The following is a 144,179-nucleotide window of genomic DNA, read 5'->3' on the forward strand; positions in this document are numbered from 1 at the left end:
TGTTCATCGTTTTTGTTTGAGGCATGTTTGCTCTAATTTCAATAGTAAGTTCAAAAACATTCATTTGAAAGACTTATGTTGGGAAGCAGAGATACAACACCAAGTAGCAAAATTTAATGCGACAATGGAGTCAATTAGAACAAATAATGCAGCAGTTTTCATGTATTTGTCAAACATTCCAAAATAAAAACGGTCATTGGCTCATGATGGTGGATGGAGACGATGGATAATGACGACGAACATGTCTGAGTGTATTAATGGTGTGTTGAAAGGGGTTCGACGTCTTCCAATAATTGCAATAGTGGAGCTGACCTCACAGCGATGCGTGCACTATTTCATTCAAAGGCGAGCGCGAAGTGATAAGATTTTGGAAAAAAATCAACCATGGACCGACTATGCATACTCTAAATTTGATATGTGGTCAAAAAAGTCAATTGAACATCGAGTAGTAAGATTTGACCAAAGGGATAAAACAGCACCCGTCGCGACATGAGGAAGACCAGGTCGTCAACATCCCGTACAAGCTGTCAACATTTCTACGCATGATTGCACATTTGGTAAATTCACAATATTTGGAATTCCTTGTTCACATTTATATGTGCAGCAAAATGGTTTGGTTTAAATCCCGCATAGTTTGTTCAACCATGGTTTACACTGAGCGAATATGTGAACACATACGATGGAAGATTCTACCATATTTATGATGAACAATATTGGGATGAATCTACATTCTAATTATAACACAATACTGTTCGTCGACAAAGGAGGCAGGCTGGTAGAGATCGCAGGACACGCATAAGAAACGAGATGGATCAACCATCATCGAGGGAGAGACAATGTGGGAGGTAAAAGATCTACAATAATGTATTGTATCTTATTTTTACTTCATAACATGTGAAGTGATTAATGTAATTACAAAATCGTGTATTAAAGTTGCAGGTAGGCGCAGGTGAGAAGATCGAGTTATGGGGCCAAATATATATGTTTGTGACGCAGATTTTACATTTTAATAGAAGTAGTAAATAAATTGTATTCAGTGTTGTATTGTTTTAAATATGTTTTAATATCAAGTGTGTTGACTTATTTGACTTGATTTAGTAATTATACTTATGTTTTTTCATTACTATAACTTTATCCGTGAATTTATTAATAAAAGACTAATAAATCATATACACTACATTCCACATTTTTAAAAAATCAATAATAAATTGTATACATTATTCCAATACAAATGTTGGAGCAACAACTTCAAATTAAAATAAAAAAAATAGAAAAACATACAATAATACGACGTAAGTAATTGTGCATCTCGAAATAAATAGTTAATGATGATGGTAACGAATATAATGACCGTAGAAGTGTAAAAATACCTGCAATATCTCAACAAGCCCACACAAATCGACCTTTAATCCCATTGATGTGTCGCACAGCTCTCTGTAAAGATATGCAAACACAGCAGAACCCCAGCTAAACGTATTCACCATTTCTATGTCCTCAAGAAACTGCAAATACATAAGTTTCACAGCAGCACCTTCCGAGTCCGGAAACATACAGCCACCAATGATCATTAATACAACACAACGGGAATATTGTGCCACGTCCTCATCAGTGCTTTGATCATTAATCATATTATTTAAGCAATGGTCTAGCAAAGCGGTCAGATAAAGATGTGCACCTTTAATCTGAGAATATGTAGGCGTAAAACCCAACCAAGTTGCGCAGCGCTGTTGTAAAGTATGTTTGTTGTACGCGGTATCTACACCAGTGATGGGCATTCCATCAATATTCAACCCCCAAATAAGGGTAACGTCCTGTATGGTGATTGTTGCCTCGTCGACTGTAAGGTGAAATGTGTGTGTCTCACGACGCCATCTCTCAACGATGACCGTAAGCAAATGATTATCATAATTTTTAATAGGACCACACTGAATGACACCATAGAAACCCATGCGTGCTAGACATAGGCGGACGCGGAGGTGAATCCCGGAATTAAGCAATCTCCAAAGACATTTGACAGATCGACGTGGAGGAATTAGTGCATCCATGTTTTCAGCGTTGATATTATTTGATATGTGTCTATCCCGCAAATACAACACATTATCCGTATTTTCAGTCATCTTGCAAACAAAAAATCATTATTTAACAAATATTATATTTTTTTATCAACAACATGTAACTACGTATTTTATATTAAACGAAATTTATTTGCAATTTTCGGCTGTAAAAAATAAAACGTATATGCTGATCATGAATTGGTAAATGTGTTATATGTGATTAGATTTTTTTAAAAATAAATAATAATTCATAATACGTAAATAAAAAAATTACTGTAAATGATTATATTGTCTTTACTAAATAATAGTAACATATAATATATTTTTTTAGTATGATAATATTATATGATAATAATATTAAAAAAATTTATTTAATGAATAATAAATAAATACTAAAACATATTTAATTTTTTATTATTATTACATTGAGCTAATATTATTATTATTATTTTTTGTTTCAATAATAAAAAATTTATTTATTAGATTGTAGTAAAAAAAATTCAAAAAATTTTAAATTTCATTTAAGTATTACAAGTGAAAATCAATATATCCAACCAAGTATTAATAAAATTTTCATTGTATAAATTAAGATACATGTGTAGACAGCAAATGTTGAGTACTTTTACCTAAGAAAATATATCAAAAATAATTGCTACAAATTGTATTTTTCATATGCAATGTATATTATTTATTACGAGCTATTAATAAAAAATTTGACTTCCATTTATACAAATTATTAATCAATAAGTTTTATAGCATAAATTTGACCCGACAGCGTATCATGTACAAAGATTGTGCAAGAAGACGTTAAAACGTGCGTAATTTTTTTACTATCTTTACAAAGACATTGGGAGGTTTCAAATACCTTTACTAAATAACAGTAACATGTAAATTTTTTTACTGAAAAAATATTATATGAAAATAATGTTAAAGAATATTATTTAACTAATGATAAATATTTAATAAAACAATTTTAATTTAGTTATTATTATTACATTAAACTAATTTTAATAATATAAATTGTTGCAATAATTAAATTCAGTCAATCAAATTTAGTTCAGTCAATAAACGAATAATAATAAATATAATGAACAAAAATAATAATGTTAACTCTTAAGATTTGCTCGTATGAAATAAATGATTAATCAACGAACAATATAATAACATGTCAATGTTAAACATTCTTACAAAAAAATACATTATAAAACAATATTAATTCAACAATAATAAAATAAAATAATACTTGACAAGTCTGGATAACAAAAAAATTATGAGCATAACAAACCGACGAGAATTATTACCAACAAACGAAAGTATTGGTGTTGCGCAAATAAAAATACCGAAAACGGAAGAATATGTCATCGATGACCCAACAAATGGAAATGCAAAGGACAACCAACAAATCGAAAAGACGAATGGAAATACCGAATGTAATGATCGGCAAGAATGGTAAGGTGCAAATAAATAGAAGGAGAGGAGGTCACGGGTGCCACGGATTCAGAATCTGTGGCAGACAGAAACCGTGGCAGAAGGCCACCAATTTTTAAAATATATATATATATGAATCCGGGAATTTGATTACCGGATTGTTATATTTTTACAACATTCTCACATTTGCTATATTTTATTAAATATTTTTTAAATTTATATTATTTTTTAAAAAAAGCCCTGTTATTTATGACACAGAGTTGTATGGAGAAGTGGCAAAGATCCATATTTGCATTGTCGGGTTTCCTCCATTTTCGGGCTTGGGATTTTTAGAATTGGATTGGATAAAAACATTGGTTCGCGGACCATTGCTTGGGCTTGGAATATACGAATATATATGTGCCGATCATTAGAGTCATTAATTTAGGACTTTAATGCCATCAAATCAATTATAAAAAATACCTAAAAAATGATTATGGACTTTTCTTTATAAATTTGGAAAACTTTGTAAAGAAAAATCCATAATCACTTTTTTTAAGCATTTGCTACCGTCGATAATGTCTGCCAAAAAATATCAAGAATAGACAAAATGATTTGATCATGAGGAGGATTATTCAAAAAAAAAATTAGTTTAATTATTGATTGGTAATGGAAAATTATATTAAATTATCGTGGACTTGCTTGCATGTCCACATGTACGTACCATAAATAATATGTTGTGTCATTCCAATTCATGACATATATATATATATATATATATATATATATATACACTTTCAATTTGATCCTTCTTTATTTAAATTTGGAAATTAATTTTTATTTAAAAATTTTATATACGTTTAATTAGAATATCGCAAAAAAAAAAAGGTGAAGGGAAATAATATTTCTGAATTTAATTGATAAAATGTCTTGATTTAAATTATTTACCTAACAATATCTTTTCCTTGTTAATTTGATTTCATGTAATATCTTGTGAGATTTTGTCTTTCTAAGATAATGAGATAATTAAGCAAATATATTTTAGATATGCTATTTATGATAATAATTTAAAGAGATATGATATTAAGAGTTTATTTCTAATTAAATTTTTACTTTCCTTGTGCAATAGGTTTCCTTGAATAATAAAATTCTACATCTATAAATAAGAGATCAAGGACATCATTGAAACTCTCTGCTTGCTAGGCCTCTTCTCACTCGATCATACATACAAACACGCATTTGTGCACGGCGTGAAGATCAGAGAAATAAGTCAACAAGGATCGTGCTGTTTTGAAGAGCGGTGATCGCGTGTTGCCTTGAATGTTAGGGACATCTGCAGACAACATCCGTAACGAAGTTGGCTGAAGATCGTTTTCGTGATCCTCTTTTGGCATCACGTTTTTTGCTTTTTTAGTTGATGTTTTATTATTGTTGGTTGTTTTAGAAAGATTTTATTTTCTCAACGTGTTGAGAAAATTGATTTTAGTCTCAATCACTAGTGATAGGTTTTTGTAAACGCTTAAGTTTTCTAGTGATTAATTTTTGCCCTAAGGCACCGCGCAAGTATTTATACTTGTGCAAATTTAATCTTGTCCATCTGTTTACTTAAATTGAATTTGTGTTACAAAATTTAATATTCCGCTGCATGTTGTCTTAAATGTTGTAACATTTGACACAACACTTAATTCTGATAAAACACAAATTCATAACTTTACACTACTGTTGATATATTTACACATATCTTTCAAGCATTATTCCTTACAAGTGGTATCAGAGCCTCGTCTTGATATACTAAGTGCTGATTCTGGTTTTTGTTTTTGTTTGACAGAACTATTCAAATGGATCCATCACTCGCAAACACCGCACTTCGGCCACCAGTCTTAGATGGAACCAACTACAGTCTATGGAAGGTCAAAATCAGGTTTCATATAAATTCCATAGATGATAGAGCATGGCTACGAGTTCTAAGCGGTTGGACTCCACCTAGAAGACTAGACGAAGATGGTGATAGTCTGATAAAACCGGAAAGTGACTGGATTACTGATGAAGTGCAGATTTCAAATTACAACTCAAAGGCACTGAATGCAATTTTTTCTTTAGTTGATACGAATATGTTCGGGCTTATTACTAATTGTATCTCGGCCAAGGATGCATGGGACATTCTCCAAAGACACTGTGAAGGTTCTGAGAGTGTGCGACGAAAAGACTGATGATGGTTACTTCCAAGTTCGAGATGATGAGGATGGAAGAATTCAGTCTTGGAGACCCCATTTCCAATGAACGATAGTAAGGTTCTCCGTTCTTTGTCCGAAAGATTCAACATAAAAATTTGTGCGATAGATAAGGCTAAGGACACATCGCAAATGGCTTTGGAAGACCTTATCAGTTCACTTCGGACTTTTGAGATGAACATAGACATACAGAAGAAGGATAAAGGGAAAACAATTGCATTCCAAGCTTCAAATGACTCCAACAATGACCTTCTTCAAATATCCCAAGAAGTCAATGAATCAGACCTTTGTGAGGACTCTATCTCCTTTATCACAAAGAAATTCAGGGATTACTTGAAGAGAATCAGAGATAAGAAGAAGGATGCACAACCCTCGAAATTTCCAAGTCTTCCTGTCCCTGAAAGACCACAAAGGTTTCCTGCCAAGCAACAATTTCAACCAAGGAATGAAGGTAAAGAACAATTTAACTCAAAGAAGTATGATTCAGTGCAGTGTAGAGAGTGCAAGTGGTTCGGACATTATGCAAATGAATGTGCCAACAGACTGCGAAAGAACAAAGGCTACAATGCGTCTCTAAGCGATGAAGAATCTAATGAGGAGGAGAAATCCAATGATGAAGATAATCACACCTCCTTGACAGCATTATTGACAGAAAATCGTAGGCTGCAGGTGAATCTATTAGGTGTTGCCCTAGGTGTTGCCACTCCTGGCCGCAACATCTGCAAAAAATCAATATGTTTAAAATCCACAACTTCTGGAAATTCGAGTGTAGATGATGAATCGGAAGCTGATGATGAAGAGATGACTCTTAATAGTGTTCAAAAGCTTTATGAAGAGTTGTTTGAGGATTGGACCAAAAGAAACAAGCTTAACTCTACTCTTATAAAGGAAAATACTGATTTAAAAGCCGTGGTTGCCAAACTTGAAGTAATTCTGAGCAAAAAGGACTTAGAACTGGGAAAGACCACAGAAGAACTTCAAAAAGCAAGTGAAACCTTATCCAAGTTTAATTCGAACACATCCAAGCTTGAATCCATACTTTCGATGCAAAGAGATGACAAGAAGAGTTTAGGATTCAAAGACAATGTATATGAAACTGGTGAATCTTCAAAATCTACCGTTTTTGTGAAAGGAAAAACTGAAACATTCACACCGTCACAACCTACACCTTCAACCAAAAGCTCTCCACCGAAAAGACAATCCACTGCACATGTTCCTAAGAAAAGAAAACGCAGGTATGTATGTCATTACTGCTTTAAGCCTGGACATATCAGGCCATATTGTTTCAAACTTAGGGATGACCGCATGAACAAAAAGTCAAGCCGGATGTTGCCTCAAAGGTTTCACAACACTTCCCGCAACACCTCCAAGAATCTACCTGTAGTAAGACAGGTTTGGGTACCAAAGGTAAAAATTCACTATAATGTTATTTATACTTCATTAAAAACAAACACTGCAGGTTACTAGTACTTTGATAGTGGAAGCTCACGCCATATGACAGGGTCACGAGAATATCTCATCGATTATGTTGAACAAAAATGTGGCAGAGTAACCTATGGAGGGAGAGCTAAAGGAAAGATTGTTGGAAAGAAAACTTTGAATGTTGAAGGACTACCAAAGATCCACAATGTGCTCCATGTTGAAGGATTAAACTCAAATTTTATAAGCATAAGTCAATTATGCGATGATAATTTGCATGTTAAGTTTAATAAACATGTGTGTGAAGTTTTTGATGAATCTAACATATGCATCATGGCAGGTACAAGGTCTTCAGACAATTGCTACCAGATAGGTGAAGAACTTTCATGCAAACATGCACAAATCACTGAACTTGACCTTTGGCATCAGAAACTCGGCCATGTAAATTTCAAACCTTGAAGAATTTGAGTAAATACAAGGCACTGCAAGGTATGCCTAATCTTTCATCTGGGATACCTTATGTGTGCGGTGAGTGTCAAAAAAGAAAACAGACCCGCGTGTCACACCCGGTGTTGCCAACATCTGGGACAACATGCTGTTTGGAGTTACTTCACATGGATCTTATGGGTCCTATGGAAGTCCAAAGCTTTGGAGGCAAGAAATATTCTTTTTTATGTGTTGATGATTTCTCACGATCTTCATGGGTTAGTTTTATTAGGGAAAAATCAGACACCTTCAGTGTGTTTAAACAATTGGTCACAAGAATCACAAACTTTCATAGTTTGAAGGTGAGAAGAATCAAGACTGACCATGGTAAGAAATTTGAGAATTCTTCATTCTCATCATTTTGTGACAGGAAAGGTATTTCACCAAGTTTTCGGCACCAAAAATCCCACAACAAAATGGAATTGCCAAACGCAAGAACAGAACACTGCAAGAAATGGCAAGGATGATGCTAACATCGAAGAACATTTCAAAGCGTTTTTGGGCAGAGGCCTTAAATACGGCTTGTCATAATTCAAATATAGTGTATTTGAGAAGTGGCTCAGCCATGACATTCTATGAAATAATCATGGGAAAGAAGCCTAGTTTCAAATATTTTTTATTTTTGGATGTGTTTGTTACACTTTAAATGACATGGATCAACTTGCGAAATTCGATTCAAAGACTGATAAGTGTTTTTTTTGGGATATGCTACTAATAGTCGAACTTATCGCGTGTTTAATCTAAGAACTATGACTATTATGGAATCCATTAATGTTGTTTTTGATGATTGTAAATATCTTCAGAAGAAAACTGCTGAGGATGACGTTGAAGACCTTCTGGAAACCCAATCGAACTTGAAAATGCAGGTGTTGCCCCAGATGTTGCAACACCTAGCACAATACGTGACACTGAAGTCACTGAATTTGAGGACGAAGCAAATAGTGATAATGACACAGCAGATGTTGGACAGAATATACCGACTAAGATCCAGAAAAATCATCCATCATCTCAAATAATTGGAAGTGTGCAAGGTGAAGTCCAAACCTGAAAGAAGGAGAAAATTGATTACCAAAAGATGGATGGACTAGTGTGCATGAGTACCATGTATTCACAGATCAGATTTTCATGTTTTGTATCTCAATTTGAACCTAAAAATGTTAATGAAGCTTTAAAAGATGAGTTTTGGTTCTATGCTATGCACGATGAGCTTGAGGAATTCGTTCGAAATAATGTTTGGGATCTAGTTCCGCCTCCTGACCACGTCTATATAATTGGAACAAAGTGGATTTTTAAAAATAAAATTGATGAGTCAAGGAACATCACTTGAAACAAGGCAAGGTTGGTTGCTCAAGGGTACACACATGTTGAGGGGGTTGATTTTGATGAGACCTTTGCTCCTGTTGCCCGCATTGAGTCAGTCCGACTATTGCTAGCTATTGCATGCTACATGAAAATCAAATTTTTTCAAATGGATGTTAAAAGTGCATTCTTGAATGGTACCTTGTGTGAGGAAGCATATGTCAGACAGCCTAAAGGATTTGAAGATCCACATAATTTGAATCGTGTGTACAAGTTGAAAAAGGCTCTCTATGGTTTGAAGCAAGCACCACGTGCATGGTATGATAGACTAACAGAATATCTTCTTGAAATTGGCTTCAAACGATGTGAGGTAGACAATACCCTTTTTATTCAGAAATCCAAATGTGAAATTCTTATTTGTCAAGTCTATGTTGATGACATAATCTTTAGTTCCTCATCTCAAAAGCATGTTGATAATTTTGTTGAGTGCATGTCATCCACATTTCAAATGAGCATAGTTGGTGAATTAATTTTTTTTGTTGGTTTGCAAATCAAACAAATGCATGATGACATCTTTTTGTGTCAAAGTAAGTATGCAAAAAACTTGATAAAGAAATTTGCTAATGAGAACACCAAGCACATGAAGACACCTATGGGCTCAAATGAAAAATTATCCAAAGATGATGCTGCCGAAAATGTTGACAACACCTTATACCGTAGCATCATAGGAAATCTCATGTACTTGACTGCTAGCCGCCATGACTTAATGTTTAGTGTTTGCTTGTGTGCTAGATACCAATCTAATCCTAAGATTTCTCATTTAAAAGCCGTAAAACATATCCTACGATACATAGCCGGAACCATTGACTTAGGATTATGGTATACTCACGACACCAACTCGAATTTAGTAGGGTTCTCAGATGCTGATTAGGCAGGGGATTTGGATGATAGAAAAAGTACCTCTGGAGGCTGCTTTTACCTTGGAAATAACTTGATATCATGGCATAGTAAAAAACAAAACTGTGTTTCACTTTCAACTGCTAAATCCGAATATGTGGCAGTAGGAAGTGGTTGCACTCAACTCTTGTGGATGAATCAAATGATAGAAGATTATGGACTTAAGAGTGAACCCTTAGTGGTGTACTGTGACAATTCAATTGCAATAAACATTTCAAAAAACCCAGTATAACACTCTCGTACTAAACACATTGACATTCGACACCATTTTATTCGAGATCTAGTAGAGAAAAGATTGATTCGGAAGGAATTTGTTGATACAAATAACCAATTTGCTGACATATTCACAAAAGCATTAGACTTTGAGAGATTCTCCAACCTTAGGAAATCTCTCAGCATGTGTTCTGCCTGATCATTCATAGATGTTGTCTCAGATATCACAACATCTCGGACAACACCTAACATGCATGTGCATTTTTTTAAAACATTCTGCATTTTTAATGCATACTTTGATATGATGTGTTGGAATGATGTTGCTTAATCTTCTGTTATACTTACAATTCCTTATTCTATCTTGTTTAATACACTTGGAGATGAAAAATACTCTAATTGAGTCACTGAGTAGTGAAGGATAATCATGTAAATCATGAGTTTGTCCTATATGAAAGGTGGTTGAAAATATTTATAAAACATGCTCTGTATCAGAAGAAAAGATTTGAAAAAGCTACCTAAAAGAGTCCAAAGAAGACTGTAATTTTAGTGTGGAAGTTACCTCTTCTGAATTTAAAAACAGAAATCAAAATAGAAGAAAATGGAAAAAGCTACCTAGAGGAGTCCAAAAAAAGACTGTTCTTCTAGTGTGGGAGCTACCACTTCTATAATCAATAGCTGGTGAAGTCACCAAGTGTGGAGAAAAATCAAATTTTTTTTGGGGATTGTGTGTGTTGTCAGAAGATGTTGCCAACATTTGTAACAACACGTCATCTGTAAACTTATCTCATATTTGTTTTCATGTTTCTATTTCTGTTACATTCTGTAATTAGACATAACTAGATCATGCATAAACAAATAATTGTGAATATTGTTGAGTCATAAGGAGATGAGTATTTCAACAAAAGAAAAATTCAATGAAATTTCAGACTTTACTAAAATTCGAATTTCAGTGATTTTCCATGTCTAGTGGAGTTTTAAATTCGATGTGGGTTTATTACTGGAATTTGTGAAATAATATTGCGCGAAAATTATCTCAGTAATTGCTTGAAAAGATTAACGGCTAGGTTCCATCGTTTCATTTTCTTTCCGTTAGACTAAATCAGTTACAGATTTTTTTACCGTTGCACTGTGCACTAATGCTTATCTTTTTAATTTGCATCGCCTAACTCATCATTATCTGCATATTAGTCTTTCAAACCTTCAGTTTTTCATCTGTGAAATTTCTCTCATCGCTCTACAATCTTTCTATTTTTTTCTCGTAACCTGCAATCTACCTTGATCAATGGCAGGAAGGGGATATGATCCTCACGACATCAGAAGTGAAATGGAACACACAGCAGATGTTGCCTCCACCAAGAACACATCTGCCGCAACACCCACAGTCGCACCTTCTCTATCATTGGTACTTGCTGTTGAAGAACCAGTGCCCTTGGAAGTAATTTCTCCAGGCGAGCTTGGAAATGAAATTGATCCTGATAATCCACCGGACTTTGCTGCTGTCAATAAGGCGTGCCCGCCTTGTCCTCCAGTCAGAAGATCAAAAAGACAGGTATGGTATAATCCTGACTTGACAACATCCAAGTGATTTCGTCGCAAAGGAGAGGGGTCCAGCCGACCATCCCTTGCCGATCCTGAAAATTCTTCCGGTGATGACTCTGAGGATACTAATTATGAGTTCTTAGCCCGCAAGAAACCCACGCCAACAGCTATTGATGAATCCGACTCCACGTCATCCGGTAAGACCTCTTCAAACTTATCTGATACTGTACCAATGACTGAACAGAAGGTGCCATCCTCGACTGATGAGGATGAAGTGTCGTTGGCACAAGTGTTGGCTGATTTGAAAAAGAACAAGAAAACTATCCCTACCTCTCCTGCACATGTCTCTCATGTCTAGCATGCTCCTGAGGAGATGAGAGAATCTACCGACACCCTATCTGAGATGCAGACTCTGGATCACACTCTCACCACCCTGAGAGAGCTTCTGATGAAGAGCTTGTCTCTGGTAATACACGCGATGAAGATGTGCCTACTCCTACAGATGTTGTGTCCGATGTTGAGGACACTTCGGACAACACGGACCTTAGCGATTATGACCTCGACAAGGCTTTCACTACCATCTACTACACCGAGCAGGCTGTCTCGCAGTGGCCCCTTTATACCAACCGAGACTTTATTGAGGAGCGAAATGTTGATATGGACGCATTCCTCCGAAACAATCTGGTGCAATTTCTGAAGGCGAAAGGTATGTTCTCGACTGTCAACTGTCCTGCCATTTTGCCGAAACGCTGTGCTTGAGTTCTACATCAATCTCTCTCCTGGAGTAAGTGATGTACGATCTGTCAAATTTGGTCGCGTTTTTGTCCACAACAGAGTGTATGACTTCAATCCCACCGTTATAAATGCCTATTATGGCACACCCGAGGTTGATGATGGTCCCCTACCAGATCTTAATGAAGTCATCTCTCTGTTGACTGGAGGCTTAATCCCACATTTTCCTACACACCCTGAGTGGGTTTCGGCTGCAACATTGACTTCTCTCTACTCTGTACTCCACAAAGTTGCGATCAAAAACTGGACACCATCTTCCAATTCCACGGTGGTGATTAAGTTTCAAGCCCTGACATTGTTCGCTATTGCAACGTGCACACTCGACTTTGGCAGACTGGTTTTCAAGACACTCCTACAATATGCTGCAGGAGGAATGAAATCTTCCAAGCTCTCGTTTCCTTCGCTCATATATGGGAATCTTACCACTCAGGGATTCGTTTCGGAACATTGACGAGTAGCTCTCTGATGTAAGTGAACTGTTGAAGATTGCTCCTGCATTTTTCAAAGGCAATCGAAGAATTGATCTTCCATGGACTGAGTCTCCCAGAGCACCACCTGGTTCAGGGTCACCGCCAAGCCCTCATGCTCCTCCACAGACCACTGATTACATCACGATCTCTGTACCAGAAGCACACGCCCACATTGCTCACGCTATGGCAAAGGTTGAGCAAGCCAAGGCTGATATTGATCATGCTATGGCAAAGGTTGAGCAAGCCCAGGCTGATATCGCCTACTATGAAGCTGTGGCTGCAAACTTTCGGCTTCTTTTAGAGGTAGCAGTCTTTCCAAGACAAAAAAGGGGAAATGGTGATGATCAAACAGAAGCTGGTCCATCAGGGACCAAGGATAATACAGATATTGAAGATTCTGATGAAGAGGATGAGGGGAATTAAGTGTTTTGGTTAACAGTTGATATGTCCTTCATTTTGTGTCGATTTATTTTTGCTGATGTTTCTGTTTATGTTTTTTTCCTCTCTCTGCACCTGATGTATTTACTTAGTAAACAATTAATGAAGTGGTGCAGGTGTTGTCTCAAGTGTTCCCAACAATTCTAACAACACCCGTGCTAACCTTATTTTATTCAGGGGGAGAAAAATTTTCTAACTCAGGGGGAGATGATTTGAGCTAAACAAGGATAAATGGGTTTGATCTAATTTTGTCCAAGAAAGGCAAAAAAGAGGAGATTGAAGGGAAATAATATTTCCGAAATTAATTGATAAAATGTCTTGATTTAAATTATTTACCTAACAATATATTTTCCTTGTTAATTTGATTTCATATAATATCTTGTGAGATTTTGCCTTTCTAAGAAAATGAGATAATTAAGCAAATATATTTTAGATATGCTATTTATGATAATAATTTAAAGAGATATGGTATCAAGAGTTTATTTCTAATTAAACTCTTACTTTCCTTGTGCAATAGATTTCCTTGAAGAATAAAAGTCTACATCTATAAATAAGAGATCAAGGACATCATTGAAACTCTCTGGTTGCTAGGCCTCTTCTCACTCGATCATACATACAAACACGCACTTGTGCACGGCGTGAAGATCAGAGAAATAAGTCATCAAGGATGCACACTGTTTTGAAGAGCGGTGATCGCATGTTGCCTTGAATGTTTTTTTTATGTTGCCTTAAATGTTGGGGACATCTGCAGACAACATCCGTAATTAAGTTGACTGAAGATCGTTTTCGTGACTCCTCTTTTGGCATCACTTTTTTTGCTTTCTTAGTTGATGTTTTATTATTGTTGGTTGTTTTAGAAAACTTTTATTTTTTGAGGAAATTGATTTTAGTCTCAACCACTAGTTATAAGTTTTTGTAAACGGTTAAGTTTTCTAGTGATTAATTTTTGCCCTAAGGCACCGCGCAAGTATTTATACTTGTGCAAATTTAATCTTGTTCATCTGTTTATTTAAAGTGAATTTTTGTTACAAACTTTAATATTCCGCTGCATGTTGTCTTAAATGTTGTAACATTTGACACAACATTTAATTCTGATAAAACACAAATTCATAACTTTACACTACTGTTGATATATTTACACATATATGTCAAGCATTATTCCTTACAAAAGGTTTACTTGATTAAGATCTTGCTTTTTCCCCACTTTTTTTTTTTAAATCTTTTCACCCCAATCTTGCTTTTTCTTTACTGTTTGAGGGGAGTCAAGTAAGTTGTCCAAAATATAGGATCAATCCGTCTCATTGATATAAAAAAATGAAAAAAAATTCTTGTCCAAAATATTAGAATTTGATATAACAACATGGTATTTTCTATGTCACATATCTGCTTCTCACGTTCCGTGAATAGCCGGGACATTAAGGAATATCCAGAAAGGCATTTCGGGAATCAGTCTGATTCTATCTCTGTTCCTTCCATTTGAAGAAAGGAAGGATCCCAAAGAATCAATCTTTCTTTTAGTTGTTGAATTTCTCTTTGATTGATCAATGTGTGATATTCCGAATCCCCATTACTAATGGAATCCAAATGATCTAGTTTCGTTCAAGTAACGGATTCTAGCCAACCGGTAAATCAAAAAATTGGGTACCGGCATTTATTTGCTCCGCAAATGGCGAATTTTTTAGATAGGACCTAGTTCTTATTTTTATTTTTTTTAGGTTGCATTGATGATTTGAGCATTGATTTCAAATAACATAAATGTTGGGATATTTGAAATTCTTTTAAATTTCTATTGAATTGAAAGGAGATGTTGGGAACTACTTATTACCTTATAACAATTGAAACGTGGTGTTCAAATTGATGTACAACTTAAAATATTAGAGTTATATCATTACCACCAACAACATCTTTTAACACAACGAAGGGTGCTCGATCATAAAATCGATATCAGAGCCAAATGTTATATATTATGTAGGACCGAGTGCTTATCGGTTTACCAAAAGCTATAGCTAGTAGTAATGGTGCAACTCAAATCTTTTAAACCGCACAGCAGCTCAAGCATCACGGTTCGATCGCTCTACCAGGCAGAGACAATTATTGTACCCAACAATCTCCCTCCCAATAATTGCACTCCTTGCAATCAATGGAAATCGAACCCGTGACCTTGGCTCTGATACCAATTGTAGGACCGAACACTTGTCGCTTTACCAAAAGCTATAGCTGCTGGTAATGGTGCAACTCAAATTTTTTAAACCTCACAGCAGCTCAAGCACCACGATTCGATCACTCTACCAAGCAGAGACAATTATTGCACCCAATAATCTCTCTCCCAATAATTGCACTCCTTGCAATCAATGAGAATCGAACCCGTGACCTTGGCTCTGATACCAATTATAAAACCGAGTGCTTACCGTTTTACCAAATGTTATAGCTAGTAGTAATGGTGCAACTCAAATCTTTTAAACCACGCAGCAGCTCAAGCACCACGGTTCGATCGCTCTACCAAGCAGAGACAATTATTGCACCCAACATATTCGATTCAAATTGATAGCAAAAAACACAATTATCGAGACATGGATTGTTAGGAATTAATAATTGCCCCGCTACTTGGTGCTTAGCATGTTATACGATTTACAATAGTGCAGTCGTACGATATCATTATCACCAATTATAGTTTATGATAAAGTAAAAAAACACAACCATACCATCCCACATATGAATTTGAAATCCTCTTGATTAAATTTAACAAAACAATTAAAATGTATTTAAAATCCACCACCTCATCCAAAAACATCCCAATAGAATTTTTAATATTTTTAAAGTTCCAAGTGGATTATATATAGTCACGAAACTTCATTGTAAAGAAAAATGGACCTCGAAGTTTGTTACTGTGGGCATTGGGCATCGCCGAAAACAATACAGTTAAAATAGGAATATATAATAATATAATAAAACTAGACAAAATGTAGGTGGGATAAACAAGTGGATGAGTCCCAAAAAAGTGATAATGGTCTCTCAATTACAAAAACATTTTGGGCCTTCCCCACGTGAACTTCACGCTGTTTGGGTCGGGGGACATCTACTTATATGGAGCCCACCTCAATCATTTTCTTTTTTTTTTTTTCAAAGATGATAATAATAGAAAACAAAAAACAAAGTTGGTTTAATAATAAAACCACTACTCCCTAGTCCCTAACGAATATATATACACACACGAGATAGATCTCCAATCCAACTTTATCATAAAAAAAATATTGTATTTTATTAAAAGATATTTTTTTTCACGATAAGTATGGACTGGATCGATACGTCACACATAAAACATACTCTTATTTTAATAATTGTATCTCAAAATATGAATTTATATAATATCTTAGTTATTTATTTTCTATTTTTTAAATATATATATACGCAGTTTTTGTGCATTCGAATGACATTATCGCGTCAGGAGTGAACATAAAACCATTCAAAGTTTCAAAGAGCACTTACTTCCAATGATGCGATCCAGGGAGAAGGATGAGCCGGGTCGGGAGTTCCATCGGATCTGCTATCAAGATGATGAGGGAAATAGAAGCAGTGTGAATATCTGAACCAGAAGTTTCCTTCCCGGGTAATTATAGAGACATGCGATCAAGAAGATAAGTGAATGGCGCTGGAATGGTATCCAGCGTGATCACTCCGATGCTTAAGTTAGTGTGATTCAACAAAAGGACCAATGTAACCAATTGATGGTTGTGATATTGGTGTGGATGAAAGGATTTGAATAAATGTGTAATGAAAGCTAGTGTATTCAATATGTGAATGAATTATATGCAGAGAGAACCTGATATTTATAGTAGGGGAAGTGATGGTGATCTCGTTCTGCGTGCTACCTACTAATTATAGCATGTCGGCTGATCATATCCTACATTATGACACACCAAATCACACACTAGTCACATCCTCTTGGTCTGATTTGCCAACCACTTGGATCGGTGTCAGAGATGGGACAGCGGCCCACATCCTATTTTACTAGCACACTTGAGTGCGGTGCTCACATCGAGATAGCCCGAGTGAGAAGCTCCCGAGAACTTTCACGAGATCCCGGGCGTCCAATAGCACGGGGAGAAAAAGTCCCGGGCATTCACTTGCCCAGCCTCTGATGAACCCTTCCTGCAAATTTACCCTGATCTAGGCCATCCATTCAGTATCCCGAGTCGTCCATGACCCGGGCTCTTATGGGAGCATCATCAATTGTTTCGGGTCATCCATGACCTGGGCACAGCCCGGGCTATCCCGGGGGTATCACATAGGAAGGATTTGGGATTGTTGAAGTATTTCTCGGGGATTGAAATTTTCAGAAGTTCTGAAAGAATTTTCCTATGCCAACGTAAGTATTTGGTAAATCAGTTTGTATGCTTGGTGTGATTTAGATTGGGCAAGTTGTTTGCTCACTCGCCATTCTATGACTAGATGGTTTATATTGCATGTGAATTAACCGGTCTCTTTGAAAACAAAGAAGCAACAAACATTATCTTGTTTTTTGGCTAAGACAGAGTATCGATCTATGACCACATCTACGTGTGAAATGAAATTGTTGAAAGGATTGTTGTTGGCTATAGGTGTGGATCATCCTAGTCCTGTCAAATTGTATTGTATCAGTCAGACATCTTAGCATATCGCAAAAAATCCGATTTTCCACGAGTGAACAAAACATATCAAGATAAATTTTCATTTTATTCCGTATGAAATTCATAATGATACTATTACACCATCTCATGTCCCGGCCTATGTGCAACTAGCTGAATTGTTTACAAAAATGTTAGGTAAACCATCATTCGAACATTTACTTCGCAAGTTGGGCATTCGAGACTTGCATGCACCAAGGAGATATTGAGGTGAAAACAAGGTAGAAAAGAATTTGGCTTAAGACATGGGCACGCCTCATAGACGAAATTAAAGCTGTAAATATTCAAGCTTATATTTTCTCTTTTAATTATAATTTCCCGATGATTTGATTTTGTCTTAGTCAAGGAAATATATGTGTATATAGGTTTGCGATATTCTAAAAGAGAATAACTGAATTCCAATTCGAAATATTATGTTCAAATTGAATGAAAAGTGGAGCAAATAATCAAAATCTTTAATCAATCAAGAAATAATTATGTGAATATAAAATTTTCAAACTGTTATGCTTCAGTGTCACATGAAAATCCACACAATACATATACATATACATATACAAATTTAAGGGTAAATTTAATCATCTAAGTCAAAAATTAATTAAAAGACGAGATATGACTCTGTTTACTTGAAATCAACAACTAAGAAAAAACATCTCAAACAAATTAGAGGGACTGGGCACAAAGTCATGCAACAAGAAATTCGTACTTTGAGTTTTTTTTTTATTTTCAAATGTATTATTAATAAGTAAATGGTAGCTAGTTTTAAAATACCGAGTCAATTGTCAACTTATTTAAATTTTGACCACAAACGAAAAAAATTGGTATATAAAATTTATTTTAATAGTATATATTGAAATTAAAATATTTTCAAAAAACATTTGGAATATCTATATATACATATAATATGAAGATTGTAACTTGGTCGTTTCACTCGTTTGGTTCGTGGTTGATATTTTTAGAATTGAAAAGAAATTTGATATAATCATGAAAGAGATGAGGTAGCTTCGATGCTATACGTGAGCAGTGCCCCACGTGGTTTGTATGGGCCCTTTATTTTATAATAATATCATATATATATTAAATTTTTTTAACAAATAATTTTGGTAACTATGAAAAGACTCCTGGACCAATCAGAGTTCAGATTCAGATACCAAATTGCCATAAACCAAGAAAAAGATATTGGGAATCCATAGCGATTGTGGACCACCAATCAATATTCATTATGACTTGTGGGAAACTTAAATATCTTAATATTGCCAATTATTAACCGTTCACTAATTACCAGGGCGGCAACGGTAGCAGCTGTCATTGGTGGTTAATCCATCTTGCATATAAAAATTCGTGAGATCGTCTAAATCTACTCTAAATTTTAATATGAAATTTTTTTTAAAATTATATACCTAATTATTATTAATAGAACAATAATATATCATACAAATCTTTTCAATGTTAACCAATATTTCAGAGTTCATACATTAAGTAATTTTACTCTATGTTATTTTCAACCATTGGAGAACATATATTTTTCTAAATATGCTTTCATTTATTTCACAAATAGAAAGCAATTAATAAACTTAGTTAATACAAGATTACAAATTAAGAATAGTAACATCCTGATTATTCAACCCATCGGATCGGAACGATGGAACGACGCCATATCCAGCACCAACGATGAAGTTCCCTGAAGCGGAGCCAAAAAACCGGTTGATGTCAGGTTCGGAATCGGTTCTTTTCACAAACCGGCCTTTAATCCGTGGCCGGATTTCTGCGTAAGCCTTTCGCGAAGCATAACGAATCGTCTTCTCGAATTTCCTGTTCTTCTTCTTCTCTTTGTACCTCAGAACCCTAGCTTCCCTGTCCATGTCCACTACCTGGCTGCCCTGATTTCCGCTAATACCAACGCTGGGCATAGTTCTTGCAAAAGGGTACGATGTTTCGGACAGAGTACTTCCATCAGGAACAACGCCCACCTCCATTGTAGACGATGAAATCTGAGATGAGATTCAGTCATTCTCAGTTGGTACTCACTTGTTTGAAATTAAATATTTTAATGTATTTTTACAATTTTTTGTGTTATATTTTGTAAATATAAACCAGATAAATTTTGAAAATAATAACATTTTTATTTGAATTTTTTAAAAACCATTTAACGTATCTACATAGATATCATATATTATAATAAAATATTTTAATAAATTCACAGTAAGTCAAAAATTAAAAAAAAATATGTGACATTATTCACTTAAATAATTAAACTATACATTTTTTTTTATTTTAATTACTATTGCTTAATTTATTTGTTATTTAATTTTTATATATTTTTAATTTATTCAAGATATTTTTGTAATTATATACTTATAATTAGATAACACAAATATATATGAGACGTAAAATTAAATTGAATAATAAATATATAAATAAGACAACATACTGGTAGAATGAGCATAGATATTCGTGTATAAAATTTTAGTTCAAAGACTAAAATTCCAAAAATACATTAATATATATATACATTAAACCCGAAACTAAATGGATTAAAGCCTGTCAGCCCCTGAATAGAGAAATTGTACTTACGCTGCGGCTGAGAGATGAGTTGTTGTAGCTGTTGTAGGAAGTGATGCTGGATTTCTTGAAATCGATATCAAACTGGATTTCCGGCGAGTTGTCCACTAAATGTGCCGTGACCGGCGGTTTTGTGATTGTTTGCACGGGGACGACGCTGTCACTGCAAGGCTGCGTGGAAATTGGGAAGCTGTCGAAATCAAGAAACTGATCCGAGTCCAAGAACAAGATTTCCGTTGGCTTCACGAAACGGTTATTTTCGAGATATTTGGCCGAAGCAATCGGGTTCGTGGAGACACAAGAATCGGTGATGTAGCTGTTCTGTGTGATGAAATTGTCTAACTTATCAGCGGAGTCGCTGATAGGTGCTGGAAAGGCGGTTGTGGAGGACTTCAGAAGCATAGATTCAGCAGTGTCGTAGAAGGGCAAAACAGGGTAGCGCTCGTGGCGGCGGGCGAGAGGGTTAGCACAATGGATGTCGTTGTCACAGGTGACGCAGAGGGCGGCGGCGTCAGCCTTGCAGGTGACTGCGGCAGGTGCTTGCTCACACACCTCGCACATCCACACACGTTCGTGCTTGAACGTCGAGATGTTGTTGTGCACCTTGGAATCACAGGGCACGCAAATGAATTCGGATTCTGTCCTGCAGAAGAGCAGTGCTGCCGTGGACTTACAGTAGTCACAAGGCTTGGCCGCCGAGTGGAACTCCGGCTGGAAACACCTTGTCCTTGCCGCTCCGCCACTACCCATTTTCGTATCTAGTATTACTTTTTGGGAAACTCAGATTTGGAATGCTTTCTCTCCAGTAATGGTATGAATTTGCTGCCTGCTGGGGCTGGGTTGGCTTTGTACGAAGAGGGGGGAAATTTTGAGGCTGACAAGTGATGGTCCAACACGTGGCGAGTTTTCAGCCACAATAAAGATTTGATGATATTTTTGGGATTAATCTATATTACACTGAGTTCTTCTCTTTATATTTTAATATAATTAGATAACATGATTCTCTCGTATTTTTATGATAAGTAAAATATACGTTGATAATCGAAAAATTAACATTTGATCACATTAAATGATGATTCAAAAATTAATATTTGACGATGTTAATTGGAGAAATATTCTTACAGAATAAAATCATATTTTTGTGTGAAGTAGTTATCTTTGACGGTGCTTTTTGATGTATATATATTAATATTTTATATTAAATAAATTTTTTATGAAAAATTTAGGAGTAGGTTTCTTATGATACGGTCTCACGAATCTTTATCTGTGAGACGGATCAATTTTACCGATATTCACAATAAAAGTAATACTTTTAGCATAAAAAGTAATATATAAAAAGTAATATTTTTCATGAATGACTCAAATAAGATATCTGTCTCACAAAATATGACCCGTGAGATTGTCTCAGACAAATTTTTGCCTTATTTAAAAATCATATAATGACATTATATATATATATGTATATAGTGTTGGAATCAAATGATTTTTCATGTTTAATTTCTTATCACATTTTTAAAGGTTGTAAACATTATCTAAAACTCATAATACTCTTGATCTGATTAAAATGATTATACAAACTGCATTTAATTTTTTTAAAAAAATTATATATATTTGAATATTTTTTAATGATGTACAGTTATATAATTTGTTCCTTAAAAAAATTATATATATTTGAATATTTTTTAATGATGTACAGTTATATAATTTGTTCCTTCAGGCATGGTGTGTGATGAGTGGTCACAAGAAATAGCTCCAAAAGGAACCGACTTTTCCACACTTTTCTATGGAGTTCAGTCTTGCTTTTCCTTGATGTAGAAGAATCACGAGTTTTTCTACTCTCAGTAGGAAAATAAAAAAAAAAAAAAATTTGATCAAATAATTCAAAAAAAAAAAAAAAGAAGAAAAAGTACGAACTTATAGGAGATCCAACTAAAATGGAAAGAACTAAGAGATCCTGCACTTAAACATCAACCAAGTACATAATATACCTCAAAAACTATCACGAAAGTATCTCACAAGTGAATTTTGTGATACAGATTTTCAATCCGACCCTACCAAACTCATGGAAACGTATTAATTTTATGTAATAAAATATTATTTTTTATTATAAATATGAATCAGGTCAACTCGTCTCACAAAAAACTTACTCATAATTAGCACAGTTTGTACTCGGGATAGGGAAATTTGGGGAAAAAAATTATTCCAAAATTCTCGAACTAATAGACACACACTTTTATCTTGATAAAGATTGTGTATTTAATAATTTTTAAGTAAAAAAAAAAAAAAAACAGATTTCCAACTGTTTGATTTGAATATGATATCACATTCGCAAGTGCCCCATTTGGATACGGAATTATATATCGGTTCCCTATATTTTGTCTAGTTAGGTGCATAGATTTAGTCGGCAATGCCTTTTTTAAAAAAAAAAAATCTTCAAAATAATAATGATATATTTATTTAAAGTAAAATATCTCAATTCTTGTTCTTGTACTGAACTTCTCATAATTACTTACAAAGACTTTCGGAGTCAGAAATATGATTATGCCCATACTATAATTTTAAACTCTAAATTTTTTTAATATTTTAAATTGATCTACCCGAACTAATATCATATTATTCCAAAATTATACAAAATTTACATATAATTTTTTTTAATAAATTGGATTTCCCGAGCTAAAGCCCGGGTACACAAGCACGTGGCTTCGCCTTTGCTTGCAAGAGTGGTAATACACAAAACAAAATAATTAACAATATGAGAGGGATTGGTAACGCTTGGTGTGTGTTTCTTTTGCCATTGAAAATTGTTTTGTGACAATATGGATACCAACCAAGAAAGGGAAATTTACTTCTTTTTTCCAATTTTTTTTTACCAGAATCGAAATTAATCATCAGAACTTACCTAGTTGGCGGCCGATTATGCTGGGTTGGAAAATTAATTAAATTATGTCATAGACTAACGATATCAAACACTAAAGTTTTCATCGAAACAAAAATCTCCAAATTTATTTTTCAACTCAACATACCTTAGTGTATTAAGAAATATAAAAATAAGAATAAGATGAGAAGACATACACTATTGGTAGGGATGTCAATGAGTCCGGGTTTTACCCAGACCCACAATGGACCCGTGTGTATGGGGTGGGTTTGGGTATATTAAATGGGTCATGGGGCGGGTCTCGAGTCCAATTTTTCAGACCCGTCCGGATATGGGGCGGGGCGGGTCATGGGTCCTATAATACCCGCCCATACTCGTCCCATATATGTGGATATAAATACTCTAGGGTTTTAGTTTTATTAATTTTAATTTTTTTAGTAGCTCACCTCAACCATAACGGTCTTAGCTATTCCTATATCAACTGTTGCATTTGAATATGCTTTTAGCAATAGTGGAAGAAATATTCAGTCATCATCTTAGTAGACTTAATCCAACGACTTTGGAGGCACTGATGTGCTCGCGAAGATGGTTGTGGTGTGAGGTGAAATGTAAATAAATCACAGTTTTATTTTGTTATTGTACTTTCATTTTAATTTTTTTACTGTACTTTCTCTTTTTAAATTACTTTATTTACATTTGAAATTACAGTTTTATTTTTTCAATGTACTTTCTCTATTTAATTTTGTAGTTAATTCTTCAAGTAGTTTACCAACTTGTCCCACCATTCTTGATGAAGAGGAAAATGATCCCGAAAAATGTGTCTGAAATATTACCTACTCGTTGATTTTATATTGATCTGTTTAAATTATTTTATTACTTATTTTTGGGGATGTCAAGATTTTTTTGGAGAGCTAATAACTCTTTTTTTTTATGTAATTCTTTATGACGTGAAAATACTTTGTTTGTTATTATTAAGTGTGGTTGAAGACATGAATTAATTTTCCACGATGTTGTATTTAGAGGCTTGTCTGTTTCATAATTCAGTCATGTGAGAAGAAAGATTACTTTTTTATTTTAAAAAAATTCGGGTCTCACGGGTCTACCCAACCCCGTTTCGTATTCAAGGTGGGGTGGGTCTGAAGAATATTTAACCGGGGTGGGGCGGGTAATGGGTCAAAGTTTTTTTCATGGGGAGGGTCTTGGGTTTAGCCAAACTCGCCCCAAACCCGCCCCATTGACATCTCTAACTATTGGTATTAAATCCTTAGTTTTGGTGATATTAAACAATAATTCATTTTATTAGAACAAGCTGCCACTATTCGTGTATTCCGGTACTCGATCGTTCTGACAAAGACAAAGATCAACACACTACCAGTGTTGAAAAGCTGGGTAAACGAATGCAAACTATTTACTCTCTCTATCGGTAAAGCTACTAAACCAGTTACACTAAGTTAGTCTGTCACTCGACCGAATTGCTCAAAGATATACTAAAATAACTCTCGATCGAACAGAGTTAAGAATATTTGTGAAAGTCAATAGATCAGTCGATAGCTTTAAAATAGAAATATTTCACATATCCTACCAACTCTCATCTAACATAAAGTATTACATAAGTCTATTGTGTGACAGCTTTTGTACAAAATGAACTTTTAAAAGCACAAAAACAGGAAAAACATTAAATAGCATTTAATGAAAGCTGTAGCACGTGACATTGATGTGTCCATATTGTCGGACTACGGTACAAAGATTCGCTAAACGGGAAAAAGGACTCGAGTACTATATATGGAGAATGCAAGCAAGAACTTGATTCAGAGAAAAGAGATACATTCGAATCAACAAATTGACAAATAAAATTTACATACTCAAAAATTTCTAAGCACACTTCTCATATATATCATACACAGCTCACTAGCTCATTCTTCAAGATATTATCATATCCACAAGGATCACTTAGAGCTTGAAAACAACTACTCGGTCATTTTCTGCCTAAGACAGTTCAAGGAGCTTCAAACGTTTTGAATCTTAGAATTCATTCTTTGTTATATCTGTGGTGTTTTGTTGTTTGACTGAAAGTCTCAATCGCTGTAAAAGTTACTAGGAGTTTCAATTTAAGTAAAGAATAAGACCTAAGATTGAAGTACAAAGGATTTTTGTAAAACAAAATTCTTCTAGTGAATTCCTTCTTAAGTGGAAGAAAGGGATATGTAAAAAGATTTTGTCTTCTAACTTTCATATATTATGTGTCATTTACTTATCTTGTTGACTATATATATTTATGTATATAATAATCAAAGAAGTCATCGGACTATTCTCCCACACTATTTTTAAGTCTGACTATTTCCTTAGAAATGAGAAAAACAGGTATTGTATAGCTAACACTATCAAGACCGATCTGAATCTTAAATTTTTTTATTCACCTCCATTTAAACATATTACTGACTACAATACTCTGTTAGTTCAAATATATGTAGATGACATTATTTTTAGGTCAATTAACCCTTAACTCTGTCAGAGGTTCTCTAAGCTGATGCAGGACAAGTTTGAAATAAGCATAATGAGTGAGCTGACATTCTTTCTTGATTTACAAGTTATAGATAGCTCGATACTGGAATCTTCATAAATCAAGCTAAATACATCAAGAAACTCCTCAAAAATTTGGTATGGAAAATTTCTCAGCAGTTTCAACATTAATGAGCTCCTCAATCAAAATGTATAAAGATGATATTGGACCATCTTTTGATGAGTCACTATTCAGAGGATTGATTGGTTCCTTACTGTAATTAACTGCCAGCAGACCAGAAATCATGGCTGTTGTCTGCATATGTGCAGGAGGTTCTAGGAAAATATTAAACAATCACATTATTCTGCTGTTAAATGTATATTGAAATATCTTAAGGGTACTCAAAATGTTGGACTCTGGTATCCAAAAGATTCTATTTTCAATTTAATTGACTATTCTGATGCAAATTATTCCAGTTGTTAAATAGACAGGAAATAACAAGTGGAACTTGTCAATTTTTAGATGACAGACTAATATCATGGTTCAGCAAAAAGCAAACCCGAATTGCTACTTCAACAGCTGAAGTAGAATACCTAGCTGCCGGAAGCTGTTGTGCACAACTGTTGTCTATACAACAACAACTCAAAGACTATGTTGTTCAAGTTGATGAGTCCTAGATCTTCTGTGACAACACAAGAGCTATTGTAATTACATATAACCCAGTGCCACATTAAAAACCAAGCACATTGTCATAAGACATCATTTCATACGAGATCATGTCATTAAGAAAGACATCAAACTGGAACATGTCTCAACATATCAACCAGTGGTAGAATTTTCACCAAGACACTACCCCAAACTAAGTTTTTTTATTTTAGAAATATTTTAGGACCGATATATTTAAATTGATAATGCATGATCTTAATGGGAACTTTCAGATTGAGCTAATAAGACATCAGTCGTTGTCATAAGCACAAATGATCTGACAGTTCAAGTTGTCTGACAGCTCAAGCTAGTGATCAGCTCGACTTTATCATATAGCTCTTATTTGTCAACAAGTTACCCAAAATAAAACTGACAAAAACGGTCAAATATCTGCATTATTATGACACATATTTCATTTAATTTTACAAGACACATTTATTTACCGCCTTAACTTGTACGGCTATGATGTTACACTTTTTACCTTTCAAATTTTAAAAGTCTCCACAAACGTGCTGACACATGGAATGATATGTTTGTCTGACACAACCATATATATATCCATAAGTTTATCACTTCATTTTATTTTACATAGATCGAATCTTCTTTATTGCAAATCAAGCTTACAAGCATCTGTATTTCTATCAAAACTACTCATTAACAATCAAAACATCTTCATTCGTCACTAACACTCTTCAAATCAACTTCGATCCAGTTTATTTATTGTTGGATAATGACATGATGGCTATGTTCAAAACTCTGGAAGCCACCGAACTGAAGGAATTCCTTGGTTGCTCTGGCGATAAATATGAAGAAGGGCTATACTATATTTGAATCTCCAAAGATTGAAAATGAAGATGAATTCTATAATGTCTCCGATCTAACTTTCTCCATCCATCAATAGCAGTTCACTGAGACCTTCGGTCTGCCAACAGAAGGAATCACCGAGTTCAACAAATTTCCATCTGCAACCATTGAATAAATGAATATCAAGTTTTCACTGTCAGGTGCTCCTCTCAAATCATTCAGAAAGAAGAAAGAAATGAAGATTGAATTCAGAATGTTGAATGATATAGTGGCCAAACCCCTAATAGCAAAGACAGACTCATTCGATGCCTTCATAGTAGAAATATTAGAAATGATGATTGTTATCACCGCATGAATCAAAATCAACTGGTCTTTTTTCTTGTACAACATATCAATGGCAATGTATTCTCATCCAGGCAAACTGCACCAACGATTTGTTGTTCCAATCTATCAACTGATGAACAAGAATCAAGCACAGCTTGGACCGCCAACCAATCTGCACGTTCATAAGGTGCTAAAAAAATTCTATCGATGTTTACAGATCAAAGAAACTCATCACCACAGATGACATGTTGAAGGTCAAGAAAGAAGTTGTTGAAGAAAAGAACAAACCGTTCAAAAGAAAACTAAGAGTTGAAATGTCTGATTCAAAAGGAACTGATTCTGATAAAGAGAAGCTACCTCTCACTCAAGTATTCTCACCGGCTCCTCGGACGAAGAAAAGAACCAAGAAAACCAAGCTGATAAAGCACTTCAAAGAACCTATCAAACTAGCTTTCATCTCAGTCGTTTCGATTAGCAAGGTTCTACCCAACATCAAAATAGTTTAAACAAACATTTTCTCTCATGAATTGGGTTAACCTCATATTGACCCCAAAGACAAAGGAAAAGAAACCCTTATTGAACCACCCAAGGCGTTGTCAGTAGTTCAAACAAGTATCAATCTTGTCATGCAAGAAGTGAAAAATATCAGATTCAGCTGAAGAAGTCTGATAAATGGGAATACAACAGAATGCTTGGGCAGTATTCATATATTAAAACTCTGAAGAAACTCCAACATATGACATGTCAAGAAAATCAAATTCTGGAATGGATTGAGACTCAGATCATTCCCAAAGCTCTGAAGAGAAGATAATGTCTGACCATGATAATAAGGAAGTTTGGTTTAAGGTTTCTGATAAGCAATAAAAGATAAAATTTCAATCCTCATGACCTAACAACACATGATGACTCTGCAGTTGTTAGTCAGTTGGATATGGATGCAAATGGGATGTCCATGAGAGTTAATCTAATGAGAGCAGAGCTCCAACTGCCTTTGTCTATTGAAGCAATTCACAAATAAAGTCCTTCAGATCACATGGATTTGGAGGAACAAATCAAACAATTCAATAGGGAAGAAGAAATGATGGCTCAAGATGACCAAGGAACAACATCTGATCCCTCCATTGATCATATTGTTAAAGATGTTTTGCACCATGAACAAAGTGAACAGGTTAAGGAAGGCTTTAAAAGCTCTTTTAAAATTTCGCTGCTTACAACAACAAAGATGTTGTAGACATTGGACAGCACGATTAGTCCTAAAATAACTCTAACATCTGCTCTAGATATTGATGCATTGATCACAATGGCCAAACCATGACAAAGTAGTATGATGAATCCCAAGTCCGATTGCATCCCAAACAGAGCAGACAGATGTCTCACCTCCTTAACAGATCTATACAACAAATCAGAAGAACATAGCATCTTCAACTCAGATCCCATCGATTGATGAGCTAATTCAAAACATGTTTCAATTTTGTCCACCATTACTCCACAAAAGCTACCATCTCAAGAATAAGAAGAGATACCAATAGAATAGATCATTGATGACCCTGAACCGCAAATACCGATATCCATTCACACATAACAATAAGCACCTGCACTTGAACTGACACACACTTATCCACCAATCTCACCTCCAAATTTTCAGGTTCAAGATCAAGGATATGACCTTGAATTTCCACAATTTGATGGAATGCATTTCATTCATCAATCATTGATGAATATGCATAATGATATCATTGGACTTCGGGCAGATCAGATGACATTTTCTCTGGATCTTGATCTTTTCAAGAAAAATCTTTCTGAATAGATTATTGAAGTGCTCAAAATTTTGAATACGCACTCAAGTCAGATATCTGAACTTAATCATACTCAAAATAGGCATACTATTGATCTTATCTACCGAATTGAGAATCCAGAAGCCGTGCTGACAGGATATATTGAAAACATTCGAACTTAAACCTTCGAGATGGTTATGTGTCTTAAAAATTGAAAAGGATGATGTCAAAAAGGGCAAAAGAATAAGACAAATCTCAATTTTCCTCCTCATCATCTATGCACAAGAAGCCACATTATGGAAGTTCTGGTGGTATTGGTCATCATACAGCAGCTCAAGTAGAACATATAAACCAATCCACTCCTCTTATCACATGTTCAAGAAAGGATAAACCAGGAGATAAAACTCTTACAAAATTTTCATGTTTTATTGTTGCACATTAATATATGTTCTTATCTCTTATTTATAAGAGACAACTTTGTTTTTACATCATAAAAAATGGAAACATTGTTAAGGAAAAATTTATGTATAAATTTTGGCGATCACAAACTAAACTAATCTAACTCAAGCTTATATTAATGTAGATTATTAGACTGAACTAAACAAGACTACAAGACGTTAATCAACATATGATGTTACCAGCTAAACTTAACAGACATATCGAGTTGTTCAACTATTTCGATCTGATATAAATTCTTCATTAGCATAACTTGAACCAAGCTGTTTAAACAGAATAGATCAACATGAAGACCAGTATTGTTTTCTGAAGACAAACAATCTATCTACGAGTTTATAATAAAGTTTTCAGTGACAATAAAAGAAATAAGATCTGTTTGTTACTCATTTCAGGAATTTTAATTGGTTGATACTATATTTGAAAAAACAACAAGGACACGTAGTAATATCTGCATAAATTTCGGCTACCAAGTACATATGTGAGTACTGTATATATTTATTTACGTTGGGTACCGACACCTATAAATAAAGAATGCATCAAGACTGAAGATCTCTCCGAAAAATGCTAATGCTTTATCAATCTTCTTCAAGCATTCAAATCGCACAACATCATTCAAAAGCTTCATTTTTAAGTTGTTCTTGCACACTCTAAGTTTCTCATCAATTCGATAAAGGATCAATATTCTGCACTTTGTATTCTCACTTATCGTTCACATACGAGCATTTTTGTATTGTGAAGCCTGTTTCTGAACAGATCAAGTTGAAGAAAAAAGTGCTAGAAGTTTCAGCTTATTAGGGTTGTGGGACCGAGCTGAAGTGGGTTTGTACAAATTGTTGTATCGATCAAATCTACTAGTGGAATCCTTATAGAAACAGAAGAAGTGGAGATGTAGAAGCTTACCCTTCGAACTTTCATAAACAATTTCTTGCCTCTTTATTTACTACTATTTACTTGTGCTATTATGACTATCAGCTTTGCTGATAAGTTAGTTGATGAAAATTGAGCTGTTGTTATTATAGCATACTCACTAAGTAATATGAACAGTTTCTATACTTAGAACTTGTTTTTAGTAACTCAAATTACTCGGCCTAAATAAATGTAATTTCTCAAGAATTTTACGAATTTTGATAGTACATATTACTAAAATACTAAAAAAAGATATAGTCAATATAAATAATTGTAAAAAAAAGAATATGTAATAAAAAAGGTGAGAGAACCAAAACTGTTACACTTGGAGTAACACTTCCTTGTGTTATATATATATATAACAATCTTTAGAGAATGATAATATATATATATATTATCCAATTGATAGTAAAATGTAATATGCGAACTAAATACAATTATTATCTGGATTACGTAGAAACACTTATTTTTAAAAACTTTACAAAAATCTAGAGTTATTCAACATATCAATTTACTTTTAATAACTCTGTGAAATACATTAACATACAAACATAATGAAATATCTACTACTCGTTTTTCTTTAAAATATACTAGAAATTTTTTTCTATATACTTTCGGCCGAAATAGTCATACATACATATATATATATCTATATATATTAATATATATATATTATATATATATATATATATATGTAAAATTTTGCATTTAAAATAAACCAACCAACATATATTTGAAAATCCCAACGCAGTGAGAACCACAAAATCGTGAATCGTCTTACTAAACCTAAAACTAGCATTTTTCAAAAGTAGTATAAATATCTTAAATCCTCTTCAAAACCACTCAAAAGCATCAAAAGTCGTAAAAGTTATCAAAATCTATAAAATCATACTAATGCGGAAAACTAGCAGAGGTCATCGTGTTATGTGCACCATCAGTACAGTTAGTTCAACCATCAAGTCCTCCACGATCATCAAAAATATGCTCATCTGCATCATTCACACCTAGTAAGTCTATTGACTCAGCAAACCTTAACCGTTATAACAAGTAAAACGTATACATCCACAAGTAACAGTAAAAAATGCTTTTAATAAAATTGTTTTTCATGAATATGCATAACTTAAAACATTTTTCCTTCCATTATATCCTTTCCCTTTCATCATATAGGTATATGTTTCCCTTTAATTGAATTTAGATCATTAATTGTGACTTTCATATCAACTGTCGTCGATGGATCCATCTACGTATAATCATAGTACCAGGCAGCGGGGACATCAGCGACACTCTCGCCTGTCAATTGAGCCTTGACCTTGCATATCATCATATCCTTTCGTATTCATATTATTCATAATCAAGTCACCTCATTCAAACCTTTTATTATATCTATCACTTGTAAAAATTCATGCATAGAAATTTTTCTTTTAAACCAAGCATGCAACACGTCGTTTAACATTATTGTTTTCCATCATAAATTCCATAATCTTTCAAAATAAACATTTTAACATTCAATATAGCATTCAGGATACTGTCAGGACGTCTAACATTTTTTAAGTGTAAAATGTATGACATATTTGGAGTTAACTACAGAGGCTCATAATTTAGTACATGTAAAGGATTCGACATGTACTTTTGCTGCATAGAGATATGGAACACATTGTGCACTCCAGCCAGCATTGGTGGTAACGCCACTCTATAAGCTAATGTCTCAATCTTCTCTAAAATCTCAAACGGTCCTATAAACCTCAGAATGAGTTTGTCTTTCTTGCCAAATCTCATAACACCCTTCATAGGTGCTACTTTCACAAATACGTGGTCAACCACTGCAAACTCTAGCTCCCTTCCTCGCTTATCAGTGTAACTATTTTGGCCACTTTGAGCAGTCGTCATCCTATCTCGGATTTTGACTACTAGCTCCGCTGTCTGCTTGATCAAGTGCGGACTAAATTCTCCTCTTTCACCAACCACGTCCCAATGTATCGGTGATCTACACTTCCTTCCATAAAGTGCCTCGTTAGGAGTCATACCTATAGATAATTGATAACTATTGTTATAGGTGAACTCCACTAGATGTAACTTCGGTTCCCAACTTGCTTGAAAATCGATCACACAAGCTCAGATTAGATCCTCCAAAATTTGAATCACCCTTTTGGACTGACAATCGGTTTGAGGATGAAACGCTGTACTGAACAAAACTTTGTTCCCATCGCTGAATGTAGACTTTTACAGAAGGACGATGTGAAACTCGGATCTCTGTTCGAAACAATAGATACTTGAATTCTATGCAGTCGAACTATCTCTCGGATATACAACTCAGAGTACTGGTTCATGGTGAATGTCTTCTTAATAGGTAGAAAGTGTGCTGATTTCGTAAGACGGTCAAATATCACCCAAATGACATTAAATCCTATGATAGTCCTTGGCAATCCCACTACAAAGTCTATCGATATATTTTTCCATTTACACTCGGGAATAAGAAGTGGATTAAGCTTCCCTGCTGGTCTCTGATACTCTGCCTTAACTTACTGGCATGTCAAACATTCGGACACAAAATGCAAGATGTCTCGCTTCATGCCCGGATACCAATATAATGACTGCAAATCTTGTGCATCTTCGTACTTCCAGCATGAATGGAGTACGGAGTATTATGAGCTTCTTTCATAATAACCTCTCCTAGTGAATCGCCACAAGAACTCATAGTCGATCTTGATACCGATCTATGTTATCCTCCTTAGAATATAGCTTCCATCCCATAGCTTCATCTCTCAATCTCCATTTTTGGAACTTCTCATCAGAAGACTGACCTTCACGGATTTTATCCCACAAGGTCAACTGAACTGTCATAGTAGAAAGATTTGGGGCCTCGCCCCTAACATATAATGTGAGCTCGAATTGCTGAATCTCGGACTACAATGGTCTCTGAAGTGATAATTGAGTAATTATTGTTGTCTTTCTATTCAAATCATCTGCAACTACATTTGCCTTTGCCTGATGGTAGCTAATATTCTAACTACCTTCGTTGCCTCATATTCAACTTTTTTTAGGTGAAAACGTATTTCAAGCTTTTATGATCAGTGAAAAATTGCACTTTTCTCCAATAATTCTCGGAAAAAAAAAAACAATTTACCCAAGTAATTTTTGAAAATTGATTTTCAAACCTTAAAGTTTCGAAATTCTTCATTTTAGTCATTAAAATCTCGAAAATTGCCTTTCTATCCCAATAAATTTTTGAATACAATCAATTTAGGCCCTAAACTCTCGAAATTTATTGTTTTGATCCCTAAAATTCCAGAAATTACAGAAACAATCCCTGATTTTCTAGAATTTGCAAAACAAGCCGTGAACTTCTTAAAATTTGCAATTTAGTTCCTGAATTCTCGAAAATTCCAGATTTCACCTTAGAACTTTCGGTCATCTCAATATCAATCCCTGGACTTCCTAAAATTACAGATTAGCCCTTGAATTTTCGGCGTTGTGCAATTAAACCCTTAAGGTATCGGTTTTTGTATCTTTGCCCCAAAATTTTTTTATTTTTGCAATCAACGCCCCAATTTTCATTTGTCCATTCTTAAGCCCGCAAATTCTTAATTTGGTTCAATTAATTCCTTTACATTATTGAAGCTTATATTTTATACCTAATTCTATAATTTTCAATGTCGTCTCTTAAATCCAACTCAAGTAGAGCATGCGACCTATTTTCCTCTAAGTTATTATTATCCCAAGCAATTCCATTAACAGGTTTAACATTTCATGAAATAAAAGAAATTTAAAAATGCTAAACAACTAGGTTACCAGTAATCAGAGTCATGTCTGGCTCTGCTTCATCCTCCTCAGCATGCATGATATAAGTTATGCCAACGGTGGGTCCTTTCTTCTTTAGGCAATCCATAGCTTTATGTCCTTCCTCCTTTCAAATAAAACACTTGTATGTTCCTCACATGCACTTTACAAAGTGTGGGCGATTGCATTATTTGCACGGTGGCATCTCTTCGGGTTTTGGGGCTCCAAATTGTGGTGGTTTCTATTGCCCCGGTTTCTTTAGCTGTCCTTGGGGCTTTTTCCGCCCTTGAGCTTCGGGAGGTCTCATAAATTGCCACTTATTCGGCTGAGAATTCTGCTGGTGCTTCCTTTTGCGCTGCATCTCAAAATCAATATCCTTCAAGGCTTGCTCAGCTTGGAAAGCACAAGCAGTTGCAGCTACATAATTTGTCGGTCGCATCAACATCACATTGCGGCGTAACCCTATCAAACTTCCTAATGAACTCAGCCACAGTCATGTCCCCCTGACCGAGAGTCATAAACTCTCTCTTCATGCGTCCTCGGACGTCAGCAGTAAAATACTTCTCATAGAAGGTGTTCTTGAATTGCACCCAAGTGAGGGTGGCTAGATTGACACCATGTTCAGCTCCTTTCCACCAAAGAGAATCATCATTTCGAAGCCTATAAGTAGCATACCTAACTCGGTCAGCATCTCCCATATTCAGATAACGGAAGTGCACTTCAAGGGATCTAATCCAACCCTCAGCAGCAAATAGGTCGGTGGTGCCAAAAAACTCTTTCGGACCCAACTTCTGGAACTAATCATACATATCATGTTGTGGCCTTGGAGCCTGCTGAGCCTGCTGCTCAAAGAAGCATGCCATACCCTCCAGCACTCTAGTAGCAGCATCCCCATTGGGAGGTGGGGGTACATTTTCTCTACGATCCTCATGAGTCTCAGCTTGCCTATCAGTATTAGGTGTGCATCTAGAAGGTATTATATCTTATCGTTTTCCAAATTCTAAACGTAACCAACATACATTTAAATCTAAGCTTCTAACCATGCAGCATATAAAAGCCCTTTATTGAGCAACTTAATCATAAATATCAATTAACTTAAAAAAACATTTAAACATGTAACTTAAACATGCAAACCATGTAAACATATGTAAACTAGTAGAGGTCATCGGGTTATGTGCACCATCAGTCCAACTAGTTCCACCATCATGTAGAGCCCAAAATCAGTACACGTAAAACCCATGCATTTTTTTAAATTGTTAAATTATTTATTTAATTTTAAATTGAGTTTAGCAGTGCATGATTTATGAAATTTAATAATTTTAAATTATTTATGTTTATGTGATGCACGTTAAAATATTTTTTCGAGTTTCATGTTTCAGGCGATTATTCGATGCGGGATCAAGAAAAAGAGACCGTCGACGATTTTGGCAATTTTAAAATGTGGTTTTTATTTTAAATAAGGATTGGGGAATTTTAAATGATTTATTAATTTTTTAGCATTTTAAAACCTAATTTAATTATTAGGTAAATTTGAGTTTTTAAAACTTTTAAAGATTTTCAATTGTGTATTTTAATTTTATTGGAGGTTACTTAGTAAAGTTAATAGTGGGTTAGCAATTTATTAGCATTTTAACTAACATTTTAAATGGCAATTTAATTAGCAATTTTAATTAGAATGTTATTAATTTATTTAAGCTACATTTTCCCCTTAATTAGACCTAAACATACGCACACATACACGTACCCATACACACACACACATTTCATTTCAAACCATCTCATTTTTAGAAGAACTTAGGGTTCTTAGAAGTTATCAGCAGCCACCCCATCCCTTTCAAAAAGTTCAGCAATTCTCGTGCATTTCCTCAAAGAAAATCGAGCCACAAATCGTTTCGGATCAACCTCGCACCATTTCCGCTTTGGTATCGCCATATCGTGTGTTCTAAATATCAAAAGGCATGTATATTCTTTCGTTTTCGCATCGATCTTGTCATAGTATTAATTTTGATGTATATTGTGTGAAAAACATGTGTATGTTATGCAAAAGTTTGAGCAAAAATGGTTGGATCGCTTTTGAAATAATTTTTAGATCTGAAAACTCGAAATTTGCTGTTATTTTAAATACTGAAATGAAATACTGCGACTTGTCAGTCTATTTTCTGGAAAAAAATTCAACATATAAAACGTAGACTTTTTGATACCTTCGATTCGACAGTAAATTCGAAATTTTTGGTTAAGAAATGAGTGAGTTATGATTGTTTTCGTGGGACTGCTCAAACTATAATTTTCTGAAAATATGTTCTTGACGTGTTCTTGAAATTTAATTGTTGCAGGCTTCGTTGGGAACCGTTGGGTGATCGCTGCTGCGTTTAAGTATTGTGAGTATGATGTTGGGATGAGTTTTGATACTTCGTTTCGTGTTGATGGTCCTTGGGTGCATTAGAAGTCATAGGAAAAGCTTTGGTGTTAAATGTCGTGTTTACGGATTTTATTGTGTTTTTTGGAGTGCGTCGTCGTTTGGGGCGTTTGTATGGGTTTGAGTTAATGTCGTAGCATCCTAGGATGTGTCTCGAGGCGTTGATTCACGGTCCGTATGATCGAGTTAGGAGGAATAAGCCATAAGTGTAGTGTTTCTCCGTTGGTTTACAATTCTAGCATGTACACGGACCCTTAGCCGGACCCTGACACAGGGTCCGTGCCCTTGGTTCCTTCGAAATGAGAAATTCCAGCATCTACCCAGACCCTTACACGGGTCCGTGTACTCCAAAAAAAAATTTATATTTTTTTAGGGATTGTTTTGGGGTTTGATGTCATGATTTAGTACGATGATTAAACGAGGTCAAGTCCCGAGAGATTTAGAACGTCATAAGAAAATTTGTCATTTTGGATGTGAGCATGACTAATACATCTAAGTTATGAAAGATAAGCGTTAAAACTCATGTTAGTACGTGCAGCAGTGGCCCCAAGCGAGATCCAACGAATCCCTCAACGCCAAGTAAGTATGTTCGACGTGCAAAAGAAAATATTTTAAGTTTTTGAGGTATGCTAAATATATTGTGACCAATTATGAACGGGTTTGGAAGCCAGAGTACGTGTCCGGGGACCTCTCCAACTATGAACGGGTTTGGAAGTCGGTGAACTTGGCCGAGGACCTCTCCACCCCGGTAAAGCATGACCGGGTTTGATCAGGATTGGAAAGCGATAAAGCATGACCATGGACCAATCCACCCCGTAAGGCATGGCCGGGGATCTCATGTATGTGGCAGTGGACTTTTCCTGCCAGCCCAGTACTGTGGTTTAGTCTGATCAGACGCATTTATGTATGGGTCACTTGCTTTGAAACATATCTCTACGCAAAATGATGTTATGTATGCTCAAGAATGTATGATGCAAGTATGTTTAAGAAAAGTTTTATGATGATGGCACGTCTACGTTTATGCTACTACGCTCAAGTTTCAAGTATGTTTATGCTATTATGTTCAAGTTTCAAGTATGTAAGCCATACTTTAAAGATGCATGTGGTTTTATTATGTAGTACTTGCTATCTCCAGTTTATACATGTTGAGTCTTTAGACTCACTAGACTTGATCGATGCAGGTGATGATGACTTTGAGGAGACGAGGGGTGGGGACCAATGAGCCGACTTGGACTGAGCAGGAGGCTAAACCCGAGGACCATCCATGTTTTTAATAAATTATGCAATGTTTCAAATACTCTGATTTCACGTTATTGTTTACGATATTTAAACACGTGTTTTTAGCAAACCTCATTTGTTATCTTTTCGTTGCAAATATTTTGAATGATCAGTTTATTGTTATCGCAATTTGAAGATTTCTATTTAATTAAGAAAATTTTATTTTTCCGCAAATTTTAAAGTTGTTCAAAGTACGGTACGTTACACATCAAGTCCTCCAACATCATCAAAATCATGCTCACCTGTATCATTCACACCTAGTGAGTCTATTGACTCAGCAAACCTTAACCGTTATAACAAATAATACATATACATTCACAAACAATAGTGAAATATTTTTTTAATAAAATAGCTTTTCATAAACATGCACAACTTAAAACCTTCTTCCTTTCATCGTATCTTTTCCCTTTCATCATATACGTATATGTTTCCCTTTAATTGAATTCAGATCATTAATTGTGACTTTCATATCAGCTGTAGATCGATGGATTCATCTACGTATAACCATAGTACCGAGTGACGGTAACATCAGCGACACTCTCACCAATCAACTGAGCCTTGACCTTACATATCATCATATCCTTTCGTATTCTTATTAGTCACAATCAAGTCACCTCCTTCAAACCTTTCATTATATCCATCACTTATAAAAATTCATGCATATAACATTTTTCTTTTAAATCAAGCATGCAACACGACATTTAGCATTATTATTTTCCATCATAAATTCCATAATCTTTCAAAATAAACATTTTAACATTCAATACAGTATTCAGGGCACTGCCATGACGTCTTACACTTTTCATGTGTAAAATGACCGTTTTGCCCCTGAAACCCTAACTTTCTCAATTTACCCTTGGACCTTAAATGACGACCCAAATCCATCCAAACTTAACAAAACACCTTAAAATACACCCATAAATGTTTCTTAAGCGTAAAATTAAGCTCCTCGACTAATTTCTAAATTCGTTTTAAAACTTGAACCTACGTCCCCGTTTTAACCTGAATCAATTCGAAACTTTACCAAACTTGAACCATAGCTTATTAACACCTAACCATACCCTATGCAACCCAAATCAAGCCATTTAAGACCCTTGAAAAATCCTAAAAACCCTACTGATTTTTCCTTGCCCTTGTTCGAACCCTAGCCCTGACCAACATCAACTCCATCGAGCCTAGCCCTTAACCATCATGTCCAGACCCTAACCAGCCCTCCTAGGACCTAGACCAAATCCTTAACTAGCTGTTGGACCAAGCCCTACAGACCCTACATTAACGGCCCTTGTGAGAACCTGAAATTCCAGCAGTAGCAGCAGCTAGCAAATTTCAGCAGAAGCTAAAAATTCCAGCAGAAGCTAATATTTCAGAAGCTGGTATTTTTCCAGCAGATTAGAATCCAGCAGCAGCAGCACGAAATTTCAGCAGACAGTTACTAATTCAGCCATGACTTGTAACTGAAGCATTTAAAATGGAATAAAGATTGTTAATGACAAATTATGGCCATTAATTGGGAGGCTAACAGTCAGAATTTTGCCTATATATAACACTCTCAAACCTCTGAAATGGGTTATACAAATCTTGAGATTATCACTTGAATTTTCGAGCTAAGAGAGTGCTGATTTTCGAGCAGCAGAAACCAGTAGCAAGAAGAATCAGATTTCAGACTTCAACCAAAACACTTTTAGCAAATTACTGTAAGTGGGCTTATGTATAAATATCTTGAAACCCGTTTGATGATTTCTGTTTTAAAGCAAAAGTATATTCTTGATTTCTGATATCTGATTTTGAAGCACTGAAACTTAGTGAACTAATGGTAGGAATATATATTCTGAACATTACTGATTACTGATTACTGGCATCACCCCTTAGAGGAGAGAACATATAGGGGACTGATATCAGTTTAGCCATGAAATTCACAAACGTGCTCAGTGCTTACTTGTTAAACTTCTGATTCCTGATTTCTGAATACTGATTACTGATTTCCGAATACTGAATACTGATTTCTGTTATGAAAATGAGAATTTCTGTATATTATTCGTATTACTGTTTCTGTATGAAAATGATTTCGAAAACTGGGAGTTATTCCCGCCCCCGCTTACTGAGTGACAATCATATCACTCACCCACCAAACTCATCTCAGATAAGAACGATGAAGAGTTGTTAGAAGAAGAGGAGCAACTTCATTTTTGGGGCTGGTGATGAAGATCGTTGTTCTTAGTTCCGATTTATTTTCCGCTGCATCTGTTCAGACATTGTATATTCTGGTTTTACATTTCCGCTATAAAACATTTATCATTGAGTTTGTATCAGACAATGATTATTATGAATAAAAGACTGGTTTATGAATTTTGTACTTCTGAGGCTTGTTGTTTTCTGTAAATTTGAGAGCAACGCCGGTGTCAACCAACCCCCGTCCCGGGGCGTGATAGCCCTCAACCCGTGCATCACAAGACTCGCGCAGCCCATATTCACGCCTACAGCCCCTCTCCTCGCACCAGGTAGGTAAGGACCATGACTAGACCCACTTAGGACCCCTAGACATGTCCCAACAACAGCCCACAACCTGCCACTTCAAGAACCCTAAAATCGAAAACCCTAGCTTGTTTTCGAACCCAAAAACATGCAGCCTATTTCCCTCTTTGTCCAACCCTTGGCCAAGCCTCTATGGACCCTTAATCATGCTAAAAAACATAATTTCCCATGGCCCTATCATGTCGGCCCTTTTGTGCAACAAAAGCATAAATTTAAAAGCATGAAAACTCAAGTTTTGATAATGTAATACAATAAAAACGAAATAAAAGGAGGGTATCATATTTACATGCAAACATGTATAAATACACATAATATGGTATGAACGATGAATGAAAGAAGATTAAGACATGCTTTTGCCTATTTCACGCGCGAAAAACAATTTGAGATGCGAAAAACGTTGGCAGAGAGGGACGGGAACTTGCTCCATTTTTTACTCTTCAAAACGGCGTGAGAGCCTTTGAAAATTAGTGTGTGGCCATGTGATGGCTACTAGGGAGAGTCCTAGTGCTTCTAGGGGTGGGCGTGTGATATTTGAAGTAGACTAGGTTTTGGAACTCAGTCTTTTAATATATATATAGTTGGGTAGGGGTTTAGGCCCAATAACCTTGGTATAATAGATCCATTAGGCCCACTATAATATAGTTAAAATATTTGTTTAGGAAATTTTTTAAAAATATTAGCCAAGTTCATAAAAAGTTCTTATTTTTGTCAAAAATCGATTACTGATTTAAAATACCACTCGTTGTATAAAAAAATCTCAAAAGGCACCATTTTCAAAAATATACTATAAATATACCATATATTAAATAATTAAAAATAATTATTTAATAAAAATATTTTCCTTTACGATCATCGGTCTCCGTTCCTCGATCGCGTCTCGAATAACTTTTAAAACACAATTTTATACATTTATTGGAACTTTTAAAGTTCGCAATCTTGATTTTGATGTTAACAAAACTTATTAATTTGTGTTACTAATAATCTACCTTAGTGTGCAGAAGCTACGATCAGTCACAAGCTGTTTACATCGCAAACGGAAGACTCAACTGATCGCACAAACTGAATCAGTCTAACTGTTACGTCAATTGAGCAGACCAACTGATTGTCCAGTTGATAGTTGTTTCAGCAGGAGAACCTCAAAAGCCTGGCCAACCGAAGGAGTGTTCAATTGATGAAGAAACCCAGCTGATCAGTTCAACTGAACGAGAGTGAAATTAGTTCAACTGACGAGTCAACTGATTTCACCAGCCCAACTGAAGATCAGTTCGGCTGACCAGTTCGGAGCATCAGTCAGAATCTTTCAGCTGTAGATGAAGACAAACTCTCTCAGTGGATTCCAGCTGTACGTGAATGTACAAAGCCATTGTCCAGTCAAAGGACAATAATGGACGTTGCGTCAGAGCATTAAAGACAAAACGTTTCAAAATGGCAGTCGGAAAGACGAGACACAAAGTCCAAGAAACGAATTCAAGATGCAATGAATACAATAAATGAGTCTCACTGTACGTTCAGTTTTCCCGCTTATATAAAGAGAAGATCAGTGAAGACTCAATAACAAAAACAATAAAAAGAAGAACGATAGATAGAAACAAAAAGTTTCAACGCAAGCAAGAGAGAAAAGAAAGGGCACGTACATTGCACATCAGCTTTCAGAAGCAATCAGCCCAGAAGGACACTTTAACGTGTTATCTGCTTAGTTTAGAAGCTCATTTCCCTCAGTGTGTGAGAACATCATTGTTCAGTTCTCACACACAAACACTCTCAACCACTCAAATACAGTCTTGAACAAAGACGTTAAACTTGTGTTTGTAGTCTTTGACACATAGACGCCAAAGAAGTGTTGGCTTGAAGGTGCTGCCTTCAGTCGTAGCTAGGAGTTCAGTTTAGGCAGTAGTGTAAGTCCTAGCTGAGTGGGTTTGTACAAGTGTTTGAATAAATCAAAATATTCTAGTGGATCCTACCCGAGGCGGTAGAAGGGGTGACGTAGGAGCAGTTTAAGTCTCCGAACATCCATAAACATATCTTGTGTATTTAACTGATTAACTAATGTTTTCAAACTGTTTGGATCAGTTAGAGTATCCGTCAGTTCAGTTGTCACTATAACTGAACTAATGAATGCAAAAACTAATCTACCCTTTTTCGATTATTCATTTTACATGAGATAATGTAAGGACCATGTATCGTATTATCGTAAATCACACTTTGATTATCGATAATTCATGAAATTGTCATGTGATTACGTATATGATGGATATCATGACAATTGTAATGAGAAAAGAGGTTGTGATAATGAAAGACTGTATTAGAAATTGATTTGTGTTTGAAATGCTGAACCGCGACAGAAAAGTGACATATGTTACGGTTTTTAGTATAATTAACTGAGTATTAGTCCAAATGACATGAGACCAATTTCATTGGAAAGTTAATACATCGTACTAAAACTTTCATGTTCTGAGTTGTGTCCAAAACCATTTGAAAATAGGGGCAAAATCATCCCGAAGTGTATCGTGTGCGTTGCAATTCCTGCACTGACACATATTGGGAGAATGAGCATAATTCTCGCATCCGATATCCAAATTGAGTGAGGTTAGTGTCAAATAAAAGCAAAGATATAGACCTACAACTTTAGCGTTGACCACCTTTGCTAATTCGGAACCTAAAATAGCGTTTTGTATAGAAAAGGACGCGCACCTACGCAGGTCCGCACGCTCGGGCATAACATATCGCGCATATGCGCGAGCCGCTTTAGCTGTATGGTATTTAAGATTGCTATGGACGGTTTTGGTGATAATTATCTTCATTTTTCTTCTCCATCTTCGAAGAAACTTAAGAAAACAAAGTTCTATCGTACGAATCTACCTCGAAACGTTATCCAAACGCGAAATAAATTATATATTTGGAATCCTCGCGTCGAGAGCTTCCTTTTGAGGTAAGTTTCTTCTAGTTTCAGCACATTTAATTATTGAAGTGCTGGAATATCATGTATTTGAAGTCGAGATTCATATATGTGATAGAATAACCGATAAGAAACTAAGTTTTGAAGTCGGAATTGAATTATGCTATGATTTTGATTTGATACGAATTTTTGAAGTTTCAAAAGATATTTGAAACTTATATTGTTGAATTTGAATGAAATTATTGATTGAAATGAATTTGTTATTGATGTAGATAGAGTTTCTGTACTGAATTCTTAAAGCTACATCGACTGAAAACGAAGAATTGAGGTATGTTACGATCGAGTAACATACGACATGTATATGTATCATACGATATATGTTTGATTGATTTGATTGAGAATATATGTCTATATGCCTTATTTGTTGAGTTGATGTGGCATACATGACATATACGTTGAGCTATGATCATTGGATACCTATTATGATTGGATTTGATTCTAGAGTTTGTGAACACGATGCTATGTTTGGCATTATGTGGCCCTTAAAGCATAGTCATTAGTAGCCCCAATGATTGATTGAGATTTGGGATTTGATAGCGCTTTGTCGACGTTATCATACGATTATCCCTGATTAAGGCCGGTGTACCAGCTCGAGCATTGATTTGATAGCGATTCGATTGATTCTGATATATGCTCAGTGGATGGGCATTTGACCTGATACCTCCACGACATACATGCATTGCATACCATATATCATTGTTTAGATACTTGTGGTATATATTGGGGTTGTTTCAGACTGAGCTTTGCTCACCCCAGAGGGGGCTGTTGTTGTCTTTGTATGTGGACAATGACATGTACTCCAGGATATCAGGAGACTGGAGAGGGTGCTTCTGGAGGGATTCACAGTTTGAGCTGAGGTTTAGTGGTCTATCCCAGTATATATGTATATGTATCTATATACCGAGGCATGTCCCGAGGATATGATTGTTTGTCTGTATTTTGGTTTGATTATGTGTTGGCATATTTTATTATGTGAGATGAAATACTATTTTTAGTATTCAAATAAGATGTTTTAGGCTCATTGTAAAGAAAATTTAAACTCGTTTTTCGCTGTAATTAATTAACCGTAATCAAATTGCATTGTAATAATGATTAGGAGTTAAAAGCCCCACATATAAAATGTTTCTAATATAACAGTCTTCTTCACGAAATATTACTTCGAGTTTCTTCCGCTTGGTTTTAAACCAAACTCGATTTAATTCATCGGTGTTAACATTCTTAGAACACGATAACACGATCTATTGCAGCTCATTGGATAATATAGAGTTTGAAATTCCTTCCAAGGACACTAGCACACTCGATCCTTCAACATTATATATAGAATCATATTTTAAACATATAAACATGTCTACCACATTCAATAAATGCAATTAAAATAATTTAATTAGGCATTTTTCATTTTTCTTAAATTTGCATACAGTTGGATTACGTTGTCGCATTTTGGACCTTATACATAAAAATTAAAAATGCAACAATAATTTGTCAAAAACCGTCTTTTGTCCAACTTAAAGATTTGGATGGATTTTTAAACTTCATAACCCATGTATTTATCTATCCCTCTCTTTCCCACCTCTCTCTCACCATCTCCCATCTTCAAAATGTATTTGTTGGGTCGCGGAAACGTTATATATCTTGTTTTTTATGATAAAAAAATTTGTTGTTGTGTTGCTAACATATTTAATTATGTGTGTAATTGATAGATATCAAGTTGGAAGATTAGAGAAGCTAGAACTCAAATTTAGTCAAGTTGAAAACATGACAAGCTAAGTGATCAAAATGACCAGAAACCAAAATTGCTTATTAGAAAACTCAAATTTTTACAAGTGATATTTCAGGCCGGCTTGATTAATTCAAAATTATCTAAGAGAAATATTGGTTGTAAAATCGAGCTAGATGTCACTGATACAACTGCAAGCTAGACATGAGCAGTTCTGGTATTTTAATCATATCTCACAAACCAGTTATCCAAATGACCAGCAGGAAAAATGTTCGGAAAGAAAACTCAATTTTCTACAAGTCATAACACATGCTGGCTAGAATAATTCGGACGTTATCTATGCTAACCAGAAGCTGCAAGATCGATTGGATGAAGAACAAGTTTTGGATTGTATATAGTTTGGTATTTCAAGTATATATCTCTCATACAAACTCGAAATTGAGTAATTCTTGATTATTTGAAAATTTAAGAGATAGAGCTAGACATGAGCAGTTTTTGTATTTTAATCATATCTCACAAATCAGTTATCCAAATGACTAGCGGGAAAAATGGTTGGAAAGAAAACTCAATTTTCTAAAAGTCATAAATCATGCTGGCTAGAATAGTTCGGATGTTATATATGCTAACCAGAAGCCGCAAGATCGATCTGGATGAAGAACAAGTTTTGGAATATATATAGTTTGGTATTTCAAGTATATCTCTCTCATACAAACTCGAAATTGAGTAAGTTTTGATTATTTGGAAATTTAAGAGATAGAGCTAAAACTTTTATATTTATCACTTTGCCCAAAGATCGAAGAATCGAGATTTATAATTTTAAAAAAAGAGCCGCTAGACTTTGACCAACTCCATCCGCAGCTAGACTGGACCAAATCCAGACTCAACTAGACTTATATAGACTCGAGCCGGACCAGACCACATCTAGCCACATCTATTCTTGGACCAACTCCAGCCGGACCAACTAGAAAAATACAACAGAATCCAGCATAAAACCAGCCCAATATTAAAAATGGTCAGCAACTCAAATACGACCGTTTAAATTTCAGAAACCATTATAAACTTTCCAAACATTCATATTATTGTATTTAACATTTATATCATTCTTGAAGGCTATAAATACAACACTTTGGAGATCAAACAATAAGATTTTGATGGGGATTAAAAGTATGTGTAGATTAAACAAGAAAAAGAAGATAAAATGAGAGCAATTCCAAGAAATGAGGTACGAGGAACAAAAAGAGAGATAAGCTTTCAAAGATATATCATCTACACTAAATCAAGTTTGTATAACACTCTTCCATGTTCAAGTATTAAATAATACATTATTTGAAGAGATTTCACTCACACAGAAGAGAGATGTACTTCATAGAATAGTTGACTGATAGTCTTTACACAAAAATGTAAAATATTGTGTTTATAGTCATGACATAAGAGACATTAAACATTATGCTGATTATAAAGTTGAAATATTCAATTGAGAGTGTGTCATCTTCCTAAGTGGAAGAATGTGCAACGTATGAGTTGTTGTTAGTTTAAGTGTGTATGAGTGAGAGTTGGTGACCTCCTTGGAAGTTTTTGTGCTTCAAGCTTCTGATGTTGCGCCACTTGATCTGGTTGACTAGGTGATCGTAAAAAAGTGACCTCAGATCTTAACAGGTAATATTGTCTCTACTGGATACATGGTCAATAGTAGGAAAAAAGTAAGACTGATCTCTAAGGGATATGAGGCAACACTAAAAGATAGTCACGCACCAACCCGGACTCATGTGCCTAACAGCCCGACCCATTAGCACACAAGTATGTGCATTCTGTACTGCCACGAGTATAAAAAATAAAGTTGCGCTTTGCCTAACAGCTATAATTTTTGGCCTAGTGGTAAGTGTTTAGTCCTAACAATTGGTATCAGAGCACAATCATGGGTTCAAGATCTCGAGAAGCATATTTCTATACTTCTTGGTTTGGAAATTGTTGGTTAAAACATGCATGAGTGATAGCAGTACTGGATAGTGACCTCCTGGAAGTTCTTGTGCATCAAGCTAGTGATGTTGTGTCGCTTGATCTGGTTGTCTATGTGGGCCATAGAAAGTGACGTCACATATTAACGGGTAATACTGTCTCTGTTGGATATAACTGAAGGTAATTAAATGATAATATTAATCTCAAAGGAACATGAGACAATACTAGCAGATCGATACGCACATCCCTAGATTCATGGACCTAACAGCACGACTCATTAACATATAAGTAGGTGCACTCTGCACAGCCATAAGTATAAGGAAATAAAGTTGCACCTTGACTAACAACAATAACTTTTGGCCTAGTAGTAAGTGTCTGATCCTAACAACTGTTAATCTCCGAAAATCCATAAACAAATTCGTGCATATTTATTTATAGTTTTTAATTATTGTTATTGTTTTGATAGGTATTGTTGAAGTATTTTACGTGTTCTTTCAAATACCAAAATATTGTATACAAAATATTTGATAAAATGATTCAATCAAACCATTTTTATATATATTCAACTTGACTTTTTTTAAATGTTTTACAAAATGATTAATAGATTTTTAAAGGGTTATGTTGAGTTATTTCTGCTCGATTTAAAACGAACTCAATAACGAACTATTGTAGCTCATGTTCTGCAAGAAATTTTAAAAAAGTTTATCCACCTTTCTCTAAACATCTTTTTGATCCCAACAATATTTCTATATATACACTAATAATTATCTCTTTTTATCTTCATATTTTTTTTCCAGTTTTTTGGCTGATTAAGGTACAAATACTTTTTAAAAAATTTTAATTAACTTATTTTTTTAATAGTTTGAAATCTAAACAAAAATTACTAATGTCATATAAATTTTTGAATTTTGGAATCGATCTTGTGATTTTTAATCTTTGATTCATATCAATTATGATAATATTCATAATAATGAGAGAAGATCCAAAAAATTATAACTCAACTTAATTCTTAGATATTTGAAAAATCACGCAAAAACATAAAAAAAATTAAGATTTTATTATATAATTTATAGAGATATTTTATGATAAAATTGATAAAATATTTAGTTGATTTTGTTGTTTAAAAAATTAAATTTTATTGTATTTATTTATTATTTTTAAACTTACAATTCTAGCAGGCATAAAATTAAAAATACAAGTATTACACTACATGAGAAAATAGTGTCGGTCCATAGATTGAAAGGTATTAACAATTTTTCAAAAAAAAAAAAAAAAAAACTTGAATTTTTTATTAAATTTGTGAATAATAATTTAGTTTTTTTATTTTTATAAAATTTTCAGTTATTCTATAAGATATCATTTTTTATTCAAAAATTATATTTACATAATGGTAAATAATTATATATATATATAATTTTGTGATATAGATCTCTAACTAACTCAACTAATGAAAAAATATTATTTTTTTGGACACAAATATGGATCGAATCAACTAGACCTGGTCACGATTTAGGTTTGGGCCTGGAACCATGACTGTAACCAACCATAGACAGGCCAATTGCGGTTTTTGTTTTAATAAAACGTCAAATTGTCTGGTCGAGCAGGTCAAACCGATGATTGGCTATTTTTGACCTTTTTTATTTTTAAATCTACCGCCATGATCAAGTGGTCATTGAAGTTCAACGATCATGATCAAGTGGCCGTTAAACAACCCATGACCAGGCGGGTTCAAACGCGTTGGATCGACCATTGTTATTATTGTTAAATAAAAATGAACGGCCACAATTTTCATCAACTGTCACGACCAAGCGGCCATTGTTCAACGGTCGACCAAAGGGTTTAACCAGACCCGGACTGACGTGTCGACCGTTGCAATTTTTCATAATTTTTACAATTTTATTCTATAAATACCCTCACCCCTTTCATTTTTTCCACACAATTTTCTCTCAATTCTCAACTCTCTTACTCTCAAGCTTTATTTTTCCATCATCAAAATATCAATTTTCAATTATTGTCAATTGCTCATTTATTTTCCTACATCTTAATTACTTCAATTTTATTTTTATAAAAATGACTTGATCAAACAGTATGGATAAGGGAAAGAGTATCATGTCTGAGTTGGATGATTGCGATATTATTTCATTCAATATCAACGATTATGATATTGATTTTTTCCGATGAGGAGCAACATCAAGAAAAACAGTGTAGGACCAAGCGCTTGCCGCTTTACCAAAAGCTATAGCTGGTGGTAATGGTACAACTCAAATCTTTTAAACCGCACAGCAGCTCAAGCACCATGGTTTGATCGCTCTACCAAGCAGGGACAATTATTGTACCCAACAATCTCCCTCCCAATAATTGCACTCTTTGCACTCAATGGGAATCGAATCTGTGACCTTGGCTCTGATACCAATTGTAGGACTGAGCGCTTGCCGCTTTACCAAAAGATATAGCTTGTGGTAATGGTGCAACTCAAATCTTTTAAACCGCACAGCAGCTCAAGCACCACGGTTCCATCGCTCTACCAAGCAGAGACAATTATTGCACCCAACAAAAAGAACCCCAATCAACACATCATCCAATTCAAGAAAGTGTGAGCAATCCGATAGCCTCGAGAACTCGAGCGGACCAAGTGGTGCCTCGACAGTGTTGCACTTCATCTAATTCTTCACAAAATATTTCAAAAAAGTGAAGCTTTCCTCCGGTGATTTGCAAGACAAATCCAAATATTGTTCGAAAACTTATAAATTTTAACAAGAAGATGATTATAAAACTTTAAAGTGACAGATTAAAAAGAATCAGCCATTGGAAATTGGTAGTGATCTTTCTAAAACTCAAATTCCGACATTCGCGTCTCAAATTGGTAATGATTATCAACTATTTAAATATTTTGAATATCAATTTATAGAAGCAACAACTAGATATTGTGAGACTGAACAACTTTTTTTTAGTCTTAGTGATAAATTATTTTTTGAAAATTAGCTTTCAACCATTGCAAATCCTTCTATTAGACGTATCCCGTGAAATACAATTAAATGCACACTTAAAAAATTAGTTCTTGAAAAAAAAATTAAAGAATCTTCAATTTAAATAATAAATTTCTTTGTGTTTGGATATTTGGAGTGATCATTGACAATATTGTTCATATATGAGTATTACATATCATTGAATTGATAGTTCTTGGAATATAAAAAAAAAATTGCTTGTATATATATGTTTTAACGAACCACATATGACAAAATATTTTTTAACTTATATTTGTTATTTTAGAATAATATATCTCAAGTTTTTTCAATTTATTTTGATAATGCTAGTGCAAATACTGTTATTTTTAGTTATCTTATTAAAATATTTAAATCATCATTAGGTGATAAATTTTTTCATATTAGATGCATATGTCATATTTTAAATTTGTGTGTTCATGATAATCTAAAAAAATTTATAATATCATTTTAAACCAATTAGGACCTTATTCATTATATGTGCACACATCCTCAAGTTATGAAACTATTATCATCTTTTGATTATAAAGATTTATTAGGAATGTCAATTCGGGTGAGTCGGATCGGGTTGACACATGATAGTATGAAAAAACTACTCAACCCGAACCTGAACGAACCCAAAAACTCTCAAACTGAACTCGAACTCGGCTAACTCGAATCAACTCGATCTACCCGATTTTGATTTTTTAAATTTTTTTAATAATTGAATAAAAATTCGAAAAAATTAATATTTTAATTTAAACACATAATAACAAAACTTCTTTTATATATAGTTTGTCTAATTGTAAAAAACTAAAATTATATTTATTAAATCAAATAAATAATTGTTTAAAAAATTAAAAAATGTACAAAATAAATATTAAATGATAAAAAATTTATGATATAAATATAAAATAATTTTTTTAAAAACATACAATATATAAAAATATAGACAATATTTATTATTAACATTTTAAACAAAATTAAAATTTTCGAGTCAACCAGGGTTTATCAGAACCCGATTATTATTTCGGATCAGATATCGGGTCCAATCTAATCTAACTCAAACTTGAAAACCCCTAACCCAAAACTGATTTTTTCCGGTCGAACCGGGTCGGGTTGGCTAGTCGGGTCTTATTTTGACACTCCTAAGATTTATTGTGTACATTTTTCATCAAAATGTACAAGTGCGTGATATTTATTTATTTTAAATGAATGAAACATATGCACTAGTATTTGTGAAACTTTAAAAGTGTTTAATGATGTCAGCTATCAATTATCATACTTCATTTAGGTTTAGCACATTATTGCAACATTGTGTGTACTTTTGACAAAAATATTCAATCTTGTAATGATGCATTGAATATATTTATGTCATGAAAGCAAAATGGGAAAAAATAGAAATTCCTGAAATATTTTTATATGTTCTTTTTAGACATAGATTTAAAATAGATTATTTACAAGAAATGCTAACATTATATTATGATTTTGTCTACAGAAACAGTTTCATCTACCTCATTGATTTGACTTAATATTAGAAATCATTTAAATGATATTTATAATGAATATACTACCAAATATGGTGTACAAATTGTAGAACATGGAGCACAATCCCTTGGCATTAGTATTACAACTTTTAAACTTACTTAAGCCCAATTTTTATTAAGGGAACAAACGAAAAATTCACGGGGATCCTCAAGTTGTAGTCGGAAATTTGAGAATTATTATGCTACTACTTTTGATTTTAATGATGAAGATGAGGAACGTTTCGACATATTACGATAAGGTAGCAAAAAACACAAGTATATTTATTTTTGTGTATAACGGCTAAAGAAATTTTAGATTACCTCGTTTCAATAGTTGCAGTAGAGCAATCTATTAGTATGAGATGAAATACATTAGATGAGAGATATTTTAGCGTAAAACCAAAAAATTTCAAAGTCTAATGCTTGCTCAATTATTGGCAAAAAGCCGCTACTCGAACACAATATATTAGAAGTGATAAAGACAACTTAAAAAAGTGAGGGAACATTCGGAATACAATGAGGGGAAATGTTGTTGATTGAGCAACGTCACTCTTAAGATAAGTATGTAAAGGTAAGCGAACTACGTGTGCTTTGATTCTTCTACATGAAAAATAGATACGTAGGCCACTTATATAGTTACAAATGTAAGTACTATACATTTATAACTATATAAGTGCGAGGCTTTTTTAAAATTTATATTTTTAATTCTTTAAATGTTTATTAATAAATAAGAATGTTTTTTATTCAAAAAAATATGACGGTTAACCATGACTTTTAAATAAGTTCAATTTATTTACAATAATACATATAAAAAAAATTCAAACTAAAGATGTTATTTATATTGAATAATTATTAGTTAAGAGAAATCAATGAAAAAAATAAGATATAATTAAAAGTCCATATTCACATATTTATATAAAAATATATCTATAAAATATTGCTAAAAATTTACAAGAGCCAATGAAATTTTGTTTACACATTGTGAGGTTCCATGAAACTCAATAAAAATCTATCAAATTCACAAAACTTTATTATTTAAAAAAGTCATCTAGTCTCTGGATTATATACACCCCACTATAATATTAATATGACATAATGTTAATATTAATATTATAAATGAAGTGGATGTCGATCAATCTCCAGCTGCACCGCATGGATTATGCGAGACTTGAGATGTTACTACTCACGTGTATGTGGTCGGGTCATTTGAGAAGGCCCCTCGAAGCTAATATCCCTTGAATTATGCCATACCAGCATATACCTCCAAAATTGCTCTTTTTATTACGAAAATGACACAAAGACATCGATCATTGATGTATATCCATTTATATAGGGACAATTCCTTACTAGCTGTATCATTGCCAAGATGGTATACCTAACTTAATGCCGCACCGCTTCATACAAAATTTCATCAAACAAAATTCCTTGTACATATACTGAATTTTATGCAAACAGAAAGCGAACCCATGTGCTCTTGATGAATAAACGAAACATAACTTCTTCTCAGAATAACTGGGGAAGTAACCAGATAGATGTCATGGGAAAAAAATTTAATTCGGAAAGATGAGCTATAAGTTTGTTATTTCCTGTGAAACATCAAACTTAACATCCAAATATCGTCGCTATATATTCCACAAAACATAACAGAAGACAAGACAACCTAGTAATGGAATCCGTAAAAATCATATACCGTAACAACTGGATATTTTCCAGATCCATCTCAGCCATGCCATAACCAACTACGCTTTTATAGTCCAAATTATCCACCTCCCGCCTTGAGCGTGTTACTCAACCTGTTCAATTGGTGATAGAAGCAAAAGTAATGCGCGAGAACAAAAATACTTGTAAAGGACAGCAAGACTGATACTGTAACATTGTTTCATTAAAATGAGAATACAAAACTCTTGATCCTAAAGAAATAGAATTGTCTTTTAGGGAAATATAGAGTTGGACTTGTCCATCACGAACATCACTCCACAATTTTATATGAAGTTGATGTGGAAATCGCAGTATAACCTATCCTGATGCTCTTGCAGACTCACTCTGAAGACCATATACCCTGTTTATCAATGTTACGTGCATGCACCATTATCTGACCTATAATGAGAGCCTTCATAAGTATTATTGGCAATGACTCAACGTAGCCCTTCCATAGACTGGTCTTTTAACTCTTAACAAAAGTGTGGCCGTTAAGTTATAAGCTACTGAGCTCTGAGAACTAATTTAATCTGTACGAAACCCTCTAAAGTACAGTCTCACAATTTCTTGTCAGACTTGTAACAGCTGGTGCGCGCCATTTGAGTGAAGAACCTAATGAATGAACATCTAAGCAAAAATTCAAAAGGATTACTGTAATGTTTGAAAATCAGTCCAAGTAAACCGCGTGCATGAAAATTATTTAAATTGTTTAATTATTTTATTTAATTGATTTAAAATACATAAATGATATATTTTATTATGATTAAATGTTTAATTGCCTAACTATGTTTTTCAACCACGATGAAAATATTTTTCGATAACTATTTTTAAGGTTTAATAATATGATTAAATAGGATTAAAATTTTCTAAAAATGCTGAAGTCCAAATTTTTTCGAGGCGAGTCTTATTTTATTTGAGAAGCCGATTTTAATTAAACAAAGGGCTTTTATGGACCTGAAAGTTATTATTTTGAAAACGATTTTTGTAAACTTTTATTTTATGATTAAATGGGCCTTAATGGCCCAAATTAATTAGGATTAAAGGGCCTAATTTATTCCTAAACAAAAAAGCCTTAAACCCTAAATTCCTACACCTAAAATTTTAAAATAAAACAACAAACCCTAGGCTTCTAAACCCTTCAGCAGCCGCCCCAAGCACACACAACACACACCAAATTCGAGAGTTTCAAGCTAGGATTTGAAGGCTAGTCGCTCCCTGATCGTTCCTGCTCGCTACCCCGCGCCAACAATTGATTATTCGAGTGTTGTTAACGTAAAGGCACGTTTCTAAACTTTTTTTTTTGTACCATTCGAACTATAATATGCGTGTTTATTGTTTTTAAGCATGAAAAATGTTTAGATCGAATTATTTAACGTTTCGACATAAATGTTCAAAGTTTTAATGTTTATACGCACATATGAGACGTGTTATGAATTCTAACGGGATTGCTGCCAATACGAGAGGTTTATGGATAGTAAAAAGTGTCGTTTAAGTGGTAAACAAAGGCTGGACAGTAGCGAAGGACGTGTATGGTGGAGGCTTGAAAGTTAGGGTTTTCTTTGCATGTTTTGGGATGTTTCCATCGGCCAGGTGGGGCAGCACACCAGGTCTTGGGCCAGGCTCGGGTAGGCTGCGTTTAGGGGCCAGGAAGAGTACTAGGCTGGCTGGAGGGATGGCTCGGCGGTTGGAGGCCAGCCGCGAGCCCTAAGGGCTTGTTTAGGCGCACACATGAGGGAAAGAATAGGGCTACCGCGCGGCTTGGGGCTGACTCAGGGCTGGTCAGGATGAGTCCAGGGTGGTCCAGGAGGGTGGCTGGTGGTCTGGTCCAAGGTGGCTCTGGGGTGGCTCGAGAGTTTTGGGTGCGATGGCTTGATTTGGGAACAAGGGTTCGAATATGGGTTAGGGAAGAGATGGGGACCGAACCGGGGTCACGGGGGGTGGTTCATGACTCACAAGGGTAGTTTAGGGATGAAAAATTTATGTTTAAAATTTGGGATGAAAATATTAAGTTTTGAATTAATTCAAGCTCAAAACACTTTACGGTTTAGCTATTAAGTAATTGAATCGAGAGGCTTAGGTGTACGTTTAAGAAAATTAGTAGAAGTCAAAAATAAGTTTATATGATGGTTCAAGATAGGCTCAAGTCAAGAAAAGTAAGAAAAAGTCAAAAACGGGAAGTTCGGGGTCCAAGTGTAAACTTATCATTTTACATCCCGAGTAATTCGAAAGGTCTGGCAGTGTCCCGAGGAATCAGAATACATGCTAAATGATATTTTAAAATGTTTATGATGAAAATATGATATTTTTACGATATATGCCGAGGCTAAACGATTTTCCCGATTTATTTTGAAGGATACGATATTTTATAAATAAAAGGAAAAGAAAAATATTTTGAAAGATGTGAATTGACTGTGACATGGAAAATATGTGGTGGATCCGTTTTAAGAAGGAACGGTGAACTTACAAATTTAATGGGAATATCGTGAGGGAAAAGCCCCAGAGATAGCCCGTTTACGAGAAAAGGCCCCATAGGGAGCCCAATATCGGATTTCCATGTTTGGCCACGTCCCAGTGACGAGAGTTGCTGACGCCCCGTTCCCAGGTACTTGGTGTATTTTAAAGCTACATGTGTCTGTATATATATTATTTGTTATGTATGATTAGAACGTGCTGAGTCATTAGACTCACTAGATTTAAATGGTCGCATGTGAGGATGATGTTGAGGAAGGCACTGACGCTTGAGTGGATCGGGTCCAGCAGTACAATCCTGAGGGACATTAGCATTTCCGCATTAAGTTAAAGTTTTTTTAAATAAAGTTTGCGGGTTTATTTTATAAAGATTTTATGCTTTGGTTTGAAGATGGAAGTTGAGTTTTCCTTTAAATGGATGTGTGATTTTACAGTTGACGGTTTATGGGATTTTATGCATTTCGAAGTTTTAAATATGATTTATTTTGTATGTGTAAGTTTCGAATTTTAAGGTATATTTAGGTAAAAAAAATTCTAGTATATTTTAAGGGAAATATGAGTAAGGGATGTTTCAATTACAGCATTGTCATGGACCACCACTAAAAGCTATTTCACTTGGCAAAGAAAAAGAAATTGGGAAACATCAGGTACGAAAGCGGTGAATTGAGTTTACCAGTCCAAGCCCTCAAAGAGGCCCTCCCCTTTTATTGCAGATGTTTTAAAAATAGCCCATTGACGATTCTTTATTTTGTGCAACTCTAAGGCCTCAGTTATAGAAGCATCATCAAGTGCCCCAGGTAGATCCTGTAAATGGTAAATTTTTTGTGATGCATCAAGCACGAAGTAGATTGAAACTCTAAAAAGCACCAATGTTGCTGCTAAATTAAGCAAACCTGTTTGTTTGCAAACACGAGGACAACAGCACCTTTCAGCTCTTCCTCCTGACAGGAAGCAGTAAAATTACAGGTTAATAGTAGAATAGGGGATCACAGATCAAGAATATATTCAAGCTTATTTAACATGATATTTAGAACATATTTGAGTAAATAAGAAGGGTTTGGCAACTTCATGCAAGAATCATATGAGAGAAAATATAAACATCAATGTTGCTCTTTCTGACTCCTGTGATCAAGACAGGATGGCCTTGTATTTAAATTGTGAGTTAAATATGGGAACTGGGGAAAGATTTTTCAAAATTATCTTATTCTCTTCAGTAATCCACTCCAGCTCAAGTTGATTCCTGGCTGGGAGGAAGCAGAAATCCACTCCAGCTCATGTTGATTCCTGGCCTGGGGGAAGTAGAAATCCACTCCGGCTCTCCTGACGCTAAAGATGACCGAAGTTACACAAATTCTTTTTACCCACTTATTCATTTCCAATATTGATGAGGAAAACTGTAAAACCAACACTTTACATCTCACTGTCTTAACTACAACTTGTAAACGGGTTGTAATTTAACAGCCAAATCACACATTCTACTTCTCAAACCAACTCATGCAACCCTCAAAGTAACTATTGTAGAGGGCTAGGAGATGTGTGTTTCAACTTTTGTATGCTCTACCTTTCCTCATCGTAATTTACTAATTACCACTGCCAAGTACCTACCAATCATATCTGAAAATGAACTCAAAACAAGGCAAGTGTGCTTCAATTAATCCATAATCTAAACTGCCCGAGAAAGATAGCCCAAGATGTTATATCTAAAGCATAAAACATACACCGGATACAAAAATCGAACATTTCCAATATGGGGCAATAATAAAGATGAACAAAAGCAGGAGCACCTCCAGTGTCGCGTGAAATTCCTCTTTTGCAACCACCAGTCTATCAGTATCACTCGAATCAACAACATATATAATGGCTTGAGTATTGGGAAAGTAGCACCTCCAGTAAGGCCTGGGAAACAAAATAAATAAATGCCCCATTCAACAGGTTTCAGCTATGAAAAGCAAGCACAATATGATTATCATATGCATCATGAGTTCAAGTGGCTGATAATCTTGGGAGATGCGAAAGAACTCCTTGAACACAAATCACCAAACAATTGGACTACGATAGGGACTTGCACTTAAAAGAGGAATAAGACTTTTCACAGACCAGTTTGCTTTAACACAGAGAAAGAATAAGTTCAAAGCAAAATCTAGGGGGATGACAATAATTCTGTTTTTATTTTATCCTGTGCTTGATGGAAGAAGTACCTAAAGTCTAACGATAGAAACTCGCGTCAGAAGATCATTGAGATGCAATCAATTCTCTTTGTAAAATGGAAGCTACAGTTATCCCATTAGTCCAACACAGTAATCAGTGGAACGGACGCTCACACCATTTTATCTCTTTCACGGTGTGGAAAGATGCCAACGGTCTTGAAGCACAGATGAAACATTGTAGAGAAACAACTCAATCCATGGAAATCAGTGCGTAAAGTAACATACAGTTATTGCCGTGTATTGAAAAAATAAAATAACTAACAAAGAAATATAAGGGGGAACTTGGCTCAAATTATCAATATTGAAAAGCAGAACCCCTGTTTGACCAATAATATTTGAAAGTTGTAATTTCAGTTAAGTTTATTTTCAAAATTTCAATCAAACAAATTACTTTCCCTTTCAAATCACTTATCAATACGTAATCAGTATTTACTATACAAGATAACACTTTTCTCTCTACTTTTTTCAACCATTATACTATTTCATATCTTCAATACACGATCACTAGATATCATTTAATAATTTATCATATCACCATTCTATATATATTTGAACGCAATCTCATAAATAACAAAAATATTCTGGGCTTTCTAAAGATAGTGAACCAACTCCATAGCCCAGCTGTGAGAAGTCAACAGTTGTTTGATTTATATCAGTAAGCTCATTATGTAAGATATATGACTGAATATACAAAGTTCAACAAATTGTTTAAGCTAATGATAAAGGAAATTGAGTACATTCAGAAAGAATTCCCACAGATATTGCCATTGAGAGGATGTAGGGGTACTCGTCTTGGAGCTAGAGCATGAAGCTGTTAATGAACAGCAAAAAATCTACTATTGGAAGATTACATTTAAGCCCCAATGAAGCCCATTGTCCATGTTTCTTAGATAAACTCAGCATAAAACCCAAATAAGGCTTCACCGACCACCGTAGAAGTCCAAGACCAGTATAAATTCCATTAGACAAACTTATCTTCTTCATGGTGTATAATTACAATAAGAAACGCAATGCTCTTCTCATAAATCTTTAGAGAAGACGGCAAATCCCGTTTAATTAATTGTGATATTCTTTATTTATTTCCTCCAAATGGAGACATCATGCCTAATGCATGCCTTCACTATCTCAGTCACTAAAGCAGACTTTCAAACCAAAACTGTTAAAAAATAAAATAAAGAAAAAATAAACAAGGAAACAGCAATATGGAAATTAATAGCTTGGGAATTGTACAAGAAACTTCCACAACGCCTACATCAGGAAAATAAGCTCTACACTTCAGGGCGGTCAGAATTACCTAATACTAGTCTGTCCACCTGCAAACAGAAAAGGGAAAATATCTTTGTTAAATTCAGACATTAGAATGAGTTCATTTAAACAAGTTATAAAGAGTTAGTGAAACTACAAGCGACAAGTAAAATATCAATTTCTTGATACAAAAAAAATCAAGTGAATATGTAGCTGATGACTATTCCGTTTTCCCAACTACAGTATGGGTTCCAACGAAAGCTTTTCATCTCGTTGTGAATGTGATATGGTCAAATAAACAATGGAATCACAAAAATGGAAACTTAATATGTTAACAGTTAGCAATCAGGAAACATTCATATATTTGTACCAAACTGCAAAACCAATAGAAAAAATTTGAATTAACACACCATGCAAGAAAATTGAACTAGGACAACTTCATTAAATTCCACAAAAATAAAACACAATGACAATAATGTAAAAGCTCATCAAATAATGATATCCATAAAGCAACAAGTAATAAAATGATTGTATGTAGAAAATAAATAATGATCAAGTCTGATAGAATATGACAAAGGAGTTATAAGGATCATCTACATGCTCCTGAAAAATTAGTAGATTGGGTGGTAGATATTTAAACATATCTTCATTCCAACTAGCAATTGCAGTTAATCTATAATCCTGATCCACACTCATAAGCCAAAGGGGCAAATTAAATTTAATCAAAACGAGATATCCACAAACTCGCAGAAATAACAACCCTACAATTATCTTTAATCCTTTTCCCACCAAAGCATCCCAATACCAACCCAACCGTTTTGTTGCCACCACAATTTAAGCAAGCAATTGGTTAAGAGAGAAGTGAAACTAAGAAGCAATGTTTTTATCAGTTGGAATGACAAAGTAACACCCTCGAACCAAATAACCAAGCATCTTGCACTTATCCGTTAGAAGGCCCATGAATCATAATTGGATTTTGCAATTCACATTAATACCTTTCAGTATTCTTGTATCGTCATCTTAATTTATTATATCCCATGGCTGCATGCAAACTATCATTTTCTAGCACCATTAAACTGAATGAGTTGCTCCATTCCCTATTAGAATCCTACAGTATCTCTGTCTCCAAAAAGCCTAAAAATTTTCAAAAACTTCCTTCAGCCTCCCCAAGCTTACATCTATAGCAACAAGACTAATCACGAGAGTGGTCTTGAGTTTTAATGGGATAGATAAAATGTTCATAAGATAGGTATAGAGTCAACCGATTCTACTAAACCCAAAAAAACTTTGAAAAATAGCCAACTTTTGTTGTACAACAAACAAAATTAAATAAACTTTAGTATTAGCTTGAATCTACAGACTATAGTATAAGAAGTTTATCGTATCATATGCATGCTGTCATTATATATACTAGCTACTCTGCACACACGATGCGTGTGTGTATAGTCTTTTTTATCATTATCGATAAGCTAAAGTGAAATTTGACAAATTATGGAAGGACCAAATTGATATTTGAATTGTTGAAATAAAAAAAAATAAAAGTCTATGTTGAAATTAAAAAAAAAAACAAAAAAAAAAACAAATGTGTAATATTGGTATCATATAAGGGTAAATTTGAAAGAAAAAGTTGGTGTCCCCTAAGTGGTTATTATCATGTCATCACTCTTAATAAAATAGAATAGATAGATGATTCATTTATCACATAGAAGATAAGTTGGTGATATTAACTTCATGACATATCAGCTTACAATCAAATCGCATAAAGTTAAAATTTACAATATAGGACTATTAATGACTTTTTTATTTTAATTACAATCTAATCACCATTGCGTGAAGTTAATGAATCATGTAATTAAGAAATAATCGAAAGGTCCTCCAGAGCCATCAAAAATAAACTACAACAAGAAAACTCTCGTAATTCGCAGACATTTCTTTGATTTTCACAAACTATAGCAACTTTTGATAGATGCACATTCAAATGTGCGTGAAACAACAGAAATGAAAATATTATTCTCATATAACTCAACGACACAAATATAGTTTATACGAAAAGCAAAGATTTGAATGTAAAAAAAGAAATGTTGAGTAACTCGTAAATTATCGAAAAAAACTATGAAATAGCAAAATAAGAGAGGAATGATTGATAGGGGAAGGAGGGTTATTTCATATAGTTCAACCAATGAAATGAAAATTCAAGAACATAAATTGGGTAGTAAGCTTCATCAAGAGATCAAAAGGTCTATAGTATAGATATGCTGACAATCTGTAATCTTCTGAAAAGGTCTATAGTATAGATATGCTGACAATTTGTAATCTTCTGAAAATAAAAAGAATGACTATGAAGCAGCGGTTTGTCATGATTCCAGATACCAAGATTCAATCTCCTTATGAGTTCATTCTACATTCACTGCGCCTCTAATTTCACTGATAGCATTAACTCGGAAGCCCTTAAATCTTCTTGGTTTTTAGCTTAAACAAAGGATGAACTGTGAGTCTGTTATTTTGTCATACACGCCACAACTCACAAAACACCATTTCAGAAGAATGAGGATCTCTAATTGACAAAATTCTACTAATTCAATTCAAATAAGTTGAAATCCATATGACAGAAAAGGTAGATTATCATCAATCAAGTGTAAATAAACTTACCTAAATCCCAGACTTGAAACTTAATGTTGTTATATTGCACGGTTTCCACATTGAACCCAATTGCTGCAATGACAGAATGACTTGTCAGTTATCAGCTTTAGAAACACATTTTTCCCACCTTGAGCTCATACATCTCTCAATCGACTTCAAAATTAACACAGATAAAAAAACTAGATTAGATTCTAGACAGCCCACAATAGTAGCAAGTCAGTTGGAGATCATAAGTTGATGATTCAAAATATACTATCTAAATTCTTTCTTCCATAAAGGCAATTGCACTGCTAAAACATCAAGCTCACAATACAACTAACATGCTATGTCATTATCCTAATTACACAAGAAAGAATTTTTTAAAAAAAAATGGAAACAGTGAAACCGTACTTGGAATAGTGGAGACTACTTCACCCATCTGAAGCCGATCTGAAAAATTAAAGAATACGAAAAAATAAAATAAAATCATCACACGAGAAGAGATCAATGAAACGAGGTCGGATAAAGTAAATGCATACAAAGAATCGTTGTTTTTCCAGCATTATCGAGCCCCAGAACTAGGATCCGAGCCTCCTTGTTTCCGAAAAGCGAAGAAAACAGCCGCGTGAAAGCTATTCCCATTTCCCCGCTTTTTACGTTCAAAATCACCAATCTTAACACCTACCCTTGACGCCAAATCACAAGATCGGATTTAAGAACCACCGCAGCACCCTCTAATTCTTCCTGAAGGAAAAATGAATCTTCAGAGTAAGCAGTTGAAATCGCGCACAAGAAGAAAAGGTATTGGGATAACAATAATAGGGTTACTTCGAGAAAATGGAAGTTATGGCGGTGAATTCCGTACAAATGGAGGGATTGCTGGTGAGATTCAGCGTGTGATCAACGTCGGAGGCGTTGTTCTCCATTTCATATAATATAATTTATAAGCTGTCATCGGAAGTGAAAGGGTCAATAAAAAAATATCGAGACTCATTTGAAATTTAATTAAAATGAAGGGTGAAACAGAGTTGTCTTATTAATGTATTAATTAAGAGAGCTAGATAAAATTAGGTAATATCATTTATATTTTTATAATTTGGTTCCTTTCTCTATTTTAAAATCCTGATAATTTGGTTTCGTCGATGTCCTTTCCTTGAAAGAAATCAAAGAAATGTCAAAGCAAGGATCATTTGAAAAGCATAAATATAGTTTTACAATATAGTTGTTATTTATACTCAATTTTTTATAATGCTCTCTTTGTTTACGATGGAAATGAAAATGTTGTCTGTAATTTAAAAGTATTGGGTTGATTCAAGGGTTTGGGTCGAGTTTTTGGTGCTGGTTTTGATCGAGCTGTTTCATGTTGGACCGGGTATTGCTTCGGTTTTAGAATATATTTTGGGTCGAATGTCATGATTTTGGATCGTGGGTCGTCATGTTGGGTCGTGTTTCGTCATATTGGTCGAGTGACATCATATTTGGTTGTGTTTCATCATGTTGGGCCGTGTTTTGTCATGTTGGGTCGAGTGACATCATGTTTGGTTGAGTTCCATCATTTTGGGTCGTGTTGCATCATGTTAGGTCTCATCTCATCATGTTCGGTCGAGTTTCATCATTTTATGTCGCATCTCATAATGTTTGGTCGAGTTCCATCACATTGGATCGGTTTTTATTGAAATAAATATTTTGAATTAATAATTTTTCTATTACACTAGATTGATTGTAGCATGCAACATATGTTTTATAATTTTATAGGATATGCCAATAGTCGTGGTCTTTGAATACGATGATTAATGAGAAAGTAATGAAGATAATATATTTAAATGAGATCAATGGTCTACCGGTAAGTCAACAACTATTCATTTGGATTCTGAAATTTGTTCGATGGAATATTTACGATGTGAGATACACAGAGTATGAATCTAAGTGACACAGAACAATTGAGATTGAGTTATCTACCAAATGTGAAGCATTGCAATATTCGTCCTATATAGTAAGAATAATAATGGTTTGAAAGTGCACTTATATTTTGGTTGTGCAAGAGACATACATGTGCTTTATGAGGAAGTTGAACGCACTATTGTTGCTACGTTGGATGTTGTTGAGACAGATAGAACTTTTGATACTATTGGAACTGATTGCATTGTGGTCGTTGATATAAATGTGAATGATGGACATGTGAATAATGAGTACAATGATGGTAATGAAAAAGATTTGTATGATGACTATTTTGATCGAACTTTTGTCTCTTATGATCATTGTTACAACAATGAAATATTCGAAGATGTGAATAATATTTGTTCAAATCAGAATATAGAAATAAATAATGTGCTTAGTCGAGAAAATGATGTGCGGCACATGACTGAGGTGTATGTGGATGATAATATCTTCATTTAGTAAAATGATTTCGAGCACATTGTTATGCATTCAGATGATACTGATATTCATATCCAGACTAGTAATGATATATATTCATTCACTGATGGTTCTAACATCTGTATCAGTCAGGTATTTTCATATCAAACAGTGTCTAATTTTATTTTAGAAAAAAACCAATTTTCTTAACACATCTAATTTTACTTTATACATTGTAAAATAAGTAAACCAGGTTAGTCCAGTCGGGCCAAAACCAAGTTAATATTTCTAGTATATAATTTTACACTCCTGTTGTCATTTTTAAGACCAAAATTTTGCAAGAAATTAAATTATTTTCTAATCCGTTTTCTAGTTTTTTAATCCATTATTGTCTTTCTTAATGTTGATCCCGTGGTTGGATATAGGTCTTCATTATTATAAGTTTTATTCATTTTTTTTTTTACTTTTCTAACCTAAAAACCCGAGACAATTTAGCTATTTAACTTTGGTCAACTTTTTAATTTGAAAAATGACATTCTCTTGTGTATTTCAACACACTCGGAGAAGGTTTTATTTTAAAAAAGTTTGATCGATTCTAAATAACAAAATATCCCAAAACACTGATTATTCTTTAATTTGAATTTTACATAATTCAACTAAAAACTAGAAGTTTTGAAAGGAACTAATAACGGTCCTAGCACATTTGTAAAAATTAACGATAAATTCGAAGCTTAGGGATTTGAGATCGTGGTTATTTCTACTTTGGTGTGAATTGAAAAGAGACATGATAGTTTAAATTAGATGAAAATTTGAATAAGAAATTGATGAATATTTAATTAAAATTTTATATATTGACTTTAAAAAGGATATTTTCAGAATGTTGGTTTCATCATCAAAAGCTAATTACTCGAATTTTAATTTAATTAATGATCATCATCATAGTACATTCTACCATGTTGTGAGGTCGATTACATGAATATTAATTCTTCAAACTTAGTGATTTTCTCGTGAATAGGTCTCTTGTGAGACGGTCTTACGAATCTTTATCTGTGAGATGTTTTATCTGTGAGACGAGTCAACCCTACCGATATTCACAATAAAAAGTAATACTCTTAGCATAAAAAATAATATTTTTTCATGAATGACCCAAATAAGAGATCTATCTCATAAAATGCGACTCGTGAGACCGCTCACACAAGTTTTTGTCTTTTCTCATATATCATCTCTTAACTTTAATTAATGATAAATAAAGAAAATATCCACATATGCAACTAAAAGTATTGTCACAAATTATATATAGATATATATGAGAAAAATCATATGGCGTAAAACAACTTTTCTCGAAAAAAAATTTGCAATAGTCTTACTGTTTTGGAAATAATTTTATTTTAAATTCCCATTTATATTTAAAGAATAAATATTTTTTATCCGTTTTACCCAAAATGCTTCCACGTATTTTCGTAATTGTGTTGTACATTATTATTTCCAATTAAATTTATTACAATTACATAAAATTTTAATATTATAGTGTGTTTTTCTAGTGATATGATTACTTAAAATTTTAAAATACTCGACATGCATGCTATTAAAAACCAAACAATCGCCGGACTTACGACACATTTAACGGCAATGTTCTAAGTCGAGACGATGTCTTTGGTTCGTGATTCGATTGTAACAAATCTCTTTTTCAATTTAAAACAAATAAAGACAAAATTATAACATTTTCTTAGTGAAAAGAAATTTTTTAGCATGATACTTCTAAAACAAATTCGAATATATACAACACTATCCAACAATTTTGTATGACCAAACGCTTACCGTGATTTTAGTTTTGATATCAATTGTAAAATCGAACATTTATCGTTTTACCAAAAGTTATAGTTTATAATAACATTGCAACTCGATCTTCTAAACCATATCCCAAACACTATATTCAGTTACTCTATTAAGCAGCTGAAATTATTGTACTCCATCACACTTCTTTGACAAAGATTTTCAGTATTTTTCAAAATTTTATATAAAAGACTACATAGTAAACATTAAAACCAAAATGCAAGGGTAAAATTTCTATATAACTAGAATGGATTAAACACAATTAATTAATGGATCAAATTCCAAAATGGAGGGAAAAAGCTTACATGGCGAATTAATAGTGTCGAATATCAAGTGCAAACTATATAAACTTAATTGAGTTCAAGATTCTCCTTATTTGCATTAATCAATGGCAATTATGAGAAATCCCACAGAAACATACATGAGCAAAACGGGGTAAAGCGCAAGAGCTTTTCTCCTCGGGTTTACAGCAGAACTCATGAATGGATAAGCTGCCCACGAACTCCACGCCAATGTCACCGCAACTACGATAATTTTGACTATTACGTTGTCTTTCAACATGCAAATTAAGGCACCGACGTCGAGAGGAAACAGGCAGTAGCCTAAGAGACTCAAGCTCTGGAAGAAGATGATGTGACCACCCTAAAACATGCACGGAAAATCAGAGTGAAAAAAAGGTTTTTTTTTGGTACAACCGGATGAGCATAGATTATTGTTAAATTTGTTTATAATAGAAAGAAAATTTATGAGGGCACGGTGTGTGCAAGTGAGTAATGAATTGGACATAGTCTATGTTGTTCGGAGGAGATATCTCTGGTCTGTCCTTTTTTTTTGTCCGTGAGAGGGAGAGAAGAAATTACCAGCAGTAATACATTCAGGGTCAGAATGATAGCACCCGCAGCAAGAAGCGCAAATGCAACAGCAAAAACTTCGGACTGGACAGGGATACAAATTGGCAAATGAAAAGTTAATGAACCAAGAAGAAAACTTTTAACATGATAAACAATTAACCAATCCATAGTTATTAAAAGCAACTAAGAAGAACACCTAGACTCAATGCCCAGTGAAGCACAATTCTTTTGCCCAAAGGCCTACCAAGGCTCAGTCCTTCAAGGTGCACACCTTGGCCTTGAAGCATATACATCTAGACGTGCCACAAAGGCTCAGGACCTCTTTCACCTCAAATGAAAGGAATTGCACATTATAAGTGAAATCCAATTTAGTCTAATGACTACTTGTTTTATGGAAGTTCCATGGTTCATCAAATTTATATTGGATGTAATAATGCACCTAAACTCTAAAATATTATTCCTTATGCACCCCACTTCAATAACGTCTCACTTTGACAAGATAAGTGCTTTGAACTTCACCTATATCCAAAGCTACAGGGCACGGTGTGCCATAGCACACTTTGAGCTTTTATAACTATAGAAACTAGCAATTTTATGGCATATAGTATACAACTTATACTTTTTAGAAGAACACAAAAATCCGTCGCAACCTGTCTGGTATTATAATAGATATTAGGTCTTCAATAATCTTATGGGTCCTAATGTTCTTATGGGCCCTAATGTCTTAGATTTAGGCCTTAGAGTTTCAAGTAATAGGAAGAATCTAGACGTAGGGGAGAAGTAAATAAAGGGGTTCCAGGCATTCTGTTATTTTTTTATCATGAATTGTAACTAGCAGTGCTAGGGAGAGTACAGAGGCTACCTCTGGGTTTTTTTTCCTTTGTTTATTTCATCATATCAATACAATCCGCATTATATTTTTGTTCTTTTGTTCTTGAGTTCTGTTAAGCTCAGGTGCATTCTACCAATATATTATTCAATCACAGCTTTCCAAACTACTTTTATTTCCTTCTCATAATCTGGTCACAGAAAAATCGTAGCAGAATATTTCAGTGGATATAAGTTTAGGGTTCAATATAAAGCAACCAAATTCAGCAACCCAAGGAAAATTGAAACCCAAAAGCTAAATGGATCAGAGGAACTGAAACACATAAGCTATACAATGAATTCTAAACAGAAGTTTCCATATCGTTTCGTTAGCATTATTACCAATTTTGCTGTAGGGGAAACTCAATGAAATGTAAGAAAATGAGGAGAAATTATGGTCGCAAGGAAATTATAGTTCACGATGCAGGTCATGTAGTATATGGTTTTCTTCTTCTGCATCTTACTCTTCAACTCAAACATGTTATCAGTGGCGGAGCCAGAATCACGTGAGTGTGTGTGTGTGTGTGTGTGTGTGTGTGTGGTGGGGAGGAGCGTGTAATGCCTGTAAGATGCAAACAAATTTATCAAACAACTGGGGTTTACCGGTACACGTAGACCCAAAATAAATGTCTGTAAGATGCAATCCTTTCCGATCTATTAAATAAATTTCTAGTACTTCTCAGATAACCACCACTACAGGAATGAATATATGAACTCTCTACAACACTCTAGGAATTGAAACCAGAACTTTCCACTTCATTCCAGGCTAAACGTGCTCATTGCAAATTATGAGCCTATCTTTAGCATTTGAATTGCTCATCAGACGTGCATGACCACGTTAAAATTAGACATAAAATGTTTAGCACAAAACACAGTGAGTGCATCTCACTCTAGGAAAATGGGTACAAAATAAAAATCACATGGAACTGAAAAAAGAACGGTAATTATGATCTTGAACCAGACTTGCAATTAAAATCTACATTCACGCTCTCTTGCATGCATAGACAGCGAGCACAAGAAGAAAATTCAAGCAACCTAATCAGTTTAACTCGAATAGTAATAATGATAAAATGTAAAGCCGCAAGACAGATTGCCGCCACACCTTCTTAACGGAAGCAGACCAGGATAAAGTGAGGCCGAGGAATACGATGAAGAAAAATGGTCCCCACAAATCCCAGTCTCTCAAGGCCTTACCCGGATCCTCCCTATATGGATTTGGGAAAACAACCAGCTTTAAATTGCTCCCTATCCTCGAGAAATCCCGCTTCACCGTATCCCATACGGGCTCTGTCAGAGTATTTGGCGGCGACCCAAATCCAGATGCGGATATATTGGTTGTGGCAGAGGGTAAAGGTGGAGAGGAAATCGGAGGCCTGGGAGGAGCTGCGGCGGATGGGATGGGGTTGGGCTTGGGGATGGTGGGAGAAGGAAGATTTGAAGGTATGAAGGAGGGAGGAGGCGGGGGAGTGGAAGAGACGGGGATGGAGGCGCGTGGAGGGGACGGAGGGCGGGCGGGGAGGACGGAGGTGGGGTAGTAGTTGATGAGGTTCTCGATTTCGTCGATGTCCGATTGCGAGCTGGAGTTGAGCGGGATTGTGTCACTGTGAGACATTCTGGGTCTGAAAATGAAGCACTAATGTGTAAGAGCGACCACGGCGGCGCCGGTTGTGGTGGCGCGGTGGGGGTAGGGGATGATGGAGATCGGAGAGCCAACTAGAGCAAACTGATTTGTTGTTGTAAAATAATTTAATTTTAGGTTATTTTTCGTTTTTCCTTTTTCTTTAAAATTAAGTAAAGGTGACATTGACCTTTGCAATAGAAGTTTTTGTCAATATAACAATATTCTTCTTTTATATGTATCAAATAAAATATTGAAATTAAAATTTCTGATTTTAAATAATTTTTTACATAAATTGTATTATTCGTGGAAAAATAGCTTTAAAAAGAAAGAGATGTATTTTTGGGATTATAAAACTTAAGCTATAATATGATTTTATCTTTATCGTGCCTCAATTAATATGGTAGTGTTTGTAAATTCTTATAAATGATTATAATTTTTTTTAGTATAGATACATATAATTTAACCTACTGTTTTTTTCAAGAAAAAATTTATTTCAGTTTTTCTTTTGGATTGGAAAAGCAAATTTTTTTTATTAATAAAAATATATACCTATCTAAATTTTGTTCTGTAGTTTAGATTTGACCTCAAATATAAAATGGCTAACATTTTATTGTATTATTGATAATAATAAATAAATTTATCCATTTAAACGGTGCGATCAATACGATTTTTAGAAAATTTCCATCAAACGGTTGTATACCGTGTAATTTAATTTTTTCTTAGAATTGTTATTTAGTTAACAAATTAGATATAAAAAAAAAAAAAAAACAATGCGAGAATATACATGATCGAAACATGCAAATTAGTCGCACAAAATATTTTCCAAAAAACTCGTGCTGCGTAAGCACAAAACAGCTAAAAAAGGCTAACAAAATCCCCATGGTAAAAATTATTATTGGCATGGAAAATCATGTTACAACAATCATCCAATTTTTTGCAACAATTATGTGATACTACCACATCAATTTAACAAGGTCAAGTAACCCAACAAAATATATGAAAATTTTAACCCACTTCAGGCAGGTAAAAAATGAATCAAAATTCAAGTGTGTGATGAAATTTCAAATCCAGCTGAATTATTAACAGTAAATTCAGGGCTTGAGAGCAATAGCAAGGCCAAGTTTTGGGGCATTGCTAGCTTTTGTGTCATACTCGGCTGAAAAGGTTACGAGTGATTTGGGCCTCCATTCTCGTTGGCTCAAAATAGCAACTTTTCCATTGTCAGAGAATCTGGTCTTCACCAATGTGAGAGGATTGATCTGGTGCACACTTCCGATGCTGAAACTGTTCTCAAAGCTGGATAATCTGTGAGTCATTTCAGCTGCTATCTCTGTTCCGTTCACAGGATTTACTGAATGAAGATATGAAGCCTTAATGGTTTGTCCCTTATCAGTCCTGTCCAAGTGAAGATTGAATTTCAACACAAGCATTGTACAAATTTTGTCTATAAGGAATCAGGGTCATTTAAGGTACCCAAAAGACTAGAGGTTTCGGTTATTAATGGTCATATGAATTACTAATGCAATTGATTCCACGTTAATATAAATTTACACAGAAAAATACTTTCCTTTTTAACTTGCCTCTGCTTGATAAATGTGCCTCCAAATTTGAAGTTTGAAGTAGCAGTGCACATTTTACTTCGGGTATTAATGGTCAAATAATGTGTTGGGTTCTATGATGGGTGGGTGAGAATATATAGCATATATTATATATAACAGATTAACTGGAGTGAAGTAAGAGAATCATGAAGGTGCAACATACAGAAGAAGGGCCGCAGAAAAATCAGGCTTGTTGAAGCTTATTCCAGCATTGCACTTGGTAAAAGAAGACGACGTAGTATCAAAACTAATTTCACCACCAATCGCAATATCTTTGGAGCCAACTGCTGCAGCAACCTCCAGAAGAGGAGTTGGGTTCAGACCAATACTGGAATGGATGGCTGCACGACGATGAAAGTAATGCACATCAAGCTGAAAATGTGAAAATGTCAGTTGAGATTAACTGTTCCAGAACTTAGTTATTTTTCAGAACTACACATACAATAATTTTTATAATCCTGAACTCATGCATAGCTATAGTGCATGAGTTACAGGAAACAATAAAACCAAAGCAGAACCAACAAGGAGCGACAGAGCAGGAAGCATAACAAAGCCCGGTCAATCAGGAAAGGAATAGCTGCCCTACCGCAAGACCAAAAGAGCTTGCCAGAAGTGTAGTAGAAGTTAGTAAAATATGTAGCCCCGACAGTGCTGTCAACCATTTAAGATAATACAATGCAAACAACTTTCAACATAGACAATATTCGACTAAGACAAACCAACTCTATAATGGCTAGTTTGCTTTTCTCATATTCCGACTATTAGTTTTTTTGTGCATGAACATACAGAGTGAAAACAGCACTGAAACGATCTTACCAAAGCATATTACTTAATTTCAGAACACACATAAAAAAAACTTATATAAAGCTTCGGATTCAAATCAATTGAACTATTGACGCCAATCACTTACATATTAGAGTAATTAAGGGAGATAAATTAGATGAATGTATGAATAACAACATACAATATGCATTTATGGCCAATCGGGACGAGTGAACTTTGATGTAAAGCCAGAGTATAGTGATATGAAGGTGTAAAATTAAAATTGTGGTGATCTACGATGTGTAGAGACAAGACAGTGTAATGCCCATGTGCAGTGTACTCGAAACTGTATAAATCTTTTGTAGTAACAATCGATGAAATTTCAACTGCTATTTATCATTACTGTTTCACTCAGCAGGTCAGGACATTTTAGATACGTTTTAATTGCAATTCCAATAGAGACATGTTTTTAACCTTACCATCTCGCTATTGTTCTACAAATAGATTTCCCCATACTGTTTTTTTACCACTTTTTTGCTCTAATGATGTGTTTCAAATAATCACAAACAAATTAACCTCAGTTATGGAATCCTATCATAGAGGCATTCGAGTGCCAGTGGACAGAAATGTTAAAGATTAGTTGTACAGTGGGTTATTTGACGAAGTCCTAGTATTTTAAATTAGTAAATCTGACGATGTTATTTTCTAGATTGCAGGCAATTAGTTAGTGGGTCAACATGGTGTATTGGATAGTGAACGTGAGGTAGTGGAAGTTATGTTCATTGTAGTTTAAGTCTATTTATTTGTAATTTCTCAGTTATAGAAAGTATGATTTGGTCTTCCTCTCTTGGCTTTATTTACTCCTTTTATACTTTGCTATGTATTGAATTTTGAATTGTTCTACAGTGGTATCTGAGCCAAGTTAGCAGAGTAAGGCAGAGAATCACAAAGTAACAGCTTTGTTTATTTGTTTATTTTTTTGCTGACCTCTGAAAGTTTTGGGCAACTTGCGATCCCACGCTTTGATAGTCGATGATCATTGGAGCAATTAATGGAGAATTTCTACCTTTGATAGTCTATGATCATTGGCGCAATTAATGGAGAATTTCTTACTGTCTAAAGAATATTGGCAGGTAGTCTCTGCAGGGATATTCGAACCGGCAACTGGTGCAATGTTATCAGATGCACAAAAAACAGCACTAGAAGGGCAGCATCTAAAAGATCTCAAGGCGAAAAATTTCCTGTTCCAGTCCTTTGATCGATCAATCTTGGAAACAATTCTTAGCCAAGAAACTTCCAAGCAAATATGGATTTCGATGAAAAAAAGTTTCAGGGATCAACCAGGACAAAGAGGCAGCAGCTTCAGGCGTTTCGATCCGAGTTCAAAGCACTTTGGATGAAGTTGAGAGAATCAGTTTCTGATTTCTTCTCAAGAATAATGGCAATTATTAACAAAATGGCATTCATGGTGAGAAGACGGATGATGTGATTGTTATTGAGAAAATTCTTCGATCAATGACACCAAAGTTTAATTATGTTGTTTGCGCTATTGAGGAATCTAGAGACCTTGGTGAACTGTCAATTGATTAGTTGCAAGGGTCTTTGTTGGTTCATGAACAGAAAATGTCACAGGAAGAGCGGAAAACAAAAAGAAACAAGCTTTAAAAGCTTTGCCAAACAACAATGCTTGGATAGCTAATAAGAATGGTTTCATAGAAACAATTTTCAAATGTTTTTTATGTTTCTAACTTGAAAAGTAATCTGTTAAGTGCTGGTGAATTGCAAGAGAAGGGTTATATAATAACAATTAAAAAGGGTTCTTGTGAAATATATGATGCTTCAAGAGGTGCTATTGTTGTTACTCAAATGGGTTCGAACAGGCTGTTTCCATTAGAAATTGAAAGTGTCCAATCTTGTTTAATTGCTGAAGTAGATGACACCTCATGGCTTTGGCATTTTCGTTACAGTCATTTGAATTTTAACGGCTTGAAGACACTATCAGAAAAACATGGTAACCGGTCTTCCTCAAATTGTCCCTCCAAACAATGTGTGTGAAAAATGTATTATTGGGAAGCAACACCGGGAGCAGTTTCCACAAGCAAAATCATGGAGGACAAAGAAAGTCTTGGAGTTGGTATATTCCGACATCAGTGGACCGATTAATCCGCCTTCTAATAGAGGTAAAAGGTATCTCATTACTTTCATTGACGACTACTCTCACAAGACTTGGGTTTATTTTCTGCAGGAGAAATTCGATGCGTTTGATATGTTTAAAAGCTTCAGGGCATGTGTTGAAAATGATGCAGAAAGAACAATTAAAACTCTTTGCATTGATTGTGGTGGAGACTATTGTTCAAAAAATTTTGAAAAGTTCTGTTGTGATCAAGGCATAAGAAGAGAACTCACAGCTGCCTATACCCCCCAACAAAAATGGTGTATCGGAAAGGAAAAACCGAATCATCCTCAATATGTTGAGAAGCTTGTTGGCAAGAGGAAAGATTCCAAAAAATTTTTGGATTGGAGTGTTCATGTGTTGAATAGAAGTCCTACTTTTTCTATTCAAAATATGACCCCGGAGGAGGCTTGAAGTGGACGAAAACCAGTTGTGCATCATTTCAAAATTTTTGGTTGCATCGCACATGACCATGTCTCAGACGAGGAGAGGAAGAAACTTGAGGATAGTGTAAAAATGTGCTTCTTGGGATAAGTGAAGTATCCAAAGCTTATAAATTATTTAATCCACTCATAAAGAAAATTGTGACAAGCACAGATGTTATTTTCGATGAGCGAAGCACCTGGAATTGGAGGGACAACAGCCTTCTCACATTGTTTTGGACAGAGCCATTGAAGAAGGCGAAGACAGACTAACAGTTTTTACAACAAAATTCTAGAGAATCCACACCTGAAAGACCACAAGATCACGTGGCACCCTATGTAGCACATATATTCATAAAAAATATTTTCTAAGGTATTGGACACGGATATAGATATGATACGCGGATACGGCAAAATCCGCGTCGCTGACTTTTTTTAAGTTTGACTAATCGGATACGTCTTGGACACGACTAAGATACGCCATGGACATGGCGAAGATACGTTTCGGCAAAAAAAATTATATTTTTTTTGACTTTTTCTTTTTAAATCACTGATATGAAGTTGTACATTATGTATATTTATATAAATATGCATATATATTTCTAATTAAGATATAAAATAATGATAATAATAGCAATTTACAGACAGTCAATACAACAAATTCAAGACGACGTTCTTTTAAAAAGTTGAAAAACGTAATGTTTTATAAAAATTTATATTTTATTTAATATGATAGAGAGTAGTGAGAAATAAATATATAAAATTAACACAAAAGTCAAAATCATAATTAAATGAAATGATATAACCAATGTAGACATTTAAATGTAGTTATATTTTCAAGGGACATTAAATTTAAATTTGAATTTTAAAAAGAAATTGAAAAGACTTTACATTAATTACATATTTATTTCTTATTCGTTTTCAAATATTTAATACGGTAAATAAATACATTAATATTAAAAAATATTTTTTTATAGCAATTTCTTTGACGGGAACTTTCTAAATATGACAAAACTCTGTTTTTATAAAAATACATAGATTGCAAGGACATTTGATGGAAAATGTGTGAAAACTTAGGGAAAATGAAATATAAAATTTATGGATAATGGAAAATGGCTACGAGTCTAAATGCACCAAGGAAATTGAATTTCTATTATGCTCAATTTTTTAATGTCATCAAATGCATTGTCTAAAGCAACGTTAAATTATAAATAAATAAAAAATATAATACAATGGGTCAATTTGACTCTTATTTAATAACATAAATTCATCTTCAATGAATAAATTTGACGTATATCTTATGAATTTAGGACAAATTCAAAACATGTGAGAATAAGTGTAGAGGTTTTTTTTATTTATGGAAAAGTAACATTTTGTTGCAACATAAGTATAAGAAAATTTGAAAACAATGATAAGCAAAAATTGAATAGTATTTGATAATTAATTCTTAAGAAATCTAAAAACAATGATGCGGAACAAATGGATGGATGTTTGACAATAAAAATACATTTTTCACTGAAATAGTAAAAGAGAATATATATATATTTAATTTGTTCTATCTATAATAGTGTGAACAAAAGGAAAAAAATATCATCAGAGAAATAACATTTGTCGAAACATAGTTCTTAGGAAATCTAAAAAATAATGACATAGAAACAGTGAATAGATGTTTGATAATAATAAAAAAATAATTTTTACTAAAAATATTAAAAGAGATATATATTTAATTTATTCTGTTTATAAAAGAGTGAATAGAAAGACAAAATTTTTCACAGTAAATTTTCTACTTTGCCTTTAAATTGTGTTGTTTAGATTAATTGCATGTACATTTGATGTAAAATGGGTGCCAAAAATTAGGTAAAAATGGGAATATAAAATTTATGGATAATGAAAAATGGCCACGAGTCTATAAATGCACCAAGAAAATTGAATGTATAATTGTATATTATGCTCAATTGTTGAAAGTCATCAAATGCACTGTATAAAACAAAATTAAATTAAAATAAATGAAAATTATAACTTGTAAAAATTATTTAACAAAATATTTTTTCATTCAAAGGAACAAAATATACTAAAATTCAAAATAAATTAATCCCCGTTGCCAATTAATTAAATGATTAATAACAACAATGCTACACCTTCAAAAAATTATCTTTTGTATACGTACCAATTTACATGTATCAAAACTTTTTTAGTTGGCAAAATAATTGTCTTTTTAAAATTTTGAAAATTATTAAGGTACAATATTTGGTACATAAGTGATTTTTGCTTTCCTTTTTGGGATTTTTTTTATTTTATTGAATGATTGATTTAGATACATCAGACAACTTTAGTTGATTTTTTAAATTATCACATTGCATCAGGGAAGATAATATTGTATATTTGTTTCCTTCATTCAAAATATTAAAGAGTTTGAAATTTGCTCACTTGTACAAAATGAAAGGAGAAATTAATCATAAATAGTTTTTGTATAATTTTAGAAAACATTTGTTTTATTTTAATTTTATTCGCAATTAATAAATAACCATAAGAGTCATTATTAATGTATAGAAAGTTGTACAATCATATTTTTTTTCGAAACCTATAATCATATGTTTTTAATATGAATGATATCAACAATTAATAATTATGTGCTGAGAATGGTTGAGAAATATAACTTTGGACTTTGGTGATTGAGTTTGTTCGACATCTACTGCCTATATTATCTTATTTAACTATGTATTTGATTCCATATATTAAATTTTCATTTTATTATATAATTGATATTTACATACTTCATGCTACTAACGAACTTCATAACTGAACAGATCAGCTTAATTTTTAGACTCACTCAACATGGTTAAACAACAAAGCTAGTACCTTTCCGGACTTGTTGTCAGGCACATTGAAGCTAATTGCTGCTTTTGTCCCATGTAACACATCATCTACAGTCACCTTAATAAAAACCTGAAGACCATAGTAATATTCCTTATAAGAATAGAAAATATAATGATCTGATAACCATCCAAGAGTGGAAGAGAATTTTTCTAAATAAGTTCTCAAGTACTCTCCTTAAATGAACCTACATAAATACTAAAACTCTAAGTCAATCTGAATCTCGAGAACTTTTTCTTACATTTGAGTAAGTATCGACTTTCACATCAACAGTAGACCTTCCACTTCTGTACTGTGTACTAATATCACCGATAAAATTTTGATCCTTCTTTATACCAGTAGCTGTAATTCCCTGTCAAAAATATAACTCACAAGTTAAGAAACTCACAGAGTTAATTGTTTCACACGCGAAAATGTGAAGAAATTTCAGAATGTTGTGTACATTTCGACGAGCACCGAAGTCTTTCAATATGTCAAATTAGTGTATATTGACACAGTTTTAAACAGCTACTTTAGGAGAGGAAACATTATGCAACTGATTTAAAATCAATAATTCCCCCTTGGAGTCCAACTCCGGTGAGCCCCGCTCAACGAAGAACAGGACGACTTGAATGTTCCTTTTTTAAATAAGGATCATATAACATAGAATACAGAAGAAACTTGAACATGAGATCCTAGTGAAATAATAGGTAATTTGACAACCGACTTAGATTTAAATACAAAATTGAATTTAAAAAGACAATACTACCATTCCAGTAGAACTTGGGATTGACAAGATGAACTTCTGATCATAATTGTAATCTTTGGTTAAAAGATCTGCATATAAAAAATTTTCAAACCAATAAATTAGATCAAAAAGGTTTTCTGCCAGATTGAAAACAGTACTCTTCAAATACTATACGTTCAGTAAATCTTGCTAGACTACAAATTTGAGCAGGAAAAAATAAAAGAAAAGATTACAACAAAAAATAAACCCAAGATGATAAAGCAATGTTCAAGCAAGATATTAGTCATGGGTAACCAGGCTCTCTATCCAACGGATCAGAGGTCATAAAAACATTTTGAGAAACTTTAATTTTTCAATAGCTACTTCCCTGCAGCTTTATGTAATGAAAAATAAGATTGCAAAGTTAATCAACATTGACAAACTTTTCTCCACAGAAATAGTCTCCCAATATCTTTTTTTCAGAAAAATTTGCCCAAATCAAGCACATCACAAGAAAATCTATGAAGACCGCAGATTCTTTGATATATCCTTGCATGAATGATGAGTACTAAGTTTCTAGCTGAAAGCTACTATCGACTTCCACAGAGGCATAGACCATAGATAGTTAAATACAAATTGGTATGCTGTTTAGCGTAATATTTATGATCCAAAGTGTCATTATGTGAAACCATATATTGTCTCACAGCATCATTTTTATATTACATCATAAAAGATTTACTACATCGAACAAGTTGAATTGATACTATTGACAATCTAGAGGGAACAAAATCAGAATAAGCTAAGGAGTGTAATATAGTCATAAAAGACCCTAATTAGAAGTGTTTCACAGGAAATAGTGCATAAGCTGCTTTGGAAAATAATTAAATCCGAAGATATTTTTCTCAAAAAAGAATACATAATAGATACTTGAGGAAAAGGGAACCCACAAGAGCCATCTTATTGGCCTGTGACCAAAATAACATGTTAATATCTTTCATGGCCCAACAAGAGTAAAAATATGAAGTTAGCAACGAAATGAATCGTGCATAGTACTCATCAGCACAAATTTGAAGTTTCACTTTTTAATCTTAACAGGAAAAACTCAATACATTCTGTCAAAATAAATTGATACCGTGATTCAAAAACCATTCCTGTGACTGATAACCAAACCACCATTTTCATACCATATCTGTTTTCATCTTCAGGCTAAGATTAAAAAATTATAGAATCCATGAAGTCAAAGTTGACCAGAACCAATAGCTTCATAAAGACATAATATTCCTTTGAAATACGAAATCATGACTCTCATTAACTTGGTAATATCAATAGTTAATAAAAACCCACAAGATGTGTACTTATGCCTGGGCCCTGGGCATAAAGCACACATCTTGGTGTGCCTTAAAAGCCAAAGGAGCTATTAAGGAGAGCCCCAAATGAAAGGATTGTGTACTTCAAATGGAATCCAATACAACAGTCATTTATACTTGTCAGTGCTATAAAGGGTGTCCATAAAGTTATTCAATAGCTTGTAAATGATAAAATATATGTCATCTAACTCAATTTTCTTCATAAATCAAAATTTAAAAATAGTATTGTTCAGTGTGCTTCACTTACGTAAGGCGCACAGCACGATGCACTTAATAACTATGGTAATACCGTCATATCAAAAAACTAACACAGAGGACCAAGCAAATAGTATGTATATTAAGCTGAATATATCGTACATATAAAACTTGATAGACCTTGAAACATACTCGGGCAACAATCCAAGATCTCATAGCTCACGCAACCCATTTATATAAGGAATCTAAAATTCACAAACATAAATAAATTTAACAATGCACCTCTAGCACGCCTGCCAATTTCTGAAAATGGAGCGGCGCTTCCCGCCATCCTTTTTCGAACAAAAAGTTCAGGTTAAACCTGCAAAATTATTAGCAAACAGCTAGGAGTTAAATTCCATAACCAGAAACACGCAGCTTCCCAAAACGAAAATAAAAACTAGAAAAAGAAGATTCATACAATAAATCATCGGTAATGCAAGTACCACAACGAAGTCAACCACAAAACCAAAGGATAAACATTACGTTGATTTTACCTTGAGATGGAAAACAGAATCCACAAACCACAAGTAACTAACATAAGATTGATATTAGGGGAAAAAAACATTGAAAATCGATTAAAAAACGGTTTATATAAGAAATGTTACGCAGAAAATTATCCAACCGCAGATGTAGAAAAGAGAACGTACGGCTGACCGAGACAAGGCCGTTTGAATGAAAAGATGGAGGTTTGGTGGAAGAGACGGAAAGACGAGGGTTTAAACTGTAAGCTCACTAGACCAGAAACGGGCAGACTGATATTATTACCTGTCATTGATGGTGAATGGAACAAATCTGAGAGTCTATTGGGTGGTCACGAATACTGTGTTACGCGCGGGTGAACCCTTGCTTAATGTTGGGCCTTCTTTATATTCTATACCGTGGGCTGTATGTATGACTGGACTGAGACCTGGGCACAAATTCATGGCTAATCGCATTATAATAAACTCACATATATTTGACTAAAATTTTAAAGCTAAAATTAGACATATTTTATTTAGACTATGATTCGAAATTCGAATTTATTTAATACATGAATTGCCAAAATATATGAAATAAATTAAAGAGAATTATTATATTCCAATATATCTAGTGCAACGAATTATTATATTCCAATATATCTAGTACAACGACGCACGCGTTGCGTGCTTGTATAATATCTTTTATAATTCATTTGATTTATATTTAAATGAGGATCAAAATAAAATTATAAGAAAAAGCGAGGGACTACACTGTAATTTTGATATATAAATTAAAAATAAATTTAAAAATAAAAGAATAAAAAAATGACATCAATAAGAATTGAACCTAAAACCTAAACTCCAAGACACAATGACTTTATCCGCTGAACTAAATAAACTTGCATTAAAATTTGAACATTTTATTAATATATATAATTATTAAAACATAAAAAAATGACCTCAGTGAGAATTGAACCTAAAACCTAAACCTCAAAACACAATAATTTTATCCGCTTAACTAAATATAACTTGCATTCAAATTTGAACATTTTATTAATATATATAATTATTAAAACAGATCATGACACCAAAATTAGTTATTTTAAATATCTCAAATTTAACAGAATAATATATATATATATGTTTGATATATTTAATTTTTTTACACAGTATAGAATGATATACGAGTGAAAATCGAACACATGGACAGCGTTCACGAATCACTGCAAAACTAGTGTCAGTGTAAGACAAAGATTTGCCCATACCCTAGGCGTTAAACTTTGTTTACGTTGTCGCTTTTAAATGAGCCATCTGTCCCCAACTAATTAATATAAAAGTTCATTTATGTTCTTTTACACCCACCCCCAACAAAACATAATCAGAGTCCAAATAAATATCCAACACTCCTTTCAATAAATAAAAATAAATTACCATCTATTGCTTGTGTCTTTAAAATTTATATCCTCATTTGGTAATTTATTTATATATATATATATATATATAAGAAAATATCTTCGGAAAACATTTTTTTTAAAAGAAAATTTATTTATATAATTTTGATACGATATATCCATACATTTACCTGTTAGATTTATGATTTAAATATTTTTCATGGATATGATAATAGCAAAAAATTTGTGTGAGACGGTCTTTCAGGTCGTATTTTGTGAGACAAATCTCTTATTTGAGTCATCCATGAAAAAGTATTATTTTTTTATGCTAAAAGTATTACTTTTAATTATTGTAAATATCGGTAGGATTGATCCGTTTATAGATAAAAATTTGTGAGACCGTCTCTCACTCTCACCTTGGACAAAACCTCGGGCTCTGGATTCCAGTCCAAGGACGAATACATGTTCGGAAAGATCGATACGCAGCTCAAACTTGTGCCCGGAAACTCAGCCGGAACCGTGACTGCTTATTTCGTGAGTATAATCCATCTCTCTGTTTTTTTTTATATTATTATTATTATTTTTGTAAGAATATTTAATCGTACGACGTTACGACTTACGAGTAAACTAATATAATGTGTCGTTTGCATCGATCTGTTTGCAGTTGTCTTCACAAGGGGCGACACATGATGAGATAGATTTCGAGTTCTTGGGGAATTTGAGTGGCGACCCTTATATTCTGCACACTAATGTGTACGTCCAGGGTAAAGGCAATAGAGAACAGCAGTTCTATCTTTGGTTCGATCCCACTGCTGATTTTCACACGTATTCCATCCTATGGAATCCCCAGCGAATCATGCAAGTCATTAATTTTTTCGTATTTTCATCGCTTAACTTATTTTATTTTTACTGATAAGCATTCTTTTCCACGATCTCCAGATTCTCGGTAGATGGCACACCCATCAGAGAATTCAAGAATCAAGAATCGCGAGGAGTCCCCTATCCAAAAAATCAGCCGATGAGGATATACTCGAGCTTGTGGAATGCCGACGATTGGGCGACGAGAGGGGGACTGATCAAAACAGATTGGAGTAAGGCTCCATTCGTTGCTTCATACCGGAATTACAAGGCTGATGCATGTATAAATTCGCCCTCCGGTGCATCGTCCTGCTCTTCTGGTGCCTCCAACGGCAAGAATAACGCATGGTTAAACGAAGAGCTTGATGCCACGAGCCAACAGAGATTGAAATGGGTGCAGAAAAATTTCATGATATATAATTACTGCGCGGATTCAAAGCGATTCCCACAAGGTTTCCCCGCAGAATGCACAATATTAATGTAGATTATACGGTAGAATTGTTTTGTTTGTTTGTTTTTTTTCTACACTCTGTGTATGTAATAAATCAATAAGTTGCTAATAATTAATACTCTTTTATTAATTTCTTTACAGAAATAATATTCTACCACACTAACTTTTTAGCATATAATTTACACTATTGATCATTTTACAAATTAACATTACATTCATTTGATTAATATAACCGTATTTAATTAAGAAATTTATTTTTTACGCTAATATTTAATTTTTGTTTGACACATAGATTTGTTACTGACTTTTAAAAACTATATAAAAACATATTTTAAATGTTAAATTTAATTGAATATCTCTAAACTTTTAAATTTTATAAAAAAAAATCATTAAATCTTTTACGTTAAATACACTTCTCGGAGTCTACAAATTGAGACGATTCAAATTTTATTTGGCTTTGGGATCCCAAGTCCCAAAATATCAAAAAACATCATGTCATAACAAGAGCCCAATTAGGTCTATCTCGAAATTGAAGAAAACAAAATATTAATTACTTGACTTTTGAATAAGAAAATTTATAAAATAACCTCAATCAATTATTTAATTAAAAAAATAACATTCTCATGTATATTTAAAATTTACATGTGTATATTTGAAATATACATGAGGAGATCGTTTTCTTATAGTTGATCGATATTAAAAAATAAAATACATGTGGTTTAGTTGGTCATCTATTGCTCATCTCATCTCATCACGTATTCTTCTTACTCTACGTACATATGATAGTATAATGTTAATATCAATATGAAATTTAATTTGATGTACCCTAAATTTTTATAAAAATATTATAAAGCATAAAGGCCTAAAGTATATATTTTTTGGTTTTTGGTTATCACATAACTTTTTATAAACAAAAAATACGCAGATAAGATTACAAAAATACTCCATCAGTATATTATAAAAACTTACTTTAATAAATTTTTAGCTCATTTGTAACAACCATATCTTAATAAAATAGCCTTTTTTAATATTTATCCATATTTTTTTTAATTTTTAAAATAGCATACCATCAGTTGTATAATAATTGAATAATGTTAAGAGTACAATAAATACATGTATAACATATTTACGATAATTATATCGTGATATTTTTCTATATATTGTGAGATGTTGCTATTAGATTTTGTATTGCATTTATTACATGACTTTTGATAAATAGAATTTTTTATTGAATTTTTTGTGTTGTAAAAATTGTTATACAAATTTGGTTGTACATGTGACATTAGTCTTCTTATAAAAAAAAATAATTTTTAACAATTTTAATTGTAATATAATTTCTAGACTTTTCACACGAGTGCCAATGGACACTAGTTTTTATAAAAATGAAAAATAAAAAATTGTTATCGACTCCCAAAAAAATGTTGCGATGAACTTCAAATTGTTGGGGAATTGAGACAATTACAAGAAACATCAATTAAAAACACTTTGGCTATACCAATTTATCCATTGTTCATCGAAAAGTTGCAGCTTAATCCAAAAAAACAAGAACTCGACTGCAAGCAAATCAGACTAACATTATTGACCAATCTTTAAATCATTCACCAATGACTTTTATTATATGTTGTGTGTTTCTCTGTATGAATGCACGAGGATGGCTTTATCTCCAGGAAGATTTCTCAACTCGGTTTGTGCAAATTTATATCAAACATTTTTCGGAGGAAATATGAAAACAAGAATTCAGATATACATCTGCTAGTAGTAATCAAGAATGACAGCGGGTTTTGAGCGGACCGTCTATTTAAATGACCTACATCCACGAAAATCATCATTGATTTATCAACTTTGAGATACACAACAATATTGTACAAAAGAATTCACTCTGTTTTGCTGTGGTGCCCCAAATCTTGCCATGTAATCATACAATATGTGACGTCATATACATAAAAATTATCTTTTCAACGACGTAATAATATAATGTATATAGGACAAAATAGTGCAATCATCGCACTATCTACATTAGTGTAGCAGAAACGGTATAATAAATACACACATATAACTCAAATACAACAATGAGCTATACTGTCTCTATCTACTATCAACTACATGACTTCTTTGACTAGACACACCTAGTCATTCACCTCTATCATGTCTCAGCACTAGTCCTGTAACCTGTCCAACAGAAACAGTCTCCAAAAGATGAGCATACACAACTCACATCATCGAAATACATAACAGTTATTTTAACAACAACATAAAATATAACTGAAATCATAATAGAAATACCCCTTTTGCTGTTTCTGGACAATCAAACCATCAACAATATAAACAACATCACTTCCATGCTGCAACAACAACATCAACGATACGTCGCACCCTTACTCCGACGACAGCAATATCGTCGATCAAACAACATCAATAATACGTCGCACCCCTGCTCTGGCAACAAAAATATTGTCGATCAAACAACATCGACGATACGTCGCACCCTGCTCCGGCGACATCAATATTGTCGATCGAACAACATACATAATAAGTATCTCAATAAACGACAGCCAACAACATCAAGAATAATAAACAACAATAGATATAATATCAAATCACTAATTTTCGGCGATTTATCATCGCTCAACACAATTATATTTATCAATACTTAACAATAACAACATATGTTCGTATATCAACACGTACCTAATGATCGGGTATATATATAAAATCTGGCTACTTCTTTGGTCCTGAGGATTTTTACGTATCTAAATAATTCAACAATAATTATCAGATCATTGTTACCGTATCAACACAATCATAACAACCTCAATATACAACATTAAATATCCCAACAACAATTATTTAACAAAATATAAAACTCGATTACACATTTCATCGTTCAACAATTAATATTTTGGTATATTTAATTCACAATACTAACATCAAATACACCATGATCAATTAACTTCAAATAAGATGCTATTTTACAACATCTGTTAAAATACGAAAACTTTAAATCAACATGTAGCATATACTTCGTAGACTCAGAATATATAATCAGAATTAATAACAACTGAAAAACACATCTCCAGTTTCAATTCAACGATTAAAATATCTAATTATAATAAATTGGGAATAATTCAAAATAACACATGTATAATATTCACTTCTTCGTTAAAATCATACATTATTCAATAATCTTCAATTTCTGTATGATTTAACCATTTATCATATTTATTCCAAAAATTGACGAATTTCAAATATCATAAAAAATTATAAAATTTATGCCTCAAATCGAAGATATCGTGTCAAAGATTCCAGAATTAAAGTCGGTTCGTCGATTGAATAAACTGATAAGTCGCAAGATCGAAAAGAAAATTCAAAACTGTATTATTTCTTTTCTCTCATCTCTGCCACACCTCTCTGTTCAAATGTCTTGTGTTGTTGTGAAATTTATACAGCCTTTTTATTAAACATTATATTATATTATATAATAAAATAGCATAATATAATATAATATATTTAACATTTTTAACAACGATATATCCGTTTGGACCAGCCAAACGATCAAATTTTCCAAAACTCAGAATACAACACTTCTATATTTTTGAGTTTTCTACGTCATCTCCAAATCAAATCATTTGAACTTCTTATGTTCAAGATATGTCATATTTCATTCTTTGAAATTCGTTAATTATTTTGTAATATCACATTACTAAATCAACATATTGTGATATTTACTTCAGGCATTACGCTTGCATTCTCTCAATTTCAAGAATAATAGCTCTCTTGAATCTCTGTGACATTGCTTTCAATCTCTCAGTCTCCCGTAGTAAGCAAATTCTTGTGTATGTGTCTATCTATCAGTTACATCTTTCATGTCACTATTTTATTTGTTTTTTGTGAGACTTCTCACAGATTTTTATTTGTGAGACAGGTCAACTCTGTCTATATTTACAATAAAAAAATAATATTTTTTCATGGATGACCCAAATAAAAGACTCGTCTCACAAAATTGACCAAGAAGACCATCTGACAAGAGTTTTTGTGTTTAACTTTGGTTAATTATCAGAGTTACTCTGATGCCCGTGTAATCAATTGTGATGTGGATTGGGTTTGTTCAACTGTTGATACGACCAACATAATTGATTCTTGATCGTCTTAACTCAAGCTGACAAAAGTTGGCTCTAGTTAGATTTAGTGACGCATAGGTTTGCATATGTGTATTGTTAGAATATATTATTATTAAATCTCAATGGTAGATTGTTCATTTTAATCTTTTTGTGTTTACCCTAGCTATATATACTTAATTCTTTGTATTTTTTATCAGTCAGTTCACAATACTGCGACTTGAGTTTTCACCCACTCTCTGTTTCTTCATAGTATCAGAGCCTCTATCTCATTGATTTGTCAATTGTAGAGAAAAACTGTTAATCTCATCCACATATTTCGAGGATCGAACTATCTCATGGATCTGTATTCGTACAATTTCTGTGATCAGAGCATGACCATACATTTTTTCAAAGCCTCTATCTCATGGATATGTGTTCATACAACTTTTCATTCGTATAGTTTCTCTTTGGTAATCACGTACTATTTCTTCGCTGCATTGTGTTTTGTTTTATTCGTTCGATTTTGTTTGGTTTTGCCATCATGGATACTCGTAAAGACGATTCTATTCAGTCGATTAGTGTTCAATTGGATGGAAAAAATTATTCGTATTGGGGTCATGTTATGAAGAATTTCTTGCGGGGAAAATCGATGTGGGGCTATGTCACAGGTGTGTGAGACAAGCCTATAGACCAGACGAACCCTGATTATGCTGCAACATTGGATGTTTGGGAGGCAGATAATTCGAAGATTATTATGTGAATTAATAATTCTGTTGCGCACTCAATAGGTGCTCAATTGGCAAAATATGAGACCGATAAGGAGGTTTGGGATCATCTGGCACACTTGTATACACAATCTAATTTTGCCAAACAATATCGATTGGAGACAGATATTTGTGCCCTTCAGCAGAAATATATGAGCATCCAAGATTTTTATTCTACCATGTCGACATTCTGGGATCAATTGGCATTAACAGAATCTGCAGAATTGTGAGCATTCACATCTTATATTGCTCGGAGAGAAGAAGCTTGGTACAATTTTTGATGGCACTTCGGAATGATTTTGAGGGTCTGTGTGGGACGATTCTTCATCGCAACCATCTTCCTTCTGTTGACTCGGTTGTAAGCGAATTGTTAGCTGAAGAGATTCGTCTTAAGTCTCACGTTGATAAAGGGACAATCTCAATTACACCACCATCTGTCTTTACAGCTCCTCAACGACCTCAAGCTAATCACCAAAACAGGTCAAGGACGAAGGTTTTTCAAGATGAGCATGCTTTTGTAAAGAAAAGGGTCACTAGAAAGCTCAATGCCCACTATTGTTCAGTATAGGAAAAGCCTAGCCGCAACAGCAACAACAATAACCACAGAACACTCCATGGAAACCACAGCAGCAACATCAGCCATCTCATAACACTCCATGGAAACCTGATAATCCATCAAACCAGTGGACATATCGACCACTTTAGTCTAGCAATGCAATGGCTGCACCGTCTTTGGATCCATATTTGTTTGAGCAGTTTCAACAGTTCCTCGCTTCACAGCCTCATGCTATGTCAGCTTCTTCACATATATGTTTGTCATCCTCTGCCACTTCAGGTATATTTTCGTCCATCTGGGTCTTGGATTCTGGAGCATCTCACCATATGTCTCCTGATTTGTCTTCTTTTGCTTCTTTGTCTCACAGTTCTTCCATTGAAATTGTGACTGCTGATGATACAACGATGCCACTAGTAGGCGTTGGTTCTCTTGTTACGTGTTCTATCTCTTCCTGATGTATACCTTCCCAATCATACACTTAATCTTGTTTCGCTCAGTCAATTATGTGAGTGTGGATACTTAGTCTACTTCTCTTCTTCAAATTGTTATGTGCAGGACCCGCGATCCCAGAGATTGATTGGGACAGGCCGTAGACAGGGGGACCTTATTTTTTGGATTATCTCAGAGTACCAGATGTTGCATCATCTAGTGTGGATCTATCTTCTTTTCGCTTGAGTCGGTCGTCTTAGGATTTTTATTTATGGCATAATTTTCTAAGCCACGTTTCTATGTCTCATTTGCAATTTTTAGCGTCTACAGGAGCACTAAGAACTTTGAAAAGTCATGATATTTCTGATTGTAGTAGTTGTAAACTGGAAAAAATTTCGACTTTACCTTTTTATAAAAGTCTTTCTTTTTCTTCTACTCCTTTTGATCTTGTTCATTCAGATGGGGACCATCTCCTGTTCTCACGAAGGGGGGGGGGGGGGGGGGGGTTCAAGATATTATGTTTCTTTTATTGATGATTGCACTCGTTATTGTTGGATTTATCTGATGAAACATATGTTTGATTATCTTGATATTTTAAATGATTTTAAAGCTCTTGTGAAAAATCAACATTCAGCTGTCATCAAGTGCTTTCATTGTGATTTGGGGGGTGAATACACTTCTAATGATTTTTCTTGTTTTCTTTCTTTTGATGGCACAATAAGTCAAACCTCGTGTAGAGAAACCACTGAACAAAATAGTGTTGCAGAAAGAAAACATAGACATATTGTTGAAACAACTCGCTCTTTCTTACTGTCTTCTAATGTTCCTAGTGTATTTTGGGGTGAATTAATTCTTACTGTTGTTCACGTGATCAATAGAATTCCAATTTCACACAATTTAGGTTTGTCACACTTTGAAAAATTGTATGGTCATGCTCCTGATTATTCTTTCATGTGATCAATAGAATTCCAACTTCACACAATTCAGGTTTGTCACCCTTTGAAAAAATGTATAGTCATGCTCCTGGTTATTCTTTATTTCGTTTCTTTGGTTGTGCTTGTTTTGTTCTCCGACCACAGAGTGCAATAAGTTGTCCCCACATTCTGCTCTCTATGTTTTTATGGGTTATGATATTGCTAAAAAAAGATCTTGTTGTTTTGATCCAATTAGTCAAAATTGTATGTCTCTCGTCATGTTGTGTTCCTTGAACATGTTCCTTTCTTTTCTATACATGTTAGTTCGCATAATATGACACGTGCAGATCTTATTCGTATTGACCCTTTCACCTCCGACACCGACGAGACCTTGCCCACGACCACACCCGAGACTCCTGCTCCTCAAATCCCCCTACGACAACCCAATCATCTCATGGCATTGCGGATAATCCTCCACTCTATCAGTCCACTCGCGTTCGTAAGTCTATTGAACTACCTGATTTTGCTTAATCGTGTTATTCTAGCTCTTTCACTTCATTTGTTGCCTCTGTTCATCGGCTCTATGAGCCTTTATCCTGTTGCGAAGCTGTTAGTAATCCACTTTAGTAAAAGCTATGGCTGAGGAACTGACTGTTCTTCATCAGACTCATACATGGGATTTGGTTCTATTACCACCAAGAAAGCACACCATTGGCTGTCTTTGGGTCTACAACATAAAACCAAATATGATGGATCTATTTAACGATGCAAAGCACGTCTTGTTGTTAAAGGTTACTCTCATAAGCATGGCATGGATTATGAGAAAACATTTGCCCCGTTGCTAAAATGACGACAGTTCGTACTCTAATTGTTGTTGCTTCTGCTCGTCGATGGAAAATCTCTCAAATGGATGTCAAGAATGCCTTCTTAAATGGTGATCTTCACGAAAAACTTTTTATGGATCTTCCTCCTGGTGTTGCTCACCAACCTGGTGAAGTTTGTAGAATTCGTAAGGCTCTTTATGATCTGAAACAAGCTCCTCGTGCTTGGTTCGAGAATTTTTTTATAGTGATTACTTCGCTTGGGTTTATTCCTAGTCATCATGATTCCGCATTATTTGTCAAGTGTACTCGTGCAGGTCGTATACTTCTGTCTTTATATGTTGATGACATGATAATCACTGGTGATGATATTGATGGTATTGAGGCTTTGAAGTCTGAGCTAGCTCGCTGCTTTGCTATGAAGGACTTAGGTTTGCTACGTTACTTTTTAGGAATTGAGGTTGCCTATTCTCCAAAAGGTTATCTTTTATCCCAGTCAAAGTACATAGCAGATCTGTTTGAGCGTGCACGTCTAACTGATAACATGATAGTGGATACTCCTCTTGAGACCAATGCTCGGTACTCTCCGTCGGATGAACCTCATTTGCCAGATCTTACTTTATATCGTATTATTGTTGACAGCTTGGTTTATCTCACTGTGACTCGTCCAGATATTACTCATGATGTTCATATAGTAAGTCAGTTTGTCATTGCACAAACTACAGTTCATTGGGCTGCTATTCTTCGCATTCTTAGGTATCTTCGGGGCACTCAGTTTCAAAGTCTTTTGTTTCCTTCTTAGAGCTGCATGCATACTTTGATGCTGATTGGGCTGTCGATCCCATGAATCATAAGTCAACCACTGGCTTTTGTATTTTTCTTGGAGATTCTCTTATCTCTTGGAAAAGTAAGAAACAAGTTTTATCTATAGATCTTCCACCGAAGCCGAGTATCGTGCTATGGCTTCAACCCCCTGCGATATTGTTTGGTTACATTGGTTTCTTGTGGATTTCTTATCTTTCTTCGTCATCCTACTTCGTTATATTGTGATAATTAGAGTGCAATTCAGTTTTTCACGAGAGAACTAAGCACATTGAGATCGATCTGTTTTAGAATTGAAAATATATTTTACTTTATTAAATTATTATTTTATCTAATATAATAGTTTTTAAGTTAAGATAGATCAATTCTATCACTTATTCGATTGGTAATTAATAGCTTTCAAAGTGTCATCACAATATCATGTTTTATAAAAATTGTACCATATTGGTTAAAAAAATTTGTACCATATTTCCAAGAAAATTGATTTCATTTCTCATTGACTGGTGCAGTCTTTGTTCTAGGGTTTTTTTTTAAAAATAATATTATTCTAAAAAGTATATATTAAAATATAACAAAATTTGAGGTGTTATAAAAATATTACAATCCGGAAATCAGATTCCCGGATTCAATTAAATTTTTTAAAAAATTAACACTCACGGATTCTTAGAATCCGTGAGCTCCCCTTCTTTAAATGAGGTGCGCACCTCCTCATTAATCACCGTGAGCTCCCCTTCTTCCACCGAGCATCCTTTTCCTTATTTTTCTTTCGTTCGCCAAGCCCCGAGCATCCTCCTTTTCCTTATTTTTCTTTCGTTCGCCGAGCCCCGAGCATCTTTCCAGCACCCATCTTCAGAAGTTTCCATTTATTCATTAGCGTAAGTCTTCAGTATTTTTTCAAAATATTAAGAGGTAACGATATTATTTTTGTTTATTATATTTATTATTGTTCGTTAATTATAGTAGTTTTAAGTAATAACAATAGTTATAATATTAATTGTATTATTGAAATTATAATACTATAATTTAGAATTTTTGCATTACCGAACACTTTATGAACGCATCATAGTAGTTTTAAGTAATAAAAATTATAGTACTTAATTTAATTACGAAAAATATAATATTAATTGTATTATTGGAATTAGTTGTAATATAAATTATATTATTGGAATAATTATAATATTAATTGTATAGTAATAACTATATAATTATAATATTGGAATAATTATAATATTAATTGTATAATTGTATAATAACGAACGCATCACGTAATAATTGTAATAGTAATTATATTATTGAAATAATTATAATATTAATTGTAAAATAATAACTATACTTAATTTAATTACAATAAATGTATACATTTTATAACTATTACTAATGTATTTATTATAATAACTATTACTAATGTATTTATTGTAATTACATGTTATACTTTTTATAATAAATAACTATTACTAATGTATACATTTTATAACAAATTATTACTATTAATAAATAACTATTACTTACTAATGTATATGTTTTATAACTATTACTATACTTAATAATAATTATTACTAATGTATTTATTATATTTATTTGTTACGTTTTATGAAGTATTATTGATTTTTAAAAGAAATTATTTAATTTACAGTAATTAGTTTTATTACCAATTTGTCATCAACATATAAGTTTTCTTTTTCGATCCGGAAATTGCAAATAAATTTCGTTTACTATAAAATATGTAGTTAAATGTTGTTGATATAAAATATAATATTTTTTAACTAATGATTTTTTGTTTGCAAGATGGCTGAAAATACGGATAATGTCTTGTATTTGCGGGGTAGACACACATCAAATAATATCAACACTGAAAACATGGATGCAATAATTCCGCCACGCCGGTCTGACAAATGTCTTTGGAGATTGCTTAATGCTGGGATTCAACTACGTGTCCGCCTATGTCTTGCACGCATGGGCTTCTATGGTGTCATTCAGTGTGGTCCTATTAAATATTATGATAATCATTTGCTTACAGCCATTGTTGAGAGATGGCGTCGTGAAACACACACATTTCACCTTACCGTGGGCGGGGCAACAATCACCCTGCAGGACATTGCCATTATTTGGGGGTTGAATATTGATGGCATTCCCATCACTGGTGTAGATACCGTGTACAACAAACATACCTTACAACAGCGTTGCGCTACTTGGTTGGGTTTTACGCCTACATATTCTCAGATTAAAGGCGCACATCTTTATCTTACTTGCTAGACAATTGCCTAAATAATATGATTAATGATTAAAGCACTGAAGAGGACGTGGCACAATATTCCCGTTGTGTTGCATTAATGATCATTGGTGGATGTATATTTTCGGACTCGGAAGGTGCTGCTGTGAAACTTTTGTATTTGCAGTTTCTTGAGGACATAGATTTAGTGAATACGTATAGCTGGGGTTCTGCTGTGTTGGCATAGCTTTATAGAGAGTTGTGCGACACATCAATGAGATTAAAGGTTGATTTGTGTGGCCCTGTTCAGATATTGCAGGTATTTTTACACTTCTACGGTCATTATATTTGTTGTACTTATTTTTTCTTATGATTTGACTATTTTTGTTGTATGTTATTGCAGATTTGGGTGTGCTCTAGAATTACTCTTCTTTGCCCTGATGGCTGATAGAGCGCAACAGGTATCTATTTCAGAAGAGCAGGCTGCGGATGTGCTTCAGGGTCTACCATTCCCACCATACGGCGCACGGTACTCATAAGAAATAATTAACATTTATTATTATTATTTTGTTCTTTAGTTTTAATGAAAATATTGTGTACTTTTATAAATTGCAGGTGGAGACGCGGATTCTCTTGGATACACACGGCCCATCATTCGGTCCGTATAATGAGGGATATGCTTGACAGGATGGTAGAAGGGCAGGTAGATATATAAATTAGTTGTTTAGAGTTTGAAATTTTTTACAAATTCAGTCTGAATTATATATTATCAACTTTTTAATCTTTTTTTCATTTTATTTGCTTCAGTTTATATGGACTGTTTATGATATGGAGTCCCTGGAGGTTGGCAGAATTCTTGATGGAAATAGAATTCATCTATGTCGGTCGGCATGCGCATTGATCAATTTTCATATAGTTGAGATGCATTGACCAGAGCGGTGTCTCCGACAGTTTGTAATGCGTCAGGGTATTCCGCCACCTGCTACTAACTTCGACAATTTCCATAAACTGACTCGACAAGGCCGGAACAACTTTGATTAGGCGAAATATCACAAAGATTTTGTAGAAATATGGAATGACAGATATAATTTTGTGATTGGTGGGGATTATGTCATACCTGGTACACCCGCCATCACAGTGGACTATGTTGGTTGGTATCATCGCATTTCAAAAATAGTGCTCTCGCCGCCAGTGGTACCTTCGAACATCATGGGCTACCATCTTGTCGATGCAAACTACCGACATTTTATCATAAGACATGTTCAATTTATCTACATATGTACGTAAATTTAATTTATTGTATTAAATATATGTTACATAACATATGCATCTATGTCACAGACACACCCAGATCCGATGAAATATCCACCGATGTGGACAGGAAATGAGTTTGAACCTGGACCATCATCTTCAAATATAGCATACACTACTCCGCTAGTGGTTTCAAGCTTTCCATCGTATGACGCTGGTTACTACGCACCATTTGCTGGTAGTTTTACACAATTTTTACAAAGTGACTTTCGACCGGGTATGCATGAGATTCGCCCTACTTTTAACACGTCGCCCATACCATTTCAACAATATTCTGATATAGAAGGGTATGAGGTTGGTGGGAACATTGTCGATACCAGTACATCTGCAGCCCAAACAAGTACGCATGGAGATGCTGAACATGTGTTAGGTCGTGGACGTAGAGTAATCAGAAGACCACCGTGTGGCACTGGGGAGCATCGTTACCATAATCATTAACTCTTTATTTTAATTAGAAGTTGTTGCTGCAACATATTTTTTCAACACTCGTATACAATTTTTGTTTTATTGACTATTTTAAAATGTAGAATGTATTGATTATGATTTATTATTATTTTACTAATAAATTTACGGATAAAATTATAGTAATGAAAGAACATAAGTATAATGGCTAAATCAAGTCAAATAAGTAAACACACTTGATATTAAAACAACTTCATAACAATACAACACTAAATTGTCATAACAATACAATACTGTTTTGTAAAATCTTCGTCACAAACATAAGTATTAGGCACCATAACTCGATCTTCTCACCGGCACCTACCTGCAATTAACATGAATTATTAATAAATACAAAATTTTAATACACAAATATAAAAATAACGTACAATACGTTATTGTAGATCTTTTACCTCCCACGATGTCTCTCCCTCGATGATGGCTGGTCCATCTCGTTTCTTATGCGTGTCCTGCGATCTCTACCAGCCTGACTCCTTTGTCGACGAACACTATTGTGTTGTAATTGGAATGTAGGTTCATCCCAATATTATTCATCATGAATATGGTAGAATCTTCCATCGTATGTGTTCACGTATTCGGTCAGTGTAAACCATGGTTGTACAAGCTGTGCGGGATTCAAACCAAACCATTTTGCTGCACATATAACATGTGAACAAGGAATTCCAAATATTGTGAATTTACCACATGTGCAATCACGCGTAGAAATGTTGACAGCTTGTACGTGATGTTGACGACTTGGTCTTCCTCCTGTCGCGACGGATGCTTTTTTATCCCTTTGGTCAAATCTTACAACTCGATGTTCAATTGACTTTTTTGACCACATATCAAATTTAGAGTACGCATAGTCGGTCCATGGTTGATTTTTTTCCAGCATCTTATCACTTTGCGATCGTCGTTGAATGAAATAGTGCACGCATCGCCATCGTTGTAATGTCAGCTCCACTATTGCAGTTATTGGAAGACGTCGAACCCCTTTCAATACACAATTAATACACTCAGACATGTTCGTCGTCATTATCCCTCGTCTCCATCCCCCATCATGAGCCAATGATCATTTTTCTTTTGGAATGTTTGACAAATAGATGAAAGCTGCTGCATTATTTGTTCTAATTGCCTCCATTGTCGCATTAAATTTTGCTACTTGGTGTTGTATCCCTGCTTCCCAACATAAGTCTTTCAATTGAATGTTTTTGAACTTACTGTTGAAATTAGAGCAAACATGCCTCAAACAAAAACGATGAATACCACGAGGAGGCTTGAAGTCAGGGAGATCTTGCACTGCACTTGTTATACCCGCATGTCTATCAGATATAAAGCACACACCATTACACCCTCTGGTAACATGTCATGCAACATTAGTGAGGAATCAATGCCAAGACTTATAATTCTCTTCATCAACAAGCGCAAATGCTAGCGGCAAAACCTGGTTATTGGCATCCAAAATTACTGCTATGAGTAGTTTGTGCTTATATTTGGTGTACATATGGGTACCGTCTACGCTGATTATGTTGCGACAATGTCGAAAACCATCTACACATGGTTTGAAGGCCCAAAACACAAAATTCAAAATTTTATGTGGATGGTCATTTGGTCGAAGATGCTTCCATTATACAATAGTTCCTGGATTGTACTTCGACAAAGCTCCCATATATTTAGGAAGAAAAGTTACAGAGCTTTCCCATTTGCCATAGATTACCTTCACTGCGCGTTTCAAACTCTGCCATGCCTTAGCATACGATATATCATACCCATATTTTCCTTTAACACTTTCTCGCACATATTTGATCTCGTATGCAAGATCACAACGCACGATTCCCAAAAGTATACTGGCTATCATGTTTACGTCAAGGTTGTGGTGATCTATACCGACTTGGGTAGACATGAATGTGTGATCATCACCATATTTTGTGATCATGAAGTAGCCTAAACTTTTTCTGAACGATGCTCGAAGTCCCCACCCACAGTCGCCACCTTCGGACCAGTTCTTGCATTTGACCTTCCAAATTGTCGGAGAACTTTGGACAACGATATATTCACGTCTCAAAACCCGAACAGAAAAATCCTTCACTGAAGCTATTAAATCACTTTTGCTCTTAAAAACCATTTTTACACCGAGCTCTGGCCTTTCAGGATTGTAAAAGTTTGTTCGTGAAGAAGAAGGAATACCAAATGAATATGGAATTTGTTCGTCGTAGACTTCATTGAAAAATTGGGGAATTTCACGTAAATGTTGCTCTGGTGCAATAGGAATGTTCTCTGTCATTGTTGCTCCAGACATTAACACACGCGCCGATGTCCCTTCATTTGCATTCTCAACATGATGATCATCTTCTCCGTCACTTGATGTAGCATAAAAATCATCATCGCTATTCATGACGTGATGCAAACTGTCCCCAAATAAATCATCTTGCTCATCCATGTGTTCTGTAATTGGGGCGGGAATATTTGCAGCCTCAGCAGAACTATCAAAATGTCTGACATTTGTGGTATTTTCTTCCGGAGCCGATGAATTTAAATCCAATTGGCCTGTTCTACTAGAACCTCATGCAACATCAACTCCTGATGGAACCGTGATATGATGATCCCAACCCCCTGAGGTAAAATCCAATTCTCGTGTTCTATTCATCCCCCATGCATAGTCTTCTTCAGTGTGAGCCGTGATATGGTGATCCCAAGGACCAGTGTCGATCCCAGAGTAGGTCTGAGCTGACTGTTCATCGACGTGATACATAGAAGGTCTCGCTTCATTCAAACCTACTGTTCCCAAACCTTGCGTTATTAGTGGCATGACTGCATCAAAATCGTAATCACTTACGTTCTGTAACAATGACGATGAATCAACATACAAGTACATGCAATCCAGTGTCGGCAACTCAAACATAAATTGTAGACTATCATCATCTGTGATATAGACATGCTCTTCAATGTAACGAGACAACGAGCTATAACAATATTTCGTTGACAATTTGATGCAGAATTTTGATGGGTCGATCTCCAGCTTGCGATGCACATAATTCACAAATTGAGAAAATGTAGTAGAGCGAGGGATTTTAATGGGCCTGGTCGCGAGAATACTATATCCAACCTTACCATCTTCAATAATGACATAGCCACCTACGTAAAGTAAGGTCCTGACAGTATCCATGTCTGTGAGAAATATAAAACATAATTAATATTAAAAATATAAAATATAAAAAAATTATATAAAATAGTATAATGCAACCGAAAAAAATTATAATTACATTAATACAACATAAATAATACAATTAAAATATAAAAAATTATTGAAATTACCTTTTCAAATGTCGTTGTACGGAATTTGTAATTAAATGAGCTACCGGAGTTTAATATCTGCAATAAAGTACAAACATTATCAGATATAATATACATAAAACAATTCAATATAGAAAGAAAAACAGAGATTAGACTTAGACTCGGCGCAATTCTCCCAAATTCTGTTACTCAGCACAATTCTCCCAAATCAAATTCTGAATTGCTGAGACTCGGCGCAATTCTCTAAAATTCTGATATTCGACAGGAAACTATCAAATCAAATCAGGAATTCTGATAATCACACGATCGACGCAATTTATAAAGGGAGGAGAATCACGGATTCCTTATAACTAACAAAAAATACCACGGAGTGAAGAAAAAAAAGAGCTGCGCAAGAAGAATACCGAAAACTTGAGCTGAAGGACTGATGAATTCACCAAATACTCGGTGCAATTTTATTACATATTTTTTAAAATTGTTTTGTATATAACCACACAAATTAATTTGACAATAAAAATTAATATAATTTACTTATATTAAACTTTTAAGTAAGTTATTTCAAAATATATAGTTGGATAAAAATATTTTAATTAGAATTATCAATTTCTTATATTACTTTGCATTAACATAAACATATTTATAACATTATATAAATTATATTAAAGTGACCAAAGTTATAGAGTAACTAAACACTATTTCATATATAAATTTTTATAAATTTTTTTAAAAAACGTAACAAAATATTTTATAATTTTATTAGTATTAAGTACAATAATATTAACTCATTCTTATATTAAATTAAATTAATTATATTAAAAATACTAACCTTGAAATATTTCAAAAATCACAATATCATATTTATTATTTTTTTAATATTCCAACTATTTTTTAATATCGCGAATAATATTAAAAATATACTATTTAATTAAATTATACTTAATCATATAATATTAGTGAACAAAATTATAATTACATTAATATAATATAAATAATACAAACAAAATATTAAAAAAATTACTTAAATTACCTTCTCAAACGTAATTATGCGGAACTTGTAATAATATCAACGGACGGTGCTAATATCTGAAATAAATGACAAATATTATCAAAAAAATTACACAAAAGAAAATATTACTTCTTAATATATAATTATAATATTATCAACGAAATTAAACATTAACTCTTGATATATCTTCAAATGAAAAGGATGATAAAATCAACAAATAATATTAATACAAGGTCGAAGTAGAAAAGATTAATTTTGCTCATATGAATCGGATGAATGCGAGAATGATTACGAGGAACACATATATTCGATAGATGAAATGAAAAGGGAATACACGCTATTTAAAGGAGAAGATCATTTCTATTTAAAGTGAGGAAAACACGGAGTGGACACGGATTCTTTGAATCCGTGCCCCACTTCTTTTTTTTTTTTTTTTAATTTTTTTTTAAATAAGTCAGAATCCGGTGCAGTGAAATGCGGATTATACTAGTTTTGTAAACCCTTTCATTTTGTAACATTTTTATAATGATTTTTTTAATTTATAATATTTTTTTAAAAAAGCCCTTTGTTCTAGGTGACTGCATAATATTATATATAATTCAGCATTAATTTATTATATAAGAAGATTGTCCCGTTGAAAAAGTTGATTGTTTTTTTTTGCTTTTTGTCTAAGATCTTCCACCGTACTCGTAGCATAATATTGAACATAAAGTTGGGAAATTCGATCGATTAACACACTCTAGCACTAAAAAAAAATTAATATTAGCGACGGTTTTTTTTTTCGTCGTTAAAACCTTCGTTAATCAGCGACGGACCTTAAAACCATCCGAAAAGTCACCGTTGCCTTCCTATTGCGACGATTTTGACTTAAAGTTAGCGATGATTTTGAACAGATTTAGCGACGGACTTTAAAACTGTCCAAAAAGTCACAGTCACCTTCCTATTGTGACAGTTTTGACTAAAAATTAGCGACGGTTTTGAACAAATAAACCATCGCTAATTAGCGATTATTTTTGAGATAAACCGTTTTTAAATGACAATAGTTTTGGTTAAAACCGTCGGATGGTTCGATAACAGCTTTCTTTTTTGTAGTATACGCACATGTGTGATTCATGTGACATATATGAATCCCTCAGTTATATGAAAACTACTGACTTAATTGATCATTTGGGTATATCAGGTGAAAATGGCAGCAATCGCATTTTTATGATTATATAATATAATGTGAATAATATATGCATGTAGCTCCTAGAGGTGTTCGAGTCGGTGAAGTAGGCGAGCAGTTTACCAATGGTGGAATTCGATTCCCCTACCAATATTTTCTCTGGCGAGTCTGTCGTACATTGTTTGTCCAATGCAGTTTACGTAGCTAGCGTGATTTGCAAACTATTGATTTATCAAATATAAATCGAAAAATAATAGTTGCGAGTTCCATCGTCATACAAATATATATAAATGTACATGGGTATGTAATATATGTTGCATGTATGTATAAAAGGGGAAAATAATGACTACAAGTAATATATAATTATCCTCAAAGGTAGGAATGTAATTAACATTATTCTTGAGACGCTAGTTTGACGGTGATTGAAGAGGATAATGAGAATATACTTAACATATACTATTCTCAATAATGCATGGACATGTGCAAGCTCATCGAATAATAATCTTCTTGGTTGCGTTTAGATAGATATATTTATAACGATGAATTTCAAATTATTAGACTTGTTTAAATGAGATAATTCTATTGAATTTCAAATTCACTCTGTATCATGTTAAACACAACGATAAATATGATGAATTTCAAATACACTCAAAATTGATGTCATTTAAAATCCATTTTCCAAATCAAATCATTTCCTATAAATCAAACCAATCAAAGTGCAACCTTAAATTTTAATAATCCGTCATGAGATTCTTTAGTATAAATTATGGGATCGTCAATTAGTACCAAGTTTAATATCATCTATCATTATCTTAGTTAGATATCATTTTATATATATAGGAATATTATTGTATTTTGCATCTAAATTTGAGGTTGTATAAGCTTTTTATTTTAAAAATAAAGGAGTTAAATGCCAATTAATAATTTACATTGATATCCCAGGGATGAACCCATCAAGATCAGGTAACCCATCAAGATCCGGCCCAAACCCTTGGCTCATCCCAAGCTCAAATGGAAGACAGGCCCATCAAGGACCCATGTATTCTCCTATAAATACCAGGTTTGAGCGTATGATATGACATTCAATATATTGTTTTCAGCAGCACCCTTAGCTGCTCCCCCCATATATCCTCAGTCTCTGACTTGAGCGTCGGAGGGGCTACGCCAGGACACCCTCCTGGCCCCCTCCTAACGATCTTATTTGTGATTTCAGGCTCAGGGTAATTTCGAAACCTGCGTCTGAATTAGTGACACTTGCTGGAATCGGACCCTAAATTTCCCGTGAGTATCATACATATATTATTAAAATTAAAAAAATAGAGTAACTAACTTCGAATCGTATGATTGTTGACAAACCAAAAAGACTCATCTTCTAAAATTATAAAAAAAAATTCTTTTATTTAATAAAAATATCATAAAATCTTATTTTAGTAAATTTATGTCTCAAGTGCACGCATGTGAAGAAAAGAAAGTATAAAGTTTTTTTAAAAACTTTTTAAAAAGAGTGAAAAAAAATAAAGCAAATCCCACAAATTAGCCGATGTGTTTTTACAATTTGAAACTTATCTTTTCAACCACCTTTCCTATATTTTGAGGGCCAAATAGAAATTACACATTTTTATAGAAAACTGATTTTTAAAGGGCTTATTAACCGTATTTGAGGCAAACCGCAAAAAAATACCAAACAATTTTTCGAAAAATCTCTTGCATTATAATATAGTAATAGATAATCATATATCGTTTTTTAAAATATTGTATATTTACACTGTGTTATTTATAGATATATATTTTTTATATAATGAGCACTCATTGTGAACATTTATATGAATATTAACTAAGGCAGTGATCAGTGGCGAAGCCAGAAATATGGCTTCGTCCCGGCTAAAATTTTAAACTTTATATTTTTTAATATATTAAATTGATATACCCGTACTAATATTATATTATTCCAAAATTATATGAAATTTACATATAATTTTTTTTTAAAAAAATTGGGTCACCCGGGCTAGCCCGGGTATAGGAGCCTTTGGCTCCGCCCTTGGCAGTGACGTCCACCTACGGAATACACCATGTCAAAATTATATATATACTTCTTTATTAAGTTTGAGACAACTAGAGTAATTAATTTTGATATCATGGTCTATTTTAATAATTATATATATTAATAAAATGTTAAAATTTTAATGTAAGTTATATATGTAATTCATCAAATAGAGTCATTGTTTCTTGAGGTTTAAGTTATATATTCAATTATTAGTGGTGTCATTTTTTTATTTTTTTATTTTTCAATTTATATATCAAAATTACAGTGTAATCCATAACTATTTCTTATAATTATATTTTGATCCTCATTTAAATATAAATCAAATAAATTATAAAAAATATTATACAAACATGAAAATAGTGTGTTGTACACAATCTTACAAAACTCATTAGTGGTTTTGTATTAATTAACGTTAATGAACGAACTCTGCGCGGTACAAATAAGAGGAAGAGAGAAATAATCACTGATTCGAAGCACTCAAAATCCGCCACGTGTCTCGTAACCTGGCACCTCCAGCATCCCCTGCCATGGCATATCCTCTCCACAACTCACCCCTTTTCTTCTTCGACATGAACCATAATCACAAACTCCTCCACTCGATTTCTTTGATAAACACATATCTATCTATGCAGCTATAAATTTTGAAAATTGTTTCTCCTTTTTTTTCGGATTTTCTAGGAAAGACGACATATCACTTTGTTTTTTTTGTTGTTATTATTTTTGATGCAAAAGGGTACTAGGGATCTATTAGATTTGAGGGATTTTCCGGGGTTTTCTTGAATTCGAAATTTCAGGAAATTCGGGGCTCTGGTGTTTTCGGAATCCCCATTCTCAGGTGAATCGCTAGTTTTTTTCGTTTCCAATATATGTGTGTTTTCTCTTTGTTGTGGGATTTGATCAAATTTACGTATTAAGAGTAATATTTGGACGAAAGTTTGGTTCTTTGAGACGAATCTGCGCTCGAGAGTTCTGATGGTGCTGCTTTGATTTGGGGCACTCATAAGAAATTTTAACCGCTGGAGTATTTAGTTAATTTTAACCGTCAAGATTTGTTGTTTTTTTGTTATCGGATTTTATTGGATTTTTTTAATCTTAAAGTGTGAAAAGTGGTGTAATTTGGGTTCTGGATGAGGAGTTGAGGAATGGAATGGGAGCATACCTTTTTATCATGAAACCGATGGGAATATGTTATGTGTAATTATCAGGAAATCGACAATCTAAACGAAGTGGAAGTCGAACGTGAATGCCAATTTTTTGATCAGCAGCATCAATCTGTGTCCTTAATGGATTGCACCACGGTGACTGCTGGCTCCACCCCGAGCTCTAATGATGACATTCCACGTGTTAAATTCTTGTGTAGCTTTTTGGGTAGTATATTGCCACGGCCCCAAGATGGTAAACTTCGATATGTCGGAGGTGAGACACGTATTGTGAACGTCCCGCGTGATTTAACTTATGAAGAACTTATGGGTAAAATGAGGGAGCTTTTGGAAGGTGCAGCTTTGTTGAAATACCAACAGCCGGATGAGGATCTTGATGCCTTGGTATCTGTTGTCAACGATGATGATGTCACAAACATGATGGAGGAGTACGACAAGTTAGGATCCAGGGACGGGTTTATCAGGTTGAGGATATTTTTGTTTTTGCATAATGATCCGGATGGGTCATTGCATTTTGGTGATGGAGATGAAAGGGATAATGAGAGGAGGTATGTGGATGCTTTGAACCTTAATGAGTCTCCCGAGTATAGAAGGCAGCCTGGGGAGTCTTTGGCAGGGGTGCCTTTTGACGATGGTCATGTTGCTGAGCAGTTCTTTAATCAGATAAATCTAGAGGGTAGCTTCCATGGTCAAAGAAACATGGAATTGCCAATTGCTCAGATGAATTTACGGCGTCTAACAATACCTCATTTGGGTTCGGGGCAACCTCAGCAACCGATAGCTCAAAGATATAACGAGATGGAGACACCATGGAGTCCTGGCTACTATTCCCCAAGGCATCCTGGAAACATGGATCAGAGGCAATTTGCAGAGTTTCCAAGTTCGCCTTCTTCCCGCTGTCGAACGCCATATGGAGACTTTCCTGACAGAATTTATTCTGAGGACTATAGTCGACCTCCAGTCAATACCCAATTCATTTATGAACAACCTCTGCAGTATTCAGACAATGTGGTGTTAATTCCAACAGGATCTGCTGTCAATGAGAAGGCTGGTTTTCCGGGTAACATACTCCAAGGGTCCAGCACTTATGAAGGTAACAGTATTTGTGAGAGTTGCCGGATGAATTTTCCAAAAAATCAAGTTTATCCTGAATCTTCTAGGAAGGCCAGTGAACAGTCACATCTCGAGACTCCTAACCTGGGAAATGGGTTTATTCAGGTCCCTAATTCCTGCTCAGAATGCCCTCCAAACCGGGAAGTGTACATGTTGAGTTCGGATGCAAATATGTACCCTGCATATCAAAATGATCCTCGATTTGTGCATCCTAAGACCCATAATCATGAAAGAGGATGGACTTCACCACATCAGTCAAATCCTTGGGCCGAGGAATCGAGACCACATATATCTGTTGCTGGAAGGTTGGCTGATGGCTACACTATCGAAAATGGTATGAATATTCTCCATGGTTGTGGTAATGTATGTGATGGACACCATGTGCAATCACCTTACATCCATCATGAAGATCAACGATATGCTCGGTCTGGGTTAGAGTATGGTAATCAAGTGTTTCAAGACCATGCTGTTGCAAGTGGATCACATATTCATCTGCCATCTGCTGACGGAATTCGCTTTGTAAATCCTGCTTATAGATATGTGGATGATAATCTCCACCTGGCACCCCAATGTCACATTCCTTCACAAGCTCTATGGAGAAATGGTGTTCCCTCTTATGAGGCATCAGTTTCACATCAGCTCGCGAATGGCTCCGTCGGTGCTGGAGTCATCCGAGGTACAGTGGAGGGTAGTCCCAGGGTTCAAGCTTTTTTGGAGAATCAGAATCTTTGGGCTGATTCATCCCAAAAAATCGTCTTCAATGGGTCTCACATACCTGAACATTTTAATCTCCAAACTGTAAAATTGACTCCTAATATGTACACTGTGGAGAATCCTCAACAATATGGTCTGGAACCCGTCCAATCAGCAGCTGAGTTGACTAAGTTTGGTACTTCCAAAGGCCCTTTCCAGAAGGCTGACCCAGCATCTTTAGCAGATGATAAATCAATTCCTCTTGCTGATGCTAGTATAGATTTTAGAAACGATACAGATATTACTAAAGAATCAAATCATGCAGGAGCAGTAGAAAATTCTGTTACTTGTGGCATTATGGACAAGAATTCCAATGGTTTAACATCTCACGCATCCATTAAATCAAATGTTCCGGAACCCACTGTAGAAAATGGTGGGATTGCAACAGTAGAGGCAACCAATGTTGGTTTTCCCAAGGAGTCCCTGCACGTCCAGTTGGAAGTCTTGCCGGAGTTAACTGCATGTGTAGAAGAGGCGGCGTTGCGAAGTATGAAGGAGATGAAGTCTAAAATTAAAGATGATGCCGCTTTGGGGGTTGAGCATCAAGTAGTTGCAAATGAACATACTCAAAAGGACGCGGATGGAGTTGTAAGTATCGAGTAAATTTTATCATTAATTTTAGTGTCTTTTTACTAAAACTCTTTTTCTTGCTTTATATAGGATGCCAATGCAGAATTGGAAGTAGATTTCGATAACGAAAATGTTTACAATTCTAAGATAGAGCCGACAAAAGCTGAAGCAGAAGCGATTGATCAAGGATTACAGGTAAAAATTGATATTTTATGAGTTTTATGTGATCTTCATGCCATCGGAGAAATTTTATGTCCATCATAAATGTTTTAATGTTAAATAGTTTTTTTCTGATCGTGTGGTGCCATTTATTGTTTCTACATTTCGTTACCCTTGTAGACAATAAAAAGTGCAGATCTGGAGGAGATCCGGGAGTTAGGTTCTGGGACATATGGTGCGGTCTATCATGGCAAGTGGAAGGGCTCTGATGTAGCAATAAAAAGAATAAAAGCCAGCTGCTTTGCTGGAAAGCCTTCTGAAAGGGGACGACTGGTAACCTTTTCCTTTCAATTAAATGCGTAGTTGCTTTAAAACAATCTTCATTTCCATGTTGCAATTTTCATCCGATGTTTATTATATACAACATTGAGTATTTGTGGACGTTTGCCGCAAAATGTTGTGTTTTATATTTTATTCAATGAATCAATATTTTTAAAGTTCTTGCCTATGATTTCACCAACAGGACGAACTAGTTGGAAAATGATATAGTCTGTTGTCTTGTTTAGAATCCTCTTAAAATGCCGATGAAGTAACCTTTTTGTTCAGATCAAGATAATTTCTGAAGCAAATGTGTACCTGCTGGTTTGTTTATAGAAAGAGTAGGTGCTGATGATAAATTGTGTAATTTCTGGAATGGCTTATGATACATTTGGTTAAGTTCAATGTCTCCTTGATGAACACTGACATGACCTTATAATAGTTCTTCGTTTGCTACTGGTGATTATACCTTCCTATGTATTTTGTAACTTTTACTGCAACGTTGTCAGTATATGAACTGAATTATAACGTGTTTTTTTGGTTTCTTTGCATGTTTTGTTCTTAAAAGACTTGGTTTAGTAACTTGTTTAGATTTTTCCTGTCATATTGGGTTTTAAGTTTTAACTCAATCTTTCTTAAACATAGATTGCGGATTTCTGGAAGGAGGCGCTAATACTAAGTTCATTGCACCATCCAAACGTTGTCTCTTTCTATGGTGTAGTTCGTGATGGTGAAGATGGATCTTTAGCAACAGTGACCGAGTTCATGATTAATGGATCTCTTAAACAATTTTTGCAGAAGAAAGACAGGTTATTTTCTGTCATTGGCCTGCATATTGTAACCTGCATATTGTAACCCCGATTATTGATATGCGATGTTTATGATTATTTTTTGGGCAGAACAATAGACAGACGCAAAAGACTAATAATAGCAATGGATGCTGCATTTGGTATGGAGTACTTACACGGAAAGAATATTGTCCATTTCGACTTAAAATGTGAGAATCTGCTGGTAAATATGAGAGACCCTCATCGTCCAGTTTGCAAGGTAAGTTTAGTAGCTGAACAAGGACATTTGAGTTTCTGTGGTGGTCCATTTACTGCATTTACTACATGATTAGTTGTGGATGAAGGGCAAAACTAAAACTCGAAAATTTTAGGATGGGCAAAATATTTTAGTATGTATGATACCTAAAACTCTAAATTAATATAAATTTAAGATGAAGCAGGTTACCGTCTGGGATGTAACCAGGAACTTTCAATCTTGTGGGCGAATTTTTTCGTACTCCCGGTATTAATTTTGTCCCCAAATACAATACACAACTCAAAATTAAATTATTTGGGCATTTGACTAGAAAATGCCCAAATAAAAACCGATGAATCATCATACGCTTAAGGAACACTCATTATTCCATATTCATTCTGACCTTTCCAACAACTCAGATGACAGGAGATTCTTACAAAATATTCAACCCAATATTTAAAAAAATACTAAAAATAATCAATAATCCCAACATACAATTAACAATAACATTAAAAACATCACACCAAAATTTATCAAACAAAATTATCTCTAAAATATTTAATACAAACCGAAAATTTGCATATTTGTAAGAAAAGAAAAAGATCCATTAGTTTCTCGATATTAGGCTAAGGTAATTTGTATTTTGACAATTCAAAAATTATGGGCTGTTCTACTGAAATTTTTTGGCTTAGTTCTCCAATATTAAGCAAGGATAATTTAAGACATATTTTAAAAATTATACGCTGAACTATTAAATAAATTTGGCCCAAAACTCCTAGTGGGTTGCCCACATAGTACCATGGCTCTTGTCAACTTGCCTCTGGTTCTCAGGATGTCTGCTTGTAATCATCAATGTAAAAGTTTATTTGCATGGCAACTTTGCTACCCTGATTTTGTTTTATTATCTGAAGGTCTTTGTTTGGCTTTGATATTCTCTGGGAGTTGGGTGACTAGGGAATATGATTTTTTTATTTTTTTTAATCTAAACCCGTTTTCTTTTGACTGAATTTCATTTTAGATTGGGGATCTTGGCCTATCGAAGGTGAAACAACACACTTTAGTGTCCGGGGGTGTTCGTGGGACATTACCATGGATGGCACCCGAACTCCTGAGCGGGAAGAGTAAGGTTACTGAGAAGGTAATTGTGCTTAAATTTGAGCTGCTGTACCTGTTTTTTGACGTCTTTTTCACGCATTCATGTTTTGACGTCTTTTTCACGCATTCATGCAGATATTGTTCTATTTATATTTTACATTTTCATTCTTCAGATTGACGTTTACTCGTTTGGGATTGTCATGTGGGAGTTGCTGACTGGTGATGAACCCTATGCAGATATGCACTGTGCTTCCATAATTGGTATGCTCCATATTTTTGAGCATTTGATTCTTGGATGGTCACCGTTTGTTTTATCTCTGGACAAGTCCAATTTATATAATAACATAAATATGCTCGCTCTATCTCATTACTCTTCAATTTCTTGAACGCTTCGATTTAAAATAAGAAACATCCTAACTATAACACGTAGGAGGGATCGTGAACAACACATTACGCCCACAAATCCCAACATGGTGCAACCCCGAATGGAAGTCATTGATGGAGAGTTGTTGGGCATCTGATCCATCAGAGAGGCCATCATTTTCAGAAATTTCTCAGAAATTAAGAAACATGGCCGCAGAAATGAATTTGAAATAGTCCTTCACCAGAAACGAGCTTTCATGTGCATATCCCGCCTCGAAGAAAATATGGCTGCAGAACAAAGCATGTGCTGTGCCGCCTTAAAATAAAGCATCCACTAACTCGTGTAATATTTTCCATCTTGTTTAGTGGAGTGTAATAACGTGTCTTCGGACATGCTATTACTCGGGAAAACTTATAGAATTGTAATTTGTTACACTTCGAAGTGGTATTCGACATGATGTTGCTTTGTGCAGCTATGCCTCTTACAGTAGTATCGGTTGTATATTTGAGCTGGTTTGTTTTCATGCTCTAGTGTAGAAGGTTCTTGTTTGGTATACACTGAATAATTAATAGAGAAGTGATAAGTGTTGAAAATAAGAGATTGAGTATTGAAAATAATAATAGTAAATATTGAAAATTAGTGTGTGATGATATATTTATTTTTGGATTATTTTCAAAGAAATTTTATATATAGAGGTTTCTCAATTTGTGAGAAAACAAAATTGAGTAGATAAAATTTTATAAAGTGTGTAGTTTAATATATTTTGCGAGTTTGATATTTTTATTTTTTACCATAAATTTTTACTTTTAACACGTGATCAGCACAATACTCGAAGAATCTCAATATGTTTCCAAGCTCCAAAACAAAAGAAAAAGGTAACAATATTAAAAAATAAGAATATTTATTTTACTGTTTATTTTTTTATTGTGTATATATTTAATATATAATATCATGTTATTATATAAAAAGAATCTATGACATTTCATTTAATAATGTGATATGATTATATTATTAAACTGCTTATATAATTGTATTGTGTTACTGTTTATTTATTGTATATATATATATACGAATAATATCATGTTATTATATAAGGAGTCTATGACACCTCATTATAATAACGTGATTTGATTATTTCACTGTTTATATATTTTTATTGTGTCATATAATAATTATATATATATTTGTATAATGCCAGAGTATTATATAAAAGGAGTCTCTGACACCTCATTATATATTGTGATGTGATATACAAAATTATTTAAACATGATTAATATTATATACATCATATTATTACATAAAATTTACATATACATACATTTATTTTTTTAAGATTTTGTAACGGTCATAAACGACTAGTTTTTACGTTATAAATATGATTTTACAAACACAATCAATCATTTCAAACTTACTCTTCCTCCCTAAAAATTTTTATCATCAAAATTTTCGAAGAAGAAGAAGATGGTTCTTTCAAGTTTATTTTGTATAATTATTTTGGTTATTATACTCACTAGTCTTGTATTTATCAGAGAATATCCGCCTCAAGTTTTTTCTTTCTTTTTAAGAATGCTTGTACTTATAATTTATCCGTTACTTTTTTATTGTCATATTAATAGATTTAGAATTTAACTAATAAAATGCATTGTTATTTTTCTAGTACCACCATGTCAAATTTGGTAAAGCTCGAATTTGTTGCGCTCGACATTACGGGAAAAAATTATATGCCATGAATTCTCGATACAGAAACGCATCTTGAGTCATTGGGTTTAAGTGAGACGATTAAAGAAAATGATATCTCATCATCACAAGAAAAAACAAAAGCTATGATATTTTTGCGTCGACATCTTGATGAAAGATTAAAGTATGAATATCTCATTGAAAAAGATCCAATGACTTTATGGAAATGATTAGAAGAAAGATTTGAATATATAAGGGAAGTTATACTTCCTGCCGCCCGTGATGAATGAAATACGTTAAGATTCCAAGATTTTAAGAAAGTCAGTGATTACAATTCAACGATGTATTGAATAATCTCGCAATTAAAATTTTGTGGACTTCAGGTTATGGAATCGAAAATGCTTGAAAAAATATTTTCCACTTTTCACGCATCAAATATAATTCTACAACAATAATATAGAGTGTGTGGATTTATGAGATATTCTGAACTTATCATATGTCTTCTTGTGGCGGAAAAGAACAACGAGATGCTAATGAGAAATCATCAGTCTTGACCAACTAGATCAACAACATTTCCAGAAATAAACGTTGTAAGTAAAAATGAATTTAAACCTGGAAACCAAAATCGGAGTTAAAGACAAGGTTTTGGTCGATGTCGAAATCGAGGTCGAGGTCGTGGACGTCGAAATGGTCTTGGTCGTGGTTGCGGCCGTGGTTTTAAAAACAATCGAGATAGATACTTACATTTACGACAAAGTGGTAATATTACTTATATTTACGACAAAGTGGTAATACTTCTATAATTCATCTCAAAAAGACGTCACGAACCACCCACTGAAAAGACATAATGAGAATATGAGTGTTAATGAAAATCACTCAAAAAGATTTGAAAGTTTTTGTTTTAGATGCGGCACTCCAGGATATTGGTCTCGTATTTGTCGAGTCCACGAGCACCTTTGTAAGCTCTATAAAGAGTCAATAAAGGGAAAAGAAAAAGAGACCAACTTCACTGAACACAATAGCCGTTTGAGTGATTCAACTCATTTTGATGCTGCAGATTTTCTGAATGATTTCTCTGAAAATGATCAATATATTGGTAGAATTGAAATATAAAATATTTTATTTTTCGTGTGCTCATATGCTAATGTTTTATTGTATAACTATGATATGCCTTATATTTTCAATAAATTACATATGTACCGTCAGCAATTTTTTTTTTCATTGCATATTTTTTTTGAAGTTCAAATATGTAAACTGCTATGAACAAAGCTAAACAAGGAACTAATCTCATGGAAGTTTGCATATCTGATAGTGGTACAACGCACACTATTCTCCGAGATAAAAGATATTTCTTGAAACTAAAACAAAAAAAAATGGTGAATACAACGGCAAACTTAACCGATTTTTCGGAATGATGTGCTAGAGTCCTGTTAAAGATACTAGCAGATTCTTGTTCAAGTTTAAAGACCAGCAGATCACAAGATAATGTGCGAAAACGATCTGTTGGTTAGTAGGTGAAAAATAGTGAAACGGAAAAACAGTAAATGTCACAAGGTTTGTTTCTGGAAGTTCGAAGATGAATCTTCTACGTCTCCCCTTCTTCTGTTTCCAGAAGGTATCACTAAAAGACTTTGGTGAATACAATACAACAGTTGTACACACCCACTTCAACAGGACTTACCCTTCGCCTATCGAAACTCTTAGTTTTACAACTCAACTTCTTGAATGATCTTAAGTTCTGGAAAAGACTCTTTTCCAGTTACAAATTCTTCTATCAATGAAATAGTGAAGTGAATAGCTTGAGAAGATATAACGAAAATAGCTAGCACAATATGATCTCAATGATCAAGAGTATGCAATGAAGCGTGTGCTGCTTTTTCAGTGTTGAGCTTTTGGGATGACTGAAAGTTCTAGCGATGCTCAAATGATATTCTTTGATTTAGATTCGTTCCCCCTTTTATCTTTTTTAAAAGTGCTTCGTCTCCATATATATAAACTTTATCCAACGTTAAAATCTGAACGGCTCTTTTTGACTTTTCAGTGGTTCAGCTTTATTGCCGAAAATGGACCCTGCAGAAAACATTAAAAGTAATCAGTCGCAGTTCATACCAAAAATGGTATACCGTCTTAAATGTTCTTGTATAGCATTTAATGGCATTTAATGAAGCAATAAATGCTGGTATCACGTTAATAGATCAACGGTAATATTTAGAGACTTTGAGATACGCAAGATTCTGTTAGTGTATATTTCGAATTTTGTATCCTTCTAGTTTTGGTTTTGACAAGTGCTGCTACTGGTCTTTAGCTCGATACAAGTGCTTCTGTTTTTTTGCTATTTTACATCTACTGGTTTTGTACTAAGCCAGCATCTACTGGTTTTTACTAGCATCTACACTTTTACTAGCATCTCCACAACAAATTTAAGTCTAACAATTTTCCCCTTTGTGGTGATGCCAAAGCCTAAATGTTCCTTAGACGTTAAGATGAATAGATAAAACAAATTATGAAGCAGATAAAAACAGTTATTATTCAGAAAAATCACGTAAAGCACAAATTAGTTAAGACAAGAAAATAAAACTAATTTGTTCCAATATCTCTAAAAGTAGCTTCATCTGGATTTTGATCCCTTCCAGAAGAATGAGGTCTGCTGCTACTCGCTCCAGTTCTATCTTCTTCCCCCTTTTTGGCATCATCGGCAATGACCCTAGCAATTAAGTCATTCATTCGCCCAGATAAGTTGTGAATGCCATTAGTCAACATCTCCAGATATGGAGCCTGATTAGAAACTCGATCATTTAGAGCGGTGAGAGATTGAGATTGAGAATCGATCTTGGCATCCATTAGGTCCATGGTGGTGGAGATTGAGCGAAAAAGGCCATCATGCTCGGTGAGCCGGGTAAGTATGTCAGATTGAGTAATCATGAGCTAACTGGAACTTCTGGATATAGCTTGTCAAAAAACAATGGTTTCAGCATTCATTTTATGCACAGATTCCGCCGTTTTATGTATTTCCTTGGACATACGGTCTCGAAAAAACTGAGCACCACTGATTTCTACGGCATTCTCACGAGATAGCCGCTTGACTATATCAGAAAGATTATGTAGCTCCTTTTGTAGATTATCAATCTGAAACTCTAAATCAAATGGTTCCACAACTGGTGAAGGGGTTCTTGCAAGCAATCGTTGCTTAATGTCTTCCATTCTGGCGATGCGCTCAGGAGACTGCAGAGAAGGAATCATAAGAGCAGTAGATTGTGCAACTTCTGCTTGAGTGATAACAGCTGGTTCTGGTTCAGCAGAAGGTCCTTTTGAAGTAGTAGATTGATCTGTTGGCCTTTCTTCTGGTTGCTGCAAATCAGCAGCAGGTTCAGGTATGGCTTGTGGCTCAACAGTAGATGGTGAAGTATGCAACAAAGTTGCCATTTCAGCTTGATGAGCTTCTGAAAAATGCTCAAGCTCTGGAAGAGATGAAGAAGCAGTAGCCGTAACAGTAGCAGTGGCAGTAGCAGTTGCAGATTCTGGAATGGATTGGACTGGAGGATGATCAGCAGAGGTAGAAGTAACGGGCATTGTGTCATCCTGTGCTGCTTGAGTCTGCACAATTGATTCGATCACCTCATCAACCGATGCTAGATCATGAACAGAAATCAGAGAGGATGATTGAGTAGGAACTTCTTGAGGTGCAGGAGTACTAGAGACCTTGACTTCAGAAAAAGCTTTGGCCGGTTCCTCAACTGACTGAGTCTTCAAAATGGTGGGGACAGTGGTGACACTGAATTTTGGAGGCTGAGAAAAAGCCTTTTCCTTACTAACAATTTGCTCAGATAGAATTGTCAGCTGCTCCGACAAAATTTGAATGACATTCTGATCATGAAATGAGTAGGACCAGTAGAGTCAAAATTTGACTTCAACGTTGTTAGAATAGTGTCTATCTTCTGCTGTTTGATTTTATCCAGAATGTAGCTTCTGCGATTGATGGCTTCTATCACATTTTGTGTGTTGGCAGCAGCAAAAACCTTTTTCTCATTTTTCACAGTTTGAGTATAAACACCAGTAGTTTTCAAAAAAGTGATTGGATGGTAGACTCTTACCTTGAGCCAATCGTCAAAGAATTTCATGTCTTCTCTGGTTGAATTATCAATTTCTTCCAGATGAAGATCAATTGCTGTTTGAATGGTTGATGTTGCCACCGGTGACTGAAACAACTCTGTAATCTTGTCTTTCCCTTTTTCAGAAGTAGCAGGGACTACTGGTTTAAAAGCAGAAGAACCAGTAGCAGATTCTCTAATGACCACACCAGAAGTTGGTCTGAAACTTGGAGCAGTTGAAGGCCCTGATTCAACGACTTTAGCTTTGGTGGATGGGACAATTGGTGGAAAAACTTGTCGAAGAGGAACATTCTCTAATTCAGCAAGAGCTGCTGTTTTCTTGATGCGGATGGTGGTGCGAGGCTTCTTCTTGGATGGGGTGGGAGGCAGTGAAGCTTGTTGAGTGGGTGCTGCTGATTCTCCAGATTCCGTTTTGTCAGAATCAGACAAAATCACAGCTCTTTTTCTTTTGATTTTTTTCTGCCCCTCAGTCTGAGATTCCCCAATCTCCTTCTTTATGGCCACAAATTGACCAACTGTTGGCTTTGGCCTTAAGGCAAGCACATTATCACATAAGTCATGGTGACCGAAGAGCCATCCTCTTCTGTTGTGCCAGGAAAGCCAACATCTTTCAACATCTTAATGATTTGCACATCAAATCCAGTACTTTTCCTGAGAATCATATCCTTCATAATGCGAAACAGAAAACGTCCCCAATCCACTTTCTTTTCTGATTTGATGGCCACCATCACTTGAACCTTTTCTTTTGTTAGTTTGTCAAAGGTTCCAGCCTTAACTAACAAGGCTTTTGCTACTATATCAGCGAGTACCTGGTACTCAATTTTCAGTAGCTTCTTGAAGCAGGAAGGTGAGAGTTCTTCTCCAGTGGCTGAAAAATTTGTCAAGGCGATGGACATGTCTTCCTTTGAAATGTCCGAGAGCTCGGAAAGGCCAGGAATTGGTAGGAAGAAAGTGGAACCCAGAAGTGCAGCATCAATAGAGATCGATGCATCTCCCTGTGTATAGGTAATCTTGCCTTCCACAACTTCTGCTTTGGCATAGAAATCCAGAAGAACAGACTTGTAGATAACAGCAGGCGATTCCAAGAATATTCGAAGCCCAGACTTTTCCAATGATTTGAACATCTTGACAAGATTCTCATCCTTAATAGTGAGAACAGAAGCAAAATTCACCTGATAAGCATTCAACGTATATGCTGCGGCCATTTCTAAATTTGAAAGAGAATAGAAGTATGTTAGCAGTAGATGCGAAAAAGCAGTAGAGACAAGGAAATAATCTGAGTTCGTAAAGCGTAGTAAAAAAAAATGAACGGTTAAAGCAAAATATACAGCCGTCAGTGAACATAGGGACACGTGTCGATGTGTTAGAAGAGAGAGGCAAAAGTGTCTGTTACTCTACTCATTTTAAAATATTTTAAAAAATGGCGGGCTGTCCGAGGCGGTTGCTAAATAAACATAAGCTGATTTGTCATTTTATGATAATATCTACTGGAAGTGGATAAGATGCTGAAACAAATGCAGCACTTCACCAACTTCTGGTAGGTATACTATTTTATCGAAAGGACAAATCAGTTTCTAATATAAATTCCATAAAGATGTTCCCCCTCAATTAATGCAGTAGTAATGGATATTAAATACTAAACGACTCTTGGCAATCTTTCAATTTAAACCGTTGAATTTGAACAGTCGCAAGGATCCTTATCTCCTTTGAATATCACTATAAATACCTGCAAGGGTTAAACAAGGTTAAGTAAACATAAAAATCAAATGAAAGAAGAGGTAACAACTGATCCGGAAGCAGAAGCAAGAATATTCAGAAGACAGCTTGCTGCGATTTCTAAGAAGATGTTGGAAAAAGTTGTTCTGCACATAATGATCCTTGGATCATACTCCTGGAGTTGTAATATTAACAATCAAAAAGATTGTTTGCTTTCATTGAGATTGATATGTAGCATCGATCCCTTCCAGAAGCATGCTAATGCAATAAGAGAGTGCTGGTGGATCGATAATGCTAATATCATCTATAATGCCCTGTAAAGTATCTGATTATACATTAGTGCTGACAAGACCCAAGCTTGCTAGATTCTTTGCAAGACCTAAGCTTGCTGGATTCTTTTCGAAAAAGACTCTCGTTCTTCTGCTGAAGTACTTTGCAAAAATACTACAATCTGCTGATATTACTGGAGACATAAGCTTGATTAGTCTAGAATTTCAGAAGACGTTTCGATTGTCTTGAGATTTCTGTAACTTTCGCTTTGTTTAATGTACTGGAAAATTTCTAATAAAATTTCAGTTGAAGTACTTGATGTTCCTTTATTCCTTTCTGCAAACAACTCAATGTTAGAAGAATAAAATGAATAAATGATTAAGTTCAGAAGGAAGTAAGTCGTCTTATGATAGCTTCTACTGGAAACTGAAGAAAGCCTTGTTTTGTTAATGAGATAAAATACATTCTGCATCTGACACAAAATCACAGAAGATCAGAATAAAGTTCTACCTAAATTAGTGCAATTATTAAATGAAAATACTTGGTAACTGAACCGATGATAGCTTGATATGGGATGTTTCATATATATATCTACTGTAGTCAAGACTTTCTCGAGCTTTGGTGCCTGTTTTCATCTATAAATATGAACATGGGGTAAACCAGATAATCATTCTTTAAGAGAAATGGCAAGAGATAATAGTCCTGATTTGGCTGATGAGTTCATGAGGGAGGTGACCGCTGCAAGAAAGAAAGCAATAGAAGACAAAGTGCTGAAGAAGACACTTGCTACCTGGACTAAAATCCAGGAGCTTAAGTCCTCCTTCGAGAGTGGGCGAGCATCTTCCACCAAAGAGTTGTTAATGATGAAGAAATATTATCGACGTCTCCATAATGCTGATAGTGCAGACGTCGTCTCTGATGATGGCGTCTACCTTCTCATGCTCTTAAAGGAGCAAAAGACTCTGAAAAAGATTGTTTTTCAGAGGAGTTTCTACGTACCTCTACTGGAGAGCTGACCACTTGGTTGGCATTCTGGAGAGTTTACGTTAAAACAGAAGTGAGAAATGTACGCCCCCGCTTCTATTATTTTTAATGAAATTTTATGTCTACTGATTATCTCTATCGTTCAGCTTTTACCTTCTGCAAAATTAAAAACTGAATAATCACAGAGGAAAAGTTAAGCCATAATATCAGATGATGATAAATAATCAAGTTAAATCTATTAATCCAAGTGTATTTCGAAAGTAAGAAAACTTATTCTCAGGCAGAGGTTTTGTAAAAATGTATGCTACTTGCTGATCAGTAGAAATGTATTCCAGATGAATGTTCTTCTTTTGCACATGATCTCTGATAAAATGATGTCTGATATCAATGTGCTTAGTTCTGGAATGGAGTACTGGATTATGTGATATAACAATTGCACTGGTATTGTCACAAAATATTGGTGATTCAGAGGCTTGAACTCCATAGTCTTTGAGTTGTTGCTGTATCCAAAGTATTTGAGAACAACAGCTTCCAGCAGCAAGATATTCAGCTTCTACAGTAGACGTGGCTATGGAAGTCTGCTTTTTGCTAAACCAGGAGATCAACCTATCACCAAGAAATTGACAAAAACCACTTGTGATTTTTCTATCCACTTTATATCCTGCATAATCAGCATCTGAGTATCCAATAAGATTAAACGACGAGTCCTTGGGATACCAGAGGCCTACATTTTGAGTGCCCTTAAGATATTTTAAAATTCTTTGACCAGCAATGTAATGTGATTGTTTAGGGTTTGATTGAAATCTAGCACAAATGCAAACAACAAACATGATATCTGGTCTACTGGCAGTAAGGTATAACAATGAACCAATCAAACCACGATACTGAGTTACCTCTACTGAAATTCCCCCTTCATCTTTATCAAGTTTAGTAGATGATCTCATAGGAGTGGAAGCATCAGAACATGTTTCCATCCCAAACTTTTTCAGTAGTTCCTTTGTATACTTAGTTTGGTTTATGAAGATTTCAGTATCAAGTTGCTTGATTTGAAGTCTTAAGAAAAATGTTAATTCTCCCATCATGCTCATCTCGAACTGGTCCTGCATCAACTTAGCAAACTTTGCACATAATTTGGGGTTAGTTGACCCAAATATGATATCATCAACATAAATCTGAACTAAAAATATGTGTTTGTTTTTGGCTAAGGTAAACAAAGTCTTATCTACAGTACCAACGGTGAAACCATGATTAATGAGAAATTGTGAAAGTGTGTCGTACCAAGCCCTAGGTGCTTGTTTCAGACCATACAATGCTTTATATAATTTAAAAACATGATTTGGTAACAAATGATTAGAAAAACCTGGAGGCTTTTCAACATAGACTTCCTCTTGTAGTAGACCATTAAGAAACACACTCTTTACATCCATTTGATATACTTTGAAGTTTTTGAAAGCAGCAAATGCTAAGAATATTCTGATAGCTTCGAGCCTAGCTACTGGTGCAAAGGTTTCATCATAGTCTATTCCTTCTTCTTGTTTGAATCCTTGTGCAACCAGTCTTGATTTGTTTCTTACAACTGTTCCTTCCTCATTTAGTTTGTTTCTGAATACTCACCGAGTTCCAATGACAGCTTGGTGAGAAGGTCTAGGTACTAGAAACCAAACTTTATTCCTCTCAAATTGATTCAGCTCTTCTTGCATAGCTTCTATCCAACTGGGATCCAGAAGAGCTTCTTCAATCTTCTTTGGTTCATCTTGAGAAATAAAAGCAGCATGCATGTATTCATTTATCATCTGTCTTCTAGTCCTTAGTGGAGCTGTTGGATTTCCAATTACCAAAGATGGAGGATGAGATTTTTTCCAAATAAAAGGATTTAGATTGTCTTCATATAAGGCAGTAGATTGTTTTGGAGTATCGACTGCTGGTTCTGGAATGTCAGCTGCTGGTTCTGGAGTATCAGCTGCTGGTTCTGGAGTATCAGCTGCTGGTTCTGGAATGTGAAAGTCTGGTTCTGGATTTTGAATATCCTTGACACTTGCTTCTGCATCATCTTCACTGTCTAATTCATGATAAATCCTGTCTAATCTTTTACTTAAATTAGATATGTTAGTAATCTCGGGAACACTGCTGTCTTCATCAAAGACAACATGAATAGATTCTTCAACATTAAGAGTTTTATTATTGAAAATTCTAAAAGCCTTACTACCTGCTGAATATCCAAGAAATAAACCAGTATCAAATTTTGAATCAAAAGCAGCTAAATGATTTTTGCCATTATTGTGCACAAAGCATCTACAACCGAAAACATGAAAGTAAGATACGTTTGGTTTACTTCCTTTCCATATTTCATACGGAGTCTGATTGTTTCTCTTGTTGATCATCGTTCTGTTTTGTGTGTAGCAAGCTGTATTAATAGCTTCTGAACAGAAGCGCTGAGAGATGTCTGCATCTGCTAGCATTGTTCTAGCAGCTTCTTTAAGTATTCTATTTCTCCTCTCAGCTACTCCATTTTGTTGAGGCGTCCTGGCAGCTGAATATTCATGATGAATGCCCTGTTCATCTAGATATATCTCAAGAATCTTGTTAGTAAATTCAGTACCTCGATCACTTCTGATTCTAATGACAGAAACTGATTTTTCATTTTGAATCTTTTTCAGAAGTTTGATCAGGAGGTTACTGGTTTGATCTTTTCCAGCAAGAAAAATTACCCAAGTAAATCTAGAGAAATCATGAACAACAACAAGGGTGTATCTCATTCCCCCTAAGATTATGATAGGGATTGGACCAAATAAGTCCATATGGAATAATTCTAAACATCTTGAGTATGATTTGCTGCCTTATTTTTGAAACTAGATCTTACTTGCTTACCAAGTTGACATGCAGAACATACATGATTCTTAACAAATTTTATGTCTGGCAATCCGTCGACTAAGTTCTGCTTTTTGAGATTGTTGATAGACTTGAAATTCAGATGATTCAATCTCTTGTGCCACAGCCAGTGTTTATTACTTAGAGATGCAACTAAACATGTAGGAGCAATGATATGATCTATGTTCCATGAAATTTTATAGGTGTTGCCTTTTCTAACTCCGGTTAGAACAGTAAAGTCATCAGCATTTTTGACTGTGCAAGTGTGCTTCTGGAATGCTACTGAAAAACCACTATCACATAATTGACTAATACTGATCAAGTTATAAAAAAGATTTTCAACTAAGAGCACATCCTTAATAGTGATGTTACCATGGATAATCTTACCCTTACCCACGGTTCTACCTTTTGAGTTGTCCCCAAAGGTTATTTCTGGACCAGCACAACTCATTATTTCTGATAGTAGACTTTTCTGTCCAGTCATATGTCTGGAACATCCACTGTCCAAATACCATGTTGAGCTACTGATCTTGGTTTTCTTTACCTGTACCTGCAAACACAAATTTTATTATCTGGTACCCAATCTATTTGGGTCCAAGCCTTATTAGTCCCTTTGGAACCCACATTTGTACAATTCTTGTACTTCGGGTATACATGGAGGTGTGTGCAACAAATGATATGTTATTTCTCACATTATGCATCTTAAAAAGTTGTTCTTCCCTTCTGTTTCTATTGTCTGTCCTGTATCTCTTTTGAACAGGTCTAGAATTGTAGTACTGGTAGCTGTTAACATTCATACAAAATTGTCTTCCTGAGTTGAATCCTCTACTGGATCCAGAACTCTGGTCAACTCTTTCCTTAGGTTTAACATAACCTAGACCATAATGCATCCTGTTGTTCATCTGATTTACATTCCTCTCAATTGAAGCAGTAGGTACTTCTGGTTTCTGTACCACACTGGATTTCACAAAGTGAATGTACTTCCTTTTGCACATATCCAGTTTTGGCTTAGTATTCGTTTCAGAAGTGCCTTCATTATTACAAAATCCGAGACCACTCCTGTCTCCAGATTGTTTTTGTAACTCTTGCATCTTTTCGAGTGAAATAGAGGACTTGTTCCAAGCATTCACCAGTAGCGATAGCTTCTGATTTTCCGAAAGCATCGTCTGGTAATCTGCTATTACTCTTTCATTCTCAGTTTTTAATTTACTCATCTCAACTTGTAGATCATTACAGCTGTTTACTTGCAAGCAAGTTAACTTACTGTTATGATCTCTTAAGTTCTGATTTTCAATTTTAACTTCCTCGAATGATTGAGAAAGTCTAGAATACTCTTCTACCATGTCGTGTAATGCTTTGACTAAATCATTGCGTGTAAATTCATCAGAGTCAAAGTCAAATACCTCTCCGGATGTCGAGGTCGACTCAGTATTTGCCATCAGACATTTGATCTCATCTTCATCACTTTCACTCGAATGGCTTTCAGAACCAGAAGATTCAGAACTTGAGTCTGCCCATTTGGACTTACTTTCTTCTGCAACCATTGCCTTCCTGTCTCTTCTGGTCTTTTTATCATTGCGTTTGACACCCTTCTTCCTCTGGTCATCCTTCTTTGGTTTTGGACAATCAGCAATGAAGTGTCCAACTTTTCCACAGTTAAAGCATGCCATATTACTAGGTGATGATTCCTTTTTGAAATTGCGGTTGGGACTTTGAAATGTTCTATGATTCTTTCTCATGAATCTGGAAAACTTCTTAACAAATAATGACATTGCATCATTGCTTATCTGTTCAGCACTTCTCTCAGAAGTGTTCTCTAAAGCAGTAGCAGAAGATGAGCTTGGAGCAACTGTAGTAGTAGAGTTAACAGTAGCTGCGAGAGCTTTGGTTGGTGGATTTGCTAAGGGCTCTTCTCCACTTCGAACTTCAAGTTCAAACTCATATGCCTTTAAATCCGAGAACAAGTCGTGTAGTTCTAACTTGTTTAGATCCTTGGAAGCTCTCATTGCCATTGTTTTGACGTCCCATTCTCTGGGTAGGCCTCTCATTACCTTTAATGCAATTTCTCTATTGCCAAAGTCTTTCCCAAGAGTTGAGAGTTCATTGACGAGGCTGCTGAATCGTTCATCAAATTCATTCATAGTTTCTCCAGCGCTCATCTTCATATTCTCAAACTTCTGCATGGCTACAGACAGTTTGTTTTCCTTTGTTTCTTCGTTTCCTTCACAGATCTGAATTAATTTTTCCCAGATTTCCATAGCAGTATGACACATCTTGATTTTGCTGAAGGTATTTTTGTCGAGTGTCTTGTATAAAATGTCCTTCGCAACGTTGTCAAGATTGGCTTACTTCTTGTCCTCACTTGTCCATTCATATCTTGGTTTTTCAAGCATCTGAGGTGCACCTTCGGTGATAGCAATAGCTGGATTTGGCTTTAAGATCTTTAATGGACCATCAGTGATGACATACCACATGTCATCATCTTGAGCCGCAAGATGAACGTGCATTCTGATTTTCCAATCATCGAAATCTTCTTTTGAGAACATTGGAACTTTGCTGAAATGAGCAATGTCTATTAAATATTTTTTTCAGAACAAGAATAACTCTGCTCTGATACCACTTGTTGAGGATCGGGTTGAGTTTAGAAGGGGGGGTTGAATAAACTCAACGGCAAACTTAACCGATTTTTCGGAATGATGTGCTAGAGTCCTGTTAAAGATACTAGCAGATTCTTGTTCAAGATTAAAGACCAGCAGATCACAAGATAATGTGCGGAAATAATCTGTTGGTTAGTAGGTGAAAAATAGTGAAACAGAAAAACAGTAGATGGCACAAAGTTTGTTTCTGGAAGTTCGAAGATGAATCTTCTACGTCTCCCCTTCTTCTGTTTCCAGAAGGTATCACTAAAAGACTTTGGTGAATACAATACAACAGTTGTACACACCCACTTCAACAGGACTTACCCTTCGCCTATCGAAACTCTTAGTTTTACAACTCAACTTCTTGAATGATCTTAAGTTCTGGAAAAGACTCTTTTCCAGTTACAAATTCTTCTATCAATGAAATAGTGAAGTGAATAGCTTGAGAAGATATAACGAAAATAGCTAGCACAATATGATCTCAATGATCAAGAGTATGCAATGAAGCGTGTGCTGCTTTTTCAGTGTTGAGCTTTTGGGATGACTGAAAGTTCTAGCGATGCTCAAATGATATTCTTTGATTTAGATTCGTTCCCCCTTTTATCTTTTTTAAAAGTGCTTCGTCTCCATATATATAAACTTTATCCAACGTTAAAATCTGAACGGATCTTTTTGACTTTTCAGTGGTTCAGCTTTATTGCCGAAAATGGACCCTGCAAAATACATTAAAAGTAATCAGTCGCAGTTCATACCAAAAATGGTATACCGTCTTAAATGTTCTTGTATAGAATTTAATGGCATTTAATGAAGCAATAAATGCTGGTATCACGTTAATAGATCAACGGTAATATTTAGAGATTTTGAGATACGCAAGATTCTGTTAGTGTATATTTCGAATTTTGTATCCTTCTAGTTCTGATTTTGACAAGTGCTGCTACTGGTCTTTAGCTCGATACAAGTGCTTCTGTTTTTCTGCTATTTTACATCTACTGGTTTTGTACTAAGCCAGCATCTACTGGTTTTTACTAGCATCTCCACTTTTACTAGCATCTCCACAACAAATTTAAGTATAACAATTACTTTATCAAATAATAAAATTGTGAAATCAATTTTTCGATCATGCAACCAAGAAAATTAGACTTGATAATGATGGTGAATTTACTTCCCAAACTTTCAATGATTATTGTATGTCAATGAGAATCACTGTTGAGCATTTTGTTGCTATGTACATAAATAAAATGGATTAGCTGAATCATTGGTTAAACGTCTATAACTGATTGCTAGATCAATGATTATGAAAACAAATCTCCTTGTTTCTATATAGGGACATACAATTTTACATGCTGCTGCATTAATTCGCATCAGATCAAGTGCATATCATAAGTACTCCCCATTGCAGCTTGTCTTTGGTAAAGAACCAGATATTTCTCATCTAGAATTTTTGGATGTATGATATATGTGCCTATTGCACCGCCTCAACAAACAAAAATGAGACCTCAAAGAAAGATCAGAATTTATGTTGGTTATGATAGCCCATCAATAATTCGATATCTTGAACCTCAGACAGACGACTTGTTTACAATATGTTTTGCTGATTGTCATTTTAATGAGGAAATTTTCCCAATGTTAGGGGGATAAAAGAAATATATCGAAAAAAAAATTACACGGTATACATCATCATTGTTACATCTGGATCCAAGAACTAAAAAATGTGAAAAGGATGTACAACAAATTGTGCATTTGTAAAGAATGACAAATCGAATATCAGTTGCATTTGCAGACACAAAAAGGGCAACTAAATCATATATACATACTGTAAATGCTACTGCTCGAATTGAAATTCCAAAGAAACAAATTAAGGACACTCATGATGTCATTAAACACTTGAAGCGTGGAAGACCAATCGGTTCCAATGATAAAAATCCTCGAAAAAGAAAAACATAGAGAAACACAATGATCACAAAATATAGAATGATATTCCGGCAAAAATACATGATGATGAAAATGTTCTGTTAGAATCACAAACTGATGAGAATCGTGAAATCTCTATCAATTATATTAATACTGGAAAAATATATAACCAAAAAGATATAAAATAAATTGGTGAGATATTTTCTTACAATGTGGCATTTGAAATCATAAATGACAATAAAGATCATGAACCAAAATCTTTTGGTGAATGTAAAAATCGACAGAACTTAATAAAATGGAAAGAAACCATCCAAATTGAATTTGATTCACTAAATAAACATATCGTTTTTGGACCTATACTCTTTACACATGAAGGTGTAAAACTTGTTGGGTACAAATGAGTTTTTATTCGAAAGTGAAATGAGAAAAATGAAATAGTAAGATATAAAGCTCGATTTGTTGCACAAGATTTTTCTCAAAGGTTTGGAATTGATTATGAAGAAACGTATTCTCCTGTTATGGATGCAATTATGCGGTATTTGATTAGTTTGGCAGTATCTAAAAATTTAGAAATGCGTTTTATGGATGTTGTCACGGCTTAATTATACGAATCACTCGATAGTAATATGTATATATATATGAAAATCCCTAAAGGATTTAAGATGCCTGAACCACAAAGTTCGAAACCTAAAGAATGTTATTATGTGAAATTGCAAAAATAATTATATGCATTAAAGCAATCGGATCGAATGTGGTATAATCGGCTAAGTGAACACTTAATGAAAAAGAGATATGTAAACAATTCAATATGCCCTTGCGTTTTCATTAAGAAAACAACATCCAGATGCGTAATTTGGCACCTCAATGTCGGCTCTTCGCCACCCGGGGCTGTAGTATGTTCCAAGGGTTGGGCTAATTATTGCTTTTTATGTTGATGATTTAAACATCATTGGAACGAATAAGGAAATTCAAGAAGTTGTGTTGTACTTGAAGGAAGAATTTGAAATGAAAGTCCTTGAAAAACAATGTATTGTATGAGTTTGCAAATTGAATAAAAAGAATATCAAATATTTGTTCACCAGTCAGATTATACAGAAAAGGTGCTTAAACGTTTTAATATGGACAAATAAAATCCTTCAAGTACTCCAATAGTTGTTAGATCATTAAACATAGAAAAAGATCCATTCCGTCCATGTGAAGATGATGAAGTTATTCTTGGTCCAAAAGTATCATATCTAAGTGCTATTGTTGTCCTTATGTATCTTGAAAATTGTACAAGACCCGATATATCTTTTGCAGTAAATTTATTGGCAAGATTTAACTCCTATCCAAAAAAGAGACACTTGAATGGAATTAAACATATATTTCATTATCTATGAGGAGTGACAGACTTGGGACTTTTGTATTCAAAATATACCAATCAAAGCATAATTGGTTATGCTGATGCTGAGTATTTATCTGGTCCACACAAGACACGTTCCCAAACCTGATATGTATTTACTCGTGGAGGCACTGCAATTTCTTGGTGTTCATAGAAACAAACACTCGTAACAACTTTATCAAATCACGCTGAGATTATTGCACTACATGAAGCAAGTCGTGAATGTGTGTGGCTAAATCAATGACCGAACATATCCAAATCTCATGCGGATTATCATTCGACAAGAAGCCTGTGACACTATATGAAGATAATACTACATGTATTATTCAAATGAAATAAGGATACATAAAAAGCGACAAAACTAAACATATTCCCCATAAGTTCTTCGCATTCACCCAAGAGCTTGAGAATAATAAAGATATTGATATTCGTCACATTTAGTCAAGTGAAAACTCATCAGATCTCTTCACAAAGACACTTCCTACTACAATATTCAGAAATCATATATATAATATTAGGATGCGCAATCTACGAAATTTGTGAAGAATCGTTCGTGTTAAGATGAGGGGGAGTTTACGTGACTGCACTCTTTTTTTCCTTACTATGGTTTTTATCCCAATGTGTTTTTCCTAGTAAGGTTTTTAACGAAGCAGTATAAAAAAACGAAATAAAGACAATCATTGTATCATGATCATCATCACAAGGAGAAGTGTGAAAATAAGAGATTAGGTGCTGAAAATAAAAGTTGTAAATATTAAAAATTAGTGTGTGATGATGTATGTAATGATGTATTTATTTTTGGATTATTTCCAAAAAAATTCTATAAATAGGCTCTCAATTTGTGAAGAAAAACAAAATTGCATAAAGTATGTAGTTTAATATATTTTGTGAGTTTGAGATTTTTACTTTTTACCATAAATTTTTACTTTTAATAATAAGGTGTTATTTTATATTTAAATGCTATATTTCTTGTTAATATTCGATGTTTTTGGGGGCATAAATGAATCAAATTGATTAGAATATTTGTAAATGAGTTTGAGCATTATTATTATTATTATTATTTTGAGTACCAAGGGCTAGTTCAAATTCCAGCTTGTTTAGAAAGCTCTAAACTATAAAATGAACCTTTTCTTATGAGTTCAACTCGATGTTCAGATAGGGCTGGAAAAATTCCCAAAAATCCCGACCCATCTCGAATTTCGTCTAATTCCAGTCCCGAAAATATTTAGACTTGTCATTTTTCTGACCCGAGTATCGGGATTTTTTCTATCCAGATCAATATATGGAGATGAATAAGATATATAATATATTTCTGATGGAATTTTCATCTAAACTTGATTATGTTAATAATTAATTTTTTGAAAGAATATTAGGAATCAAATGATCTAAACTTGATTATGTTTATAATTTTACACAGTAACTTATTTAAAAGGAGCTATAGATGAAAATTTTAGGACTTAAATCAAATGATTAACTAATTCATCAAAATAAAGAAATCACGTATGCAAATGTTATAATTATAATTCGAATAAAATTATATTATAGAAAATAAAAGCGATTTTATCATCATTTTCTCTCGTTCGATCCAAGTCTAAAATAGTGAAGGAAACATGTTGTAGCCGAGAAAGACCTGACCTATCATCGGAATGAAATCATGTCTGATGAATACTGATTGATTGCAAATGGTTTTTTGTTCATAAAATGTTATTTGTTCATAGTTTTTTATATTTAATCATCATATATTATATGTGTATATATATAATGACTAAAAAATTTCAACTAGGAGAATACTGGTTGATGTCAAATGGACCTTGCGAAGGTTGTGTGGTAGTTTAATGAGACAATGATTTGGGTATGCTAATTTTTTGTTTTGGATTTTTGGATTAATCAACAAGTAATTTCGGTTTATTTGTAATATATGAGAAAAATGATTTAATTTTTAATAGTTATTTACATTGTCTGTGGTGCTCGTATTCGTACTCATCAGAATTTAAAAATTAACGTGTCTTATCCAAATTCAATGGATTTAAAATATATTTATTGAGATATATTCTCCTTATTGGCCGATGTTGGATCTCGGTTTTCTCGTGCCCAAAACGCGGCGGAAGTTTTAAAATTTTATTTTTATTTTGACAATCAAAATAATTGTTTGAGCACTCGTATGATTTTATTATAATGAAACATACATATGATGTTAGAATTTATACCTTCGGTGAAAATTTCACAAGGCTCCAACTATTCCGGGGTTAGCGGAGATAAATCTTGATAAATTCTCTACGAACTTTCTTTGAGTCTCCTTCTATCAAGTCCACGATCAGAAGATTTGTTCCTCTTTCAAATAGCACTAGAATATTTGAAAGAAGTTTTTACGTTGAGATCAAAAATTTGAGGGAGGACTCAAATCTCTTTTTCTTGAAAAGTGGCCAAAAATATTTTGAGAATTTTTGGATGTGATTTTCGTGAATCACACTTTGGAATAGTGGAGGCTAGGTCATTTTTTTCTTTTTAAAAACAATAGCCTTGACCTAAATTCCATAATTAACATTAATGAGCTTGATTAATTAATTGTGCTAGTCCAACTAGTTTAATTAATTAATCAAAATCCATTAATAACTTTAATTATTTAATATGTTGGACTTGTACTCATACAAGCCGATTAAACATACTCCCACTATATTTAATTTAATATTTAATAAACTCAACTTTTGAGCTTAACAAATTAAATCCATTATAAATTCAACATTTGAATTTAATATTTAAATTATAAATTCAACCCATTGAATTTATTCTCTCAACGGGAACAAATGATCTAGTACTTGTGTGACCCTCAATGGTTCAGGGATACAGCTAGCCGTGGGTTCACAACTCTTTGTGATTCAGAATAACATTTATTCTTATTCGGGCTTACCCTAGTTAGCCCCATTCTTTTCATCAACACCTTGATCAAGAATGTCAGAACTCATTTCTGATTGCACCCATCGGATCATGGTAAGAGCGTCTAATAGCATCGCCCCATGATCCCCTAGGTATCACTGATAGTGCCTGCAAGAACCAGTCGATTATGATTAACGTACAGTACTGTCCCTTCATCTCATATATCCCGATCGAATCTGCAACCATTGGTTCATCGAGGGTTACATAATAATTCGATAACTATGTGATACATATAAATAGTGACATCACATGTACCATTGAGAACTCTTTCTTCAATGTACATCTCATACTCTGGCCAGAGATTTCACGCACTATTATTTCATCAGATCACATAGGATATCCACACCCATAGGTGAGCGGTGAATCCCTGACTAGTACAATGCACTGGCTCCTATATGTGTCGCAACTGTACCCAACCTCGCCACCTGATGACTCTCATGGAGCCGGTAAACGAGTCAAAGCACAGCCCTAGCATATAGAGCCTCAGTGTTGTCCCGGGTCGTAAGGACTAATGGGGTACAATCATAACCACGGACTTATCCTCTCGATGAATGACAACCACTTGGAAAGTCCGAGGGAGGGCTGTTCGGTATAATCATCATATGACTACCCATCTGCATGTTTGGACATCTCTATGCCCTTACCAAGAAACGCAGTACACAACATCACAGATGCTAGTCTCGAGCTCAAGCGGCCTTTATCCTTATTTTAGGCGGCTGAATCGAGTAGGAACGAATTTAGAATATGCAGTGTTTACAAATGAGTTTCAACATCGAATTACGATTCATTTGTATTAAAGCATAATCAAGGACTTTATCTATGCTGATTGCATGTGTATACAGATAAAGTAAAACGAAACCATTAAAAAGTAAATTATATTAAAATAAAGATTGTTTATTACACTTGAGTCAATAAATTCTCCAGCCAACAGTTGGCTTACATGACATCTACTCTAACAGATAGAATCCCGAATGTCCTGGATCCTGAACATTCGGGTCTTAACACTTACCGGGTTCGGAATCGAAAGAGAGATTATCGATTCTTATCGGGACGAGTATTGAGTAGAGGGTTACGGAACGGGCATGTAGAACCCGTAAATTAGACTACGTATAAGCCATGCATAATTCTAGTATTTAGATATGATTTTATGAGAATTTAAATGCTTTTCTTTAAATTTAATTATTTTATTGCAGTAGTTTAATTATTATCTTTTCAGTTAATTAAGTGAGGCCGGACTGGAGTTGGAGTTTGAGATAAACTTTAATATTAAGAAATCATTCCTAAAATTTATTTAAGATAAATAATAAGTTAATTTAATGTAAAAGGGTGTTTAAGAAATTATTTAAGTAATTCAAATATTTAGCCATGCATGCAAGATAAGGTTATGACATAATCAATTTATTAATTCATTAAAATATTTAATGGGTGGATTAAACTCTAAAGATTTAAAATACATTATCTAAGCAATATTTTCCCTCCCATTATCAAAGTTTTCGGCCACTTCACTTGTAGGGATTTAATTAATTGTCAACCCTCAAACTTTGATATCTTTCCCTATCCATTCATGATAGAAAATTCCCTAAATTTTATTTACCACCAATTAATATTTAAGCAATAATTTTACCATATTTATCTAGTAACATTTCCCTCCTTTTTAAACGATAAAAATCGGCCACCCCATTAGGAGATTTAAAATATATTGTCAACTCTCCATCTTGATTCTTTCCTTAACCATTTCTTGGAGATAATTTCTTCAACTTTAAATCTTCAATAACTATTAATTAGGGAATATTCCATCCCATTCTAATCAAAGAATTTGACCACCTCCCCTACAAGATTTAAATAAGTTGACAACTCACAAATTTTGATATCTTTCCTTATCCCTTCATGGTAGAATAATTCCCACAATTTTAATTCCCCAATAATTAATAATTTGGCAATATTTCACCCCCATTTATCTAGTAAAAATTGGCCACTTCAATTTAAAAGATTTAATTTTTGGCAACTCACCATTTTTGATATCATCCCTTATTCTTTTCTTGGGAGATAATCTCCTCACCTTTAATCTTCAATAATTAATCATTAAGCAATTTTCCTACCCTTATTTGACATGAGGAAATCGGCCACTCACCATGAAATCAAATCAAATCATAGCAATTTCCTTATCTCACAAACACTAGGATAGAAAAGATTTTACCTTGCCATTTAAACTCCCATTTAATTGATAACCTTCCCATTCATTCCTAGACAGTTCCCTCACCCCATATTCTCGAAAACTCTGAACATTTCAGCAAGAAATCGTGAGTCCCCAAGCAAGGTAAAACAAGAGAGAAAGTGAGAAAAGAAGAACATTCCGTCTCCTCCGCGCCGCATCGTTGTTTGCCTTTTGTTTTCTTCAAAACAAAAATCTAGGCATGTATATGTTTTTTATTTGCTCCTCAATCAAGTCATATACTGATTTTTAACATCTCATGTGCATGATTTTTAACCATGAAAACCGAAATGCATGACAACAAGTTTTGAAGCATGTACAGAATTTTCTCGCCTCCCTTGTGCACTTCACGTTTCTGCTTGGTTTTGATGGTTCAGGGGTTGGCTCACGTCCAGGCTCCCAAGTCTGCATCTAGACATGTACTAGGACATATTAGGATCATATTGGTCCATTCGTTCAAGCCCCATACACGCTGGAAAGTTAGAAACGACAGCAACTCCTCCATATTGTCACAATGAGTCTCGATTTTTTTGTTTGCTGTCAAGGGAGAAAGTTTCTGATCTTGGCTGCCCTAGGAGCTATAGCCATGGTTAGAACACCTCCTTATTATGTCTCAGACGTGACCAAGTCGGCCTTTTTAAGGCTTGGTCGTGGATGGAATCGGTTTTTAAATCAAAACAAGAACAGCCCCCTTCGGCCCTTCATTTTTCCTGCATGTGTACTTTCGAGTATTTAGTGTGGTGTAGATCTTGGTTGGCTTTTTAGCCCTTAGCCACGGTTCATACCATACCTCTTGATGTCTAGATCATGCCATGGTCAATGAAATGACCACTGGAATGACACGAGACAGCAACGGAAGCAATATACCCCACGCACGCAAGGGTGCCTCTCGGGTGGGATTTTTCGGGTGATTCATGGTGTGGTTTGGATTGTGGCTGGCCTAGGGCCCTTAGCCATGGTTCAAACCATGCCTTAGGATGTTGGTAAGAGGTTCTGGTCGGTAGTTCAAGCCCCAATGGCCATTAGCCTCGCAAACAACGCAATGGAACGCTAACACTGCTGCTGTAATTTTTGACAGCAAGTGTGCTGCGGTTCAGAGGTGAGTTTTGAGTTCTCGGTTGGATTTTAGCCTATGGCCTTGGACTGGACAGTACCTCATTGAGTTAGGAAGGCCGTGTTTTTGTCCGTTCTTGATTCGGTTAAGTTTAGAGGTCGTACGAGAATTTACGGTGCAATGTGCCAAAGTGACTCTCAAAAGAGCGTTTCATGTTTTTGGCCTCCATTCACCAAAATTCGAAATACTGAAATTTTAGGAGCACTATTTCATCATTTTAAGAGTATTTTAATCATGACTAAATGATGGTTCGGTGTTGGTTCGGGTTGGCACGGAGTCATGATTAAATACTAAGTCATTGGACGTAATTGTCTCGTTTTTGAAGTCAATTACAAAGTTTGGTCGTGTTAAACCATTTGCATATTTTTCATGTTAGGTTTAGGTCGCAGCGAGCCTGGGAACGTCCAACCCATGTGGTAAAATAATACAGGATATTTAATTATGCCATTTAATTATATTACGTGCATAAAAATATAAAATATTTATTTTTGAGATTTATGCGATATTGCTTGTAGCCACTTCACTATCATGGGACTATTGCTTCACCCGGTGGTCACTTACCGGTTCAGTTCAGTTCAGTTCAGTTCCACCCAGTATACTGTGGCATTAGTCTGATCAGACGATTATTACATCACCCGGTTGTCACTTACCGGTTCAGTTCAGTTCAGTTCATGGGGCCACTTGCGTAGAACATAATCTCAACAGAAAATCATTACACGCTATTTTATGACCGGGCTCTACGGAGCAAACATTTCACTTACGACTTTCAGTTCAGTTATGCACGTATTTATAATTATTCATGATGCGATTTTCAGTTCAGTTATGCTAGTATTATAATAACTCATGACACGATATTTTCACTTTGCATGCGAGTTTATTATTATTACTTGTTATTTACGATATATGCATGCTGAGTCGTTAGATTCACTAGACTTGATTGTTGTAGGTACTGATGAGGTCGGGATCAAGGGCGGGGACCAGTGAGCCATCTTGGGTCAGTAGTAGTGGAACCCGAGGGCCTCATTTCAGCATTCACTATTTTATGCTCAAACATTTTACCTTGGATTATTTTAAATTGTTATTTTGCAAACAAATATTTACTTCCGCTGCTATTTTGAATATTAAGCTTTATCTATCAGTTGAACTATGAATGAGACATTTTAATTGTTTAATGAGGTATTTTAATTATTTAAAAAGAAAATTTTAAATTATTCCGAAAATTTTCAAATACAAAATACGGGCCTCTACAGGGCATCTGCCCGATCCCACCCCTATGTTGTTTGAATTTTAATTATCAAACTTTATGATGAAATAATTCTCGGACCACAACTCAAATTTGTTATGTTAGTTCATTTTTAATACATGTATAAATAATTAATAAATATATAAAAATTTTATTAGTTATTCCGTGAGACAGTCTCACGGTTCTATAACCATGAGATGTGTAAACCTGGTCCTTACATGCAATGAAAATTATTGACATAAAAAGTATGTTTTTAATGAGTCGAGTCGGAAATTCGTCTAATAAACCGAGTCTTTAGACGATCTCACGTGAGTTTTTGTATTGAAGTTTTTGCCTAAAGTCATGCATGCACTATGCAATAAAATATATCAAACTCGAATATTATCGAATATATTTGAGTTTTATAATTTTGAATATTTAAACTTGTGAACGGACTTGATTATTTCAAGAGAAAAAATAGTCTAAGTATCTTAAAAACTTTACCGAAACAAAATACATGATATAACCCAATAATTTGTATTAAAAGGGGCTTCTAGGAAGATCAAAATTTGGTTGATATTCCATCAATAAAACATCAGGAAAGTTTGTAAAGCTGATTTTTTTCACAATCCATCACATAAACCAAACACTTTGATAATTTTATGAAAATTATAAACCATATATCATAGACATTAGTTTCCATGTTTTCGATATCTTAGTTGGGATTTCTGTCCCTTTTTTTATTTTAAAAAATAGATTTTTAGGCACAAATTAAAAAATTATGGCATTAACAACTGAATTAACGAATCCTTAGAGGCCAAATTCGGTGACACCATATATTTCATTTCATTCCCCTATTCCTCTGGAAGCTCCATAATTTTTTGTACCTTAATTCTCCCTGGTTATCGTGTCAACGGCCTCTCACGTGCTTCCCCAAGTTCCATTCACACGTCTCAGGTGCTCGGATTTAATGAAAACTGGATCGACAGGGAATTGATTTGGAGGAGGAGGTGATTTGATTTGGAGAATAATTTATTCGGTGAATTTGAAATCTATAAAAATTATCATTGAAATTGTTTCTTAGTAAAAAGTAGATTTGAAGTTCAACTGAAGTATCTTCATCTAAACAAGTCAAATTAAAGAACTTGAAAACATGAATTTCAAATCCATAATTTTAAGTTCATGGATGTCAGCACAACCTAAAAGAGATTTTAGAAACACGTTATTACAAAAGATTCTAATCTATCGAAAAGGGTTTTATGTTTTCTCGATATTTCTCAGTATGATACTCGCAATTCGTCATATCTTTAACGGTCCATGTCCCTTGAGAATGTGTAAGTATGAACTTAATTTGTAGATTGGTATATTATAAATTAGTAATAATCAAACCAATTGCCATACTAGTTAATTTCATAAGCTCAAAATTTTAAATTTACAAGTGTAAGCCATACAATTTATGCGTGGATTGATAAGGGCAAAGTCAATTTCTTGGATGCCAATAACAACTAGTTGGGTTAGTTGAAAAGAAGGGTTTGACAAATGTTAATGAAACTAGTAGTTAATTTATAAAATGGTTTAGGGGGTTCAGTTTGAGCTCAGCAGCTGCGTCTGTTTGTTGCGTAGTCTCTTAATTATTGTACGTAAAGTGCTTTTAGATAATTACAGCTTGATTAAATTAATTAAAACAAGTATACAAATGTCAAAAGGATTTCTTTCATAGCATAAATATATAGTTACTGTCATCAATTAAGTTAAAATTGAGAAATATAACCATCTGATTTAATTCGTTCTCAATAGCCATAAAATGATCATCTGTTCGCTTGCCTCGACTTTAAAATCCCAATGGAAAAAAAATCTTTTCTAATACAATAATTTGTCAGTCATGTAAAAAACAAAACTAGTATTTAATAAAACATAATCCTTGGATTTTTAAAAAAATGTTTGCAATCACTAAAATATTCTTGGTTTCTGACCTCAAATTTTAGTTTTGTATGTTTTTTTTAAAATCCAGATTATGGGTTAGCTTATGTTTAATTTAATTAAAAGTCAAAAGCTAATGGGATTTGTGTTTCTACAAAACTGATTATTATAAAAAGTTAGTATTAGATCTACTTATTTATCAAACACTACTACTCATTTATGATTTTTCAACTTTTCACTTTTGTTTTCAAACACTATCCACTTCTTATTTTTCTTCACTTCTCTATAATCTATAAATTTAGCACTTTTGCAAAATCATAAAATTTTGCTTACATTCCTTAAATGAGTTGAGTTTAGTCTATTATGAGGACATTATCATGGCAAAAACTTGTGTTTTTGTGATACAGATATCTTATTTGGGTCATCCATGGAAAAATATTACTTTTTATGCTAAGAGTATTACTTTTTATTGTAAATATCGGTAAGGTTGACCCGTCTCACAGATAAAGATTCGTGAGACCGTCTCACAGGAGACTTACTCCATTATGATCATGTTGCGCTTGGATTAATGAATTTGATTCGAATAGAGAAATTTGATTTGACGGACGTATTTCAAATCACATGTATTTGAAATTCGCTATAACTATATCGTGATAGTTGCATAACTTAAAATGAAATCGATATTTTGTTTGGATTGGAGTATTGAATTCTTATTTTATATGAAATATTACTCAAATGTTGGGAAATTCTGGAATTTATTGTTTGAGAGGGCGGAGGGATAAGATGATCACTAGCAATTATTCTCCTCCGATCTTGTGTTTATTTAAATAATCAATGATGATTAATCCACCGATTGTAAACAAAACTTTACTAGTAAATAAAATTATATAAATCCCAAAAAGTCTAATGGTGTACATGAGGAGATGAATTTGAAATCCATAAATTTTGTTTATAATTTACAATGAAATTATATATCAAATCTTAAATCAACATCTTATTTATTTACACATTTGTAATATAAAATAAAACGAATTTTAAATGAAATAATTATTGAGTGAACTTGAAATTCATCTTAATTAATATTAAACATTATACAAACATAAAACAGATAAATTTAAAGTTTATGATCGTACTTCTCGAAACAATAAAAATATATTTAAAAATATTTAAAATTCACATATTTCAAAATTATAGATTTTGAATGAAATATGTAGCAAGTCAAAGCAAGTACATAATTTATTAGCGTGTCTGACTTTGTCAAATCTGTTCGTTGATCTTTTTTTATGACTCATACGTAATTTCCAGGATTTAATATAACTAAACATCAACTCCTACGTCGATTGCCAGGTGGCCTACAATTAATTTGTATCTATTTTGTACGTAGATGCAACAAATTAATATAAAAAATATTACCACTTTCTCGTGAATTTTAGAAATATTTATATATGATTCCTATATTTTTTTAGCAGGAAAAAATTGTAAAACTCATCATGTAGGTGGTCAAAATTTTCTTTTTTTCCCCCAAATATTAGTTTTTTTTCTTCTAATTTGTAATTGATACAAGACGCTTAATAATATATAATGTCATGTCAAATAATAAATAATGTCATTTCAGCAAAATTCAATATCATATCATCATTATGATGAAAAAACTAAAAAATAAACCAAAACCATTGATACCATTTAAGTTCGGTACCCCAACTCAGAGCTATGCTTTTCGGATAAGTAGATGAGAAATCCAATGATCAATCACATGGTGACATATTTAAGGGTACCTATGAGCTTGCTAACCTCAAACTCCATAGAAGAGCCTAGGTCATCCCTTACGAAGAGTCATGCTTCGTGTCAGATCATACGATAGACGTTCGGGGTTTTTTATAAGCTCTGATATTATTTCTGGTGATGATAAAAAAAACTAAAAAATAAACTAAAACCATATTTAATAATCATATAACAAAAAAAAAATGATACCTTTTCAATAATTCAATGGCCTATTATACGTACATCAAATTAGCATAAATGAATTAACATTATCTAACGTAGAATGCTGATAAACATTTAATAAAAATATGAAATATTTCTCTTTTAATGTTATTAATATTATTTTGATTGAAGTACTTAATTTCAAAAATGGATTTATAAAAATAAATTTATTTTTAAAAAAAAGGATTTATTGTTTATTGTATTTATATATATAAAAATTAAACATAGAAGTTGAAGGATTTTAAATGTGATGTGGAGGGTACTAATTAATTTTAACAAGTATGGAGATAATTAATTATTGTATATGTTATATTTTCTTCGTATTTTTCACATTAGGTAGTAAATGATGATTATGTTTTTATGACCTGCAACTACTACTATTTGGTTGTGCTCTGGGTAAATATTATATGGAAAAACACACAACAGAAACCCTGCAGAAAGCTGTCGATAGACTCAAGCAGAGAAGGGTTAGGTAGTCAATGATTATTTGTGATATTTAATGTTAATATGTGATCGATGGTGTAATATCCGGACCAAGAATGAACAGATTTAGAGAATATGCAGGTATGAGATTAAAAGATTTGATAATATTACTTATATCATCAATGTATATCTTTTTTTCGAAGCACATCATATAAGAACTTCAAAGTTAAATATGTTTGATTTGAGGAAATTTTGAAATGAAAAACCTTTTGAAAAGTTTCTCAAATAGCGTGTGAATGAGGATATAAACAAGCTGAAAAGACCCGTATTGATACAGTGAGATAATCGTCGAATATGAGACGTTACAAATGGTATTAGAGAGTCGCCGGTAGGAACACTGAGAAATAAATGATACGGAGGCAAAGTGCTATGTGGCGTGAGAACCACCTGTTGAACCTACAGAGAAAATTGCTACACGTACAGGAATCACCTATTGAATCCATAAGAGTCAAATCTAGATTCTCGATGCTGCTGGATCGATGAGATAGCCGCGACGAGAAAGTCACGTTATGAAGGAGGGGTAATTATGATACCCTCCGTCCAAGAACGAACGAGATTCCAAGACTGTGCAAGTATGAAACTACTGTATTGTTGAGGAAAACATAAAATATTTGATAAGTACTACTTATATCATCAAGGTGAATCTTCTTTTCATGAGCTCATCACATAAGAACTCCAAAATGAAGCATGTTTGACTTGAGACAATTCTGAGAAAGGTGACCCATTGAGAAGTTTCTGCGTGAGCGTATGAGTGAAAACATAAATACGCTGGAAAGATCTGTGTTGATACAATGGTGAAAGTCATCGAATTTGAGGTGCTAAAAATGGTATCAGAGACGGTCGCCGGCAGAATTTTGAGAAATAAGTGCTATAGAGGGAAAAGTGCTACGTGACATGGTAAACACCTCTTGAATCCATAGGGCAAAGTGCTACACGCACCGGAGCATCTCTTGAACCCCTAGGAGCCAATCTAGATTTACAGTGATGGTGGATCAATGAGAAGGAGGGGTGATTGTCATACCCCATCCACTAATGAACGAGATTCCAAGAATGTACATGTATGAGATTGTACAATTGAAGATGCCTTAAAAAAATCTTCAGAAATTCGAAATTACATGGTCGCCACATAGTTTTTCTAGTGCTAAAAACGCGACAATTCACGCAGATACAGTTTTTCAGGAAATCGGGAAAGAAATGAGCATGCGGTTTCGCCCATTCTGGGCATGTGGTCCTACCCGAGCAGAGATCAGCACGAGGGGGCGTCCCCACGCGAGCCGTACGGAATTTTTCAAAAAATAAAAATAAAAAATTGTACGGTTTAGGTTTATTCAGTTTAAGTTTAAATTCTCATTTATTCAAATAACGATAAGGTTATATGTATTTTAAAATAGATTGATTATAAAATAAAATATAGCCAAAGTGAGATCTTTTATGGAAATTAATTTTATTTTGAAATACAAAATATTTTTGGTACATGTGATTTATATGAATATTGTTTGGCCAAAGTAAGGATAATATTTAATATAATTACATATTCACTTGTGGTGTTAAACGTGTGATGATTGTTTGGTTTTTTATCTGTTTGAGTGTTGCACCAGGATATTACTAACAAGTTAATAATTTCTCCAAAGATAAAACATTAATGGAGTGCTTGATATCTTGTTTATGATGTTTATGTTATTTGAATTTATTGATTATTTTATTTGGATATTTGGTTAAGGATGTATATTTGATTTTTTGTTTTCTATTTAGATTTGACTCATGCGAATATTCATTCCAATATAAATTATATTCATATGTTAATTGACTCGAACTTTACATCATGATAAGAGAATTTACTGATAGTTCTTGGAGTCGTGGATTTAGACATTGCGATAAAGATTGTCTCTCCTCCTGCCACTATTGTATCTCTGATGAAAATAGAGAGTTTGAAAGGTGGAAGATGTTGAATCGTATGTGTATAATGATCATAAAGAGAGTCATTCTAGAAACATTCAGGGGCATAATTTCTAGTGACATTGCTACGACTAAAGCTTTTCTTCAGGACCTCGAAAAAAGGTTTTCTAAGAGTGAAAAGTCTGAAATTGGTACACTCTTGGCAAGCCTCGTTTCAATGAGATACAATGGTAAAGACAACATAACGGAGTACATCATGGAAATGTCTCATCTCAAGTTTGAAAGCACAGAAGCTTGACTTCTCCGATGACTTGCCTGTGCATTTGTTTTTTATTATCTCTTCCTCCATAGTTCAATCAATTTAAGGTAAGCTGTAACTCACAAAAATAGACTTGGTCTCTGAATGAGGCCATCTTGCACTGTGTTCAGGAAACGGAAAGTTGAAGCAAGACAAGACATGAAATGCTCATTATGCCTCTACCTCGAAAGATAAAGTAATGAAGTGAAAGGATAAGGAAAATGTAAATACACAGCCTCCGAAGAAACGATAGAAGAATCCTAGTAATTCTCAAAGTTCTGGTTGTTTTTCATGTGGAACTGATGGGCATATAAAAAAGCAAAGTACAAATTATCAAATTTGGAGTTCTAAGAAAGGTATGCTTCTGAATATGATTTTTTGTGAGGTTAAAATTCAACTTAAGTTCCTAGACACACGTGGTTGATAGATTCCGGTGCAAAAACTCACATCGGTGTATCTATGTAGGATTGGCGAAAACAAAGCGATGCTGAAAGATTCATCTACGTTGGTGACGATAACAAATTTGAATTTGAGACAATAGGGAAATTTACATTTTTGTTAAAGAGTGGAATATATTTGGATCTTTTTGAAATATTTGTTGTACTGTCTTTTAGACGGAATTTGATTTTTATTTCTGCATTGGACAAATTCGGTTATTCTTGTTCATTTGGAAATGGAATATCCAGTTTGTTTCATGATTGAAAATTGGTTGGTTCTGCTTCTTTATTAGTATATGATAATCTTTATTTTTTAATGTATATTGCTTTATTTAAGAATACCTGCAAATAAGTAGATATACTAAAAGAAAATTAACTAGTGAGAATTCAGTTGCTTTATGGTACAAGATATTGGGTCAAATATCTGAAATGTGAACAAGGAGACTTGTGTCAGAAGAAATTCTCGAGCCTTTAGATTATACGGATTTTAATAATTGTGTTAATTGTATAAAGGGAAAACAAACCAACGAAACGATATTTGAGGCCAACAGGAGTTCTAATGTCTTAGAACTTATACATACTGGCATTTGTGGACCATTTACTTCGGTTTTTAGAATGGTCAACAATATTTTATAACGTTCATAAATGATTTTTCAAGATATGAATTCAGTTATCTCATTCATGAAAATGCATAGTCATTGGATGTTTTCAAAAATTATAAAACTGAAGTTGAAAATTAGTTTGACTTAAAGATTAAAAGCGCCAGATCTGACCGTAGTGATGAATACTATGGTAGATATAACGGTTCAGGTGAACAACATCCATGACCTTTTTCGAGATTCCTATAGGAATGCGGTATTGTCCCACGATACACTATGCCAAGTTCGCCTAATATGAATGGTGTTGCTAAAATACAAAACAAAAGTCTTGAAGACATGTTGAGAAGTATGATTAATTATTATTCTTTACCAAAATCACTCTTGGGAGAAGCACTAAAGATCGCAGCATATATCCTAAACATGGTATAACTAAAGCAGTGACCAAAACCCCTTATGAATTTTGGACAGACAAAAAGCCTAGTTTGAAACATATGCACGTTTGGGGAGGTCAGATGAGGCAAGGCCGTACAAGTCTAATGAAAAAAAACTGGACTCAAATATGGTCAGTTATTATTTTATTGGATATTCCAAAAGATCTAGAAGTACAAGTTTTATGATCCTATAAGTAAATCGATATTTGAGTCGGAAAATGTCATGTTCTCTAAGGATGTTGAGTTTGCGGAGGGAGGAGGGAGATAAAGTGAGGAATATTATCTTGAAAGAGGAATATATAAATATTCTTACAAGTGTCTTGGACATTGATCATGATCATATTCCTCACTTTGACTAAGAGACAATATAGAAAAACAATATTAGATAGACCCTTCAATTCTAAATGAACAAACTCAAACACCTCCAGAACTTATGCTATTAATTAAGAAGATCCACTAGAGAGTTATTAAATGCAATCACATATGATTACACTGTATTTTTTCAAAAACATGAGGCATAAATCAAAATGATGGATGATGATCTTATCAACTTCTATCAAGCCATGGAAAGTTCTAATTCTGGACAGTGGAACGATTTCATGAATGATGAGATAAAGTCTATGAAGGACAATGACGTCTGAGATATTCTCTCATTGCATAAAGGTGCGAAGTCCATTGGTTGCAAATGGATATATAAAGCTAAGAGAGATTCGAAAGCCAATGTGGAAAGATATAAGGTTCGTCTAGTCGCTAAGGCTTTACACAGAAAGAAGACACTGATTATAAAGAAACTTTCTCTCACGTTTCTTCGAAAGACTCTTTAAAAAATGTAATGGCTTTGGTGGTACATTTCGATCTTGAGCTTAATCAGATGGATGTAAATACTGTGTTTCTAAATGATGACATTGATAAAACAATTTATATGGTATAGCCAGAAAATTTTGTATCAAAAAACACAAATAATATGTGAAACGTCCTGCCCTTTTTATTGCTTTAAAAGTACTAGAAATTTCTTTTTAAAAACCTCACATAGCATTCGGCCGAACCATAAAATCTCATAAAATATTTTTGACATCATTTTAAAATAAACACCCAACTAACATTTTTCTAAATCTAAAATAACATTTGAAAAGTATAGCTCATACTATAACCTCTCTCAAAAACCACTCATAATCATGATAAAAGTCATAAAATCTTTTATCATAAATCATAACATATATGCGGAAACTAGCGTCGGTCCTCGGGTCATGTGCACCTTCAGTCCAATCGGATCAACCATCAAGACCTCCATTAGCATTATCATGATAACCTGCATCCATCACACCTAGTGAATCTAAAGACTCAACACATCATAATCTTTATAACGAGTAATATGTAATACAGTCAACATATAACGGTGAAAAATACTTGTACTTAAAATATCGTTTTCATGAAGATGCATAAACATAAACATTTTCGTAAACATTTTCATGATGCATAAAACTTAAACATAAACATTTTCATGACATGCAAACATGAATTTCCTTTTCCTCAACATGACATGACATAAAACCTTAAACATAATCATGAACATTTCCTTTTTTTTCCTTTGT

The 144,179-nt window shown here is 34.1% G+C and overlaps 7 protein-coding genes across 16 annotated transcripts; 2 read left to right on the forward strand and 5 right to left on the reverse strand.

The window, feature by feature from the left end:
• Window positions 1-19,442: 19,442 nt before the first annotated feature.
• Window positions 19,443-21,406, reverse strand: LOC142529881 (zinc finger protein CONSTANS-LIKE 3-like). The gene is made up of 2 exons (XM_075635568.1): window positions 20,541-21,406; window positions 19,443-19,957 (listed from the first exon to the last, which is right to left on the reverse strand). Exons 1-2 carry the CDS (start codon window positions 21,276-21,278, stop codon window positions 19,556-19,558), a joined length of 1,140 nt encoding a protein of 379 aa, XP_075491683.1. The 5' UTR covers window positions 21,279-21,406; the 3' UTR covers window positions 19,443-19,555.
• Window positions 21,407-53,492: 32,086 nt separating this feature from the next.
• On the reverse strand, window positions 53,493-63,232 carry LOC142528792 (ADP-ribosylation factor 1-like). 3 transcript variants are annotated; one of them, XM_075633961.1, is made up of 9 exons: window positions 63,079-63,232; window positions 62,790-62,994; window positions 62,662-62,700; window positions 62,281-62,343; window positions 59,681-59,699; window positions 57,964-58,075; window positions 57,073-57,120; window positions 56,853-56,983; window positions 53,493-53,805 (listed from the first exon to the last, which is right to left on the reverse strand). In XM_075633961.1, exons 2-9 carry the CDS (start codon window positions 62,890-62,892, stop codon window positions 53,772-53,774), a joined length of 549 nt encoding a protein of 182 aa, XP_075490076.1. In that variant the 5' UTR covers window positions 62,893-62,994; window positions 63,079-63,232; the 3' UTR covers window positions 53,493-53,771. The 3 variants fall into 3 exon arrangements, with proteins under 3 accessions (XP_075490076.1, XP_075490079.1, XP_075490078.1); XM_075633964.1 differs by having other exon boundaries at window positions 63,116-63,228; XM_075633963.1 differs by having other exon boundaries at window positions 63,041-63,199.
• A 3,420-nt stretch (window positions 63,233-66,652) lies between these two features.
• On the reverse strand, window positions 66,653-69,912 carry LOC142529636 (protein YIP4b-like). Its single transcript, XM_075635213.1, has 3 exons — window positions 69,259-69,912; window positions 67,299-67,373; window positions 66,653-67,080 (listed from the first exon to the last, which is right to left on the reverse strand). The coding sequence occupies exons 1-3, from the start codon at window positions 69,766-69,768 to the stop codon at window positions 66,820-66,822; spliced, it is 846 nt and encodes a 281-aa protein (XP_075491328.1). The 5' UTR covers window positions 69,769-69,912; the 3' UTR covers window positions 66,653-66,819.
• Window positions 69,913-70,643: 731 nt separating this feature from the next.
• LOC142528751 (mitochondrial outer membrane protein porin 6-like) lies at window positions 70,644-80,664 on the reverse strand. 2 transcript variants are annotated; one of them, XM_075633893.1, is made up of 7 exons: window positions 80,564-80,664; window positions 80,157-80,243; window positions 78,355-78,422; window positions 77,848-77,958; window positions 77,592-77,678; window positions 71,539-71,747; window positions 70,644-71,172 (listed from the first exon to the last, which is right to left on the reverse strand). In XM_075633893.1, the coding sequence occupies exons 2-7, from the start codon at window positions 80,203-80,205 to the stop codon at window positions 70,869-70,871; spliced, it is 828 nt and encodes a 275-aa protein (XP_075490008.1). In that variant the 5' UTR covers window positions 80,206-80,243; window positions 80,564-80,664; the 3' UTR covers window positions 70,644-70,868. The 2 variants fall into 2 exon arrangements, with proteins under 2 accessions (XP_075490008.1, XP_075490009.1); XM_075633894.1 differs by having other exon boundaries at window positions 80,157-80,235; window positions 80,564-80,642.
• Window positions 80,665-82,175: 1,511 nt separating this feature from the next.
• Window positions 82,176-83,156, forward strand: LOC142528752 (putative xyloglucan endotransglucosylase/hydrolase protein 23). Its single transcript, XM_075633895.1, has 3 exons — window positions 82,176-82,299; window positions 82,430-82,623; window positions 82,705-83,156. The coding sequence occupies exons 1-3, from the start codon at window positions 82,228-82,230 to the stop codon at window positions 83,105-83,107; spliced, it is 669 nt and encodes a 222-aa protein (XP_075490010.1). The 5' UTR covers window positions 82,176-82,227; the 3' UTR covers window positions 83,108-83,156.
• Window positions 83,157-94,159: 11,003 nt separating this feature from the next.
• Window positions 94,160-99,865, reverse strand: LOC142528233 (uncharacterized). Of its 5 annotated transcripts, none has more exons than XR_012815676.1 (3): window positions 98,754-99,406; window positions 96,783-98,606; window positions 94,160-94,258 (listed from the first exon to the last, which is right to left on the reverse strand). XR_012815676.1 is itself a non-coding variant. In XM_075633262.1 (3 exons), the coding sequence occupies exon 3, from the start codon at window positions 97,876-97,878 to the stop codon at window positions 97,066-97,068; it is 813 nt and encodes a 270-aa protein (XP_075489377.1). In that variant the 5' UTR covers window positions 97,879-98,606; window positions 98,754-98,983; window positions 99,760-99,865; the 3' UTR covers window positions 95,877-97,065. The 5 variants fall into 5 exon arrangements, 4 of the variants coding, with proteins under 4 accessions (XP_075489377.1, XP_075489379.1, XP_075489378.1 ...); XM_075633262.1 differs by lacking the exon at window positions 94,160-94,258 and adding an exon at window positions 99,760-99,865 and having other exon boundaries at window positions 95,877-98,606; window positions 98,754-98,983; XM_075633264.1 differs by lacking the exon at window positions 94,160-94,258 and having other exon boundaries at window positions 95,877-98,606; window positions 98,754-98,810; window positions 98,894-99,406.
• Window positions 99,866-103,361: 3,496 nt separating this feature from the next.
• On the forward strand, window positions 103,362-109,973 carry LOC142529794 (RAF-like serine/threonine-protein kinase 20). Of its 3 annotated transcripts, none has more exons than XM_075635436.1 (9): window positions 103,362-103,782; window positions 103,896-106,561; window positions 106,634-106,738; window positions 106,883-107,035; window positions 107,666-107,829; window positions 107,920-108,067; window positions 109,062-109,181; window positions 109,312-109,399; window positions 109,569-109,973. In XM_075635436.1, exons 2-9 carry the CDS (start codon window positions 104,138-104,140, stop codon window positions 109,733-109,735), a joined length of 3,369 nt encoding a protein of 1,122 aa, XP_075491551.1. In that variant the 5' UTR covers window positions 103,362-103,782; window positions 103,896-104,137; the 3' UTR covers window positions 109,736-109,973. The 3 variants fall into 3 exon arrangements, with proteins under 3 accessions (XP_075491551.1, XP_075491552.1, XP_075491550.1); XM_075635437.1 differs by having other exon boundaries at window positions 104,153-106,561; XM_075635435.1 differs by having other exon boundaries at window positions 103,362-106,561.
• The last annotated feature ends 34,206 nt before the right edge of the window (window positions 109,974-144,179 follow it).

The sequence above is a fragment of the Primulina tabacum genome, chromosome 16 (assembly GCF_025594145.1).
Source record: "Primulina tabacum isolate GXHZ01 chromosome 16, ASM2559414v2, whole genome shotgun sequence".
In the NCBI taxonomy this organism is placed as follows: Eukaryota; Viridiplantae; Streptophyta; class Magnoliopsida; order Lamiales; family Gesneriaceae; genus Primulina; species Primulina tabacum.

What these genes read in the sequence shown, in the direction of transcription:
- LOC142529881 (XM_075635568.1), bottom strand. Translation starts at nt 21,278, where the DNA reads ATGGGTAGTGGCGGAGCGGCAAGGACAAGGTGTTTCCAGCCGGAGTTC. An exon ending in ACTCATCTCTCAGCCGCAGC is followed by an intron (nt 19,958 to 20,540) that starts GTAAGTACAATT and finishes ATCTCATCTCAG; the next exon opens with ATTTCATCGTCTACAATGGA.
- LOC142528792 (XM_075633961.1), bottom strand. Translation starts at nt 62,892, where the DNA reads ATGGGAATAGCTTTCACGCGGCTGTTTTCTTCGCTTTTCGGAAACAAG. An exon ending in AGTAGTCTCCACTATTCCAA is followed by an intron (nt 62,344 to 62,661) that starts GTACGGTTTCAC and finishes CTGTCATTGCAG; the next exon opens with CAATTGGGTTCAATGTGGAA. An exon ending in CTCTTTGAGGGCTTGGACTG is followed by an intron (nt 53,806 to 56,852) that starts GTAAACTCAATT and finishes CCAATTGAACAG; the next exon opens with GTTGAGTAACACGCTCAAGG.
- LOC142529636 (XM_075635213.1), bottom strand. Translation starts at nt 69,768, where the DNA reads ATGTCTCACAGTGACACAATCCCGCTCAACTCCAGCTCGCAATCGGAC. An exon ending in GGTCTGCTTCCGTTAAGAAG is followed by an intron (nt 67,374 to 69,258) that starts GTGTGGCGGCAA and finishes ATCCCTGTCCAG; the next exon opens with TCCGAAGTTTTTGCTGTTGC. An exon ending in CCCTGAATGTATTACTGCTG is followed by an intron (nt 67,081 to 67,298) that starts GTAATTTCTTCT and finishes TGCATGTTTTAG; the next exon opens with GGTGGTCACATCATCTTCTT.
- LOC142528751 (XM_075633893.1), bottom strand. Translation starts at nt 80,205, where the DNA reads ATGGCGGGAAGCGCCGCTCCATTTTCAGAAATTGGCAGGCGTGCTAGA. An exon ending in TCCCAAGTTCTACTGGAATG is followed by an intron (nt 77,959 to 78,354) that starts GTAGTATTGTCT and finishes TATTTTTGACAG; the next exon opens with GGAATTACAGCTACTGGTAT. An exon ending in AAGTCGATACTTACTCAAAT is followed by an intron (nt 77,679 to 77,847) that starts GTAAGAAAAAGT and finishes TATGGTCTTCAG; the next exon opens with GTTTTTATTAAGGTGACTGT.
- LOC142528752 (XM_075633895.1), top strand. Translation starts at nt 82,228, where the DNA reads ATGTTCGGAAAGATCGATACGCAGCTCAAACTTGTGCCCGGAAACTCA. An exon ending in GAACCGTGACTGCTTATTTC is followed by an intron (nt 82,300 to 82,429) that starts GTGAGTATAATC and finishes ATCTGTTTGCAG; the next exon opens with TTGTCTTCACAAGGGGCGAC. An exon ending in TGGAATCCCCAGCGAATCAT is followed by an intron (nt 82,624 to 82,704) that starts GCAAGTCATTAA and finishes CACGATCTCCAG; the next exon opens with ATTCTCGGTAGATGGCACAC.
- LOC142528233 (XM_075633262.1), bottom strand. Translation starts at nt 97,878, where the DNA reads ATGGATGAGCAAGATGATTTATTTGGGGACAGTTTGCATCACGTCATG.
- LOC142529794 (XM_075635435.1), top strand. Translation starts at nt 104,138, where the DNA reads ATGTGTAATTATCAGGAAATCGACAATCTAAACGAAGTGGAAGTCGAA. An exon ending in CGATTGATCAAGGATTACAG is followed by an intron (nt 106,739 to 106,882) that starts GTAAAAATTGAT and finishes TTACCCTTGTAG; the next exon opens with ACAATAAAAAGTGCAGATCT. An exon ending in TTTTTGCAGAAGAAAGACAG is followed by an intron (nt 107,830 to 107,919) that starts GTTATTTTCTGT and finishes TTTTTTGGGCAG; the next exon opens with AACAATAGACAGACGCAAAA.